The sequence below is a fragment of the Cetorhinus maximus genome, chromosome 4, assembly GCF_964194155.1.
Source record: "Cetorhinus maximus chromosome 4, sCetMax3.hap1.1, whole genome shotgun sequence".
Lineage (NCBI taxonomy): Eukaryota > Metazoa > Chordata > Chondrichthyes > Lamniformes > Cetorhinidae > Cetorhinus > Cetorhinus maximus.
The window spans coordinates 115,034,776-115,146,934 of NC_135882.1; the positions used below are offsets into that span (position 1 = coordinate 115,034,776).

At 42.5% G+C, this 112,159-nt stretch overlaps 2 protein-coding genes across 4 annotated transcripts; one reads left to right on the forward strand and one right to left on the reverse strand.

Moving 5' to 3' along the window:
* Positions 1-22,775: 22,775 nt before the first annotated feature.
* On the reverse strand, positions 22,776-41,252 carry zfand1 (zinc finger, AN1-type domain 1). 3 transcript variants are annotated; one of them, XM_078540657.1, is made up of 8 exons: positions 41,177-41,252; positions 34,445-34,487; positions 34,263-34,302; positions 30,971-31,095; positions 30,798-30,889; positions 29,532-29,650; positions 26,152-26,307; positions 22,776-23,132 (listed from the first exon to the last, which is right to left on the reverse strand). In XM_078540657.1, the coding sequence occupies exons 1-8, from the start codon at positions 41,229-41,231 to the stop codon at positions 22,962-22,964; spliced, it is 801 nt and encodes a 266-aa protein (XP_078396783.1). In that variant the 5' UTR covers positions 41,232-41,252; the 3' UTR covers positions 22,776-22,961. The 3 variants fall into 3 exon arrangements, with proteins under 3 accessions (XP_078396783.1, XP_078396781.1, XP_078396784.1); XM_078540655.1 differs by having other exon boundaries at positions 29,526-29,650; XM_078540658.1 differs by lacking the exon at positions 26,152-26,307.
* Positions 41,253-41,346: 94 nt separating this feature from the next.
* Positions 41,347-84,492, forward strand: LOC144679831 (charged multivesicular body protein 4b-like). Its single transcript, XM_078540659.1, has 5 exons — positions 41,347-41,653; positions 77,412-77,589; positions 79,714-79,828; positions 81,682-81,787; positions 83,719-84,492. Exons 1-5 carry the CDS (start codon positions 41,440-41,442, stop codon positions 83,784-83,786), a joined length of 681 nt encoding a protein of 226 aa, XP_078396785.1. The 5' UTR covers positions 41,347-41,439; the 3' UTR covers positions 83,787-84,492.
* Positions 84,493-112,159: the final 27,667 nt, after the last annotated feature.

The following is a 112,159-nucleotide window of genomic DNA, read 5'->3' on the forward strand; positions in this document are numbered from 1 at the left end:
AGATCTGGGTTCCTGTACCCCTCAGTCTCAGCTCCCCGCAGCCATTCCCCCCACTCCCCCCCTCACCCTCCATGCCACCCCATCCCATGATCTACCTGCAGTTGCTGCCTGCCACCATAGCTAGATGCCATTCCTGCTTAATGGTTCTTGTTATTTCAACATGCTTTCTATGTTATGTCAAGATCAGAGTACATAGAGGGATGTAACCATGTTTCTCTGTTTTACTATGGTTGAAACCAACAAATCACAAGTGAACAGTGTGACATTTGGAATAGGATGGTAGCTCTGAAAATGTTTAAACAAATATAAGACTAGCAGGTGAGTGCTAGGCATTCCATTTCTTTTTCAAAACACATCTTCCACTTCCACCTCACATAAACAAGTCTTCCACCTCGGTAAAATTGTTCAATCCGCTCCTGAGTGCACCACCCCAGCACCCTCCATAAACTGGAACTCATCCAAAACTCTGCTGCCCAAATCCCAACTTGTACTAAGCCTCGCTCACCCATCACCTCCATGCTCACTGACCTATATTGGCTTTCAGTCATTTAATGTCTTGATTTTAAGATTCTGATCCTTATGTTCAGAATGAACCATGGCCTCACTGCTCTGAATGTCTGTAACTTTCTCCAGCCCTACAATCCTCTGACATCTCTATAATCTTCCAATTCTAGCATCCTGCACATCAGCTGCCTAGGCTCTAAGCTTTGGAATTCCCTCCCTGAACCAGTGTGCCACTCTACTTCTCTATTCTCCTTTAAGACATTCCTTAAAACCTATCTCTCTGCGAAGTTTTTGGTCACCTGTCCCAATTTCTCTTTATGTGACTCAGTGTCAAATTTTGGTTGATAATGTTCCTGTGATGCATCTTGAAATATTTAACTGTGTTCAAGGCATAACATAAATGCAAGTTGTTGTTTTAAATGGAAGACAGGAAAGAAAGACATACTGTTACATTTTAATACTGACTGCCGATAACTTTTTAAAGATTATTCAATACTCACATAGGCACAGAGGTGGTTGAACATTGTGCTTTTGTTTATTTTATTTCAGCAACTGAAGTAACAAAACAAAATGGAACCTGTGATCCCATAATGCACTGGCTTGCAAAATAGAGCAAGCTAAACAAGGCCTACAGTACATAACAGATACATTTATATAGCACCTTTCATGACCTCAGCATGTTCCAAAGCGTTTTAAAGCCAATGAAGTACTTTTGAAGTGTAGCCAAAGTTGCAATATAGCATAGTAACAAGGTAACATTGTTACAATGTAAAAATTGCAATTCCACTGTACTGTGAAGTGACAGAGAGAACTGGTGGTGGGTTCACTGATTAGCAGAAAGGTAAAAAAAAAGGGTCATAAGGTTTGGATTAGTAATAGAAGCATAAAGGGATAAATTTGGAGATTTTTTCAGGCAAGGAGGTATTAAGGGGTTCAATTCAACTCAAAGCAGTTGAGCTTCAGCTAAATATTATTGTTTCAAAGTAAAACCAACCCTAAGGAATGCAGGATTCTATCAAGATGAACATGAAATGATTGCCTCTTTACTTTCGTATAACAAAATATGTTGTCTGTCGACTCCTAGCAAACATTAAACAATTAAGCCAATTGTTAAGTCTTATATAGTGATATGATACTAAACTTCTTCTGTCCTAATATTGTCTACAAATATGTAGTTGAATAAGTTCCCTTGAATGTCATGAGTTGATTACTTAACCTAAAAATACTTTGGGAATTTGAAACTAATAGTCTGTCATCAGTGACACTTGACTATTTGAAATTCTACCTGTAACTAACAGAACATTTGAAAGTAAAACATGTAAATGCAAGCCAAAATTTTCCACTTTGGCCACATCCAGAGATCTACACATTCAAAATTGTGCTAGTTTGAAGAAGTATTTTTTTCTTTTGCTCAAATTCATTTTCATATTGATAAATGTAAAATCTGTCATGATCAAGCATAATGGGCATTGTTTTGGAATATAATCTTAAAAGAAAAAGTGTGTACTTGGTCGTACAGAATTTGAGTATTGCTGACAAAAAGAGAAATGCTTTTGAAGCTTTTCATCTTGCACTCATCAGGACAATGCAAGAATACCAAATTTCAAAGGGAGGAACAATTTATACTGCAGGACAAAGGGGCTCTGATGGGTTTGCAAGTCAGCTCTGGTCAATGCATTACTGTGGTGAATGCAACAGGGAACTGTTGACCCCATCTCTTTTGTTTAATTTATAAAAGATGCAATGCATGGACACGTTCCTTTTGCTTGCAGAGGATAGGTCCCTGCATATATGTAGAATCTAGCAAGCATAAGTGAGCCACATTGTGAGCCCAACTGATAGTCTTAAATTGGTTGTTAGTGTAAGTCTTAACACAAGTCTTGTTTATCAAGCACTCTCCGGAAGGCAGAAGGTCTTTTTGGTTTAATGGTATATCAAAGGTATCCTGTGGGATAATGGCTACCCCGATCAGATTATTGCTTTCTGTGTATCACGGGTCCTCATGAATAGGCCTAAAGCCACTACTTTCAGACCTAAAAAGTGCCCAGCCTACCTCAAATTATCCTAGGAGGGTAAGGTATCTCAAAAATTTGAGCAACAGGTAAAGTTAGACATATCACACTGCTATTATGCAGCAGCATACAAGTGGTATTTTCCACTAACAGGATGCTGCTGTCAAGTCAAAAAGCCAAAATGTGGTATATGAATTTCAGTGTCACTGTGATGCCAGGTCTGTAGGCTGTATATTCTAACGGTGGATCGTATTAAACAGCATGTCCCTTTGGCTGTTCACAATAGGCAATGTTCTTTAAACTAGTGCTAAAGATTACAGTAACCTGATTTACACAGGATATAATTTGCACTTAAAATTCCTTGATCCTTTATGTTGGTTTGGCTGATTTTTAAAGGAATTGCACTGAAAAAAATAGCACAACCTAGTAGAAACATCTACTCAGTGTTCTATTGGTTTTGCATATTTTTCTGCAGTTGTAAAATATTAACAGCAATATCATCTCATAACCTGCACTTAGAACTACAATAAAAGGAACAGTGGGATTTAAATCAGCCTTTGGTTGAGAGAAAGAAAACCGCAACATTGCCAATACTATTAATATGTTCTTACTTGGCGTTCTATCACCACAGTCTTACAAACAAGTAAAGTTTGTATATGCTGACAGAGAAGTACCTAGTAAAGAGATCAAATTGCTGGGACTAGTGATCCAATGGGAGATGATTTTGGGTCAACACTTTGTAGGAATGTGGATCCCATTTTGAAGCCAAGATTTAAAAAAAATTATTACTATGCTAAATGACTATTATTCTTTCAAGGATTTTGACAACCTTAGAAAATTTACGTTTAAAGTATATTCCAAGTGACATAGGTACTCTAACAGAAAGGAGTGTGGATCCAATTATATAGAATGGAAGTGTGTAGGTCTCTTGGCATGCCCAAAATGGTACTGAACACTGAAAAAGATGCTGGCATCAGCAAAACTGCCAACATTGTAGATGGGAATGTCATAGTAATAACACAATGTTACGTTCCATCCAATAATAGTGCATAGAGGTAGCCACCACATCCACCAGGACAAGAGCAAGCAATGATAGAGCCTAGAGACAAAGATTCAGTCAACTGAACCTACCTTGTTAAAACAAATCCATAGAGTGGCATTAGTACAAACTGAACTACAGCACTAATAACAACAGAATGGGGCTGGTTCCAAATATTAACTAAGCTTTCCAAATAAATTTTTACACCCAGAAGTACAGTTGTTCAATAAAACCAATGGAATAAGCAAGTACATCAGAGAGGTTGCAGTGAAATATTGTACTGGTTCAGCTAAATTTCCTGTGGGTATATTCAGAATCATTTGGATTCTGATGCCAGAGTATCACTGACCTCCAGGAAATCCAAGAGCTTGATTTCCAGGCTGCTTTCTCCTACTTTTCCAGCTTTTATGTAAACCTTGTCAGCTTTTATATAAACCTTGTCTGTAGCTGAATCTGATTCACAAGTCACATTAACTGTTCTACTCTCCATACTCATACTCTCTGCTCTTCTTGCCTGACATTATCCTTCAAATAAGCAGTTGAAGCAATAAATATACCTTTTACTTTTTCTAAAAACGTAAGTCCCTTGTCAAGAATTTAAATGCTGAATTGTCACAGCAGAGTTCTATGATTGGTCGATTGTTCCTAAGAAGATCCAAACAAGATAAAGCATCTGCTCCATTCTGGTTATAATTTAACTGCAGGCTATGTTGCAATCAACTGCTTTAAAAACTTTTGTTCCTTGTTTTCCTAGGTCACAGTATGGTAGATTCCCTGAACTCTATCAGCTACTTCCATATCTTCACATTTCATCAGCTATATTTTCCTTTTCAAAAGTAATAACTTGATATTTTAAAAAATTTTTAATACTTACTGGAGTGTCTGAAAGGAGTGAAACAAACTTTGCTAGTATTCCTTATCTATTCCAGCGGTTTTAACAATAAAATGATGGATCACTGTTCCAAAATTGGTCAGTGATTGACATAAACATGAGTATTTTTCACTCAGTGCTTCCTTCTTGGCTCCAAATATTACTTTAATTTCCGAGACTAAGTTATTAGAAAGTAAAAAGAAACAGTTACATAATTATCTAAATTGTCATTTGGTAGTACAGAACATGAATATTGCTGAAAAAAGACATTTTGGCAAAGCTTTTTGTCTTGTACTCACCAGGACAATCGCAAGAATACCAATGTCAGGGGAAGTAACAACTTTATACTGTATGAGAAGAGAGCACTAAGTGGTTGGCAAGTGGACTCTGATTGGTAGAGGCATTGCCATGGAGAATGCACCAGTTAATGGTGGCTGACAGTTAACTGCCAAGCAAGGTTTGAAATTAAAACCAGGCAGCTTGACTCTGATTGGTCAAGGAATTGCCCTGAGGAATAAGCCAGCTAATGGCCATCACTTATTTTGCCTATGTAAGAACATGTACACACATTACATTTGTTTCAGCTAAACAAAATGAGTGATAGCCATTCGCTGGTGCATTCCTCAGGGCAATGCCTTGACCAATCAGACTCAAGCTACCTGGTTTAAATTTCAAACTATGCTTGGCAGTTAACTGTCAGTCACTATTAACTGGGTGCATTCTCCATGGCAATGCCTCTACCAATCAGAGTCTACTCGCCAACCAACCAGCAATTACTTCTCATATAGTATATAGTTGTTGCTTCCCCTGACATTGGTATTCTTGTGATTGTCCTGGTGAGTAAAAGACGAAAAGCTTCAACAAAGTGTCTTTTTTCAAAAATAACCAAATTGCACATTCTTCATTTGCAATGAAAATATTGACAGATTAGGTTACACTTTATTATCACCTGCCACATAATGCAGTTCAAAGCCATCTTATTGTCTAAATGGTTCAATAACCATAACTGTGATGTAAGAACTCAACTGCTTTTACAAGAATGTGATACTAAAACCGAACAGGTTATTGGTGAGTGCCACTTGATAGTACTGTCAATGGTACCTTTCATCATTTTGCTGATGGGGTGATAATTGGCTGGTGATTGGGTGATAATTGGATTAGTGATACTTTTTGTGGCCAGGGCATAGCTGGGCATTTTTGCCTATTTTGGAATCGATACTTTGTCTGGGAGATGCCAGCTTTGTAGCTGTACTGGAGCAGCTTAGCTGATGTAAGTTATAGAATCACTTGAACCTGTCTATGGCATACTGTTTCCATTATTTAGCATGCCTGTAGTCCTATGTCGTAGCTTTTCCAGTAAGCACCTCATTTTTAGATTTTTAGGTATGTCTGGTGGTCCTCTTGGCATGTTCTTCTCTACTCATGCAACCAGGGTTGGTTGCTTGGCTTGATGGTAATGGTAGATTATGCAAGACCATGAGGTTATATGTTGTGGTGGAATACAATTCTGCTGGAGCTGATGGCCCACAGTGCCTCATGAATGCCCAGTTTTGAGTTGCTAAATCTGTTCTGAATCTATCTTAGTTAGCATGGTTGTAGTTTCATAAAACATGATGGAAGATGTCCTCACTATGAAGATGGAGCTTTGCGTTCATAAAGATTGTGTGGCGGTCACTCCTACCAATAATATCATGGGCAGGCAGATTGGTGAGGACGGGATCAAGTAGGGTTCTCCCTCCTGTTGGTCCATTCTTTATCTTCTGCAAGCCAAGCCCAGCAGTATATCCTTTGGGGCTCACCTCGCTTGGTCAGTATTGGTGCTACAAAGCCATTCTTGGTAATGGACATTGAATTCCCCAACCTAGAATGAATTCTATGCCCTTATTACCCTCAGGGCTTCTTTCAAGTAGTGTTCAACATGGAGTACAGATTTTTAAGCTGAGGGAAGGCAGTAGGTGGTAATCAGCAGAAAGTTTCTTTAACCATGTTTGACCTGATGCATGAGACTTCATGAATCCAGAGTCAATGTTGAGAACTCCCAGGGCCACTCCATCCTGATTGTATACTACTATGCTGCAACCTCTGGTGCAACTGATCTGCTGGTGGGAAAAGACAAACCCACTGATAGTGATGGAGGAGTCTGGAATGTTGGTACATAGGTATGATTGAGTATGACCACATTAAATTGTTGCTTGACTACAGTAATTTGTGGAACAGTTCTCCTAAATTTAGCCTAAGCACCTAGTAAGGAGGACTGGGCTGGATGTATCTTTGTCACGTCCAAATGCCTAGGTCGATGCCAGTTGGTCCAACCGGTTTTATCTTTATTTTGCATTTTTGTAGCAGTTTGATGCAACTGATGCAAGGCCATTTTGAAGGATGGGTTATGCTGTCGGTCTGGAGTCATGTGTAGGCCAAACGTTAACTAATTGGGTTTTTACAATCATAAAGCTTCATATCACCATTACTGATACTAGCTTTTATTCCAGATTTATTTAATTAACTGAATTTCATTCATGGTGGGATTTGAAATCATGGGGAGAATTTTCTGCTTGACATGCAGGGGGTGGGCCCCGCACGTCAGCGCATAAAATGACGTGCGGTGATGTTGGGTGAGCATCCCAATGTCACTGCGCCATCGCGATATTTCGCTGGGCAGGCGCGCGATGAAGTTCAATGCGCGCCCGTTATTAATTAACAGGCTAGTTAAGGCCCTTAAATCGGCAATCGACAGCGATTTTCAGGTGCCCGTGCAATCTTCAAGTTGGCGCATGGGCGCAACTGGCAGGCAGGTAAAAGGCTTTTTAATCAAACTCATCCACAGGCAGGATAAGAGGGCTCAGTGGGGTTGTCAATCTGGTCTGTGAGTATTTATTAAACTTGCCTGTGTGATCTGTAGCAGTTCAGAACGAATTCCAGCAGCTTTCTGTGTAATTTGAACATTCAGGTCAGCACTCTGCAGTCAGTACTCTTTATTGGGCCTCCCTTTAGCCTGGGTATAGATTCTGACATATAAGCAAAATACTGCAGATGCTGGAAATCTGAAACAAAAACAAATATACCTGGAAAAATTCAGCAGGTCTAACAGCATCTGTGGATACGAATGTAGTTGACGTTTCGAGTCTGCATGGCTCTTCATCAGAACTAAGGAAATAGAGAAATGAGGTGAAATATAAGCTGGTAGAGGGGGTGGAACAGGTAGAGCTGGATAGGAGGCCAGTGATAGGTGGAGGCAAAGAAGAGATTGCCAAAGATGTCATAGACAAAAGGACAAAGGGGTGTTGATGGTGGTGATATTATCTAAGGAATGTGCTAATGGGGACATTAAGGGTAGCAAGCAGGACAAGCTGGTGGCAGATGGCCCTAGTGGGGGTGGGGTGGGGGGGAAGGGATCGACATGGGCCAAAAGGTGGAGATAAAACAATAGATTGAAATAAATTTTAAAATAGGTGGGAAAAGAAAAATATATTTTTTTAAAAATTATAAATTATTGGAAAAGGGGGGATCGGAAAGGGGTGGGGATGGAGGAGAGAGTTCATGATCTGAAATTGTTGAACTCAATATTAAGTCCGGAAGGCTGTAAAGTGCCTAGTCGGAAGATGAGGTGCTGTTCCTCCAGTTTGCGTTGAGCTTCACTGGAACATTGCAGCAGGCCAAGGACGGACATGTGGGTATGAGAGCAGGGTGGTATGTTGAAATGGCAAGCGACAGGGAGGACTGGGTCAAGCTTGTGGACAGACCGAAGGTGTTCCGCAAAGCGGTCACCCATTCTGCATTTGGTCTCTCCAATGTAGAGGAGACCGCATTGGGAGCAGTGACTGCAGTAGACTAGATTGGGGGAAGTGCAAGTGAAGTGCTGCTTCACTGGAAAGGAGTGTTTGGGCTCTTGGACAGTGAGGAGGGGGGAAGTAAAGGGGCAGGTGTTGTACCTTTTGCGGTTGCATGGGAAGGTGTCGTGGGAGGGAGTTGAGGTGTAGGGGGCTATGGAGGAGTGGACCACCCTGCGGAAAGCTGCCGGTGGTGGGGGGGGTGAAGGGAAGATGTGTTTGGTGGTGGCATCCTGCTGGAGAGTTGGCGGAAACGGCGGAGGATGATCCTTTGAACGCGGAGGCTGGTGGGGTGATAAGTGAGGACAAGGGGGACCCTATCATGGTTCTGGGAGGGAGAGAAAGGTGTGAGGGCGGATGCGCGGGAGATGGGCCGGACACGGTTGAGGGCCCTGTCAACCACCATGGGTGGAAAACTTCAGTTAAGAAAGAAGGAAGACATGTCAGAGGAACTGTTTTGGAAAGTGGCATCATCAGAACAGATGCGACGGAGGTGAAGGAACTGAATGGGATGGAGTCCTTACAGGAAGCGGGGTGTGAGGAGCTGTAGTTGAGGTAGCTGTGGGAGTCGGTAGGCTTGTAATGAATATTGGTGGACAGTCTATCACCAGAAATTGAGACAGAGAGGTCAAGGAAGGGAAGGGAAGTGTCAGTGATGGACCATGTGAAAATGATGGAGGGGTGGAAATTGGAAGCAAAATTAATAAAGCTTTCCAGATCCAGACAAGAGCATGAAGCGGCACCGAAGTAATCATCGATGTACCGGAGAAAGAGTTGTGGGAGGGGCCTGAGTAGGACTGGAACAAGGAATGTTCCACATACCCCATAAAGAGACAGGCATTACTGAGGCCCATGCAGGTACTCAAAGCCACACCTTTTATTTGGAGGAAGTGAGACGAGTTTAAGGAGAAATTGTTTAGTGAGAAAACAAGTTCAGCCAGACAGAGGAGAAGAGTGGTGGATGGGGATTGTTTGGGCCTCTGTTTGTGGAAGAAGTGAAGAGCCCTCAGACCATCCTGGTGGGGGATGGAAGTGTAGAGGGATTGGACGTCCATGGTGAAGAGGCGGCGGTTGGGGCCAGGGAACTGGAAATTGTTGATATGATGTAGGGCGTGAGAGGAATTGTGGATGTAGGTGGGAAGAGACTGGACAAGGGGAGAGAGAATGGAGTCAAGATAGCAAGAAATGAGTTCTAGAAATGAGATTCTGACATGTCCACTGGAGGCAGCTCCTCTGAGGATGGAGGGAGGGAGGGAGGGCTAGAATAAGGAGGAGGCCAGGAGTGCACAATCAGCCTGCAGGGGAGCCACCTTTGAGAGTACATGCGCATGCAGAAGGGACGCAGGGCCAAGAGGTAGTCCAAGGTGGAAGGGGCCACAGAAGACGCTACTATCCTGCTGCCAGAGTTTGCAGGCGGTGAAGCGGTTACCTCAATATGACTGAGGTGCAGTGCCGAAGGAGGCTTCGACTGTCAAGGGAGACAGTCAACTACATCTGTCAGATGATTGGCCCTGAGATCTCCCCTAACTGTGTGGGTGGACACCCTATGCCAGTGGCTCTGAAGATCACAGCTGCCCTCAACTTCTATGCCTCTCGCTCCTTCCAGGGCTCGGTGGGTGATCTTTGCGGTGTCTCCCAATCAGCTGTGCACACCTGTGTCAAGCAGGTTACAGATGCTCTGTTCAGCCGTGCATTGACTTTCATCCACGACCGCTGGGACCAGGCAAGCCAGACACAGCGAGCCAGAGGCTTCGCGGCCATTGCTGGCTTTCCCCGCATCCAGGGTGCTATAGACTGCACACATGTGGCTGTCAAGGCGCCAGCAGGTGAACCCGGTGCCTTCGTCAACAGGAAGGGCTTCCGCTCCATGTACGTGCAGATAGTGTGTGATCACAGGATGCTGATTCTACAAGTTTGTGCAAGGTACCCAGACAGCTCCCATGACGCCTACATCCTCAGACACTCCCAGGTGCCGAGGCTCTTCAGTGCTCCAGCCCGGCTGGATGGATGGCTGCTGGGTGACAAGGGCTATCCCCTCAGAAGGTGGCTCATGATGCCTCTCCGCCATCCAATATCAGAAACTGAGCAGCGGTACAATAGGAGCCACGCCTCCACAAGGGCTGCGGTGGAGAGAGCCATCGGTCTTCTCAAGATGTGCTTCCAATGCCTGGACCGCTCAGGGGGTGCACTCCAGTACCCCCCAGATCGTGTGTCAGTGATAGTGGCTGCATGCTGCGCTCTCCACAATCTTGCGCTGGAAAGGGGGGGACGATGAAGACGTTGACGCAGTGGACGCGGCTGCACACGATGAGTCCAGCACTGATTCTGAGGATGAGGAAGCACAGGGGAATGATGAGGGGCTAAACGCTGACCCAGGACTACACCAAGGAGGCAGGGACACCCGGGAGACTTTAATCCAACAAACCTTCAGCTAGCTCCACACAAATGGATCAGCAGGACCAGCCTTGCCTGGCGCTTCCATACTCATCATTTAAGTGCTAAAACTGCCAGGTCATCAGCTGCAACTAAGGGCTTTGGACATAAACTTCAATGTCCACTCAAACTGTCATGACATGTATGTAAAACATACAAATGCAGAACAAAGGAGCCACCCTCAGCCATGGTAACACGTCTGGTTTTAATTTTCACCATCAGAAGTTCATACAAATTCAAAACAAAACGTTACTCAAGCATAAACAAATAATAAGTCCCTAATCTAGGGCCAACACAAAAGCACCAGTGAGAAACCCGAGGTGTGCCTAAGGTGCCTTATGTTTATGTTTACGGGTGCTACGACTTGGTGCCGCCCCATCGCTCATAGTGGCATCTGAGACAGCCTGCTGACTCTGTTGTCCTCGATGACCTTGGCGGTCATCCTCTGGCCCGTGGAGCCTGTGCTGGCCCCGCCTGGGAGGGAGTTGCCAGGTCCACAGCTGGCATCTCCCCAGTCGTCGCAGCCTCACCAAATGAAGCGATCACTGGGAGAGGGGCGGAGAGAGCAGCTGGTGCCCTCATCCAGAGCGCCGTGAGAGGAGCTCGCAGATACGACAGGCAGCTGCTTCGCCGACGTGAGGGCGCCCCAGACCTCTCTGCTCACCGTCGATGGATGGGCAACGAGCTGGGAAGCTTGAAGCCCACACCATCTCCCACATTGGCAATGACCAGCTGTGGCCACTGGCACTGAGGGCTTGCAGGTCTGAGCATAACCCCAGGAGAAGCTGCCTGTTCTCCTGGAGGCCCCTCTCCACGAGAGTCGCCAATCTCCCCATGGAGGAAGCATGACGCTCTGCCATGAGGCTCATTGCATCACTGATGCTCTACGTGGACTCCTCCACCACGGACACCAAGTGAAGCATAGCCTCATGTAACAGTCCCAGATGCTCCCACACACCCAGCCGCATTTCCTGCAGCTGCTGCATCGCGGGTGACTCCAGACGCACATTATCACGCACCGACTGAGCATGTGCCTGGTTCCCTGCAGTCCTCCGATTGCTGGCGCCATCGGCACACTCTGTCTCTGCCAGCTCCTTCAGCGATTGTGAAATGCCCTCTCCACTGTGCCCCGGGACACTAGCTGATGTTGCAATACCCACTGATGTGCTAGTATCTGTGCTGGTGCCTGCCTCACAGAAATGGTGTGACTCAGGTGACAGTTTAGGGTCCTCAGGTGTGAGAGGGGCATCTGGAATTGTTCCTGGCGGACAGGCTCTGATGATGCTGAAATTAACAAGGACAGGGGATCAGTTAGCGTGCGCACAGTGACACACTTCATCCCTTTCCCCCTGCCTCATTATGTGCTCAACCTTCCAGAACCTATGGACACGAATATTGGTGGGGTGGCAAATAGTCAGGAGGAGACCCTAACATTACAGGCAGATACAGACGGGCTGGTCAGATGGCCTAAGGAATGCCAAATGGAATGTTATGTGGATAAGTGTGAGGTGATGCATCTGGGCAGGAGAAACAAGGTACGGGAATACACGAGGAATGGTAGGACCGTGGAAAGTAAGGACGATTAGAGGGACCTTGCTGTGCATGTCGACAGGCCCGTTAAGGTAGCAGGACAGGTACATAAGACGATTAAGAAAGTAAATGCCATACTTGCCTTTATTAGCCGAGGAATAGAATATAGGAACAGGGAGGTCATGTTGCAAATGCAGAAAACCCGGCCTAGGCCACAGCTATTGTTCTGTGTGCAGTTGTGATATGCGCTTCATGGGAGGGATGTGATTGGAGTGGAGTGTGTGCAGAGGTTGTTGACCAGGATGCTGGCTGGGCTGGAGAGTTTGACTTATGAGGAGACATAGCATAGACTGGGGTTATTTCCCCTGGAGCAGAGGAGATTGAGGGATGACATTATTGAGGTTTATAACATTATGAGGGGCATAGATAGGGTCAACAGAAAGGAACTTTTCCCCTTGGCAAAGGGATCAGTAACCTGGTGGCATTGACTTAAGGTAAGGGGCATGAGGTTGACAGGTGATGTGATGAACAACTTTTGCACACAGAGTGTGTTGGGAAAGTGGGACACACTGCCTGAAAGGGTGTGGACGCAGAAACCCTCTTAACATGTAATAAGTATTTGGATGTGCAGTTGCGATGCCATGGCATACAAGGCCATGGGAATAGTGGTAGGAAATGGGATAAGGCAACTTTGGAAGATGCTTGACACGCGCATCTTCAAAGGACCGAGGGACCTTTGTCTATGATCCACACCTCTGACTCTATCGGTCTGTGAATGAGCAATGTTGCAACGATAACAAATCAAACAATCATCAGTGCTATGGATGGTGGGAGGTTATTGCGGATGTCACTGTTGACCTCAAATACCTGGCCGTTCCACCCCAGCCTCACCAACACCAGTGGACCTGGGTGCATGGCGCCTCTCAAAATCCAGGGCCCCCAGCTCGAAACAGCTTAACATAATGAGCTGGGCCTGGCTGCCTCCAGTCCTCGGAATACTCAGATGCATTGTGAGCATTCTTCTCCTGAAAAACAGAGAAGACCATTCATTGGTGCTAATCGCACATGGACTCTGCACGCGCACGCCGCACGCTAACCACAGTGGCCCATTTTAGGCCTGCAGTGCCTCTTCTCCCCGCTACTGCTGATCAGTCACACAAAGATAGTACGTCTGCTCCCAACCTCCCCCCGACGGCCACCTTGGACACATTCTGCGTCCATCACTTTAGGAAACACACGATCTTGGCTCCCACTGCAAGGAAGCGCAACTACGCGCAATGTCGAGGGCAGCAGATGACTCTTGGCCACGAGACCTTGAGGCTCCCCTTCCACAATCTCATCACCGTTAATAGGACATGTGTTGGAATTCTGAGTATGCGCCTTGTTGCATCTATTGCAGGTTGCCCCTAGACTAGTTATGTGTGACTAAGCGCAACACATGGTGTGGGGGAGAACCTATCTCCTCATGAACCACTCAGGTTGATGTAAGCATGGGCACTATCTGCTTGCCCACCCAGTGTACGAGAAGTGCCCAACATGATTCAATGCAGTCACGACAGTAAGACTTGAGGGGGGGGGGGGGGGCACCCCTCAAAGGCTAAGGCCACCTGCTGTGCCCAATGCCAACATGGTACTCACCCTTCCAGAGCGCAACAAATCATTGAAGCACTTATGGCACTGGATCCAGGTGCATCGCACCGTGTCGCGGTAGCTCACCATCTCCGCCACCTCCTCCGGGGCACGCTTCGTCATGCCGGGGGGGCCTCCTCCTCCCATCCTGGGGGACCAACACCTCCCGCCCTGCTTCCACCTCCTCGAGGAGAGCAGCAAGGCAGTCATCAGAAAAGCAAGCGACGCATTGGCCCCCCGATGGCCTACCCTACAGCCTGCCCTGCTCCTGTGGCAGACCCTGCAGCCTGCCCTGCTCCTGTGGCAGACCCTGCAGCCTGCCCTGCTCCTGTGGCAGACCCTGCAGCCTGCCCTGCTCCTGTGGCAGACCCTGCAGCCTGCCCTGCTCCTGTGGCAGACCCTGCAGCCTGCCCTGCTCCTGTGGCAGACCCTGCAGCCTGCCCTGCTCCTGTGGCAGACCCTGCAGCCTGCCCTGCTCCTGTGGCAGACCCTGCAGCCTGCCCTGCTCCTCTGCCCTTCCCTCCAGCGTGCCATGCTCAGCAGACCCCCTGCAGGTGTGACCTGGATGTGGCCATTGTGAGCAGCCTGCAGGAGGCTGCCAGGCCTTCCTTTAAACAAACTGCCAGGTCGCCATTGGACCTGGTGGTCTGTGCACGCCCGCCGCAGCCCGCACACTCCCGCTATTCAAGGGAGTGGGAAATGTGCTGAGTGGGCCTTAATTGGCCCGCCCACGCAAAATGGTGGCGCGGCCCCGATCGGGTCCACGGTCGCTCCTGCTCCGCCTGCCCGACAGGCAGAAATTCTGCTCCATGTTTCTGGATTTTTGGTCCAGGCCTCTGTAGTCACTGTTGTTATTCCAGACAAACACACAGCTATTTTCACACAGCAACTTCCACAAACATGGCCACCTTAGGGTTTGACTCTATCCATTTTCTGATTTTGTTCCATTCTGTTCTAAAAATGTTCTGGACTGATTCTCTGGATCTCATTGTGCATGTTTAGAGATGTCGTAATATTGACATGTGACCGACTGTGACACGAGGATTGCAACCTGTTCATTTATTATGATATTGACTTGATTGGATAGAATCTAAATTAAAATCACTGCAGAAATGGCCAGATGTGTTAAGATGTTATATTTTGGTTAAAAGATCAATGTTGACCACGACTACTCCTTCTGCATTAAGAAACGTCAAAAGGATCTTTTGCATACACCGGAACGAGCATATACTCCCTCAGTTTAATATTTTAGAAATACAACATTTCTAACAATGAATTGCTCCCTCAGTACTGCACTGAAGTGTTGGCTTAGATCATATTCCCAAATCCTGGAAAGTGGTTTGAACTCACAATCTTGTCACAGAGGGAAAATTGCTACCAATGGGGCAAGTTACAAAAATATGATATAGGAGCAGAAGTAGGCCATTCGGCACCTCGAGCCTGCTCCACCATTCGATAAGCTCATGGGTGATGTTTGTGTTTTGAATTCCACATTCCCACCTACCCCCGATAACCTTTGATTGCCTTGCCTAATAAGAATCTATCTACCTCTGTCTTTAAAATATTCAATGACTTCGCCTTCGGAGCCAGAGTTACAAAGTCACACAACCCTCTGAGAGAAAATATTTCTCCTCCTCTCTGTCCTGATAAGGCAATCCCTAATTTAAAAACAGTGCCCCCTAGTTATGGACTCAGCCACAAGAGGAAACATTCTTTCCGCGTCCACCTTGTCAATACCGTTCAGGATCTTACATACTTCAGTCAAGCCACCCTTCACTCTTCTAAACTCCAGTAGAAACAAGCCCAGTCTGTCTAACATTTCCTCATAAGACAATCCGCTCATTCCAGGTATCAATCTAGTAAACCTCCTCTGAACCATCTCGAACGCATTTACATCCTTCCTTAAATAAGAAAACCAAAACTGCACCCAACATTTGAGATGTGGTCTTACCAATGCCCTGTATAACTGAAGCACAATGTCCTTACTTTTATGTTTAATTCCTCTTGTAATAAAGGATAGCATTTCCTGTTCATTTTATCTTAGTGTTAGCATTACATTTATTTGTATACTAAAAATCTCAACTCTGCTGCAGTTTGTCAAATTTTCCATTGTTGTCCACATTTATAATTAAACTGTCTGCAAGCTTGTCTTATAGTAATTACTCCACCCATAGGCCAAATGGCCTCCTTCTGTGCTGTATAATTCTATGTATGGCATGAAAATTGGGGCTAAATTAAGTCCATGCATCCTGATCCAATGAAACCCCAATGAGCTGGAGCCTGATCTTGACTTCAATAAGTAATGCCACAGAAAATTAACTGGTATTTTTAAGATTTATTGTGTATGTTAGCACTTACTGTACAACTGCCTGTTATGTTTTTGGTCAGCTTTTATGCCAAGTTACACTGAAATTGCATTATTACATTCTGGCAACCACCTATGCTCATTCCATAAACATAGCAATACCTTCAAAGTCCAAGTTGCTATAAAATAACTCTTGTCATTTAAAAATTTGAAGACTAACTCTAGTTACTCTGCTTTCAATTCAAAATTCAGAATAACATTTTCTCATGTATCGCTGAATAAAGATTTTTTGTCAAAGCTTTTTGTCTTGCACTCATCAGAACAATTCGCAAGATGAGTGCAAGACAAAAAGTTTCCACAAAAAATGTCTCTTTTTTGGCAATACTCAAATTCTCTACTACCAAGATTATTTTTCACGTATTCCAAGTAGCAGGCCCAATAATACTACAAAGTAGCATAAGAAATTAAATGTATCTCAACAAATTATTTCTATTTTGGTACTCATTCTTTGATTATTTGACAAAGACAGAACTTGCATTTGTTTCACAGTCTAATCACATTCTCAGGATGTCCAAAGCATTTTAGAATCAGTGACTTACTGTTGAAGAGCTATGCAGCTAACATGGCTGCCAATTCATGTAGCTATAGCCCACAAACAATACATCAGATAAATGGCCAGTGTCAGGCTGAGAAGGCACAAAAAAAAACTAAAAGAAATTTTTTTCTCTTCCATATTCTCTTGCTTAAATTATTTTCTTTTAAGAAGGACAAATGGCTGGATTGATAAAATGGCCACAGCTGACCACGTGATGGTAGTTCTGGAAGTATCTGAGCAGTTTAAAATGGACAAAGGTTAACTCATCAAATTTATGGAACTCCTTTCATTGTATGAACATTCTAGCCGAGCCATCCAGCTCTGGTCAAATACAAAGCTATTACCTTCATCTCCAATGTTGTGCTAATGGTTCCACAGTCACCTGCTCAAAACACAATGGCCAGAATTTTCACGACGGCGTGAGGGTGGGCCCTGCACGCTGACATGTAAAATGATGCACGGTGACATCGGGCGAGCGTACCAATGTCACCGCTCGCCATCGCAATATTTCGGTGGGCGGGCGCGCGATGTTCTCCGATGCACGCCCACCATTAATTAACTGGCCACTTAAGGCCCTTGAGCCACTAATTGACGCCAATTTTTCAGGGTTTGTGCGATTCTTCAGATTGTCGCACGGGCGCAACAGGCAGGCGGGTAGGCCACATTTTTTAAACATCATCCACGACCGGGATAAGAGGGGGGAGTGGGGTCGGGAGTGTTGTTTGTCAGACATTTAATGCTTGAAGTTACTGCTACTTGCCTGTGTGAGCAGGAATACTTTGGAACTCTTCACAGCTGTTTGGACAGGAGTAACAGGCTTCAGGTCAGGACTCTGGAGTAAACATCTTTTTGGGGCCTTGCTGGTTTCAGGAAGCCTTCCCTTAGCCTGGGAATGGGAGTTGTGTTCTCCACTGGAGGCACCTCCTCTGAGGAGGAAGGGAGGGCCAGAAGGCCAGGAGTGCACATTCAGCCTCTAGGGAAGCCACCTTTGGGAGGAGAGGTGCAGGCACAAGGGGCACAGGGCCAACAGGAAGCCCAAGGTGGAAGGGGCCGCAGGAGATGCCACTATCCTGCTGCCAGGGTATACAGGTGGCGAAGCAGCTACCTCAATATGACTGAGGTGCAGTGCTGAAGGAGGCTCCATCTCTCAAGGGAGACAGTCGCCCCCATTTGTCAGATGATAAGCCCTGAGATCTGCGCCAAGAGTGGGTGGACACCCCATGCCAGTGGCGCTGAAGGTCACGGCTGCTCTCGACTTCCATGCCTCCGGCTCTTTCCAGGGGTCAGTGGGTGATCTTTGCAGAGTCTCCCAGTCAGCTGTCCACACTTGTGTCAAGCAGGTGATGCATGCTCTGTTCAGGCGTGCATTGACTTTCATCCATTACCGCTGGGACGAGGCCAGCCAGACAGAGCGAGACAGAGACTTGGCTGGTTGCTGGCCTCCCCTGCATCCAGGGTGCAGTCGACTGCACACATGTGGCCATCAAAGCGCCAGCAGGTGAGCCCGGTGCCTTCGTCAACAGGAAGGGATTCCACTCCATGAACGTACAGATAGTGTGTGACCACAGGATGCTGATTCTACAAGTTTGTGCAAGGTACCCAGACAGCTCCCATGACGCCTACATCCTCAGACACTCCCAGGTGCCGAGGCTCTTCAGTGCTCCAGCCTGGCTGGATGGATGGCTGCTGGGTGACAAGGGCTATCCCTTCAAAAGATGGCTCATGACGCCTCTCCGCCATCCAACAGAAGCTGAGCAGCGGTACAATAGGAGCCATACCTCCACAAGGGCTGTGGTAGAGAGAAACATCGGTCTTCTCAAGATGCACTTCCAATGCCTGGTCTGTTCAGGGGGTGCACTCATATACCCCCCAGATCATGTGTCGCTGATCGTGGTTGCATGCTGCGCTCTCCACCATCTGGTGCTGGAAAGGGGAGGAAGAAGATGTAGACGCAGATGCTCCGGCTGCACACGATGAGTCCAGTAGTGAGTCCAAGGGTGAGCATGCACAGGAGAACGCTGAGGGGGTAGACGCTGACCCAGACATCCTTTAGGGAGGCAGGGGCACCCGGGAGACTTTAATCCAATGCACCTTCAGCTAGCCCACCACAGATGGACCTCCAGGACAAGCCTGGGCTGCAGGCTCCAGACTCGATACCTGAGTGCAACATCTGCCTGGTTAGGAACATTAACTATGTGCCTTGTCAATAAAGCTCAACGACAAACAAGTCACTCATACATCATGGGTTCCGTCCACCTGCAGCAGTAAGGAATCACCCTGAGCCATGCTCACATATAAATATTCAAATGAATTAACAAAATAAACCAGAAAAGAAACTGAATGTAAAGGTATTACGCATCACACTGAGTGGTCATCAACTCATAGCAGGGCAACATAAAACTGCCAGTGAGAAGCCCGTGGTGTGCCTAAGGTGCCTTAAGTTTACGTTTCTGGGTGCTATGTCCAGGTGGTCTCCCCACACTGGCACTGGCATTTGAGACAGCCTGCTCACTCTGCTGTCCTGTTGGCCTCGATGATGTTGGCGGGTGTCCTCTGGCCCATGGAGCCTGTGATGGCCCCGCCTGGGAGGGAGCGGCCAGTTCCACAGCTGGCATCTCCACAGTCGCCGCAGCCTCACTGGATCCCACGGTCACTGTCAGACTGGCAGAGGAGCTGCTGCCGTCATCCAGAGTGCCCTGAGAGGAGCCCGCAGACGACAGGCAGCTTCTGCGCCGACATGAGGTTGCTTCGGACCTCCTTGCTCACCACTGATGGATGGGCACTGAGCTGGGATACTTGGTGCCTGTTCTATCTCCCACACCGACACTGACCAGCTGAGGTCAATGCCACTGTGAGGGCTTGCAGGTCTGAGTACAACCCCAGGAGGCCTTGACTGTTCTCCTGGAGAAGCCTCTCCACGAGAGTCGCCACTCTCCATGGAGGAAGCATGGCGCTCAGCCGAGGCTTATTGCATCTGTGACGCTCCGCTTGGACTCCTCCATCACGGGGACCATGCCACGCAGAACCTCATGTATCTCTGCCAGATCCTCCCGCATACCCAGCATCTGCTGCCTCATGAACGACTCCAGAAATGCATCACCAGCCATCGACTGAGCATTTGTCTGGACACTGCAGTCCTCAGACTGGGGGCGCCACGGTCACTGTCTCCGCCTGCACCTCAAGTGAGTGTGAAGTGCCCTCACTGCTGTGCCTTGGGACACTAGCCGACGATCTAATTCCCACCAAGGTGCTAGTATCTGCGCTGGTGCCTGCCTGGCAGAGATGGTGTGACGCTGGTGATTCCATTTGTTCTGGGCCCTCCGGTGTCAGAGGTGGCCCCTCTGCCTCCACCTCCCAGCCCTGCTTCAGTGATGCTGAAAGGAAGAACAAGGACATTTGATTAGTTCAAGTGGAGACAATGTCAATGTGCATGCCTGGCCCCCGGATCAGTATGCGCTCATCCTTCCTTAATCAATGGTCAACCCATGTTGGAAGCCTCAATCATTGAACATTCAACAGTGGGATGGCTACTGGGACACACATGGCGACCTCAGTGCACAGCAATCTTACCTCCCATGGCACCCCAACCTCACCACCACCGGTCGACCTGTGCGCATGGCACATCTCCAGCTCCATCACCTCCTGCTCGTATCTGGTGATTATGGTCAACTGGGCCTGGCCTCCGCCAGTCCACATCCACTCAGATGCTTTGTGTGTGGTCTTCTCCTGAAAAGGAGAGAGGAGCATTGATTAGTCTACCCTGTACCTGGATTGCCATCGCATCCCTGCCACCCCCACCTGAGTGGGACATTGAAGGGCTCCAGTGAATTGTCACCCCGCAGCTGCTGCACACTCACACTAAGAAGCCAGGGCTGACCCCCCTTGCCCACATGCTGCCTCCATCACATTTGCTACTACATGGTTTCACCTTGCAAAGCAAGGACAAACAAGCACGTGGAACGTCAAGGGCAGCAGATGGATGGGTGCCCCGCCACCTGGAAGCTCCCCTCCCAGCATGTCAGCAGCCTGACTTTGACACGTTTCGCAGTTCCAGCACTGCGCCTAGGTGCAGATCTTTGAGGTAGCCCCCAAAACAGTACTCTGGGTGTCAGTTACCACATGCTGCAGGTGCAGAACCCATCTCAGCACTACCCTCTCAGAGTGAACTAGGCATGGGCAATATCTGTGAAGGACAAATGCTGTGAATGATAATGCTGTAACTTCACTCAGTTGTGGGGGGCTGGGTGGGGGGTGAAGCCTACCTGCTGTGTTAAGTGACCTCTGCCAACAAGGTGCTCACCCTTCCCGAGTGCAAGAGGTTGTTGAAATGCTTGCAGCACTGGACCCATGTGCGTCGCATCACATCATGCGAGCTAACTATATCTGCCACCTCCTCCCTGGCACGTTTGGTCAGGTGGACGGGCCTCCTCCTCCTGTCCCTAGGAACAAGGACCTCCTGCCGTGCTGCCACCGCCTCCAGGAGGGCAGCTAGGCACTCGTCAGAAAAACGAGGGGCACAGTGCGTCGCTGCCCTACCTCCTGCCTGGCCTGCTCACCAGCAGTGCTGTGGGGAGCTTTTCTGTTTGCCATGATGCATAGCCTTTGCAAGGCTGCCTGCGCGCTATTTGAACAGGCTGCCGGGTCGCCATTGGACCCGGCGATCATTGCACTGCAGCTGCCGTCCACCCACTCCTGCTATCCTCGGGACCCATGTTTCACGCTGGGCGGAACTTAATCGGCCCACGTAAAATGGCAGCGCGGAGCTGATCGCAGGTGGCGATCGGCTCCACGCTGGCCCAGAAAGGCCCGCCCGACGGGGAGAAAATTCTCCCCAATGGATTTTACCAAGGGGCCTCATTAGCTGAATGGCTCCACCCAAAACCACCCTGTCACATGATTGAGACTAGAGCTGTTTGAATTACTTTAATTATACAGCTTTGGTTGCTGTTTTAACCTCAGAAAACAGGACTCCAGGCTGTAGCAGCCTGCCTGTGACCTCCGTCTCTCTCAAAGCCTGGTCCTCAAAAGAATACTGCATTTTGCCTACAGAGTGAATTAATTCCCACAATACAAGAATACTTTGCTGCATCTTCACTTGTCTTAGCCTTCAACCAAGCTCCGAGGAAAGAGACCAGGGATTGAATTTTCACCTCAGCGCGCGGGCACGCTCCCGACATGCACGAACATGAAATAGCATGCGATGATGTCAGGTGGACGTCATCACGCACTCGCGCAATATTTGAGTCAGCGGGCACACATGGGAGTCGGCAGCATGCCCGCCGATAATTAAGAGGGCTGTTAAGCCCATTAATAAATTAATTAAATCGAATTTTTCACTGCCCATTCAACCTTAAGGTTGGCTGGCATGCGAATAGGCCAAGCAGCCTTTGCTTTTTTTGTGAAACCTCATCCACAGGCGGGATGAAGTTTCCAAGAGTGATAAAAAAATTAAAAACTTCAAAAACTCATTTTTAACATGTCCTTGCTCATGTGACAGAGTCACATGAGCGGGGACATGTTTTCCTTAATTTTAAATTCTTTATTTATGAAGTTAAAAACCTTCAGCTCCCTGGGGGCAGCTTTGTGCCTTCAGGGAGCTTTCGCTGAGCGCAACCACATGCATGCGCTGATTTCCGCGCTCGCCCTCCTCCCCTCCCGCCAGCCCTACCCAGGCAGCGCTGAGCATTTCAGCACATGATTCACGCTGGCTGGCTATTAATTTGCCAGCCAGCGTGAAATCGTGGTCGGGGTCCAATTGCGGGCGGTGGACCGTTGCACAGCTGCTCCCGGGCCCACTCTCTCCCAGGATTCATGAACACTGGGTTGCTAATCCAGTACCATCATTAGTTTACTGTACCCTATAGCACAGAAGGGAAACTAAAGTGGATTTAAAAAATAGATTAAACAGATGGCAAAAATGACATATAGAAGAGATCATTTTTGAAAACACATTTTCAACTCTAAATAGAGTAAACGTTCAACATCATCTAAAATCACCCATCAAATAGGTAACAATGGCACTGAACAGAATTTTAAGGTTTCCAAATTAAATTTATTAAATTTAATTATAATCAATATGGCAATATAACAAGATTGTACTATTTACACAGGGTTTTGAGAAGGTTATAAAAAATGAAATGCATCAACAGAACAAATTTTCTTCAGAGTACTTTCCTATTAAAATAAGTGATTAGGGTGTGTTCATTTTAAAAACTGTCATTCCATGTATGAGTTTGTGCTTTCTAATTTCACACAATCATTGTCTAAATATTCAAGGATAATAATTCCTCCATTGATCAGTGGGTAGTCAGTGTTTGCTATCCACAATTCCAAAGTTTGGTCCATGGGCAATGCACTTCCTGATTCACTGTGGCACAGCCTCAGTTTCTGGGGAATAAAAGAAAAAGAAAATGAAGCAAGGATGGCAAAACATTTGTCCCATTGAAGCGTGTCCCTATGCTACATTACCTGTCTCATTATGGAAGCTATAAAAAACCCTCAATATTTCTCAATTTACTGCCTTGCTTGATTATTCCAAAACATTTCCACTGAGCAGAAATGGTTTTCTTGATAGCTGTTGTAAATTTAAGCTTCACTAATTTCCATTTGTCCTCCAGTCCTACTTTCTTAGTACACTTTGAAGTACTGTTTATCATATATACATTCATATTTTATAGATTTTAATCAGTGCTCTCTCTTAATGTACATTTTGCTGAACTACAACACACTTTAGTTTCATTAATCTTTCCATTTAGCTCAACCCCTTTCCACATGGGATCAGTCTTGTTGCTCTTTTCTACATCCTTTCTACTAAAAACATTTATTTCTTGTAAAGCCATAGCATAACTTCTTTAAACTTTTATTCTACTGTTTTCTAATGCTATGTTAGGCTGACAGAACAACTATGTCAATTACAGTGTCAAGATCACTTCCGAACTCTCCTTGCGCAAATTAAATCCTAATTTTTGTTTACCCATGTCCCATCTTACATTTATCAGTTTTAAGTTTCATTTATCATTTATCTACCTAATGGTATAACCAATTTTAATCCATTTGCAAATCTTTGCAGGATCTTTTCTCTCCACAGTTCATCATATTTTTTACTTTAAAATAACAGTAATGTTACATTGCTTCATCAAAACATTTTGGTTTTTAAACATTTATTTACTTTTGTGTCACTCTCAATGAGAAAATAGGATATGCAAACGAGTTCGAGGATGTGTTTGGTGAGCGTGTGGGGGGGGGGGGAAGAGCGCAAGTGAGAGAGAGAGGGGGGGCCGAGTGCATGTGTGTGCACGAGAAAGAGAGAGAGAGAGGAGGGGGAAGCGAGCACATGTGTGAGACAGAGGGGGGGCCGAGTGCATGTGAGCGAGTGAATGAGAGAGAGGAGCGAGCGTGTGTGAGAGAGAGAGAGAGAGAGAGAGGAGCGAGCGTGTGAGAGAGAGAGGGCCGAGCGCGTGAGAGAGAGGGAGGGCCGAGTGCGTGTGAGTGAGGGGGTGGGACGACGGGGAACAAGCACATGTGAGAGAGAGAGAGAGAGGAGGGTCCGAGCGCGTGAGAGAGAGAGAAGGAGAGAGAGAGGCGAGCGTGTGTGTGAGAGAGAGAGAGAGAAGGTGGGGGGGCGCGAGCGTGTGTTTGGGGGGGGGAGGGGGGGGGAGAAGGGGGCTGCGAGCGTTGCGGTTGTGGGGGGGGAGCTTGAGCATGTGTGAAGGGGGACCGGGGGGAGGGGAGCGTGTGGAGGGCCTGAGCACATTTGAAGGGAGGCCGCGAGCACGCGTGTGTGTGTGGGGGGGGGCTGAGCGCATGTGAGAGTGAGGGGGGGGGCGAGCGCGTGTGAGAGAGGGGTGGGGGGAGCCTCAGCACGTGTGAAGGGGGACCGAGCGCGTGTGAGGGGGGAGAAGGGGGGCCCGGCACATGTGAGGAATGGGGAGGGAGGCGTGCGCCTGTGGTGGGGGGAAGAGCGTGGAGTGGGGGGAGGGGCTGAGCACGTTTGAAGGGGGGGCCGAGCGCGTGTGGGTGGGGGGGCGCGAGCGTGTGGGCCCGAGCACGTGTGAGAGAGGGTGGGGGGGCTGCCGAGCGCGTGAGAGAGTGGGGGGGGAGCCAAGTGCGTGAGAGGTGTGGGTCCGAGCGCGTGTGGGGGGGAGGGGGAGCCGAGCGCGTGAGAGAGAAGCGGGTGGGGGGGAGAGCCAAGCGCGTGAGAGAGAGAAGGGGGGGGAAGAGAGTCGAGCGCACGAGGGAGGGGCGGCCGGGGGTGGGGGGGGGGGGGGGGGGGGGGAGCGCATTCACCCTCACCTCCACACACCAACAGGCACTCTCACAGTGGTTGAGGATGAGAGGGGGTGAGCACCCTGAGGCTGGGAGTAAGCTGGACACACACACTCATCCTTTCACACACTAATAATCGTCTTTATTTATTACTCATTTTCTTAAATTATCTATTTATTGCTGTGACTTTTTTTTTGCTCAGTAAGTTGTTTCTTTTCATACAGCATTTAAAAAAAAATCCTGTTTAATGTTGTGCCAAACCTTATCTTTCCAAAGTTTGCTCATCAGCCCCACACCCCCACCCAGAGTGTGAGAAACGTTTAAATGTGGCCGCCCACGTGAAAGGGATGGACAAGCCTGATCTAGGCCACTATTTCAGTGTTTTCTTCATCAGCCTCCTAAGTTTAACCCTTAAACTTTAGTTCATCCAAAATTCTGCTGCCTGCATCCTAACTTGCACCCAAGTCTCATTCATCCATCATCCCTGAGCCCGCTGACTTACATTGGCTTCCGGTCTGACAATTTCTCAAATTTAAAATTCTCACCCTTCTGTTCAAATCTTTCCATGGCCACACCCCCCCTTATCTGTCCAGCCCTACAAGATCTCTATTTTCCTCCAATTATGGTTTTATTAGTTCCATAATTTCCGTCACCCCTTCATTAGTGTCCATGTGCCTTTAGCAATGAAGGCTCCAAGCTCTGGAATTACCTAAATCTCTCTGCTTCTCTCTCGTCCTTCAAGATGCTTACTCCTCGACCTAATCACCTGTCCTAATATCTCCTTATGAGGTTCAACGTCATACTGAAGCATTAACAGCCAAAATAAAAGGTTGCAAGGTGATTCACAATGTTAAAAGGTCTATATAAATGCAATTTGTTGCTGTTGAAATTAACACTAAGAGGGGAATGTCATTTATAGTCATCATACTGAAATATTGTACAACTGTGTTCCAGCCACTGCACCATTTTCTATTGTTAGTTTCCTATTTGAAACTGTGGATAAACCTGAATTATCAATACTAAACAGATGAATGTATCAAATGCTGGCTAAATTATGGACATAAGCCACAAGTGAAGGCAACAATGGTACATGTATGCAGAAGGTAAAGGCAAAACCATCTTGTTTTTAATCAACTATTACCTTAGAGGCCAAAATATTGTTATCATTCCTAAGGTTCAACAGTGAAGCTGCATTATCCACCATTTTTCCAATACTCCATTTGGAACAGAAGAACATCGGTCTGCTTTTCTCTTTGTTTCCTTTTGGCAAAAAAACTTGAAAAAATACTCGCTCGTTCTGCAAACAACAACTTCAGTTCAGTGATGACTTGTGGCTATTTGTACATTTGAGAAAAATAGCTTAACTTCTGTAACTTTTCATCTGTTTCTGTTGCAGATTTACAACTAGGAATACACAGGTTTGTGAATAGATTCCTTTTGTAAAGTTTACCTTATTTGCAACAGATTTAGTGGGTAAAACACCAATAAAGTTCTAGCCTGAGAATCAAAACTATCTACTATTCACTTCACTCTCAAAACGTTTAGACTTTAGGGTGATTTTATTGAAGCAATTTAAATGATGAAAGAACTAGACTTTGTCCTTGCAGTTCAGAAGGACGAGGGATGTGTAAAAATGACCCAAACACCGAAACTAGTTGTCAGAATATTTTTCTTCTCATTAATGGACATGGACCATTGCAATATGCTGATGCAGATTCACTGTGGATATTCAAAAAGGAGTTGGACCAGTTTCTGGGGGCAAGCAGATGTTGCTGCATACAAAAGGTAGATAGGATTTAGGGTGATTAACCTTGTGGTCGCATCGCCTAGAACTTGTTTCTGAGGGTTTGAGAGGAATTTCACAATTATTTTTTCTGTGAAATGCCTTATGGTTTTTAAAAATCTTTTCTTTTTTGCATTGCCAAGATTACATGGCCGCATGGGTGGAGAGCATTGATAATTGTGATGCTTAGTTGCAACATGACTTTTTTAATTCATTCGTGGGACGTGAATTCCTTGCCAGCATTTATTACCCATCCCTAATCACCCTCAAGGCGGCAGCGGTGAGCCCACTTTGTGAACCACTAGAATCTGTGGTGAAGGTACTTAAATAGTTGGTGGGTGTGGAGTTTCAGGATTTTGACCCATTAACAATATTTCCAAATTATGATGTAATACTGAATGAGACAGGCTACGTGAACCAGCTGGTCTTTTTCTATCTGCCTTTTCGTATGTTCATATCCATGATGGCTCACATGCCCCAAGGGTTCCCTGCACTATCATCCATCTATGTTTCCAACTTAAAAGATATAGATTGTGTTAGTCTGCCCTCCCATTAGCACCAAACTCTGCTGACTCACTTCACACTGAAATCACAGAAAATGAAAAATTATGTCCAACCAAAATGATTCTATCTGTGGCTGAACTCTTAGACTTCCTGCACTTGAGACTAATCTCTTGCCACTCAGTTCCAATATATACTGTCTTAATTTACACAATTGTCCAGCTGTCACAGGAAAAGCAATTAATTAGAGAACAGCTAAACACACCTCTTCTGTAACCAATTACCTGTTACCAGCTTAAATCTGTTTACTGTTAAGAGACACCAAGAAAACAAGTTTAAGCAACTTCTAGTATTAAATAGTACAATTAAGTAAATAAAATCACAGTACAGTAAAATAAATTTTAAAATCAGTACTTGTGTCCTAAGTATTTCTACCGAGTCTAAGCTCTGGGTAAACATGCCAGTATCCCCTCAGTGAAGAATTGGTGCAATCTACCATGTCCTGGACTTCGGAAAACTGTACAATTTGGGCAAGTCCATGGCCTTCTTGCTAGTTCTGGCTAACCATTAAGGAAATGATGAAATTTTATACTCTGTACACAACACACAAGTTATCTGCTTTTCCCTTGTATGAACTACAGACTGATGTTATCAGTATCCCCAGTAGCAGCTTAAAAGGAATCTTCAGTCCAAAGATTCTGGGCTGCAGTGAGCTTTACAGCAAACAGGCTGTACAGTCCCTGCAGGCAGTATGATATGTGCATCAAGGATATGAACATATGAAAACGGTAGACTGAAAAATACCCAGGGATCTTTCGATTTCTGGATCCCCAGAGATTGGGCCCCTCTGGAAATACCTTCATGTGGACTCCATGGAAATTGCCCAGGAAATTTCAACTTCTGATGGGCAATTTCACTGCTCCCGGGTCTCTCCACTAATGTCTCCAACTGTGAGCTAGAGTCAGAGACTTAGGACAGTTTTGTGGTACTTACTTGGAAATATTAGTCCAACATCTTAGGTAATTACACAACCAAAATCACTCCCCTGACCACCCCCAGACCCAACCTGACCACCCTCCCCTGCACCCGACCTGACGCAACCACCACCCTCCCCCCCCCACCCGATCTGACGCATCCCCCCCACCCTCCAACCCCAACCTTGAGTTCCTCGAATGACACTGCATTGCACATTTCTGTGGAAGTCAAACTTAGAAGGTCCCGGTACATATACATAGCAGCGTCAACTCAGGGGAATTTTTAAGCGAAGTTGCAATCCAACCATCACTGCCTCTGCTCAGAAGATCCAGTCCCAGTTCTTCCATCTAGCCTGGCCTATTCAGTTCTACATCCTGTTTGAAGGTTATACTGCCCATGCAACATAACTGTTGCTCTTTCTTTGGCAGAACACTGCTTTCACATACATCGCACCTCTGACGAGTGTCTTTGCCTGTATACTCAGTTAGGAGCACAAGGCTCTGTCTGTGCAGTGTTGCTTACAATCCTTGCATTCTTCCTTTTCCTTTAACTAGGCCAAATACTGATGAATTCCTACAAGGATACCTGTCATTCAATGGTGCAGGAATTTGGACTCTAAAGGCGTCAAGGGGTATGGGGAGAGCGCGAGATTACAGCGTTGAGATCGAGTGTCAGCCATGATCATACTGAATGGCAGAGCAGGCTCGAAGGGCCTACTCCTGCTCCTATTTTCTGTGTTTCCTTGTTTCAAAACCAGTCACCAAAATCCCACCTACAAAGTCCTTTTACTTATTACATAGGGAATGGTAACAGAAATTTTATTTCATATAATGGGCTAATAAAGTAACATGTTTAGAAAACATCTATTGCTTCTTTAAAGGCTTTGACACTCAAATGGTGTGTTTTGGATGCTGAGATGCTATGGACATGATGAGGAACAAGGGTAATAATGTTGTCGACTAAATTAAATCACAACATCTAAAATGATACACTTCACTGCTCATTTAAATGTTATGAAACTCTCACCTATTTCTGCTGTCTGCCCAACCCACACAAAAACGTGAATGCAGAATGGTTAAGAGACCCACAGGGAAAGATCTCTGGCTATCTTAACATTCTGTCTGCACCCATTTTGAAGGCACAGTAGAAATTAAAATCAGCCTCAAGATATAATTTAAAAAATAGGAAACCCATCACAACGTGCACTACCCCGGTTAAGGGAACTTCAATGAAGATTTCACATTAAGTAGACTGACATTAACCTGTGGTATGGACTTGTCTCCAACAGCATGCAGCTTCATCTTCATAAGTGCTACTTTTGCAGCCGTTGCACTGTTCCTTGCTCCTTTTCTACCTTTCTTCAGTGGGACTGCATTCTCAGCTTTTGATTTCAAAAAATAATTTAATGCAAACGAGGCAAATGCAATATTAATAATTGTCGAGCTAACCATTTTTCCTGTCCATTCAAAATCACTAAGATTATTCTTGAGCAAATGTAACTTACTGTCACCTATCCTTGCAACAGACATATCATAAAAAAGACTTGCTTTTGCATGACCGCAGGAGTACTAATACTAATGAAGTACTTCTGAAGTGTGGTCACTGTTGTAATGCAGGGAACATGACAGCCAATTTGCACATAGCGAGCTCCCACAAACAAAAATATAATTACAGACAGATTATCTATTTTTGTGATGTTGACTGAGGGATTTAGCCTGGACACAGGGAATAACTCCCCTGTTCTTCTTTAAAATAACGTGATAGGATCTTTTATGTCCCCCCAAAGGGTAAACGAGGCCTTGGTTTAATATCTCATCCAAAAGATGAGTGACAATGAGCAATGGAGACACTCACAATGTAGCATTCATTCAGTGATTTTTATGCTTAAATCCTGGAGTGAGACTTGAACCCACAACCTGGGTCAGAGGCGAGAGTGCTACCAGCTGAAGCTGTCCATACTGTATAATTTATTAATAATAATGGTAAAGAGGGGGAACAAATAAGGCTATACTGGTGTTGATGCTTTGTGCTGCTGAGTGGTACATGAAAGATTATCTTCAACTATTCAGTCAATTAAGGATCTCAGCTAGGAGAGGTAAAATGTTTCTCCAAAATGGTAAGAAAGTGTTAATCTGCATTAATATCGCAAAAGCTGATTACAGTTCCTTTAGAAAAAGGAGTGTCTGGCCCTACCCTTTGATTAGGGATCAGCACATAAGTAAAACAATATCCACAAAATTCTAATAATTTCCTGTTCTAGTACAGGGAACACACAATTTATTATTGTAATTTTAGTTTTTAAACTAAGCTAACTTATGCTTTATGTGCATTTGATTACACTCCAAATATTAATTTATTAGTAGCCAGGTCACAATCAATAGAAAGATTATGCTAAACAAAAACAGAATTACCTGGAAAAACTCAGCAGGTCTGGCAGCATCGGCGGAGAAGAAATCAGTTAACGTTTCGAGCCTTCATGGCCCTTCGGCAAAGATTATGCTGTTTATGAAAGGGAATGCAGTACTTGCCAACAGTCTCTTTAACTACTTGCCGTGGGACAACCAAGCGTGATTTTGGCACCTCTTGTTTTTCACAATTGTGGTCTGACTGGTGCCGATGCCTGGAACAGAAACATCAACATTCTAAAGTGCAAATCTCAACCAGCACCAGTATCAAGAATTCAACCTACACAAGGACTCACCCCAGACAAAAGTTTTTCTCACAATGCAAGCAAATTACTGGCAAGAGTTCTTTTGTCTTGCAGCTTTTGTATGTACATTTGTAAGAAGAGGTTCCTTCAGATTTCACTGGTTTTCTTGAACATACCTGAAATTTGAATTGCAGACTTTAAATATTGAACTCCATCATTCTTTAGCACTCCTAAATGTTATTTGCAGATCTCTCCTTCTGTTGCTCACAGTGAATAGGTGTGTTTACAACATGTAGGTAAGAGCATTATTACCACTGATTAAATTAATAATTTTAATTTCTGTTTTGCTAAATTATATGCTGGGATTTTGTCTTTGGTGCAATGGTACATTTCATGTCTGTTAGTTTGTGAAAACTAATAATATATTTTATCAATGCATTTAATTTTTATACCTTAAAACAAAAACTACATAATATACAAAAATACATCAATTAGAGCAAGATAACTGATAAATTAGCAATACTAGGCAGAGGGAATGAGTTTAGTAGCATCAGGCTTTAGGAGCACTGGAAGATAGTTCAAAGCTTTGGGAGAACTGGAAGGAGAAATGCGGAGCTTGAAGTAGACCAGCTGGGGTTTTGCAGCATGATAAGAGATCCTTTGATCTTGCATCACTGTGGGGTCAGGGAAACTGAGGTTTGGCAGAAAAGAGATGCATTGAGAGATTTGACTCACTGGTAGTGTCCTGGTGTCTATCAGCTGTGAGGTTAAGAAGTGGGTAGTCCATATCTGGTAACATTGGTTTGTGACTTACTAAAATATATAGGCAAACGCCAAATTTGGTTCTGTATGAATATGATACTCCTTTCAAGTGTATCTCTGGAGATTGTCTCTGTCTGTCTTTGTCTCTGTCGGTCTCAGTTAAATCAGTAATTAGAGTGTTCATATGTTCCTGCTTTTTCTTTCTGCGACACAAGGGATGCTGAAAGCTGCACTTATTGCCCATCCCTATCTGCCTTGAGGTGGTAATGGTTCCTTTCAAAGGTTCCTTTCAATCTTTACAGTCCTCATGTTGATGATGCTTGCACAAAATGTATTAGTATATTGACTCAGCAACAATGCAAGAATAGAAACAAAAACAGAAAATGCTGGAAAATATCAGCAGGTCTTACAGCATCTGTGGAGAGAAAGACAGAGTTAACGTTTCTAGTCCATATGACTCTTCAGAGCTAAAGAGAAGTAAAAATGTGATGAAATTTATGCTGTTTAAGGGGGGTGGAGCAGGTGAAGCTGGATAGAAAGCCAGTGATAGGTGGAGGCAAAGGAGAGATTAACAAAGATGTCATGAACAAAAGGGCAAAGGGGTGTTAATGCTAGTGGCTAAAGGAGGTGCTGATGGTGGCATTAATGTCAGAAAGCAGAATGAGGTACTTGTCCTCACTTTTCACCCCACCAGCCTCCGCATTCAAAGGATCATCCTCCGCCATTTCTGCCAACTGCAGCATGATGCCACCACCAAACACATCTTCCCTTCACCCACCCTGTTGGCATTCCGTAGGGAATGTCCCCTCTGGGACAGCCTGGTCCATTCCTCCATCACCCCCAACACCTCATCCCCCTCCCACAGCACCTTCCCATGCAATCGCAGAAGGTGCAACACCTGCCTCTTTACCTTCTCCCTCCTCACCATCCAAGGGCCTAAACGCTCCTTTCAGGTGAAGCAGTGCTTCACTTGCACCTCCTTCAATTTGGTCTACTGCATTCGCTGCTCTCAATGCGGTCTCCTCTACATTGGAGACACCAAGCGCAGACTGGGTGACCGCTTTGCGGAACACCTTCGGTCTGTTCACAAGCATGTCCCAGACCTTCCTGTCGCCAGCTATTTCAACACACCATCCTGCTCTCATGCCCACATGTCCGTCCTTGGCCTGCTGCAATGATCCAGTGAAGCCCAACGTAAACTGGAGGAACAGCATCTCATCTTTACAGCCTCCCGGACTTAACATCGAGTTCAATAACCTCAGACCATGAACTCTCTCCTCAATCCTTTTTCAATATTCATTTTAATTTTTAAATTTTTATTTATCTACTTATTTTTATTTATCTTTATTTATTTTCATTTTTATTCATTGTTTTATCCCCACCTTTTATCCTATTTTCAAACTTTTTTCCCACCACTGTCCCCTCCCCCTACCCCACCTCCACTAGGGCCATCTGTCACTTGTTCATGTTGTTCTTTCCAGAGTGCTTACCCTTGTCCTACTATCAGATTCTGCTTTCTGACCTTAATGCCACCATCAGCACCTCCTATAGCCAGTACCATTAACACCCCTTTGTCCTTCTGTTTGTGACATCTTTATCAATCTCTCCTTTGCCTCCACCTATCGCTGGTCTTCTAACCAGCTTCACCTGCTCCACCCCCCTTAAACAGTGTAAATTTTATCACATTTTTACTTCTCTTTAGCTCTGAAGAGTCATACAGACTCGAAACATTAACTCTGTCTTTCTCTCCACAGATGCTGTTAGACCTGCTGAGTTTTTCCAGCATTTTCTGTTTTTGTTACAGATTTCCAGCATCTGCAGTATTTTGCTTTTATCTTAATGCAAGAATAGAGTTACAGGTCCAAGCCAGTGTGGCTTGGAGATTATGGTGATCACATGAGATTGCCATTTTTTCCCTGGGGAGGTGGGTGTTGTCAAAGGAACATTGGTGAGTTAACTATAATACATCCTGTAGATGGTTGTTTACACATTATAAAGAGTTTTTTTTCTCTATTTCAGTTTTCCAATTCAAATTGCCATGTTTATAAGGATAACATTACTCATGTTTCCTCCACCATTAAAGTTGCTAATTTTTGTCATATAGAACACCATAGGATATATGGCACAGAAACAGGTAATATCAAGCTAGGCGACAGAAGTTTTAAAGTGGAAATCTTTTTAATGGAAAAAATGTTTCTCACATCCTGCATTATATGTCAGCAAGTTAGAGAATAGATAATAAGCTCTCGGCTTTATAACAAATATTTGATGTAGTACACATTAGGAGATGTACAAGTGAAATTTTCCTGTTAAATCACAATGGAAAATGAGAATTAGATTTCCTAATAAAAAAAGGGACAATAAAACGTTGTAACAGAGTTAAAACAATTGCGTTCAGAAGCAAGTATTGCGAAAAATAATCGCTCAATTGTCTGGAACGTTCCAAGTGAGTCCTGCAGCACAAGACAAACCATTATTTGTGATCCATTTAAACAGGGAAAATGACCCATCTAAAAGTCCATATTATTTTTTTAAAAGGCATAAAGTACTACATGCACATGTTTTATCTGCAAAAACTCACCCCAGAACAATGATGAGCATCTTTACTTCTATGTTCAAGGCTAAAGAAAAGAAAGAATATATGTGGTATACCAAATGCAATACTTAAAAAGAGTTTGCAAGGAGTAAAAGAAATTATGTTATACATATAGAGCTTGTTTTCCTAGTAAGAATTGTAGCTTATTTCGATGAATAATACTGTACCAGTAAATTCCTGAACACCCATCACAAACAAATGGCAGAAAATCTGAAAAAGGGGAGAATGCTAGTTAGTTTAACAAAACTGAGCAATTTTGATAGCATATTTGTTATTCATTCAAAATTACTTTAGTGCTTGCCAGGAATGACTATTTGACAATTATACTGATGAGAAAAATAAAGTTAGTTCTCCAAGTTCAAAATGGACCCACAAATATTACCATAAGGTTAATGATCATTTAATAACATATAATTAGTCTGATTTTGGCATCAAATTACCAGTAAACAAATTTAATAAACATACTTTATAAATTTATAGTCTTGTAGACAAATATATATTCTTGCCTGGATCGTATGTATGCACAGAAATGCAGACAAAAGTACACCACTGCATTCCTATCTGGTATTGGAGTTTCTACTAGTGTGGTGATATTTAGATGGTAATTTCCCCTCACTACCTGGGACTTGCATCATTTTTTTAAACTGCTTATTAAAATCAAATATAATCTAGCAGGAGGGATACAGGATTATTGGAGAAGCTACGAGAGGGACAGCTCATCTCGACCTGGCATTTGTAAAGAGCTCAAAGCACAAAAAAAGTAACTTGTGGCATCCCTGAGGTCATCAACCACAAAATGATTAGTTTTCACTTAATGAAAACACTATGAACTTTTCTGAATTACTTTTTCCTCCAAATAATCACAGGGAAATAATGAGCAACAACATCATCCCCAATCACAGTAAAAACGAATGAATTCAGTATAAAAGATGGAAGTTTCTAACAAGGTAAAAGGGCTTAAAAAATTATTATGGTCAGACAATTATTTATCTAAATGCTAAAGGAGACTAGGGAGGAGATTTGTGAGCCATTGACAATACGAAGGAGTCATTCAACATGAGGGAAAACAATATTCCAGTAGAAACAGACCAAAGTAGCAACCAGATTCAAAATGGCCAACAGCCTCAAGCAGCTATAGAAACACGGGAATTTATTTCAATTGTGCGTAAATTAAATTATTGCACAGATTTCATTAATTAGCAGTGATCAACATAGGTTCAGAAGGGGATTGAGGATGTAACATCCCAAAAGGATTATGGTAATCTCAACCAAAGTGCTGCATCTAGACTTCCAGAAGGAATCTGATAAAATTTTGCATGAAAAGGTATTAATTAAATTTCAAACTGTAGGGATTCTGGCTGAATCTTGGGTTATGGATTATAAAAATTAGCTGAAGGGTAGAAAATAACAGGAACTCAGGAGTTAACACTGACCAGGTGGTAAGAGTACTGAATGAGGTGTCCCAAGGATTATTGTTTAGACCACTACTATATCTAATTTACATCAATGACTTAGACTTAGAAATGCAACAAAAATTAGTCAATATAATAGAAGCAAAATACTGCCGATCTAAAATAAAAACAGAAAACTCAGCAGTTCTGGCAGCATCTGTGGAGAGAGAAACAGGGTTAACATTTCGAATTAACACACTTCCCGAGAAGAGTAAGATTGGACTTGAAACATTAACTCTGTTTCACTCTCCACAGATGCTGCCAGAACTGCTGAGTTTTTCCAGCACTTCCTGTTTTTATTATAAATTAGTCAAAATTGCAGACAATACCAAACTAGGAGGAGCAGAGGAATTAGAGGAGCCAGCATAGAAATTATAAAATAAGCTGGTTAAAAAAATTGTAAATAGTCACAATGTCAAATGAAGTTTAATAAGTGCAGATGCAGGGTACCATGCATTGAAAGTAAAACGGGCAACACAAATAATCACTAGTTTTTAGGAACAGGAGTAGGCTATTCAGCCCTTCAAGCCTGCTCCGCCATTCAATTAGATTACGGCTGATCATCCATCTGCCTTGAAATCATTAGAGTCCCAAAATCTATCAATTTCTGTCTTGAACATGCTCAATGATTGAGCTTCCACAGTCCTCTGGGGTAGAGAATTCCAAAAATTCATCGCCCTCTGAGTAAAGAAATTCCTCCTCATCTCAGTCCTGAATGGCCAGTCCTTTATTCTGAGATTATGTCCTTTGGTTCTAGACTCACCAATCAAGGTAAGCAACCTATCTACATCTACCCTATCACGTAAGAATTTTGTACGTTTCAATTAGATCACCTCTCATTCTTCAAAAACCTGGAAAATACAGGCCCAGTTTCCTAAATCTCTCCTCTTAAGAGGATCCTGCCATCCCACGGGTTAGTTTGGTGAACCTCCGTTGCACTCCCTTCATGGAACATACATCCTTCCTTAGATAAGTAGATCAAAACTGTACACAAAACTCTAGGTGCAGTCTCACCAAGGCTCTGTACAATTGCAGCAAGATATTTTTACTCCTGTACTCAAATCTCCTTGTGATGAAGACCAACTAACCATTTGCCTTCCTAATTGCTTGCTGCACCTGCATGCTAACTTTTAGTGACTCTTGAATAAGGTCCCTTTGAACATCAACACTTTCCAACCTCTCACCATTTAAGAAACATTCTACCTTTCTGTTTTTTCTACCAAAGTGGATAACTTCACACTCATTCACATCATATTCTATCTGCCATGTTCTTGCCTGTTTACTTAGCCTGTACAAGTCCCCTTGAAACCCCCTCACATCCTCCTCACAACTTACATTCCCATCTAGTTTTGTGTCACCAGCAAATTTGGAAATATTACAATTGGTCCCCACATCCAAGTCATTTATATAGATTGTGAACAGCTGTGGTCCAAGCACTGATCCTTGTGGTACCCCACCAGTAACAGCCTGCTATCCTGAGAATGACCCATTTATTCCCGCTCTGTTTTCTGTTTGTTAACCAATTCTCAAACCATAGCAGTATATTGCCCCCAATCCCATGTGCTCTAATTTTGTTTACATCCACCTGTGTGGGACCTTAAAGAAAGCCTTCTGAAAATCCAAATACACCACATCCACTGGTTCTCCTTTATCTGTGCTACAAGTAATATCCTCAAAAAAACTTCAACAGATTGTTAGACATGATTTCCCTTTCATAAATCCATGTTGACTCTGCTCAATCATATCATTATTTTCTAAGTATCTAGTTATCACATCCTTTTGTAAATAGATTCTAACAATTTCCCTACTACTGACATCAAACTAACAAGTCTGTAGTTCTCAGTTTTCTCCCTCCCTTCTTAAATAGCAGGGTTATGTTTGCTACTTTCCAGTCTGCAGGAACCTTTCCAGAATCCATAGAATTTTGAAAGATAACCACCAATGCATCTGCTATCTCTATAGCCACCTCCTTCAGGACTCCGGAATGTAGCTCATCAGGTTCAGGGGATTTATCAAACTTCAAGCCAATTAATTTTGAGTGCAACCTCTTTATTAATACTAAATTCTTTCAGTTCCTCATTTTCACAAGTCACTTGGTTTCCTAGGAGATTTTCTGTATTTTCCTTCTTGAAGACAGACAAAATAATTGTTTAGTTTCTCCACCATTTCCCTATCCTCCATTATAAATTCTCCTGTCTCCACCTTAATGGGCCCACATTTGACTTTGCTAATCTTTTCATCTTCACATACCTAAAGAAGTTTTTACACTCTGCCTTTAGGTTTCTCGCGAACTTGCATTCATATTCTCTTTTCCCTTTCTTTATCAGTTTCTTGGTTATCCTTTGCTGGATTTTAAATTGCTCCCAATCCTTCAGTTTACCATCTTTCCTGATAAACTTATAAGCCATTTCCTTTGACCTAACTTCTTTTGTTAGCCACAGTTGGTTCACCTTTCCTGTTGGGTTTTTGTGTCTTAGAGGGATGTATTTTTTATAGACCATGTAATACTTCTTCAAATACTAGCCATTTCCTGTCTACTGTGAAATTTTTAGTGCATTTTCCCAATCCACCATAGCCAACTTGCCCCTCATACCTTCACAGTTTTCCTTGTTCAGATTTTAAACCCTAGTTTCAGAATGAACTACATCACTTTCAGACTTAATGTAAAACACCATCATATTATGGTCACTATTTCCTTAAGGCTTCTTTACAGCAAGGTTATTAATTAACCCTTTCTCATTACATAACAGTAAATATAAAATAGCCCAATCCCTAGTCGGTTCTTCAACGTATTTGTCCAGAAAACCACCTCATACACACACCAGGAATTCATCATCCATAATATTAGTGCCAATTAGGTTTACCCAGTCTATATGTGAATTGAAGTCACCCATTATTACTGTATTGCCCATGTTACATGTAGCTCTTGAGAATGATTGAGAATGTGCCTAACATTACCACTACCTTTGATGGCTTATAAACAACTGCCACTAATGTTTGCTGCTCCTTGCTGTTTCTTAGCTCCTTCCAAACTGATTATACATCTTGATCCTTCGATCTAAAATCCTCTTTCACTCATGTAGTGACCTCGTCCCTTGTTAACAGCATTACCCCACCTCTTTTCCTTTTTGCCTGTCCTTCCTAAATGACGAATATCCTTGAACATTCAGTCAGCCTGTAACGGCAATTAAATCATACCCATTTATCTCTATTTGAGCCTTCAAATCAACTACCTTATGGCAAATGCTGTGTGTATTTTGATAGAATGCCCTTAACTTTGTCTTTTAACGTTATTCCACATTCTGATCCTATTTGATGCTCACCTTCGCTTCATCTGCATTCTAATTTTGCTTACTACTTTTCCACTTCCTAATACCAGTTTTGCTTCCCTCCAACCTGAATTCTCTCTCAGGTTCCCATCCTGCTGCCAATCTAGTTTAAACTCTCCCCAACAGCACTAGCAAATTTCCCTGTGAGGATGTTAGTCCCAGTCCTGTTAAGGTGCAACCTGTACTAAGTCCCACCTGCCCCAGAACCAATCCCAAATCCAAAATCTGATGCCCTCCCTCCTACACCAATTCTCCAGCCACGTGTTCAATTGCTGAATCCTCCTATTACTACGCTCACTAGCACGTGGCATTGGGAGTAATCCTGTGATTACTACTTTTGAGATCCTGCTTTTTAAATTTTTTTCATAACTCCCCAAAATTTGCTTTCAGGCCCTCATCCCTCTTCCTATCTATGTGGTTAGTACCAATGTGGACCACGACCTCTGGCTGTTCACCCTTCCCCAAAAGAATGTCCTGCAGCCACTCTGTGACATCCTCGACCCTGGCACCAGGGAGGCAACACATCACTCTGGTGTCACATCTACAGCCACAGAAACGTCTCTATGTTCCTCTAACGAATTCCCCATCACTGTTGCTCTTCCACTCTTCTTTCTCCATTCTGAGCAGCTGAGCCACCCATGGTGTCATGGACTTGGCTCATGCTCCACTCCTGAGGAGCCATTGCCCTCACCAGTATCCAAAATGGAAAACTGGTTAACGAGTCAGACTGATTCAGGGGTCGCCTGCGCTACCTGTCTGGCAATCACCCATTCACTCTCTACTTCCAAGCTCCTAACCTGCTGTGTGACCACCTCCCTAAGCATGCTATTCACGTAGTTCTCTGCCTCACAGATGCACCACAGTGACTCGAGCCACGCGTGGAGTTCCAAAACCTGGAGCCAAAGCTTCGGTATCCAGTGACTTGTCCTGCAGATGTGTTTGTCCAGGACACGTGGCGCATCCATGACTTCCCGCATGCCACAAGAGGCACATTCCACTCGGCTGAGCTGCCCTGCTGTGCTTTAACTTTACAAACTATTTATTACAGAATAAGCAGAATAACCTACCAGTTACTCACCAATCAGCTTCTTCCCTTGTAACAAAGGAAGAATCTGAAAAAGGTAGAAAAAGAAAAGGAGCATCTCCTTTGCCTAACTCTCTCACTCACCACACTCCCAACTGCTGACTCTATGAAGTTTTGAAATAGCTAAGGGTAAAGCTGAAAAACACCTAGGAGTCTTTAAAAATAAAATACTTCATCTGTTGTAGGGTATCAGTTCAGTTCAGTAGGTCTGAAGAAGTCTTCGTAGTCATGGATTAACTGTAAGACTTTATTGACTCTTAGAACTATTTACAAAAACACATAAATGGTACAAGCTAGGAGCTATCTCCATGCTCACTGGCTCTGTCCAATACTGGATTGACTGGGTGTGGATTACGTGTGGGCAGTACTGTACTCAGTCCCACATTAACCCTATATGTGCCATACCTTTATACTACATAATCAATCTGGTGTAGCAATCAACAAACCAATAAAATGTTGAAACTTCATGGGCAAAGTTGATCAGGCCATAGTTTGAGCACCAATCACTGTAGGCAGTGCAGCAAATTGGGCTTTAAGCCTAGAAGGGGCATCCAACAGCTGGTGTTATAGAAATACGCAAGATTGTAAACGAAAGGACAAAACTGGAAAACTACCTTAAATTATGAAACAAAAACAAAAATAGCTGGAAAAACTCAGCAGGTCTGACAGTATCTGCGGAGAGGAACACAGTTAACGAGTCCGCATGACTCTTCATCAGTACTTTAAATTATGACCGAGTGAACCGACTTCCAGATAAAACATTGAAGGTGAAAGCCCTGAAATAATTAAGGGCATAATACCCACATTGGAGTTCAGAGAGTGCTCATTAAACTCATTCCGGTGGATGAGATTTAATAGACTCCCTCAGCCCTAATCATCTTCACACTCCTGGCAGAACAATGAGTGATATTCATCTACTTCGAGGAGAACGGACTTCAGCTTAAGACAATTAAAGAAAATTCCCATCACAGTTTTTTAAATGACACAGTAAAACTTTGCTGGGCGTTGTTTGCAACGCCCCACCCAGGTTCCTACCTAACTGTCGACAATGTTGCACCTCACATTGTTGCCCGACCTCCAACTCCGCCATTTTACCTTCGGCCCCGCCCCCTTGGCTGAGTGACAACTGCTGGGCCGGAAGTGAGCCCCAGTTTGCCTGGACCCGGACCCGGACCCGCCCCCGCCCCCGCCCCCGCCCCCTGACTGCAGCTTTACCGGAAGTGAGCCCCAGTCCGTCTCGCGCAGTCGCACCTGCGCCCTGTGTTTCTCGGTCGGGGTCGAGGCGGCGGACCGTCGTTATGAACAAATTTTCCAACTTCTTCAAGGGTGATTCGAGCTCCAGCTCCGGCTCGTCCCGGTCCCGCTCCAGGAAACAGGGCCCTAGTCCCCAGGAGGCCCTCCACCGGCTCCGGGAGACTGAGGAGATGTTGACCAAGAAACAGGAATATCTGGAGAACAGGATCCAGAGAGAACTAGAGACCGCCCGAAGAAGCGGCACCAAGAACAAGAGAGGTAGGAGCTCAGGCAGCCGTGTGCAATACCGGGGCAGGAAGACCACTCTCCCCCTCTCCCGAGTGTGCAATACCGGGGCAGGAAGACCACTCTCCCCCTCTCCCGAGTGTGCAATACCGGGGCAGGAAGACCACTCTCCCCCTCTCCCGAGTGTGCAATACCGGGGCAGGAAGACCACTCACTCTCCCCCTCTCCCGAGTGTGCAATACCGGGGCAGGAAGACCACTCACTCTCCCCCTCTCCCGAGTGTGCAATATCGGGGCAGGAAGACAACTCTCCCCCTCTCCCGAGTGTGCAATATCGGGGCAGGAAGACAACTCTCCCCCTCTCCCGAGTGTGCAATACCGGGGCAGGAAGACCACTCTCCCCCTCTCCCGAGTGTGCAATACCGGGGCAGGAAGACCACTCTCCCCCTCTCCCGAGTGTGCAATACCGGGGCAGGAAGACAACTCTCCCCCTCCCCCGAGTGTGCAATACCGGGGCAGGAAGACGAGACTCCCCCTCTCCCGAGTGTGCAATACCGGGGTAGGAAGACCACTCACTCTCCCCCTCTCCCGAGTGTGCAATACCGGGGCAGGAAGACCACTCACTCTCCCCCTCTCCCGAGTGTGCAATACCGGGGCAGGAAGACGACTCTCCCCCTCTCCCGAGTGTGCAATACCGGGGCAGGAAGACCACTCACTCTCCCCCTCTCTCGAGTGTGCAATACCGGGGCAGGAAGACCACTCACTCTCCCCCTCTCCCGAGTGTGCAATACCGGGGCAGGAAGACGACTCTCCCCCTCTCCCGAGTGTGCAATACCGGGGCAGGAAGACCACTCACTCTCCCCCTCTCCCGAGTGTGCAATACCGGGGCAGGAAGACCACTCACTCTCCCCCTCTCCCGAGTATGCAATACCGGGGCAGAAAGACCACTCTCCCCCTTTCCCGAGTGTGCAATACCGGGGCAGGAAGACCACTCTCCCCCTCTCCCGAGTGTGCAATACCGGGGCAGGAAGACCACTCTCCCCCTCTCCCGAGTGTGCAATACCGGGGCAGGAAGACCACTCTCCCCCTCTCCCGAGTGTGCAATACCGGGGCAGGAAGACCACTCACTCTCCCCCTCTCCCGAGTGTGCAATACCGGGGCAGGAAGACCACTCACTCTCCCCCTCTCCCGAGTGTGCAATACCGGGGCAGGAAGACAACTCTCCCCCTCTCCCGAGTGTGCAATACCGGGGCAGGAAGACGAGACTCCCCCTCTCCCGAGTGTGCAATACCGGGGTAGGAAGACCACTCACTCTCCCCCTCTCCCGAGTGTGCAATACCGGGGCAGGAAGACCAATCACTCTCCCCCTCTCCCGAGTGTGCAATACCGGGGCAGGAAGACCACTCACTCTCCCCCTCTCCCGAGTGTGCAATACCGGGGCAGGAAGACGACTCTCCCCCTCTCCCGAGTGTGCAATACCGGGGCAGGAAGACCACTCACTCTCCCCCTCTCTTGAGTGTGCAATACCGGGGCAGGAAGACCACTCACTCTCCCCCTCTCCCGAGTGTGCAATACCGGGGCAGGAAGACAACTCTCCCCCTCTCCCGAGTGTGCAATACCGGGGCAGGAAGACCACTCACTCTCCCCCTCTCCCGAGTGTGCAATACTGGGGCAGGAAGGCCACTCACTCTCCCCCTCTCCCGAGTATGCAATACCGGGGCAGGAAGACCACTCACTCTCCCCCTCTCCCGAGTGTGCAATACCGGGGCAGGAAGACCACTCTCCCCCTCTCCCGAGTGTGCAATACCGGGGCAGGAAGACAACTCTCCCCCTCTCCCGAGTGTGCAATACCGGGGCAGGAAGACAACTCTCCCCCTCTCCCGAGTGTGCAATGCCGGGGCAGGAAGACCACTCTCCCCCTCTCCCGAGTGTGCAATACCGGGGCAGGAAGACCACTCACTCTCCCCCTCTCCCGAGTGTGCAATATCGGGGCAGGAAGACAACTCTCCCCCTCTCTCGAGTGTGCAATACCGGGGCAGGAAGACAACTCTCCCCCTCTCCCGAGTGTGCAATACCGGGGCAGGAAGACAACTCTCCCCCTCTCCCGAGTGTGCAATACCGGGGCAGGAAGACGAGACTCCCCCTCTCCCGAGTGTGCAATACCGGGGTAGGAAGACCACTCACTCTCCCCCTCTCCCGATTGTGCAATACCGGGGCAGGAAGACCACTCACTCTCCCCCTCTCCCGAGTGTGCAATACCGGGGCAGGAAGACCACTCACTCTCCCCCTCTCCCGAGTGTGCAATACCGGGGCAGGAAGACCACTCACTCTCCCCCTTTCCCGAGTGTGCAATACCGGGGCAGGAAGACAACTCTCCCCCTCTCCCGAGTGTGCAATACTGGGACAGGAAGACAACTCTCCCCCTCTCCCGAGTATATACAATACCACGAAAGGAAAACGAGTATACTCGGGTGAGGGGATGAGTTGTTTTTTTGCCCCGGTATTGTGCACGGCTGAAGTTAACTCACCCCCTCTCCCGAGTATACACTATACCGGGGCAGGAAAACAATTCACTCCCTCTCCCGAGTATACTCTATACCGGGGCAGGAAGACAACTGCACTTTATCCCTGATTGCACTGCAAGAAAAGTCTAACTATCCTATACCTGGGATTAAATCTTTATATGAAAGACAAGAGAGGCAGGAATCATCCTACCTCTGAATAGGAATAACAATCAGGAACAACGGATAGGAAATCACTTCAAAACTGCACAAGTATAAATGAGGTAGAAATACAGCTTCTGTAGCGACAAGAGAGATAGCATTACAACTACTTCTAGCCCCTAACAACAAAACTACTCTCTTCATGTCCTCAGCACCGAAAGTAAAAATAAGAAATTTACAACAGCCCCCAGAACAAGGTAGATAGGAACGCAGTTATCCTCTTCCCAGAAATACAGTAGAGCATGAGTGACAAATTGAACCATAGCGCTCCCCTTCCAACGAATGAGGTGTCAAGGCCAAGTGACATCGAAAATCCTGGGAAACATGTAGATAACAGACAAATGTAGCAACACAAGCACATTGCAGTGAGGTTTCATAAAGGATGAGATTGTAAGGTAGTAAACTGGAATGTACCCCAGAGGAACACAAGCTAAAGACATATTGAGGAAGGTGAATACTGATTGACTCCACCAACAGTGAAGGAGAAGGTTAGGACCTTCAACCCCAGATATATATGTACTGTTTCCTAAAGACATGATAGCAAGAATAAAGGCTGTTAACGCACACACTTTCTCCCTTGATCCTAAAACCAGCCAATCCCACACAAACATGGACCAACTGGCAAAACCAATACACCAGCAAAAAATAAGTTTAGCAGTGGACAGCTAAGCGAAAGGGATCCAAACACCAAGTTTCTATATTGAGCTAAGAGCAAGATGATTGTCTAGGAAGTCACAGCAAACAAGATAAATTGGACATATTCCCAAGATTGAATTATCCAAAACTACAGTCTAAGATTGAATTGATTTGGGCAAACTTGGGATATTTCTGGTGTACATTAAAGTCTCATTAATGAGAATAATTGCAAATACATATATATCGGAATACAAAAAAATAGCAGTAAAGAGCAGCGTTAGGAAAAAAAGATTGACAGGATAATTGAATAACTACAAAAATGAATTAGAGTAATAAAAATTGAGCCTAACCTAAAATTAAGATGGATATGTGGGATGGAGGTGAGGGGAGAGAATGCTAGACATAGGGAAGTATATAGAATGGAATAGTTGTGCAATGTGATTCTTTGGGTGAAAATTCAGTCCAAGTTATTGTAGGGTTGCTGTTTTGTGTTTCTAGTTGCAGACTTAAAAGCTGCATTGTAAAAGGCCTAGGAGTTGGTTTCCTGCTTGTCCTAGTTCCAAGTTTTGTGTGGCACATCAAGATCTGTATGGGAAGTAAAATATAAATATTTCATACACTCAAGCTACATTGTTACTCACTTTTTGTTTTGCAAGAGTGCAGACTAGAGGATGCTTTGGATTTAATAATGGCTATTATAAAAAGATTGTGGTGTGAGTTTATAAAGGGTATGTGTTTCTATGTATGGAAGATGCACCACTGAAGTATAGCACACACAATTAGCAAGCATTCTAATTGCAAGCGAGTCTGATGTAACAATGATCATGTTTTCCATTTCCTAGCCACCTTGAGTGTATTATTTCCTATCCAGTGTAAATTGAACTACACCTTCATTTAGCAGTGATGTATGAAAGTATATGGGTAAATATAGAATTCTAGCCCAAGGCAGCCAGCACCTGTTTAACTCTTAATACAGGTCCTATTTTCTGAACTCTCAAATGGCCAACATTCCAGGGAAGGGCAAAGAAAACTCTTCAAACTCCTTCTGAAGCTCTCCTTCAAGTGCAGTGGCATTGACAGTAATGGCTGGGAGGAGCTTGCTGCTATTGTTCAGAATGGTAACAACTTGTCCATCAAGCCACATCACACTTTAAGGAAAGAAAAGGAGGCAAATCTTGCATTCCGGATTCCACTACCTCTGAGACATCTTGTCCCCTGTTCCCAAAGATCTGCCTGTTGAGAATTGGCCTATTCGGTCACATGAAGACCCATGGCAGAAACTAGTGACCCTGAGTAGATGTCATCCTTAAATCAAGGGACAGACAATGACTCTCTTATATTTAGAGGTTCATGTAATAGTAGCAGAAAATCAGATCAGTAAAGAACATATATTCATTTAACGTCTTCCTGTTGTATTAACAGTTATAACCAATGAAATTATTGTCTTAAAGATATATGTCCAGTTCAATTCTGAAGATACCTAAGCTATTTACCCTTAGTCTCTCTTAGCAAGATATACCAAAAATTAGTCATGTTCTGCTTGAATCAGTTTATAGTTGATCTGCATTTGTTTTGCCTGCAAGCAGTTGAGTCGATGTTGAAGGCTCCCAGGGCAACTCCGTCTTGAACTGTATACCACTGTGCCACCACCTCTGCTGGGTCTGTCCTGCTGGTGGGACAGAGCATACCTAGGAGAGGAGATCGCATAGTGGTATTGTCCAGAGACCCAGGGTAATGCTCTGGGGACCACAGCAGATGGTGGAATTTGAATTCAATAAAAAAAACCTGGAATTAAAAGTCTAATGATGACCTTGAAACCATTGCCGGTTGTTGTAAAAACCAATCTGCTTCACTAATATCCTTACCTGGCCTGGGCTACGTGTGACTCCAGACCCACAGCAATGTGGTTGACTCTTAAGCGCCCTTTGGAATGCCACAAATCAGTTGCAACAAACCGCTACGAAGTCACAAAAAAGGAATGAAACCGGACGGACCACCCGGCATCGACCTAGGTGCCGGAAATGTCAACGGCAATCACAGCCCTGTCGACCCTGCAAAGTCCTCCTCACTAACATCTGGGGGCTAGTGCCAAAATTGGGAGAGCTGTCTCACAGACTAGTCGAGCAACAGCCTGACATAGTCATCCTCATGGAATCATACAGATAATGTCCCAGACTCCACCATCACCATCCCTGGGCATGTCCTGTCCCACTGGCAGAACAGACCCAGCAGAGGTGGCGGCACAGTGGTTTACACTTGGGAGGGAGTTGCCCTGGGAGTCCTCAACATCGACTCCAGACCCAAGAAGTCATGCCTCAAGTCAAACATAGGCAAGGAAACCTCCTGCTGATTATCACTACCGCCTCCCTCAACTGATGAACCAGTGCTCCTCCATGTTGAACATCACCTGGAGGAAGCACTGAGGGTGGCAAGGGCACAGAATGTACTCTGGATGGGGTCTTCAATGTCCATCACCAAGAGTGGCTCAGTTGCACCACAACTCACCGAGCTGGCCGAGTCCTAAATGACATAGCTGCTAGACTGGGTCTGCGGCAGGTGGTGAGGGAACCAACAAAAGGGAAAAACATACTTGACCTCATTCTCACCAACCTGCCTGCCGCAGACTCATCTGTCCGTGACAGGATTGGTAGGAGTGACTACCGCACAGTCGTTGTGCAGGCGAAGTCCTGCCTTCACATTGAGGATACCCTTTGTCATGTTGTGTGGCACTACCACCGTGCTAAATGAACAGATCTAGCAACTTGACTGGGCATCCATCAGCGAACATAATCTGTAATCTCATGGCCCAGCACGTCCCCCGCTCTACCATTACCATCATGCCTGGGGATCAATCCTGGTTCAATGAAAAGTGCAGGAGGGCATGCCAGGAGCAGCACCAGGCATACCTAAAAATGATGTGTCAATCTGGTGAAGCTATAACGCAGGACTACTTGCATACCAAACAGCATAAGCAGCAAGTGGTAGACAGAGCTAAGCAATCCCCAATGGATTAAATCTAAGCTCTGCAGTCCTGCCACTGAAGGAGGAGGCTACAAAAATATCCACATCCTCAATGATGGAGGAGCCAGCACAGCAGTGCAAAAGATAAGGCATAGACTCTTAAGTGCTCTTTGAAATGGCCTAGCAAGCCACTCAGTTGTAACAAACTGCTACAAAGTGACAAAAAAGGAATGAAACTGGACGGACTTCCCGACATCGACCTAGGCACTGGAAGCGACAACAGCAAGGATGAAGCATTCGCAACAATCTTCAGCCAGAAGTGCTAAGTGGATGACCCATCTTGGCCTCCTCTGGAGGTCCCCAGCATCACAGATGCCAGTCTTCAGCCAATTCTATTCACTCCACGTGATATCAAGAAATGGCTGAAGGCACTGGATACTGCAAAGGCTACGAGCCCTGACAATATTCCGGCAATAGTACTGAAGATTTGTGCTCCAGAACTTGCCGTGCCCCTAGCTAAGCTGTTCCAGTACAGCTACCACACTGGCATTTACCTGGCTATGTGGAAAATTGCTCAGGTGTGTCCTGTACACAAAAGGCAGGGCAAATCCAACCTGGCTAATTACTGCTCCATCAGTCTACTCTCAATCGTATGTAAGGTAATGGAAGGGGTCACTAACAGTGCTGTCAAGTGGCACCTGCTTAACAATAACCTGCTCATTGACGCCCAGTTTGGGTTTCACCAGGGCCACTCAGCTCCTGACCTCATTACAGCCTTGGTTCAAACATGGACAAATGAGTTAAACTCCCAAGATGAGGTGAGAGTGACTGCCCTTGACATCAAGGCAGCATTTGACAGTGTGGCATCAAGGAACCCTAGCAAAACTCGAGTCAATGCGAATCGGTGAAAACTCTCCACTGGTTGGAGTCATACCTAGCACAAAGGAAGATGGTTGTGGTTGTTGGAGGTCAGTCATCTCAGCTTCAGGACATCGCCGCAGGAGTTCCTCAGGCTAATGTCCTCGGCCCAGCCATCTTCAGCTGCTTCATCAGTGGCCTTCCTTCCATCATAAGTTCAGAAGTGGGGATGTTCACTGATTGCGCAATGTTCAGCACCATTCGCGACTCCTCAGATACTGAAGCAGTCCATGTCCAAATGACAATATCCAGGTTTGGGCTGACAAGTGGTAAGTCACATTCGTGCCACACAAGTGTCAGGCAATGACCATCTCTAACAAGAGAGAATCCAACCACTGTCTCTTGATGTCCAATGGCATTACCATCACTGAATCCCCCACTATCATCCTACTGGGGGTTACCATTGACCAAAAACTCAACTGGACTAGCCATATATATACTGTAGCTACAAGAATAGGTCAGAGGCTATAAATCATGTGACGAGTAACTCACCTGACTCCCCAAAGCCTGTCCACCATCTACAAGGCACAGGTCAGGAGTGTGATGGAATACTCCCCACTTGCCTAGATGAGTGCAGCTCCCCCAACACTGAAGAAGCTGGACACCGTCCAGGACAAAGCAGTCTGCTTGATTGGCACCTACATCTGTAGGGGGTGGTAGTGTATGTCAGTTTCACCTCTGACTTCTGAGCGGTTCGAATCGCTCCCACTCCCTGGGTTCTAGACCTTGGACTTATTTGGGGGTTGTGCAAAGTGCAGCAGGCAACTGGTTTTGGTGCAAGAAAAACTGAGTTTATTGAAGTCACAAATGAACTTATAACATTAGGATTACACTGAGATTATACAGACTTACAAAGTACACTTAGTTAAGAATGAGGAACACACGGCATAACGAGGGAATATCATGCTACTAATCCTCTTACCCTTGTTCCACTCCCAAAACCTAACTAAATTGAACTAGGAGAGGTCAGGGATTGTGCTCACCAACCCAGGGTTCCTTGACAGTTCGAAATCTAGCCAGGTAAGCCGGTTGCAGTTTTGGGGTACGCTTTTTGTGTCCTCTGGGGCCTGCCGTCCCCACGCGGTCCTGGTCTGTGAAATCTGCAAAGGTTCTTCAGTTGAATGGAGGACACGGTTGTGGGTGGTCGATCTTTATAGAGGGCTGCGGTTGCGGCCTTGTTGTCTTCGGTTGAGCCTGCCAACCCTTACCCCTCTCCGTGATTTTGCCTGCGGGCCTGCAAAACCTCCAGATCTTCTTGCTTAAACTCTGTTTCAACCGCTCCCAACTGCTCACTGCCCTGTGTCAACTTTCAAAACTGCAACCCTTCTGCTAGCTGGTTTCTCTCTCTCTCCTTCGTAACTGACCAGGCCAGTTATACTGAATTTCGAATTTCTTATCGGAATCCAAATCAAGGTTAGTTCTTTGTTTTACTTTGGTGGGCTTCCTTAGGTGATTGTAGTCTCGTTGTTTTTAATAGGCTCGCATGATGTTTGTCGTTGTCTTCCTGCCTAGTGACTAGTTTTGAACTGAAAGCCATTGTATGTGTGGAGTATTGATGGGTTCGCATAATTGAATTGATTGTGCCTTCCTGCCTTAGTAGTTAGTAGCGATTATTTATGCAAGATTTTGATGGGCTTCAGTTTCGTGTGAGGTGAAGTCTTTCTCTGGGTTGATTGTATTAAAGGGAAGAATGCATATTCTGTCTCCTCTCGTTGTCTGGTTTCAGGCAAAACAATCCACACTGCACTCAACACGCCCGGGCATGTGCAGCCCCAGGCCTTCATGGGCCCAGCCTCCTGTCTGCAGGGTTTTACACTTAACTCAGCAGTTTAAAAGTCCTAAAGTCATATCCTTATTGATGATATGAAAAATGTGGGAATTTTGAGAACCCTTCACATCCACAAACATTCACTCCCTCCACCACCGATGCACAGTAGCAGCAGTGTGTATCATCTACAAGGTATACTGCAGGAATTCACCAAGGCTTCTTAGACAGCGCACCTTCCAAACCCATGACCACTACCACCTAGAAGGACAAGGGCAGCAGATAGATGTGAACACCACAACCTGGAGTTACCCCTCCAAGTCACTCACCATCTTGACTTGGAAATATATCGCTGTTCCTTCACTGTCGCAGAGTCAAAATACTGGAAGTCCCTCCCTAACAGCACTGTGGGTGTATCTGCACCACATGGACTGCAGCGGTTCAAGAAGGCAGCTCACCACCACTTTCTCAAGGGCAAATAGGGATAGGCAGTAAATGCCAGCGAAGCCCACATCCCATGAATGAATAAAAACAAATTGCCCTGACTGTCGTCTAAGCTTCATGAATTTTTACAGATGGTTTGCATTTGCTGATTAATGAGGGTTTCAAAACTCAGACAAGAATCCAGGACAAAGTTAATTGGCATTTCTAGAACTATGGGCTAATAACTGGAAGGCATCATGGAGTTGTTAAAGGCGAATTGTGTTTGGCCTGCTTGATTTGGGTTCTTTAAAGTAATGGTTGAAGAGAGGTTGATGATGTCTGTGAATTTACGGAATGCAATGACAAAGAACCACATAATAGAAAACAAAAACAGAATTACCTGGAAAACCTCAGCAGGTCTGGCAGCATCGGCGGAGAAGAAAAGAGTTGACGTTTCGAGTCCTCATGACCCTTCAGCAGAAGGTTTGTTTTTACCACATAATAGGTTTGTTAGCAAAATTAAAGCCCACGGGGTTAAAGTGACGGTGGTTGAAGGTTGACCAAAAGAACCCCATCTTCTTTGAGTGTTGCCATGGGATATTTTGCAATCATCTGAGAGTGCAGATGAGACCCGTTTAAATACTCAGCTGAGCTACAGCACCTCTGAAAGTGTAACACTACTTTAGTACTGCACTGTGAGCCTTGATTATCAACTCAAAAGATCTGGAGTGAGGCTTGAACCACTGAGCCAAGGCTGACACTTTCATTAGGCACCTCAGCTACTTTTGTGTCATCCACAAATGTTGGGATGAAGCTATTATTACCTTCTTCCTGACTATTTTTTGAAAGGATCTCATTCATCATCACCTCTACCCAGAATATTTGCCATTGATACAGACCATTAATTTCCTATTTCCCAGCCATGATTTGAATCATCTCAGTGTACTGCCTCCAACGATGTTAATTTTCTCTACTATTTTATGATGAGATGCCTCTTGAACTTTTTACTAAAATCTACGTAAACTAGACTTTGCTTTTATAGAGAATTCAGAATGGTTGAGGAGAAATAACTGCTCAAAAATATACTGAAAATTGATTAGAAGATTGCGAATTAGACTGACCACCCAAATCCACTTCAAAAAAGTTATACAGTAAACAATCTTTTAACTGTTTGATTGTAGTTGCCACAAAGAGGTCATTACATTTTATTATGTATATGTGGAAGGTTTTGTGTCCTTGAGTGACAAACAGTGTAGCATCACATTTGAAATGCCACCTTAGTTGTAGTAAAAATGTGCAGGGGTGGTTCGTGAAAGCAGATCTAATTGTAGCATGCTTTAAGAAAACATCTGCAAAATTTAGATAAATAGGAATCAACCCTTGTTTGTGGGGGGGGGAATCACTTCTCTTGTCTATTTTGGTGTTGAAGAAGTGAATCCATTCCTGTGCATTCTGGTCATTGAACCAACGTGTAATAATGTGACACATTGGAAGTTAATCTCCCTTATAATAGAACAGGTGTTGGATTAAACACAAAAAACAGATTATATCTGATGTTTGTTATTCTCCCTATAATGTTAGAATGCCCTGTACTCTAGTAAGCTGTTTTAAACGCAATGCATATTATTCCACCAGGTTAATAATGCAGTTTTCTCTGAATTGTTGGTTGTCGATTGGTTTTGTACAAATCAATAGGTAGCGACATTGAGCAAATCCCAAACCTGTCAAAGCTTCTAAAAGTGCTCTCCTGAAAGAAAGTATCACAATGATGGGAAACAAACCAAAATCAATATCCTGTAATTAAAATAAGTGGTCATATTTATATGAATAATAATTAATTGCTCCCATCATGTGAGTGATGGACTTCAATGATTTTGTCACATTCCTGTGTTGAGACTGACTAGTGAAATTGGGTTGTACAATGTATTGTTATGAAATTATCCTGTTTATAAAAAAAAAAGGAAACTTGCATTTATATAGTAAATTTCACAACCTCAGGACATCCCAAAGTGCTTTACAGCTAATTAAGTATTCTAAAAGTATAGTTATTGTAATTTGGGATTGGCAACCACCAATTTTCACACAAGTCCCCACAAACAGCAATGATAAACAACTAGTGTGATTTTGGGATGTTGATTGAGGGATAAATATTGACCAGTACATCTCACCGCTCTTCTTTGAAATAGTGCCGTGGGATCTTTTAAGGCATTAAGTGCCTTCGTTTAAAGTTTCATCGAGAGGACGACACCTTCAACAGTGCAGCACTCCATCAGTACTGCACTGGAGCCTTGATTTTGTGCTGGAGTGGATTTTAAACCCACATCTTCTGACTCAGGCAAGAGTGTTAACAACTGAGCTACAGCTGACACAGTTTAAGACACTCCTTAACATCTGTTTTTTTTATGTGGCTCGGTGTAAAATTTTATTTGATAGCGCTCATGTGAAGTCTCTGGGATGTTTTATTGTGTTAAAGGCACTATATAAATACAACTTATTTCTGCAGAGTGCTGTTACATTTTTATTGTCTGCAGTTATTTTATATACCAATTAGCCATAATCCATATGAACACTATTAAAGCGCGTAGAATTTCTTTTTTGGAATTGCTCAGTTAGAATGAAGTATTTTCATTTGAAATACATAAGCCCAAGTAATTAAACTATCTTTGATCTTATGAAAAATTTCCAAATTTTATGTATTTTTAGGGGCAAATTAGGTATTTCTGTGAGCATATTTGCTCCCTAATTTAGATTAACTTGAAATTTTGTGAATGCTTATGTGATTTTTATGTTGTACCAGGGCAACTGTATTGTCAGGACCCAGAGTACACTGCAATTCTGTGGTTGTTAAAACGCTGTGGACTTCCTTTCTACCTGCAATTTTCCTTATTTACCTTTCCTAGACAGTTTTGCCCATTGTTATTGTATTAGATTCAATGTAATGGTAAGCCAATATATGGTTGTATGGATACAGTTGTTCAATATTGCAATGGTGGCATTTAATAGTAATCAGCAAACTCCCACTGATTTATAATTTATTAATTCACTTATATTTCACTCCTGGCACAATTCATCTCATTAATTTCAGTTCTTTATTCATATCAATGACTTGAATGAAGGGGCTAAATGTGTGGTTGATACATTTGTTGATGACACAAAAGTAGGAAAGTAAGTTGTGAAGAGGACATAAGGAGTCTGCAAAGGGACACAGATACGTTAAGTGAGTGGGCAAAAATTTGGCAGATGGAGTATAATCTAGGAAAATGTGAACTTGTCCACTTTGGCAGGAAGAATAGGAAAGCAGCATATTATTTGAAAGGAGAGAGATTTCAGTACTCTGAGGTGTCCTGGTCCATGAATTAGGAACAGTTAGTATGCAGGCACAGCAAGTGATCAGAAAGATAAATGGAATGTTGTCATTTATTGCAAGGGGAATGGCATATAAAAGCAGGGATGTTTTGCTACAGTTGCGCAGGGCATTGCTGAGACCACATGTAGAATACTGTGTACAATTTTGGTGGCCTTATTTAAGAAAGGATATAAATGCATTAGAAGCAGTTCAGAGAAGGTTCACTCAGCTGACACTGAGATGAGGGGTTTATCTTGCAAGGAAAAGTTGGGGCTGGGCTGGAATATGGAGTTGAGGCCATAACCCGATCAGCCATGATTTTATTGCATGGTGGGGCAGGCACAAGGGGCCAAATGACCTATTCGTCATTCTTACGTTCTTGATTCTGATGGCTTTTCAAAATCTCAACCCAGTTTAGCAGATCATGATATGAAATACAGCAAAATTAATGAACTGTAGATGAGTGTTCAGGAGATAAAATATTGGTACATCATGTGTTGATTCCTTGTCACTTAAGCACCTAACCGTTTCATCTGGCTTGGTGAAAAATCAAATGCTACAACTTGGTGTAAAATGACAGTTATCACTTTCCTTTTTGTTTTTATTTCTAAGCACATGTCTCTGTCACTGATGAGATCCTTGCTTGTCCTGATTTCTACCCTTAATTAGCACATTCCTTTAAGTAATATCACCACCTTCAACACCTCTTTGTTCTTTTGTCTGTGACATCTTTTGGTTATCTCCACCTATTACTGGCCCTCTATCCAGCTCTCTTGTCCCAAGCCCCCCCCCTTAAACAGCTTATATTTCACCCCTTTTCTATTTTTCCTTAGTTCTGTTGAAGAGTCATGCGGACTCGAAACGTTAACTGTGCTCCCTTCCACAGATGCTGCCAGACCTGCTGAGTTTTTCCAGGTATGTTTGTTTTTGTTTTGAATTATTTCCCTTATGTTTAAGCAAGATAGAAACATGTTAGTGCAGCAAGAGATTGGCAAAAGCTGGAGAGATGTCAGAATAGGGAAGCCAAAAAATTTATGAAACCTTAAATGTAAAATTCTAAATTCTCGTTGGTAGTAAATGGGTAGCTTCTAGGAGCTGTTTTTTTTTTGTTGAAAAAAATGCTTTATTCATAAAATATCTGGAAGAACATTACAAAACATTTCTAACTCGCCATCACAAAAAGTACTATCAGATTCAACTTTTACACATGGATCACGAGGTGCTTCAATACACTCAATGAATATTATGATCATTTCAATATGGTCATTACAGACAATCAGAGCATTGGTATTGGAGTTTTCAACTTACATCATGTTGCACTCTGAGGTACTTCAATACAATTATAATACAATTAGTAGCCAATACATACATTCATTGTGAGCCGTACAGCCCAAGGGGCCTGTACAATTCCCAGCCCTTTGGTGCACTGTGGCAGAAAGGTCTTAGACAGCGACCTTTCCCCATTGCGCCTTTGCAGCGGCTGCCCCAAGCTTTAGTGCATCCCTCAGCACTAGCCCTGAACCTTGGAATGTGCCAGTCTGCAACACTTGGTCGGGGAAAACTCTTTGCACTGGAAGACCAACATGTTTCGGGCAGACCAAAGAGCGTCTTTCACCGAGTTGATCCTCCAGCTGCAGTTGATGTTTGTCTCTGTGTGTGTCCCTGAGAACAGCCCATTAGAGCACAGGGCCATGTGTCACAGAACTGCTCGGGATGAACCTCAACAGAAACCGCTGCATCTCTCTCCAGACCTTCTTTGCAAAGGCACAATCCACAAGGAGGTGAACAACGGTCTCATCCCCCCCCCACAGCCACCTCGAGGGCAACGTGCAGAGGGGGTGAGACTCCTGGCGTGTTGGAAGGATCTGACGGGGAGGGCCTTTCTCACCACCAGCCAAGCCACGTCTTGGTGCTTGTTGGAAAGTTCAGGCGATGAGGCATTCTGCCAAATGACTTTGACAGTCTGCTCAGGGAACCGTCCGACAGGATCCACCACCTCCTTTTCCTGCAGGGCCTCTAAGACGTTACGTGCCGACCACTGCCTGATGGACTTGTGGTCAAAGGTGTTTCTTTGCATAAATTTTTCCACGAGGGGCAGGTGGTACGACACGGTCCAACTACTTGGAGCGTTCCGCGGCAGCGTGACCAGACCCATCCTTCGCAACACCGGGGACAGGTAGAACCTCAGCACGTAGTGACACTTGGTGTTTGCATACTACACACAGCTTGGTGCAGCCGCACACAAAAGTGGCCATCAGGATGAGGGCGATGTTGGGTACGTTTTTCCCCCCTTATCTAGAGGCTTGTACAACGTGTCCCTGCAGACACGATCCATTTTCGACCTCCAGATAAAGCAAAAGATGGCTTGGGTGATCGCCATCGCGCAGGAGTGTGGAATGGGCCAGAGCTGCGTCACATACAGCAACAGCGACCAGGTTCTTAACTGAAATGGAGAGGGAGTTTTGGTTCTGATTTGGTTGGCATCTAATAGCTGCCTCCTAGTGACTGTGATCTGGTTGGCTGCAGGTGGTGATGATTGGCTGACCACCTAGCCTAAGTGGCTTAGCTACACATTGGGTAAATTCAAAGCGCATTTGATATTTTGTGTGTATTTTACTTGTGTAGCATGTTTTCCTTCAATGAAAAATTATATATACACTATACGTATGTGTAAATATTCTATTCAAATTCTGGAAAATGCATCATGTAAAAAATTTAAATATTCCTGGTGAGATGTTAGAATGTGCCCCTTCCAAAATTTTTTTCTGCTTGGAATGTATAATATACTCCTAAGATTTCTCTATTCACTATTCAGGCAAATTCTACAGGTCCTGGTTGTTGTAACTTTATCTCATTTGAAGAGGTTCAGTTTAACTCTGTCTTATAGAACAGGGGTTTTTGTTTTTGTTTCCAAGGCCCCTCCAGCTTATAAAAATTCCACAGATCCCCTGTAACAGAACATAAGTTTTTTTTGTCTGTATAAAAATTACACTATTTATATTTTACAGCATTTTTGTTTCACTCAATATGTTGCTGTGCACATCGTAGTTATTGTTCATCCTGGCTTGGTACTTTGTTGTATTGATGTCAATGTTGAAAATTCAACCTTGCGTAAATAGATTGTACTAAATGGGACCAACACCTAGCACTGCTTCTGCAGCACTTGTATTCATTGTAGTGTTCACGCCTGGACCCTTGTTGTCTCCAATACCCCAGGACTTCACCGTCTCCAAGAATAGAACCATAGAATAGTACCACACAGAAGGCTGCCATTCGGCCCATTGAGTATGTTTTATTCATTCGTTGTTGCTGGCAAAGCCAGCATTTATTGTCCATCATTAATTGTCCTTGTGAAGCTGGGTGAGCCGCCACCTTGAACTGCTGCAGTTATGATGTAGGTACACCCACAGTGCTGTTAGGGAGGACATTCCAGGATTTTGACCTAGTGATAGTTCAAGCCAGGATGGTATTTGCTTTGGCAAGGAACTAGCAGGTGGTGGTGTTCCCATGCATTTCCTGTCCATGTTCTTTTAAGTGCTAGAGGTCACAGGTTAGGAAGATGCAATCAAAGGAGACTTAGTGAGTTGCTGTAGTGCATCTTGTAGATGGTATGCACTTGTGCCACTGTGCATTGATGGTGTGGAGAGAGTGAATGTTTATGATGGTGGATGGGGTGGTGATCAAGCAGGCTGCTTTGTCCTGGGTGGTGTCTGTTGCTGGGGCTGCATTCATCCAAGCAAGTGGAGAGTATTCCATCTTAGTCTTGACTTGTGTTTTGTAGATGGTGGACAGATTTTGGGGAGTCAAAAGGTGAGTTACTCACCATAGGTTTCCCAGCATCTGACCTCTTGTAGCCACAGTAGAATCAGTGGTAACTCCAGGATGTTGATGGGGATTTGACGATGGTAATACCATTGCATTGTCAAGTGGAGATGGTTAGATTCTCTCTTGTTGGGGATGGTCACTGCCTGGCACTTGTATGGTGTGAATATTGCTTGCCACCTTTCAGCCCAAGCCTGAATATTGTCTAGGTCTTGTTGCATTCGGTAGTGGGCTGCTTCAGTATTTGAGGGGTTGTGAATGTTAATGAACATTGTGCAGTCATCAACAGTAATTGATGAATGAGCGGAACATGATTGGGTCATAGAGCCATAGAGTTGTACAGCACAGAATGTAGGACACTAGCCTGAGGAGCTCCAACACCGTAACCGCCTTCCTTTGTGCTAGGTATGACTCCGGCAGCAGAGAGTTTTCCCCTGATTCCCATTGACTTCAATTTTAATAGGACTCCTTGATGCTGCACTTGGTCAAATGCTGCCTTGATGTTAAGGCAGTCAATTTCTCTTCACTTGAATTCAACACTTTTGTCCATATTTGGACCAAGGCTGTAATGAGCTCAGGAGCTGAGTGGTGTGGAGGAAGCCAATCTGAGCAGGTTATTGCTGAGCAAGTGCTTCTTGATAGCACTACTGACAACACCTTCCAACACTCACTAATGATCGAGAGTAGACTGATGGTTTAGTAATTGGCCAGATTGGATTTGTCCTGCTTTTAGAGGACAGGGAACATCTGGGAAATTGAACGCATTGTCAGGTAGATGCCAGTGTTGTAGCTGTAATAGAACAGCTTGGCTAGATTAGTTCTGGAGCACAAACCTTCAGTACTGCTGAACTTTAGTCCTGTCAAGGGCCCATATCTGGATCTCACATGGTGTAAATTGAATTGGCTAAAGACTGGCATCTGTGATGTTGGAGACCTCAGAAGGAGACCAAGATGGATCATCCACTTGCACTTCTGGCTGAAGATGAATGCAAATGCCTTGTCTTTTGCACTGATGCTGTGTTCTTCCATCATTGAGAATGGATATGTTTCTGATGCTACCTCCGCCGGTTAGTAGTTTATTTGGGATGGTCATGTAGTCCAAATGCCTGATACTTGCTTTTTAAAAATTCGTTCATGGGATTTGGGCATCGCTGGGTAGGCCAGCATTTATTGCCCTTGAGGTGGTGAGCAGCCTTCTTGAACCGCTGCAGTCCATGTGGTATTAGGGAGGGAGTTCCAGGATTTTGAACCAGCGACTTTGCTTACCAAAAGAGAAGAGTTTGAGTTTGGGGTGAGCTCTCATGCTGTTCAAAGGAAGCACTGCAAGGACACTCTGAAGGCTTTGCTTTGGAGTTTTGATATCGACCCTGAGTCCTGGGAGAAATTCACCTAGGATTGTTGCACCTGGTGCAAACAAACAAAAAAGGGTGTGGCTACCTTCGAAAGCAAGCACATATCAGAGACGGAAAGAAAATGCAAGGAGGGGAAATCCTAAGCCAGCAACTTATTCAAAACTCAATCGTCTGCAGCATCTTATCCTGCTCGCAACAGAACCTTTTGGGAACCGATCAGCCTTAACAGTCACTTACAAACCCACCCGAACCCTACCAAACACTCCAGATGATGAACATGATCATCTCCGCTTTGAAGGATGAACAACAGTCCACCACCATTCATGACTGGATGTAGCAAGACTGACCTATTGGTCGTGGAATTGCTTAGCTGTGTAGCATATTGCTTCTGTTGTCTAGCATGCATGTGTCCTATGTCGTAGCTTCAACAGGTTGGCATTTCACTTTAGGTATACTTGGTGTTGCTCCTTGCACTGGTCTCATGAAGAGAAATCTGCCTAGTCCCACTCTTTCCTTATATCCCTGCAAACGTTTTTCCTTCAAGTAATTATCTAGTTTCCTTTTGAACTATACTATTGAATCCATCATGTTATCAAGCATTATGAAGCTACCTGTCACCTATCACCAATTGGAATACCATAAGCTACAGATTCTTATACCTGTTGTTATGATCCCAGCTGAGATTACCCCTGGACAGGGCGGAACCAGGCTTGATAATCCTAATTTTTATTTGTTTGTTTAGATACGTGGAGAGGAGCTACTGAACAGAGTCGCTGGAGTCAGCTAATGAACTTTTAACAAAAACATAAAAATTTATTAAACAAGAAAAGGTGAACTGTATTACAATACTCCTTCATCCACAAGCATATCTTTACATATATATACAGATTTGTAAGGATAACACAAGTTACAGAGGCTACCTTATACCCTAAAGTTCACAGTAAGTACACAGTCCATGTAAATATATGGCATCCTCTGGTCAGAAGCACCGCACATTGAAACCAAGTGACAGATGCCGCCTCAACCAGATGCTATGGATCTGTTGTCAGCTTCCCCCCAGGCACTCATCACACCGTGAGCCAACTAGTCTCACTGAACTCCAATCTCTTCACTCGAAGAATTCGCTTTGGAATCTTCTCCCAAACCAACACCTTCTCACAGATGCATTCTGCAATGGTTCACCTCCAGGGTTTCGAACTCTCCTTCCGATGTTCCTATCCCCTGCATCACCACATGCATTCAAGCTGTCTTCCATGCACTCTCTCTCACCGACTCAGCTGTCAGCAGTACCACTGCTTCACATGCAAAGAGTTACAGACCTTCAATTGCCTTTTTGGACCTTCTTGCCTCTTGCAATCATTTCTCGCTTTCAATCTGCTTTCTGTAGCTTTTGTCTCTAAGTCTGAAGCTTGGAGCCTTTCTCTCTGCCCCCTTTAATAGGACCTTTTCAGGTTCCTGTCCTTCCTTTGACTAATAGGTAGAAGTAAAAAACACAAAATATGCTGTTGGGTGTGTACTATAGGCCCCCAAACAGTCAGGGAGAGATAAAAGATCAAACATGTAATCAAATTTCAGAGAAGTGTAAGAATAATAGGGCAGTAAAGGAGGGGAGTTTAACTACCCAAATATTAACTAGGATAGTTTTAGTGTGCAAAAGTAGGGAGGGAGCAAAATTCTTAAGTTGCATCCAGGAGAACTTTTTTAGCCAGTACATAACCCAACGAGGAAGGGGGCAGTTCTAGACCTAATGTTCGGAAATGAGCCTGAGCAGGTGGAAGGTGTATCATTAGGGTAGCGTTTTGGAGATAATAACCATAACTCAGTTAGATTTAGGATAGTTATGGAAAAGGATAAGGTTGGACTGAGAATAAAAGTTCTAAACTGGGGAAAAGCTAATTTTACTAAGATGAGATGCGATTTGGTCCAAGTGGACTGGGAGCAGCTACTTGCAGATAAAACTGTGTCAGAGCAGTGGCAGGCATTCAAGAAGGAAATAACGAGAGTACAGGGCAAATATGTTGCCATAAAGACAAAGGTGGGGACCAAGCCTGGAGAACCCGGGATGTCAAGGGACATAAAGGTTAGGATCAAGAGAAAAAGATCAGCTTATGGCAGATCCGAGGGCTCGATACGGCAGAATCCTTAGAGTAGTATAAAAAGTGCAGAAGGGAACTTTAAAATGGAAATTAGAAAAGCTAAGAGAGTGCATGAGAAAGCATTGGTGGGTAGAATAAAAGAAAAACCAGAGTGGTTTTTTAAAATCAATAAAGAGCAAGAGAATAACTAGAGAAAGAGTAGGGCCAATTAGGGGCCATAGAGTTATGTGTATGGGGACCCGGAAGACATGGGTACAGCCTTCAATGAATACTTTGCGTCGGTCTTCACAATGGAAAAGGACGATGCAGGTATAGACATCAGGGTGGAGGACGTGAAATATTAGAGGAAATTAACATAGAAAGAGAGGAGGTACTAGTGGGTTTAGTGGCCTTAAAAATGGATAAATCCACAGGTCTGGATGAGATATATCCCAGGCTGTTGAGGGAAGCAAGGGAAGAGATATCAGTGGCCCTGGCAGTAATTTTCAAATCCTTTCTGGCCACAGGTGCAGTGCCAGAGGACTGGAGGACTGCCAATGTCCCATTATTAAAAAAGGGAGGAAGGGATAGACCAGGAAATTACAGGCCAGTCAGCATAACCTCAGTGGTGGGGAAGTTACTAGAAAGAATTCTGAGGGAGAGAATATATCTGCACTTGGGGAGATACCGATTAATCAGGAATAGTCAGCATGGATTTGTTAAGAGGTCACGTTTGACAAATTTGATTACATTTTTTGAGGAGGTAACCAGGAGTGTTGATAAGGGCAATGCATTTTATGTGGTCTACACGGACTTTAGCAAGGCTTTTGATAAGGTCCCTCATGATAGACTGGTTAAGAAAGTAAGAGCCCATGGGATCCAAGACAAAGTGGCACGTTGGATCTAAAATTGGCTGAGAGGCAGGAAGCAGAGGGTGATGGTAGAGGGTTGTTTTTGTGACAAAGTCTGTTTCCAGTGGGTCTCCACAGGACTCAGTGCTGGGCCCTTGCTGTTTGTGGTGTACATTTGGACTTAAATGTAGGGGGTATGATTAAGAAGGTTGTGGATGACACGAAAATTGCTAGGGTGGTATTAGAAGAAGGGTGTGATTGCACTGGAGAGGGTGCAGAGGAGATTTACCAGGATGCTGCCTGGGCTAGAGCCAAGAGGAAAGATTGGATAGGCTGAGGTTGTTTTCCTTTCAGCAACGAAGGTTGAGAGGGGACCTGATAGAGGTGTATAACATTATGAGGGGCATAGATAGGGTGGATAGGAAGGCACTTTTTCCATTAGTAGAGGGGTCAATAACCAGGGGGCATAGATTTAAGGTGAGAGGTAGAAGACTAAGAGGAGAGTTCAGCAGAAATCTTTTTACCCAGACGGTGGTGGGAGTCAGGAACTCACTGTCTGAAAGGGTGGCTGAATCAGAAACTCTTGTAACATTTAAGAAGTATTTAGATATTCACTTGCATTGCCATTGACTCCAGGGCCATGGGCTAAGTGCTGGAAAATGGGATTAGTGTAGTCAGATCTTTGTTGACTGTTGCGGACACAATGGGCCGAATGGCCTCCTGTGCTGTAGATGTCTACGAGTATAAGGTCTGCTTGGGACTTTCCCCAGTTCCATTCCCCTGGATTTCGGGGTCTGCTCTTTAGCTTGGGACTGGCTATCTGTCCCCTTTGCTCCAGTCTCTCTCCCGGCAACTACTTTCAAAACCAACTGAACTCAAACAGCTTCCAAAACAAACTGCTGTTTTCCTTCTCCTGTGTGTGCCTGTGGGAGGGACCTGCCTCTCTGGACCACTGTTGCTAGGCAACAACCCAATTCTTCTACTCTTGTTTGTTTACCTCAATTGCAACAGTTGTAAAAACCTCATTAGAAGTGCAGGCACCTTTTTAAAGTGAAACTAAAACTCAGCTTGACCTCAACACAGGTACAGAAATACAAATCAAAACTTAAAGCTAAAATTCATTCCTAACACCCGCAAATACCAATATAACTTAAACTATCTGTATTTCCTAACACTGTGCTTAAGCACTATTCAAACAGTTTCACCGCTTCAGGACATCACCAACAATCTTAATCTTCATCCAGCACAATAGCAGATTTGGAAAAGCAACTCACTCTTTTTCCTCTTTTCAGTTTCCCTTGTTACTGTGATTAAGACTGTTTTTGGGTCCTGCTTTTGCCAAGTTTTTTCTTGAGAGGAATTGATTCTTTAGGCTTTTCCCATCACCTGCTGCACCCTGTCTGGGATTTTCAGCTGCCTCTTACTGGGTGCCTAAATAGTGAACGTTTCATTCAACAGCAATGTTTGGGTTTATTGCTTCAGGGTTCAATATCTGGAGATAACGCCCCCCCGCCCCCCCCCAATCATAACTTTGATCCATGTGTGTGCCCCAATAATTCAAAATGAATGGTCGGCTTACGACTTCTGTGCACATGGAAACTACAGGCCAATTAGCTTAACATTTGTCATAGGGAAGATGTTAGAAGCTATTATTAATAACGTTACAGTCGGGCATTTGGATAAATTCAATGTAATTGGGCAGAGTCAATGTGGTTTATAAGAGAGAAATCATGTTTAACCAATTTATTGGAGTTCTTTGAAGAAGTAATATACTATGGATAAAGGAACCGGTGGATATACTGTACTTAGATTTCCAGAAGGCATTTGATAAGGTGCCACATCAAAGATTATTGCGGAAAATAAAAGCTCATGGTGTAGGGGGTAACATATTGGCACGGATAGAAGATTGGCTAGCTAACAGGAAACCGAAAGTAGGCATAAGTGTGTCATTTTCTGGTTGGCAAGATGTGACGAGTGGTATGTCACAGGGATCAGTGCTGGGGTCTCAACTTTTTACAATTTATGTAAATTACTTGGATGAAGGGACCGAAGGTATGGTTGCTAAATTTGCTGATAGAAAGATAGGTAGGAAAGTACGTTGTGAAGCAGACATTAGGGGGCTATAAAGGGATATAGATAGGTTAAATGAGTGGGCAAAGATCTGGCAAATGGAATATATCATGGGAAATTGTGAAATTGCCCATTTTGGTTGGAAGAATAAAAATGAAGCATATTATCTAAATGCTGAGAGATTGCAGAGCCCTGAGATGCAGAGAGATCTGGGTGTCCCAGTGTGTGAATCAAAAAATGTTAGTATACAGGTGCAACAAATAATTAAGAAAGCTAATAGAATGTTATCATTTCATGCAAGGGGAATTGAATACAAAATTAGGGAGGTTATGCTTCAGTTATTCAGGGCATTGGAGTACTGTGTACAGAATTGTCTCCTTATCTAAGGAAAGATGTAAATGCATTGGAAGCAGATCAGAGGAGGTTTACTAAACTAATACCAGGAATGAGCAGGTTGTCTTATGAGGAAAGGTCGGACAGGTTAGGCTTGTATCCACTGGAGTTTAGAAGAGGAAGGGGTGACTTGATTGAAACATACATGATCTTGAGGGGTCTTGACAGGGTGGATGTTGAACGGGTGTTTCCTCTTGTGGGAGAATTTAAAAATGAGGGGTCATCCATTTAAGACAGATGAGAATTTTTTTCTCTTGAGGGCCGTGAGTCTTTGGAACTTTTCCTCAAAAGGTAGTAGAAGCAGAGTCTTTGACTATTTTTAAGGCAGAGGTAAATAGACTCTTGATAAAGAAGGGGGTGAAAGGTTATCGGTGATAGGCAGCAATGTGGAGTTGAAATTACTATCAGATCAGCCATGATCTTATTGAATGGCGGAGCAGACTCAAGGGGCCAAGTGGTCTACCCCTAATTTATACATTTGTACGGTCATATGGTGGTGGGTTTGTGTGGTATATGGGCAGGATGATGGAAAGAGGAGCATTGAGGCAGATTAATAAGAAAAAAAGAACAAAATCAAAGAAGAGCGATATGAAATAAACTATCAGCAGTTTAGTTTTAAGATAGAACATTGTAAATAAATGGCTGGTTTGAGATGTGGTGAGACATCAGGCAGATCTGATGAAAATAGCACTTGTATTTGAATACTGCCTTTAACATAAATCATTGCACAGCACTTCAGAGGAATGTTATAACGTAAAATTCGATACTGAGCCACATGACATGATATTAGGCAGATGACCAAAAGCTTGATCAAAGAGAGAGGTTTTATGGAGTGTCTCAACAACAATTTAAATTTATGTAGCACCTCTAGCATAATGAGCCATCCCAAGACACATCACAGGAGTATTACAAAGCAATGTATGACACTGAGCCACATGAGGAGATATTAGAGCAGATGACCAAAAGCTTGGTCAAAGAGAGAAGTATTAAGAAGCCTCTAGGAGGAGGAAAGCGAGGTAGATGTGGGGAGGGGATTCCAGGGAGGCTTTGGCAACTGAGGGCATGGCCATCAATGGTGGGACAGTTATGTTTGGGAATGCACAAGAAGCCAGATTTAAGGAGCGCAGATATGTCAGAGTTGTGGGATTGGAGGAGATTACAAAGTTAGAGAAGGGAAAGGCCTTGGAGGAATTTGAAAACAAGGATGAGAATTTTAAAATCAAGACTTTGCTTGACCAGGAGCTAATGAAGGTCATCAGGCACTGGGGGGAGGGGGGCTGCCAGGAGGGGACAGTATTTGCTCTGTATTAAGACATGGGCAGCAGAGTTTGGATGAATTCAAGATAACGGTGAATAGACTGAGAGAAACCAACCAGGAGTGCATTGAAATAGTTGAGTCTAGAGATAATGAAGGCATGAATGAGAGTTTTAGCAGCAGATGAGTGGAGATGAGGGTGAAGCCAAGCAATGTTATGGAAATGGAAAAGGCGGCTTTTGTGATGGCACACATACAAGGTTGGGAGATCATCTCAGGATCAAATGGGACACCAAGATTGTGAACAGACTGACTTAATCTCGGATTGTTGCCAGGGAGAGGATGGAGTCGCTGGTAGTAGGAATGGAATTTGGTCCGGACAGCAGAAATAATGGCTTCAGCCTTCCCAATATTTAATTGAAAGGAAATTTCTCATCTAGTGCTGGATGCCAGAGAAGTGGTCTGATAAATTAGCAATAGTGGAGCCATCGAGAAAGGTGGCAGTGAGGTAGAGTTGGGTGTTGTCAGTGTAAATGTGAAAACTAATGCCATGCTTTTGGATGATGTCGTCAAGGGGCAGCATTTAACTGAAAAATAAAGGAGGGAAGAGAGGTTGAGAAGTAGAGAAGTTCAGGGAGGGATTCCAACTGAAGCCATGGCCACCAATGGTTGAGCGATTAAAATCAGGAATATGTGAGACCGAATTTGCAGGAGTGCAGATTCTTTGGGGTTGGGAGGGTTTGTGTGGTTGGAGACTGCAGAGATAGGGAGGGGCAAGGCCGAGGAGAGATTTGAAAACAAGGGCTTAAACAAGATTTAAAATCGAGGTGCTGCATACCAGGAGGCAAGGGCGATATGTGAATGGGGCGTGGCATGAATTAGGACACAGGTAGCAGGGTTTCTCAAGTTTGAGGGTAGAATGAAAGAGGCTGGCCAGGAGTGCATTGGAATAGTCAAGTCTCGAAGTAACAAAGGCACGCTGAGGGTTCCAGCAGCAGATGAGCTGAAACGGGTGAAGTTGAGCATGGCAGTAGGTGATCTTGTGTTGGCACGAATATGTGGTCAGAAACTCATCTTGCAGACAAATATGACATGAAAGTTGCAGACAGGCTATATTAGCTGTGGACAATTGCCAGGGAGAGGATTGAGTCAGTGGCTAGGAAATGGAATTTGTAACAGTGGCTTCTCAATATGTAATAGGAGAAAATTTCTATTCATCCAATACTAGATGTCAGACAAGCGATAATGGACAGTCAAGAAAGGTGGTGCTGAGGTAAAGCTGGGCATACATCTGGAAACTAAGGTTGAGTTGTCAGATAATGTTGCCGAGCAGTATCATGTAGATAGCATAGTGAGAGAGAATGTAGTGGAGGGACTGACATCCTTGAATGTGGATAAATCACCAGGGTCAGATGGATTGTATCCCAGGCTGTTGAAGGAAGCCAAGGAGAAAATAGTGGATGCTCTGAGGATCATTTTCCAATCCTCATTAGATACAGGTGAGGTACCAGAGGATTGGAAGCCTGCGAACGTTATAACATTATTTAAAAAGGGTGCGAGGGATAGGCCAAATAATTATAGGCCAGTCAGTCTGATTTCGGTAGTGGACAAACTATTAGGATAAATTCTGAGTGACCAGGATAAACTGTCACCTAGAAAGGAATGGTTTAATCAGGGATATTCAGAATGGTTTTGTTAGGGAAGGTCAAGTCTTGAATTTTTTGAGGAAGTAATGAGGATTGATGAGGGTACTGCAGTCGATGTTGTCTCCACCAATTGTAGTAAGGCATTTGACAAGGTCCCACATGGCAGACTGGTCAGAAAAGTAAAAGTCCATGGATACAGGGGAATGTGGTGAATTGGATCCAAAATAGGCTTAGTGACAGGAAACAAAGGGTAATGGTTGAAGGATGTTTTTGTGAATGGAAAACAGTTTCCAGTGGTGTTCCTTAGGGCTCAGTGTTGGGTCCCTTGCTGTTTGTTTTATATGTTAATGATTTGGACTTAATTGTGGGAGGCATGATTGGGAAATTTGCAGATGACACAAAAATTGGCCATGTAGTTGATAGTGAAAAGGATAGCTGTTGTCTCCAGAATTATATCAATGGTTTGGTTGAATGGGTGGAAAAGTGGCATAATGAATTCAATCCAGAGAAGTGCAAGGTAATGCACTTGGGAAGAGCAAACAAAGTGGGAATACACAATAAATAGGAGGATATTGGGAGAGGTTGAGGATATGAGACACCCTGGAGTGCATGTCCACAGGTGCCTGAAGGTGGCAGGACAGGTGGATGAGATGGTAAAGAAAGCATATGGAATGCTTTCCTTTATTGAACGAGGTATGGAATGCAAAAGCAGGGATATATTGATGGAACTGTATAAAATATTGGTTAAGTCACAGCTAGAATTTTGTGTACAGTTCTGGTCTCCACATTACAGGAAGGGCATAATTGCTCTATAGAGAGTACAGAGGAGATTTACAACAAGGTTGCCAGGGCTTGAAAAATTGCACCTTTGAGGAAAGGTTGGATAGGTGGGGTGGTTTTCCTTGGAATTTAGGAGGCTGAGGGGTGACCTGATTGAGGTGTATGAGATTGAGGGGCCTAGTTATGGTAGACAGGGATGCCCTGTTTCCATTTAGCTGAGAGGTCAATTAGCTGGGGGCACAGATTTAAGGTGATTGGTTGAAGAATTAGAGGGGACATGAAGTAAAATGTCTTAACCCAGAGGATGGTGGGTGTTTAGAATTTGCTGCCTGGTTTGGTGGTGGAGGCAGAAACCCCCAACTCATATAGAAGGAATATGGATCTGCATACAAAGAGCAGTAACCTGGAAGGCTATAGACTGGGTGCTGAAAGGTGGAATTAGAATGGACAGCTGGATTTTTTTTATCTTTTGTTCACGATGGGCTGAATGGCCTCTCACTGTGCAGTAACTTTTCTATGGTTCTATAAGAAATAAGGGGCCAAGGATGGACTTGTGTGGCACTGACTCCGAAAGCTGCTTGTCAATTGGTAAGAACTGAGCCAATCAATCCAGAGGCTAAATTGATGATGTCAGTAGAACCTGCAGATGGCAACGGACCCATTGAAACTTTATTGTGGACCCTTGAATGTCACAGCCTCCAGTTAAGAACCCCTGTTGTAGAACACCTGCAGCATTTAGTATTATACAGGCAAACTGACATAATTGTACTAAGAGAATGTAACAATTGTGATAGAGCATATGCTAACTAATCTTTTTTAAAGAGATGAAAATGCTCTCTTCAGTTGTCTGATGCATATTGAAACATACGATGTTACATAGCAACATTTCAGAGTAGACCTCCGGATCAACAGCATTTGGAATTGTATTAGAGTCTTAGCACTTGTAATGATTCCTATTAAAATGAATAGTTGGTTGTTTTTTTTTAAAAAGCTACATGTTCGAGGAAACAATGCAACATTTCACTCATGAAAACAAAAATGTGAGACGAATTGTCATATTCTAAGTTTGGCTGTTGGAGTAGGAATTTGAACATTCCTAATATGTTTGAATGTGTTGTATGTTTTATTACTAGGGTATTTTAAGAGCTGTTGTACAGGCTCTTAAAGGCACTACTTGATTTCTCTGTCATTAAAAATTACAATATGTCATAGTTGTGCTTGGTCTAAAGCTAAGTAATTTTCTATCACTAAAATCCACTCAAAAACTAATAGAGATAGACTTAAATGAAATGGAACAAAATTATTAAATCAACTAAGTTGTTTAAATTGTTGTTTGAATTTTTTTTTTGTTTAGGCTTTACTTAGTTCCTTTTTTACCATACTATGCAAGATATATAGCTTGCACAAATGACATTCCGGTAAGCAAATTTGTTGTGTGATGCTGAACATTTGAAGGGAATTAACATAACGTGTTTTCAGGAATATTCTAATTTTAAACGTGTATTGAGTTGCTAGTCCAGGGTTAATAGTTATTCATTTCATAAACTTGATTTTATAAATGTATTTGTTAATTGCTAAATGTGAAAAAGGAAGGAGAGAGTGCACTTGGTAATTTTTATTTTAATGCATGGTTTCCCTCTGATTTTATTTTGCATGTTTTAATTGAGTACATGTGTTTCTCTTGACAGATCACTTCGAGTTTATTCACTTTCTTCATACTTGCAGAAGGAGCACCTCCAATTCTTTCAATCTTCTCTGGCCTGATCTGTGATAAATGCTACGTAAACCTGTAATTCTTCTTTCTGTTAGATCATCTTGGCACCTGTAAGTCTCATTTGGTGAATGGTTTAAACTCTGGGGCTGTTCTTTTCCCTTTCCCAGAACCTTCCTTTCTGTCTCTAGATATGAATGTATCATAGAGTAATAAGTCAACATTTTGCTGAGACTGAATTTAGTTCCCCAATCTTTAAGGATTTTTTGGAAATGGTGGATGACGTTTGAATATGAGATCAGATGTAAACAAAAGCTCTTGTAGTTTAATGAATTACTGTAAGGTCATTTATGATTTTGGCTGCATTTCAAAAGATTTTCTCTCCTTTCAGTCTCCCTGAATTTTGCAACAACTGTAGGCCAAATGTTTTGAGAGGCATTGTTTTCGCAGACATATATAATGTTACTGTGCAGCTGGTTTAGAACAGCATTTTTCTTGTGGGAAGACTATTTTCTGCTTAGTATCTCCACAATGGCAGAGAGACTGCTTAGGGCACATCTTAAGAGGAAATGGACTTGTAAGAGACATTATGGAGGGGAGATTTCAAGGAAAAAGAGGAAGGAAGAGAATATCAATGTTGGATGCATGAAAATTGAAGGAGGTTATTGGCAAATGAAAAGAAAAGCACCAGATAGAAAGATATGGAAAGACTACTATGAGCCAAGGAACTGCCTTCGGGCAGAACACACATGGTGATATGGCCTCCCAAAAGGTTAGGAAGTTTTGGATGTAAACTTGCAATTTACAAACTACCATCTTTCTGAATTGATGGATAATAATTCACAATGTTGCAAAGAGAAAAGGCCTTTTTTTTGGATTATCAGAATATTCAATTTTGTTTCCTAATGTTCTTCATATTGTTTTAATAAAACCACACTGTACCTAAGTTTTTGAGGTGCACACAAAACACTCAGACACCTTGCAGTTTTGCAAGCATTGTAATGTGCTACCAAGAATCTAAGCTAAATGCATCACTAGGTTGGATTTTGCTGAATTAGTATAATTTGTTGCTATTCATTCATTCCAAACATAGATTTTGGCAACATTTATCTTCCATATTTGACAATCACATTTTAGGGACAAAGCCTACATTAAAAACTGTATTGACAATTTTAGTTGCCCCGTGAAGAAATGTTTACCTTTTAAGCTGCTTTAGTGAATTTTTTAGGGTGACAGTTTTGAATCAACTTCCTTCCCCTGGGAGGAGAGCAGCGACTAATTCTGCCTCCAGATATGGCCCTAAGTGCTGTGGACCCAACTTCTATCGGATACTTTGCATCAGGAGTTGATGTTTTTTTTTCTGCGTGCTACAAGGCCAGCATTTTGTTACCCATCCCAAATTGCCCTTGAGAAGGTGGTGGCGACCTGCCTCCTTGGACCCATGCAGTCTATTTGGTGTAGGTTCACCCATAGTGCTGTTAGGGAGAGAGTTCTAGGATTATGATCCAGTGACAGTGAAGGAACGGCAATATATTTCCAAGTCAGGATGGTGAGTGGCTTGGAGGGGAACTTCCAGGTGGTGGTGTTCCCATGTGCCTGTTGCCCTTATCCTTCTAGGTGGTAGCAGTTGTGGGTTTGGAAAGTGCTGCCTAAGGAGCCTTTTTGAGTTCCTGAAATGCATTTTGTAGATGGTACTCACTGCTACCACTGTGTCAGTGGTGGAGGGAGTGAATGTTTGTGGATGGGGTGCCTATCAAGTGGACTGCTTTGTCCTGGATGGTGTCAAGCTTCTTGAGTGTTGTGGGAGCTGCAGTCATCCAAGCAAGTGGAGAGTATTCCATCACACTCCTGCCTTGTAGATGGTGGATAGGCTTTGGGGAGTCAGGAGGTGAGTTACTCATCACAGAATTCCTAGCCTCTGACCTCTTGTAGCCACAGTATGTATATGGCTAGTTCAGTTTCTGGTCAGTGGTAACCCCCAGAATGTTGATTCTGGGGGATTCAGTGATGGTAATGCCACTGAATTTCAAGGGGCACTGGTTAGATTCTCTCTTGTTGGAGATGGTCATTTTCTGGTACTTGTGTGGCACAGATGTTACTTGCCAATTGTCACCCCAAGCCTGATATTGTCAAGTTGTTGCTGCATTTGGACATGCACTGCTTCAAGGTCATGAATGGTACTGAACATTATGCAATCATCAGGAAACATCCCCACTTCTGACCTTGTGATTGAAAGAAGGTCATTGATGAAGCAGCTGAAGATGGTTGGGCCTAGGGCTCCATGCTGTGTGGCGCTAATGTTACTTGCCACTTGTCAGCCCAAACCTGGATATTGTCCAGATGGTGCCACATTTGGACATAGACTGGGGTAAGCAAAAATGTAAGGAAAGAACCAAAATCCACATCCATGTGCATAGAAGGGAGGAACACTTGAGTGGTGCAGAATGGCAAAGAAGAGTGGTCTAGAAAGTGGAGTAACTTTTTAGTATTTAGTTAGTTATGAGTACAGTGGGTGGTGGGTGATTTCACCCTTGAAAGCCCTCAAAAAGCCTGGAAAAATTCAATCACAGGAGCAACCAATGAGAGGACATTCACTGGAGCAGAGGAGGTGTCCTGACCCCTTTGCCCTGCCCATTGAGGAGCACCAAGTTCCACCTGCAGTGCAAAGTCGGGGTAAAGCACAACATCAGCATCAAAAATAAAGTCACTAAAGCCCTACTGAAACACTGGCAGTAACCGGATAGATCAAAATTATCCAATTGGGGTGGTTAGAGTTAGAGGATGTGAGTTAGGTTGCGTTTTTGTATTCTCATTAGCAGTCAGGCCACCCTTCCCGCCTGCGGATTGGTGTGGTTTGCCAAACTGTTGATCACTCTGAGGGTGAGAGCAGCTTTGTTACAGTCGCGTGCCTGATGGTGGTGCCTCCATATCTCTCCCAGGCTGCTGCCACCGCTATAATGTTTACATTTAAACATTGTCAATCCTTTTCTTGCCCTTCTCCCTGCCCACTTCCATTTTTTATACATATTTTAAAGAATATTGGCAACTTTATCTTCACCTCAGCTTAAAGTTCATCTTATTTTTTTCCCCCTTGAGTTTCCAGAACATGAAGTTATTTTTTTGTGCAAAAAATTAATGAATATCCATAATCAACTGGAGAATTTATCTGTGAGAGTGACGTCACGTTAAGTTGAGCTTCTTTTGATTTTGCTCCCCACTTCCACCCGTTGATTGACTGAAACTTGCTTAGTATTTCTTCACTGAGAACCATAGAAAAGTTACAGCACAGAAGGAGACCATTCGGCCCATCTTGTCCATGCCAGCCCGAGGACACCCAGGTGCCCTTTCTAATCCCACCTTCCTGCACCCGGCCCATAGCCCTGCAGCTTACAGCACTTAAGGTGCAGATCCAGGTACTTTTTTAAAAGAGTAGAGTTTCTGCCTCTACCACCAACTTGGGCAGTTAATTCCAGAAACCCACTACCCTCTACGTAAAAAAGTTCTTCCTCATGTCCCCCCTACACCTTCTGCCACTTAGCTTGAATCTATGTCCCCTGGTTCTAGAACTCTCCACCAAGGGAAACAATTTTATCCTGTCCACTCTATCTATTCCCCTCATAATTTTGTACACCTCAATCAAGTCACCTCTCAGCCTTCTTTGTTCTAAGGAAAATAACCCCAACCTATCCAATCTCTCCTCGTAGCTACACTTTTCTAACGCTGGCAACATTCTTGTAAATCTCCTCTGCACTCTCTCCAGAGCTATTACGTCCTTCCTGTAACGTGGTGACCAGAACTGCACACAATACTCCAGTTGTGGCCTCACCAGTGTTTTATACAATTCCAACATTATATCCTTACTTTTATATTCTATACCTCTGCCAATGAAGGAAAACATTCCATATGCCTTCTTTACAACCTTGTCTACTTGAACTGCTGCCTTCAGGGACCTGTGTACTTGTACGCCAAGATCTCTCACTTCATCTACCCCTCTTAGTATATTCCCATTTATTGTGTAATCCCTGTAACTGTTTGACCTCTCTAAGTGTATGACCTCACATTTCTTTATGTTAAAATCCACCTGCCACTTTACAATCATGCCCCCCATGTTCATGTCCAAATCGTTAATATATAAAACACACAGCAAGGGTCCCGACAGCGAGCCCTGTGGAACACCACTTGAGACAACTTTCCATTCGCAAGGGCATCCATCGACCATTACCCTTTGTTTCCTGTTACAAAGCCAACCTTTTATCCAGTTTGCCACATTACTCTGAATCCCATGGGCTTTTACTTTCCTGACCAATCTGCCGTGTGGGACCTTGTCAAATTGCTTACTAAAATCCATGTACACAACATCCGCTGCACCACCTTCATCAACCCTTTTTGACACTTCCTCAAAGAATTCAATCAAATTTGTGAGGCAAGACCTTCCTTTAACAAATCTATGGTGACCATCCCTGACTAGTTCATGCTTTTCCACATGACAGTTAATCCTATCTCTCAGGATTGATTCTACTAATTTGCTCACCACTGATGTAAGACTAACTGACCTATAATTGTTTGGCATTTCCTTTGATCACTTTTTAAACAGTGGAACTACGTTTGCATTTCTCCAGTCCTCTGGTACCTCCCCTGTATCTAGTGAAGATTGGAAAATCATCCTCAGAGCATCTGTATCTCCTCCCTGACTTCCTTCAGCAGCCTCAGAAACAATCCATCTGGCCCTGGTGACTTATCAACTTTCAAGGATTTCAACCCTTCGAGTACTTCCTCTCTCTATGACTATCCCGTCCAATATCTATGTTCCTCCTGGACTACTATATCTACATCCTCCCTTTCCTTTGTAAACACGGGGACAAAATATTCATTCAAAACCCTTCCCACAACCTCTGCATCTACACACAAGTTTCCATCTTCATCTCTGATAGGTCCCACTTTTTCCTTAATTAACCTTTTAGCATTAATGTATTGGTAAAACATATTTGGGTTATCTTTAACTTTACTTGCTAATCTTTTTTCATGCCCTCTCTTTGATTTCGTTATTCCCTTTTTTACTTCGTCCCTGTACTCCCTATATTCGTCTAGGCTATCTGCAGTGCTTAGTTCTTTGTGCCTATCGTATGCTTTCTTTTTCTGTTTGATCTTCCCCTGTATTACTCTAGACAACCAGGGGGGTCTAGATTTGGCAGTACCACTCTTATTTTTGTAGGGGACATGTCTACTTTGTACAATTAGGATCTTGCAACCTTCTCCCAACCTAATTTAAGGCTCACATTTTATAAACAAAAATTTATATTATAAGGTCTCATTTATCGCTTCTTGGTTTTCTTATAACAATTGTGGGTTGACTCCCTTCAGGTCAATGCCAAAACAGAGCAAAGACAAAACTGGACTCTGTCCTAGTTTTTTTAGGCATTGACAAGTTCGTGCAATTGCAAATGGGTAAAAATTTTCGTTTTGGAAATGGTAAACGGTAGATTTATTTGTAATAAATTAACAAAAACATCTTAATTATAGAATCCAAGTTAAAAGATTTAATATAATATCGTTTTTGGTATTTATCTTTATACCTAAAGATACCTTGATGTATTTGTGTTAATTTTTTTAAAGTTACTAGGTGACTAGATCACCTAATATAGGAGTTAGTGAGAATGTTAAAGGAAACTAAAAAGTTGCTCCTGAAAATCAAAAAGTTGCCCTCGATAAAACCTCAAGAAGATCCTTCAAAAAAATATTTTGACCCCTGCATGGATAAATTATGATCACAGGAAAAGAAAGGAATTGTAAAAATTTCAGATTTTTACAATGGGCTTCTGAAATTTAAAAAAATGATTGAGAACTGTTGCTCTGATTTTTTTTTTTTTCAACTGATAATTGAAATGTTTTATCCAGACCAGAAAAGTTTAACAATATGTTTGAATTTTTAAAAAAGTTTTTTTCCATCTAAATTTACTGGTTTATGAACTTGGGTTTTAAAGTTATTATAAGCATGTATGTATTCCTGTATACAATATACCCTCTTATAAAGACATAATAAAACAATGCTATAGAGGTTTCTTTAAAAAAAAATGATTGTGACATTGCCCATGTTTGGGGTGGGTACGAATCTCTTATCCCTGTCTTCTCTCCCTCCCTCCCTATAACTGTGTCACTGCTTGTGTCTCACACTCATTCTTTTTGACTACTTTGTTTATGCTGCATGATTGTGAAGTGGAAAACTTAATTCAAAAAGCATTCTATTGTTATTCTTAATGATATGGCTCTTTGAGACCTACTGTGCAATGCAGAACTTGCCAGTAAGCACTCAAGTCATGTAAACCACAATCTTTAACTGTAAATCAGGTTTATTAATTGCTTCTAATAGAATTGACAGCTATTTTATATTTGGATTGCCGGATCAGGGTGCAAATGCTTCTATAAATTGTGACACCCAACATTTATGTGCCACTTGCAAAAGGATGGATACGGATGAAGATTGATGTGCTAACAATTCATCCTCATCTTCAGCTTACCCTTTGTTGAATGGCTTAGCAAGGACTCTGACCTCAGGCTTCTCTGTTTTGCACTGCCAGTGTAGTGTTCCAATGGCGAGTTCCCCACCAAGTGCTAACCTGTGTCCCTTCCTCGTAAAATGCCGAGACACTTGTCCCTCATTGCTGGTATCTCCTATTATAGAGAAAGTGGGAGCTAAAGTTAAGGTTGGAGTTATTAAAATTAACATTAAAGCCAGTGGTTGCAGACTGCCAAATAAAAAGATAAAGAGCTATTCCTCAATCTTGTTTCAGATTTCTAGTATTTGCAGCTGTTTACCATCTAAGTAGACATGGCTCAATGGGCATATACCTCATCCATCTGAGACAATGCTTCCTACTCGTAAATATTGTCCTTAATCCGCAGTTGTGCCTTGTTCTGTACTTGTATATTACATTGGGTATTCTTATTTTGGTAGATTTCCCTTGATCATTATGTGATAGATATTATGAAAATCCTTTCTGAAAGTTCTATAAAAGTTATACCCAGTTGAATTGACTGTATTCATAGTTACGTGCTTTCTATTCCCAGTTGCCCTTCAAGCACTCAAACGAAAGAAGAGACTTGAAAAGCAGTTAGCACAGATTGATGGTACACTCTCTACAATTGAATTCCAGCGTGAAGCATTAGAAAATGCAAACACAAATACGGAAGTGTTGAAATCCATGGGCTATGCTGCAAAGGCTATAAAAGCTGTTCATGAGCACATGTAAGTGATTCATTTTTACCAAGCACTAGTTTGGTTATTTCCAAATCAGTGATCATTGATTTTTCTGAAACACGCAAGTGTCTGCAGGACGCATACCATTTTTAATGTGCAAATAGACTTGCAGCAAGGAAGAAATAACCCATGAATTGCGATTTGTTACAAGTTGCTGGCCGATTTGCAGATTAATTTCTGTCTTAGTTTTAATTTTTTCTTTTTCATTTTTGTCTCTTCTGCTCTGCCTCTTAATCCAGTTTTTCTGGCTTTTATTTCACTCTATGTAACTGATTTGACATTGAATGCGCTCACTCTAATTTACCCTCCTCAGTCCTTTCTCTGTTTATTTCTCCATTCTTTAATCTTATTAAGGAGATAAATTGTTTATCCCATATTCCCCAAGATTCCAGGTTCTTTATTTCCTTTGCTATGGTGTTATCAGCTTGCAGATCCGGCAGCCACGTGGCCAAAAGATTTTAAGACCTAAAAATGCCAAGTCTCACTTACAGGGTACACTGCGAGATGCACCGTCCCAGCAAAGCCTGGCCCATTTTTTTGATGTTACTTTGGATCCATATTGTGTTCAACTTATTATTATGCCAGTTGTGAATTGGTTTTGTGGATGTATCTGAATCCTGAAATTATAATATAGTTATGTAACACATGTAGAAGACAGATGTTACTGTAGCCACCTTGAAGATGACAACCCTGAAACATAATCCTGTTGTAACACCTCAGTGATAACATAGCATCCACAGTACTTGGGATAATGTAATTGATGAGAGTGCCATGGTGCAGAAGTTCATTGCCACCAGTCTGTAAGCCTGAATGTTGAAGGCCTAAGATGTACCCAAATTGGAGATTAGGCCTCATTTAAATAAGACTGGCGAGATTGCCAGGAGTGTGAATGAACTGAGGCTGGGTTGGCAGTCAGGAGTTTGTGCGAGTGATGGCTAGGGATGGTCCACAGTTTTAATGTAGGGTGTGTTTCTCGCTGCTCTGCATTCAGGGTATTTATTACAAACAGATTTTAGAAGCTAACCTTATTTTAAGGGCCACCTGTTTGGTTGCATGTAGACTTGGTTTTTCTGGTGCTGAATATGTTCAAGGCAACCAGTTTTGCACAGGGGTCTTTATTTGCATATGCAAAGGACCTAAAACCTTTTAGACATGGGGCCTGGACACCTTTTCTTTTGCTTATACCAATTTGGTGAGGGGTCCTTTTCCAGCATGTAATGAGTGAGTGCTTCTTGCCCAATATGTTGTAGCCTTAGGCACCCTTTAGTGCCTGGAAAATGGGTGTAGTGCATGGCTTTTGTATGAGTTTGTATAATGCTTCTTGGTGAGCTATTCAACCTGGGGGGGCCTAATTAACTAAATTAGATTCCATCCTCACTCAAGTATTATACATGCACTTCTTTAACACATCACTAGTTATTGACTAGGAGCAATGACCCCTCTAAGCTGCGTGACTGTGCAGCAACTGAGGAATCCCGCACAAGCCAAGCAGAAGACGGCTCCTTTAATTTTTCACCCCTGTGCAGATGTAAAAAAAAACATTTAAAGGGTCTGTGCACTTGGATGAATAGGAAGTGCATAACAAAAAAGAAAATAGAGGGAACGTTAGTTAAGCGTAAATATCTGGCTTCTTTTCTCTTATCCTTCCCCCAAACCATAAGGGTACAATCAATTTTACCTTGATTGTCACACCAGCCAATATTGGTTTAATCGGTACAAAATAGGCTTGAAACTTGGAGCATTTTTGTATTCCAGGCAATTGGGCTATTTCCGTCTTTGATCTGTTTGGTTTATATTTATTTATTATACACAAAACTTTAATATAATTACGATTCATTATAGTCAACCTTGAAATGTTTAAAATGGGCAGAGCCTGAAATTAAGTCAGAATGATCCTGATTTTTCTCGACTTCAAAACAGCCATGTATTAGGTTAGTTTATTAAAGATCAAAATTACATTACAAAATTACAGTTTCTTTATTAAATCCTTGTGAATAAAATGAAACCCCACAAAAGCCTGTTATTGTGGCAGTCAGTGTCTGAAATGGTTTGAAAGAAGCTGAGTTGGTAAAACTAAATTGAAAGTTTGGAGGTATTATGTTTTCTTTTCAGAGATTTGGATAAAATTGATGAGATGATGCAAGATATCAAAGAACAGCAGGAAATAGCACAAGAAATCTCTGATGCAATTTCCCATCCAGCCGCATTTGGATCAGAATTTGATGAGGTACATAAAATATTTAATCAAATATAGATGACAAACCTGGAGTTGATTTGCAAAAGGGAGGAAATGTATGAAGTTATTAGTCTGTGCATTTTGTTATTAAGCATTTAATCAGAAGCAGTAAAGATAAAATTGTCTTAAGCCTTTTGACTCCTGCACCAGAAGTTTTGTTGATTTGTTGGATGAGGTGGGCTGTAATAAACAAATTTGAGCTCTTCCTGTTTGCTGCTATTTATTTCTAGACATCAGCTATTTATCCCACTGATGAAATTCAAACTTTTTCTATTCTTAAGCTACGCAGTTGTTCAATATTCAACCTGTGGACTGCATGTCAAAAGCTATGTACTGCTACTAACAAAGGACCTACTTAGCCCAGGATTCATTTCCCATTTTTCATCCTTTTGGTACTTTGGATCTTGTTTCTTTTCCCCTCAGGCAAAAGCTATAGATTTGCTACGTATAAGCTCATTTTGGACTTATGTTTCTGCCTCGCTGCCCATGACATTTTAATGGACTAAATTTTTGAATTTGGGGATTAAAAAATATACTTCCAGCAGAATCTTTCCACTGTCCTTTTCTCACCATTCAGAAAATGTCATTTTTCAATCCACCAGTCCTTTGCTGGTCACACCGGGAATTTGCCGAGGATGACCCAGGTGATATTTTCACATTTTTAATGTTGAGCATTCTGAAATTTACAAGTCAGTTCTCTACTATAGAGAACTCTTTAGTCGCTAAGTATGTTCAAGACTTGAGATTGATAAGTAAAGTTGAGGTAGAAGATCAGCCGTGATCTTATTATTGAATGGCGGGGCAGGCTCAAGTGACTGTATGGCCTACTTTCATTCCTATTTCTTCTGTGGATTTCAGTGAAACTTAATTGACTCCTGCACCAAAAGTTTTGTTGTGATTGAATGTTGCTGAAGCATGAATGCTGTTAAGGCCTGCCACCGCCTGGGGTGGACTCTGTCCTTTCCCTATCTCAGCAGCAACAGTGATAGGTTAATTCTTGTAAAGATACGTCTGCTATATGTCAAAACCCTTTCTTCCATTGTTTGGAGCCCACGGTGCTGAACAAATAGAGAAGCTTTAATTTTTCACCTTAAGGATGCCTCGAAGTGCTTTACAGCCAATTAAGTACTTTTGAAGTTTAGTCGCTGTTTTAATTAATAATGGTGAACATATCAAACACAGGTAATATTATGCCACCTTCATTTCTCAGTTCTGGATTGCTTTTAGACCCTTAACCTACCCTTTTCCCTATACCCCTAAAACTGATTATTACAAACATACTGACAGACAGTAAATTGGCTTTGAAGCATGACTGGAACTCTGCTACCTTGCTATAGAGGCATAGAGAGCAAACAATCAGTTAAAAAAATTGGGTATAGTTCAGCAGGGCACAGAGATTGAAGATCCAAATCAGGAATTCGGACAAGAGAAAAAAGACAAAGTAGTTAAAGCACCAACTAAAATATACAATTGCTGGAGTATTCTGAGAAAGCTATGACCAAATCAATGCCGATGATGATCGACCTGAAATATTAGTTCTGTTTTTCTCCACAGATGCTGCCTGATCTGCTGAGTTTTTCCAGCATTTTCTGTTTTTGTTTTAGTTAGAACAACTAATCTTTATTTTCATTCTATATGAATGTCATTCTATATGATCAGAGGGAAAGTTCTTTTACATATAACTGATAGTGATGTTACAAATTATTTCATTTATTTTTTGAGATTCTTTCTGTTATGAGTGTGTTGCTTTTCTATCTTCTATCAAATAATATTGTTTAACTCCTATGTGTAAATCTCAAAATTCTTGCACACTGGTATAAATTAATTGATGCACTTGATTCCAGGATGAATTGCTGGCAGAATTGGAGGAGCTGGAACAAGAAGAATTAAGTAAGAAAATGACTAAAGTACTGCCAAAAGTTCCAGCCACCTCCTTCCCATCCAGAGAAGGTGAGCTGAAAGGAGTTTGCTGTTAGAATTAAAGTATACAGGATATTTTTAGACAGTGTACCACAGGATTAGTGAAAATGCATTTGGAAAATATTAAGAGTAAATTATACAAGTTTTTCCACACTTAATTTTTTTAAATCACTAAAACCAGTGTTTGCCTGTTCTACTGAAGGTGGACAGAGGTAATGTTTTTGCCTCCTGTTAGCCTTGTTTGTTTTTCTAATTGTAAACAATATCTCAAAAACTAGTGGACAGATTTCAACAAAATTTGGCATGCAGATTTGGATCTGGGTCCTGGAATTTTTTAAAGGACCTGTTAACATCAGGAAATGGGTGAATTTTATTTTTTTTAGAATGTTGATTGTTTTAGGATGTTATGGATTGCCTCAACTGCCCTGGTGCCATTTGTTACAGCTGTCAAAATGTGAGCAAAGTTTACAGAGCAGGCTATTAGATGTGGATTAGCCTGAAGTTGTCTGTGATGCGGAAGTTCTTAAAAATATATTTTTTTCAGCTTTGTAGTTACAGGGCATCAACAAGGCCTGGAAAAGCCTCCAGGAAGAGCTACATAATTGTAATAATGTTGAGTTAGCACTGCACTGTGGCAGAGATATATGCTCCACCTAGTGCCTTCTTCACTTGTTCGTGTTATGTGTTTAACAAAGTTCAGGAAGTAACTTCATGAATTAAATTATTTCCATTTGCTTATCCATGTCATATAACAATGAGATATTGTTGTACACTTATGGACAGTTTAACTTCGTCTTTGAGGAGAGTCTCTAGAACAGGGGAGAAATTAAAATTACAAAAGCTGTTTGATAATTTTGCTTTGATAATTGATAATTAAAGAAGCATGTGAGCTGGATGCCAATCCCCATCCTCTTGGATAGAGAATTGCGTAGGTTGGGAAAGGTATGAGGAAAGGATGAAAGTAAATTAAATATCTTAGTGTTCTTTGTAGGCCTGTAATATATGGAGAATTAATACTCCTATCAAATATAATGGAGTGCTAGTTAAAATTGCAGGGGCAGTCTGAGGTAGTCATTCACAAAAGTTCTCTGGTAAATCACTAAGGTATGTTTCCAGTGCGACTAATTGGTCTTGACTGGTACTATTCCGTATGATATTTTGAAATTCTATGGATAATTGCTCACAATCAAGTTTATCCTCTTAAATATTGGATGTAGTTTTGTCTTCCCACTAGTCATCCTGGTTCTTCTAAAGAATGTTGCCAATTTAATGTCATTTTTATATTGATTTTCCATTAGTTTTGCATTTATGAACTCACCCCCTGGGCTCTGGATTGTGACTATTTAAACTCATTTCATGTAGACCTTTGCTGATAGTGGAGTGCAAGGATGTTCGCACCCTGTAGTTGGTTAAGTTTGAGCTTGTTGATAGTAAAGTGTTCAAATATCCTGTGCCAACCTTTTCCCAAGGGTATTGGCTTCAAGAAATATTTGAGTACAAATAAATGTGCTTTAATATTAGATGTTTTATTCTGCCAATCATGTTTGGCCAGGGAGGAATCTAGTACAGATCTCTTGTCTCAATGGTCATATGATTACAACCAATTTTTAAATATTTATAAAACTTGTTACACCGTGTAGCTAACTGAGTATTGGTTGATCATCATCATGTTTTTTTTTTTGCTTCGATGACTATAATAGAAATAGCCACCTGGTGCCAAATCTCTAAGATTCTGCTTCCAGATTACCATTGTTGACCCTCCTGTCTTTGACTTGTTTTAGTGAGAAGTATGGAGTTATCTATAATGTGACACACTCATTCAGTTAAAATCTATCGTTCATTTAGGCAATACATATAACAGCCTTTGTTTTCCTTTATTAAGGATTTGCACTTTTTCTCTGTGAAGCAAACAGTCAGTTTATCAAACATGCTAAAATATTGTATAACTTCCTCCTTTCTAGTCAAAACCAAGAAGAAAACAAAGGAAGATGATGCAAGTTTGAAGCATTTAAAAGCCTGGGCATCATAGAATCGCCCTCAAGAACAAAGGATGATAATACCAAGGAACATGAAGATGACTTTGTATTCATATGTTTGGTAAATAGTCCTACAAAATATTGATATACTGTGGTTCTCGGGTATCTGAGGTTCAATTCTGCATTTGTGGTAAACTCTGATATTCAGTTGGAATGCTTTTTTTAATCAGTGTTGGCAAATCATCCACTCTTCATGTATTAGCGCACAGTAAATCTCTATGCAGTTCGAATCAGACGAAGTTTGGAAAATATCAATTCAAATACCATTAACGGATGCATGTCAAAAAGTGAAATGATTCTGGGGCTAAAATATCCTCTCCGGTAGAAGTTATATAGAACACTGAGCAAAGAGCTGATGAAAGCCTGCTATTTTCAAGACACCAATCACAATGCATAAACATATCTTTTCAAAAAACACAACTGAGATTTGATGGTTAATTTGAGGTGAATACTTCTTACATTCCTTGGCATCTGTTCTGTTTTAAATCCACAGGTGCACACATCAGTTGAATCTGATTCATTCCTAAAGTTATATTTGTAGCTAAGCAGCTGCTATATAATTAGAAACCCACATGCCCTACACACACTCGCTCTCAGCTCTTAAAGCACTAAATTTAAAATTTCAGTTACTGCTGCAGCTTGCAGAGCAGGAACATTAGCCACAATAAGCTACAGAAATGGAATCAAACACTCTTGTTCAGAGGAAGGAAGAAAATTGAAGGAGAAAAGTGAAATAGAACACGCTGGCAGCAAACTGCGATGCACAAAATATAGCATCGTTCAGGACCAAAGACTCTAGCTAATTTCACCTTAGATATTGATTTTTGACTGGATTTTACTCTGCACAAAGACAAGCTGTTTCAAACAAACCGACAGATTGACCACACAACTTGCCACAGCGCAAAAGCTAGTAAAACATATTCAATAAGAAATATAACATGCAGGTAACAAATAATTAAACCCAACTAAGTGAATATGACAGCACCTTTTCCGTCTCCAGAAACTGTTTTTGAACCTGTCCACTTCAGTGGCATTCCCTGGAAATGTATTCAACAAGTCCTTTTTTTTCTGCTTCTGACTTCCCCTCTTATTCCTCTCTCCCTAATCTTTAATTGGGGAACTAGACACACACAAAAGGTTAAAATGCAAATTAGGGCTCATGGAGTTGGGGATAATATATTAGCATAGATAGAGGATTGGTTAAAGGACAGAAAACAAGAATAGGAAATAAACAGGCCATTTTTGGGTTGGCAGGCTGTTACTAGTGGGATGCCATAAGGATCAGTACTGGGGCCTCAACTATTTACAATCTATATTAATGACTTGGATGATTGTAATGTATCCAAGTTTACAAAGCCAGGTGCGAGATTAAGCTGTGAAGAGGACACAAGGAGTCTGCAAAGGGTTACAGATAGATAACCACTTCAATGCTTCAACCACTCCCTGTGTAGCGATGATTCTATTGAATGGCAGCGCAGGCTTGAGAGACCATAAGCTCTGCTACTGCTCATATTTCTTATATCCTTCTATTCATTTTGAACCCTTTGCAATAATGAACAACTTGGTCGAATCTCCTGCCATTTCCTGTTATAAATTTAAGTTATGTTGAAGGAATTAGCTCAATGTTCATCACTCCAAGTTCCTTAATTAATTTGAAAACTTATCTAATTGACTGCACCAGATATGAGAGGACTCATTTAAAACAATTTTTAGCAAACCCACGTTTCAAATAATCGCAACCCAAGGTTTGAAACTTTCTGTTGCCAGCACATACAGTAGACCCCATATAAGCCATGCTTGCTTTATATTATAAGGCTGAGAAGAGATTTGATAGAGGTGTTCAAAATCGTGAGGGACCTAGATGGAGTAGATAGAGAGTAATTTCCCACTAGTGGTGGGAACCAGCATAGACAGATTTAAGATGATTGGCAAAAAGAAGTGACATGAGAGCATTTTTTTTAATGCAGTGGGTGGTTAGGATCTCAAATGTACTGCCTCTAAGAGAGTGGTGGTCATATAGTCAATTGTGGCTTCCAAGAGGGAATTGGCTAAGTAGAAGTACATGAAGATTAAAAATAAATTGCAGGATTATGGGGAAAGTGTGGGGAAGTGGGACTAGCTGAATTGCTCCTGCAGAGAGCCTGCATGAACTCAATGGGTCAAATGGCAATTGAACCTTCTACACAAGTCCAGTAGAAAAGGGAGAACTATTAGTGAATGTACTGGGGGAGTACATTGAAAATGTTCATCTTAAGTTTCTGTATAAGAGTCAGAATGGGATAGCTGCCCAAAGCTGCTGTTATACAACTCATTGGGCACATGTTTGCTTGTTATGCCACCTGAGGAATGGAGTGTCAGCAAAGAGATACCTTTTATATTTGGAAAAGAGGGGAAATGGAAAGTAAGCATGCCTTGTAAAATGAAGTGGAATAAGGCACATTACAAGCTGCTTATGAATATGCAAATAAATATTTAAAACAAATGACTATCCATCTGCAGTAGTAACAGATATACAATTTGTAGATAACTTTTAAATAAAAAAAACAATGAAAGTAGCAAAGCAATCTCATGCACACCATTAAAAATTAGTGTTTCCTGTTACATCCCTAATGTTCCAGCTGTACTTTTGCACCCTCCTCCCATGAACTTGGTTTCTCCGACTTTGGCCTATTGTGTGTTCACCCTACCACTGACAGCTATGCTATCAACTGTTGAGGCCCAATGCTCTGGAATTCCATCCCTTAAACCCCCATGTCTCTCTAAATTCCTTTCCATCTCTTTGACCAAGCTTTTGGTCACCCTTCCTGATATATATTTCTTTTCTCGGTATCCATTTTTGCCTGATTACATGTGGATTGAGATGTGTTTTCTATGTTAAAGTTGTTTTACAAATGCAAGATAATGTTGATTTGAGCATATAGTAGCACGATGCATGATTGAGTTTCATTCAACTAAACTGTAACACAGACATGGTCAGAACATTACAAAAGTATAAAACAAGGAATCTTGTCAAAAATAAATGCATGTCTCAAAAAAACCATAACCATATCCATATAATGCAATAAAAATCTTGTCTGTACCCATTTCCTGCCAACCTTTTCCATTTCAAATTCATAAGCCCATATTTATAATATAAACTTCCTCCATTATAATAGAAAAAATTGGTTGAATTTCTACAGAAGATATCTGCTCATCCACTGTAACTTCAGGAAAGAGCCACAGAAATCCTGGACATTTTCTGATGTTTCTGCAGACGAGTAGGAGAACCCATGCGGAACTTTATATTACCCAGTAAATTATACACAAAATGCAAGAGTAACTTGCAGGAGAAACCAAACATTCCCACAGTACAAGCAATGCAACTTCCTAAGTTAATTCAATATGTTTTGTGGAGGTATAATGTGCGAACTGTCTCTCTTAATGTCCCAAGACAAAATGGCCAAGATCAGCAACTTGCTATGTGAAGATTAGATGAAAACCTAGGCTAGTACGCTACAGAAATTGTATTTTTTTAATTGAAACAATTTTTTTTAAAGCACAAATACCTGTGACACTAGCTTGATAGCTTACCAAGAAAAATTAAATAAAACCTTTCCTTGCACTTTTTTTCTCTTGCACTGCAATGTTTTGGATGACTATATTTTGTTTGAGAAGATAAAATAGTTGACTAATTCCTTCATTTACTGTAAATAGTTTTTTTAAGAACTACTTGATTCTGTTTTTGGTCTAATTAAGGTGTAATTTAAAACGGCAGACAAAATCAATTCCACATAGACCTAAAATAATTTTGCTTTCATTGGAAAATCTGCTTAAGTATGTCATTTTATGTTACGGTTAAGATGTATACAAACAATTAAAGCTTTTCATTAGAAAATCCAATTTTACCTGATAACATATATCTCTGTAACATTATTAGTACAGTTGACACTAACCAGAAAGATAGTTTTTAAATAAAACCTGTATCCGTATTACATAATATACATTGATTTGCTTGTATAGCTGTTCATTGAAGATAAATGCAACCATTCAAGAAATCAACCAGTAAGATGATACACAAGTACATTTTGTAAATAAAAGTACTTGATTTCCATGTAATCTAATGCCTTGGAGTTGAGTGTTACTTTGTTTAGCATAAGCAAAACCTAAAAATGAAATGAATTTTGCTGAGTGACGCCTGGGTTTTTGTTGGTAAGTTCCTGGAAGATGAGCAGTTTTGCTGTTTACCACAGTGATGGCAGAGTACTCAATCCAGTGGTATCACAGCAGAGACTGATCATGTCTTTGTGCACATGTGCACTTTTCAGCAGAGCTGACAGCTAGCAATTAAGAAACAGAATCCAGGCTAATTTTCCATTTCCTAAACCAGGGCATTCATGGCAGCCACCAGACTAAGATCAGTTAATTTAGTACAGAGCTGGAACAAAATCTGGGATTTTTGGAGCTTAGGTACTCCATTGTACACCACCTGTGACCTCAGATCTTTGTTATTAATGTACCCTTTTCTGCTGTATTATTGGAGTGGGGTACTTGTATAGAAATACTGCATGGACCAAAGTGGATTATTTTGCATAAACCGCATGCTTTTGATGTGTATTTTCTGTGTAATGCAATTAATATGGTTCTGATCATTTACTATATCCTCCCTCCCACCCTCAAAACACGCATTAATATTTAGTTTGAAAATAATAAGCTTTTTTCACACATCGGTAGTTTTATTTTTTTTCTCTGGTAAAATGTTTTGAATTTTTCTGCTATCATTTCTACATTGTTATCACTTTCAATTTACAACTGTCTTCAAGATTTGCTATGCATTTTAAAATTCTGTGCCAAATTTTAGAATACCTGTTTTATCATTATAAAACGCTTACAATATTATAGCACTTAGAATGCTAGCATTAAGTAGTTTTAGACACTTGGTGTTTTCCCACCTGAGTAAGAGGAGCCCTTCCTTTGGTTTGTTTTCTGCTCCAATGTAATTGCTATCATTGCCAGTTTGGTACTTTGCAACTTGACACACATGTTTTGACATATTGCTCACAATGTAATTTTAATATGAGGAGAGTAAATGTGTTCACATGTATGTCAGTTTACCTCAGTGGTATCATTTTTATTTCTGAGCCAACATAATCTAGGATGGAACTCTGCGATCCTCAGGAGGTACTATGTCATTGAAGGTTCTGCCTTTCGAATAAGGTGTCAACTTATAACAACTTGCATTTATGTGGCACCCTCAAAGCAATGTCCTTATGTACTTCACAGGAATATAATTTAAAATTGACAGAGTCAAGGAAGATGACATTAGTAGAGGTGATTAAAAACATTTGGTTTTAAGGAGTGTCTTGAAGGTGGAGATGGTGCGGAGGAAATTCCAGAGCTTGGGGTCCAGCCAGCTAAAGGCACAGCCGTCAATGGTGGGACGAAAGCAGTGGGGAAGCACAAGAGGTCAGAGTTGGAGGAATGCAGAGATCTGAGAGTTGTAGGACAAGAGAAGGTTACTGAGACAGAGAGTGATAAGGCCGTGGGGGACTTTGAACTGATGTATATGTGTTTTAAAATTGTGATGGTGGACCAGGAGTCAATGTAGATCCAAGCACAAGGGTTTAAGTGAATGGGAATTGTTGCAAACTAAAATACATCAGATTTCTTGATAAGCTAAAATCTATGGAAGATGGGAGATGGTGGTGCAGTGATAATGTCACTGGACTAGTAACCCAGAGGCTCTGGCTAATGCTCTGGGGGCATGGGTTCAAGTCCCACCATGCCAGATGGTGGAATTTAAATTCAATTAATAAAATTTGGAATTGAAAACTAGTCTCAAAAACCATCATTGATTGTCATAGAAACACATCTGGTTCACCAATGCCCTTTAGGGAAGGAAATCTATCATCTGTATCCAGTCTGGCCGACATGTGACTCCAGACCCACAGCAATGTGATTGACTTGTAACTACCCTCTGAAATGGCCTACCAAGCCACTCGGGCCAAGGGCAATTAGGGATAGGTAACAAATGTTGGCACTGACAGTAACACCCACATCCCAGAATTTTTTTTAATGGTTTTCATTCTGAAAGCAGAGTAGTTTCAATCACACATATAAAAACAAAACTCTGCAATGCTGGAAATTTGAAATAAAAACAAAGTGCTAGAAAGACTCAGCAGGCCTGGCAGCATCTGTGGAAAGAGAAACAGTTACCACTGAGTCCAATATGACTCTTCGATTCCAAAGGAGAGTCTTATTGGAGTAAAAACATTCTCTGTCCACAGATGCTTCCATATCTGCTGAGTTTTTCTAGCACTTTTCTGTTATTATTTTCAATCACTGCACATTTTGTTCCAGTTAGTAGTTACCAATAAGGCAAAAAGAAATGTTTCCAATTCAAATCATGCTACTTATTGGTCTAATATTATCTTATTCCTCCTATTTCTTTTCGCTGGGGACAGGAGAAAAACGTTCCCCTGCTCAGTCTTCCAGGAGAGGGTGGTTCATAAGAAAATGTTCTCATTTTGAGTTGTTCCCATTTTTTCATAGACAAATAAATGTAGCTCTTAAACATTATAGATGCATTGTATACAATTTTGCAGGTTGAGGCAAAGTAAGCTGATATTGTTGATTTCCCATTGCTAATTACCTTTAGATCTGTGACTTGGACAAATGGCCCTTCATTCTCAGTAGTGAATACAATTGAGAAGGGAATAAGTCCCTTTGAATTTACTGCTTGTATCCCTCCATTTAATGTTCCATGTTAACTGCTTATAATGTTGCATGACCATTCAACAGGACTGCTTGCTGGAGCCAATTCCAAGTGATTTTAACTTGTTACTGAGGTCATGGATCTTCATTCTCCTGGAAGAGTTTATTTTGATCAGTTCTTAATTTTGAAACCCTGTGGTGGGAAGTACAGGACGTATAATGTATTCCTCAACTCTGGTTCCAACACATGCTGCAGAACCAGTGGTTTTAGTAGCTGCTGAGCTGGATCACAACATTCAACAGACCACAATTAATATATTTAATTGGCGTTGTAGTCAGGAAACAAAGCAGACAGTATTTCAAGTTCCCTAGGATGCATGTTGGGGAGAGGGCAATAATATATTAACTAGAAAATGGCTGTACTTGCTACATAAGTCAGTTTTGGTAAAACTCTTAATTGCTCTCATCCTCCATGAACTGACAGTATTGACTGTCTTGGTTAAAAATGTGTTTATAATTACGTTAATTACTGCTTTCAATTCCCAATTTTTAAAATCCTTTCATGTACTTAGTTCCCAATGACTTTGATTCACCTTTCTCTAGTTTTGCCTACTGTTTTACTACCAATTTTAGTTTATGATCTTTAATTGCTTTATTTTTGATGTTTCTCTCCTATTCATTTTACTATGTTGAACAGAAACAAAATTACAAAGGATTAATGTGCCTTCTGATACTAGTCCAAGGAATGCTGTTCCATTTGTTTATTCATTCATGGGATGTGGGAATCACTGGCAAGGCAAGCATTTGTCTATCCCTAATTGCCCTTGACTGTGGTGATGAGCCAGATGCAGACCCTGTGCAGCTTTTTGTAGCAGCTTGATACAACAGAGTGACTTACTAGGCCATTTCAGAGAGCAGTTAAGAGTCAACCACATTGTAAGGACAGCAGGCTTCCTTCTCTAGAAGAAATTGGTGAACTGTTTGGGTTATTATAACAATCCAGGACTCTAGTTTTTCATTAGATTTATATAGTTAACTGAATTTAAATTCATCAACTGTCAGTTGGGATTTGAACTCTTCCAGATTTAGTAGAAACCTCTGGATTGCTATTATATTATTGCTTATTTTGTTCAAACATGCAAAGGTTCTATACTTGGTAGAGACAATTAATCTCTCTATTAATTCCAGTCTCGTCTCCTCGTTCTATACTTTTTGAAGCTACAAGTATGACTACCTGCCAATCACTTCAAATGTACGCAACCATCCAATGCTACAGGAAAAAGTCCAGGTTGCCTGTAGGAAGTAGTCAATGTTCTTGTCTTATTTGATACTTAAGAGTCAGTTCTTATTTTCTCAAGCCTTCAAACGTGCAGAACATTAGATTATTACATGCTTCATTCTTAATGATTCTAATTTACTGCCACACACTCCCTTACTAAGGATTAGCATTTTAAATCTAATCAAGTTAAACCTTCTCCCATTGATCATCTTGTCACACTGTTCCACTTTTGCCACTGAAACTGCTGCTGCACAACTTGCCTCCAAATGGTCTCACTGGCCTGGTTGTATTTGTCACCTGTTTGGTCATAAGGTCAAGAGAGTGGCTCTTCAGTGATCTTGACAGTGTTAAGTTCTACTTGCAAGTTCCCATTTAATGGAATAGCTCAAGTCAGCCCACAGCAGATTGAGGAGGCAAGTAACAACTGTGCCAGATAAAGACCAACGACAACAAGAGAAAGCCAACCTCCTCCGGACTTTCCAATGCCACCATTATCTTCGAGGGCAGAATTTTTAGCTCGACATGTGGGCACATGTCTGACCCAGATGGACGCAAAATGACGTCAGGCGAGGGTCCTGACATCCTGCGCTCGCGCAATATTTCGGTCAGCGGGCACGCGCGCAAGTCGGAAGCGCACCTGCCGACAATAAAGAGGCCAGTTAAGGTAATTAAAGGTGCAATTCTTGTGGTCCATCCAACCTTACGGCTGGCGGATGGGTGAATTGGCCAAGCGGACTTTGCATTTTTCATGAAATCTCATCCAGGGGTGGGATGAGGCTTCTATTATTAAATGAAAGAAAAGTAAAAATCTATCTACAGCATTTTTAGCATGTAAATGTTCAGGTGACTGATTGTGATGTTTGCACATTTTTTCCTGATTTTAAAAAAACTTTATTTAATGCTTTTCAGGCCTTCAACTCACTGAGGCAGCTCTCTGCCTTCAGGGAGATTTCTATCAGCGCTCACCTGTGCCTGCGCTGACATCAGCGCCCGACCTCTTCCCGCCCCACCCTGGCAGTGCTGAGCTTCTCAGCACGTGCTTCACACTGACTCGCCATTAATTGGCCAGTCAGTGTGAAATTGCGGTCAGTGGTCCGTTGCCCAGCCAATCCCAGGCCCACCTGCTGACCTAAAAATTCTGCCCCAAGTTACCACCAGCCATAGGAGTTGGGAAAAGTAGGCCGTTCAGCCCTTTGAGCTTGGTCCACTATTCAATAAGGTCATGGCTGATCTATTTGTGGTCACAATTCCAGTTTATTGTCTGCACCACCTCCCCTATAACCCTTATCACAGGCTATAAATGCAGATCTCTCAGGGCCTTGTCACAAAGCAGTGTGCTTGATTTCTGCCTATGCCACTGAGGTACCTTCTGCATAAATGTTCTCTCCGATATACTCATTTAAATGTTGACATTTACTGAAGTTCCCCATCTGCCTCTAATCTTGAAGTTTGCATGAAAGATATACTATCCTAAAGACAATATTGATACCTTTCTACTGGCAATTTAAACTTTTCCCTGCAGCTTTGGGTGATTGCATGCATTTGAATAATGTAGTGATTATACCTTCAGCTAATAGCATAGACTGAGGAAATAGGGTTTAATAGTAGTGGAGGTGGGGGGGAGGGTTAACAGTTTATGAAAAGAACCAGGAACATTTTGCATGTTAAGTAAATGAAATAATCACAACAGCACAGCAACGGTGTTATGATACAACAGTTGGTAACGGCTTAGTTATTTAAAATTCCAGAGGGAAACTTCAAACAACTGTCATAAACTATATTTTCAATTGGTCTGTTTGAGACACAGTTCTGAATTCAGAAATGAAACATAGAAACTAGGAGCAGGAGAAGGCCATTCGGCCCTTCGAGCCTGCTCTGCCATTCATTATCATCATGGCTGATCATCCAACTCAATTGCCTGCTCCTGCTTTCTCCCCATACCCTTTGATCCCTTTCGCCCCAAGAGCTATATCTAACTCCTTCTTGAAAGCATACAATGTTTTGGTCTCAACTACTTTCTGTGGTAACGAATTCCACAGGCTCCCCCACCATCGGGAACATCCTTCCTGCATCTACCCTGTCTAGTCCTGTTAGAATTTTATAGGTTTCTATGAGATCCCCCCTCATTCTTCTGAACTCCAGTGAATATAATCCTAACCGACTCAATCTCTCCTCATATGTCAGTCTCGCCATCCCTGGAATCAGTCTGGTAAACCTTCGCTGTACTCCCTCTATAGCAAGAACATCCTTCCTCAGATAAGGAGACCAAAACTGCACACAATATTCCAAGTGTGGTCTCACCAAGGCCCTGTATAATTACAGCAAGACGTCCCTGCTCCTGTACTCGAATCATCTGGCTATGAAGGCCAACATACCATTTGCCTTCTTTACTGCCTGCTGCACCTGCATGCTTACCGTCAGCGACTGATGTACAAGGATACTCAGATCTCATTGCACATTCCCCTCTCTCAATTTATAGCCAATCAGATAATGATCTGCCTTCCTGTTTTTGCTACCAAAATGGATAACCTCACATTTATCCACATTATACTGCATCTGCCATGCATTTGCCCACTCACTCAGCTTGTCTGAATCACACTGAAGCATCTCTGCATCCTCCTCACAGCTCACCCTCCCACCCGGCTTTGTGTCATCTGCAAATTTGGAGATATTACATTTAATTCCCTCATCTAAATCATTAATATATATTATGAATAACTGGGGTCCCAGTACCGATCCCTGCGGTACCCCACTAGTCACTGCCTGCCATTCAGAAAAAGACCTGTTTATTCCTACTCTTTGTTTCCTGTTTGCCAACCAGTTTTCTCTCCATCTCAATATTCTACCCCCAATCCCATGCACTTTAATTTTACACGCCAATCTCTTATGTGAGACTTTGTCAAAAGCCATCTTAAAGTCCAAATAAATCTCACACACTGGCTCCCCCTCATCAACTCTACTAGTTACATCCTCTCAAAATTCCAGTAGATTTGTCAAGCATGATTTCCCTTTCATAAACCCATGCTGACTCTGTCCGATACTTCTACTGTTTTCCAAGTGCTCAGCTATTAAATCTCTTATAATGAACTCTAGAATTTTCCCCACTACTGACGTCAGGCTGACCTATAATTCACTGTTTTCTCTCTGCCTCCCTTTTTAAATAGTGAGGTTACAGTAACTACCCTCCAATCTGTAGGAACTGTTCCAGAGTCTATAGAATCTCAGAAGATGACCACCAATGCATCCACTATTTTCAGGGCTACTTCCTTAAGTACTCTGGAATGGAGATTATCAGGCCCTGGGGATTTATCGGCCTTCAATCCCATCAATTTCCCCAACACCCAATATTGAATTCAACAACTTTAGATCTTAAACTCCCCCTCCCCCCATCCCCACCCCGTTTCTCCCCACCCCCCTTTTTTTTTCAATAATTTATATAGATTCTTCTTTCCCCACCTATTTCCATTATTTTTAAATCTAAAACTAAAACCTTGTTAGTCTGTCCACCCCACCCCCACTAGAGCTGTACTTTGAGTATCCTGTCTTCCATTCTTAATTAGCACTTTTCTTAGACAAATATCACCACCTTCAACACCTCTTTGATCCTTTTGTCCGTGACATCTTTTGATTATCTGCTCCTATCACTACTTATCTCCACAATCACCACACCCTCAACTTCTCTCTTCCCCCCCCCCCCCAACCTTAAACCAGTTTATATTTCTCCCTTCTCCTAACTATGCTTCAGTTCTGCCGAAGGGCCATGAAGGCTCGAAACGTTAACTGATTTCTTCTCCGCCGATGCTGCCAGACCTGCTGAGTTTTTCCAGGTAATTCTGTTTTTGTTTTTATTTTCTGTATATACCTAGCCTTCCCTTTGAATGTAAATTCTCATTGTATCACCAGACCCTTTGAACTCCACCTCTTCTAACAATAAAACCTCTCTCAGTACCAATTTTATTAGTAATATAAACATATTGTTTGGTGTCTCCTAGCTCAGTGCAAAATTTCACCCCTAGTCTTTAAATGGTTAATTCAACAAAATGCAAATGTATCCTCTACTTTACTGTTTAACATCTCAAAACTACTATACATCAAAGCACCCATGCTAGCTGGCTTTAATCCAATTAAGACACACACAACCCACACCCAGAGACACAGACCCTACTGCAAGTCCAATTTAAAATAATTACCAATAATATTATATACATTAATATCTTCATGACAAAGGACAGCAATAATTGGGAAGTGGGATTTTAAATTACAGTTACTTGTAATTCTGAAGAAAATACTTGGAAGCAGCAATAAATGCTTTGAGAAGGTAGTGGGAATTGTAGACATTAATTCTCTTTTTCCAATTTATGCAGCTGAACTCATTGATCTTTTAAAAACCAAAAATGACTTCTTTGGATTTAGAACTGCAGGTTAAAATAATAAGTATTAATTACCTCCCTTCCTTCACAGCTGTCAACTATTTCTTTACAATCTCAAAGCCCTGGTTTTTGGAGTATGTACTAGGCTGTTCTTAAACTCCGAGAGTAGATTATTATTTCTCTTTTTTTTTTGTCCCTTATGCTGTTTCTTTATTTCTGGAGTTTTAAACTTGGGGACAAACAGCAAATGTACTATGAGAAAACAGATTCTTTAATGTTCCCTTGTCATGAAACTAACATTTTTTCATATTTTTCTGGTTTATTGCGAAGTAGGCTTATGGGGTAAGTATAGTTGGATCTGTGTGTGATTTAATTATATTTTGTAGTCAAGCATACAGCAAGTTTTAGATCATCAATAGAAGCTAAATGTTTGACATGCTAACGAGTAAACATAGACGCTGACTTAGCATGTAATGTGTGAAGGGAATTTGCATTTTTAGATAAATGAAGGGATCTTGGTCTGTTTGCAACCAGCCAGATAAGCAAGGCTAAGGAATGTGTTTATTTTTCCCAAAGGTTACTGACAACCTGAAAGTTTTTGAGGACGATACAGTTTCAAAGACATATGGAACAATAGAATTTACACATTAAAAAGAGAGAAACATATATAAAGGAGAATGAAAGGCTATGTGTGAGAAGGCCATGGAGGATCTAACAGGAGTATGTGAAATAGCCTTAATGAAGCCTTCAGCATTTGTGCATAAGCCTGCTGGCTTACGAAGCTGAAGCTGGAGAAAAGCCATTTGGAATTCCACTGTCCCGGGTATTGTGTTAACTTGTTGAGTTTGTTTGTTTTAAATCTGAAATCTATTTTTGGACCATTGCTTTAAAGGGAGTGTAACTGAGATACAGGTTAATTCAGACTTTCATCAGTTACTGTAGTAGTAAGTAATTTGTAGTCTTATGTATGTGCTTCAAATCTTTTATTTTGTTAATACTTTAATTTTTAAAATCTCTAAAGGTCTTGGTGGACTTATTACTTCTGAATTCAGTGAACACATCTGGTAATAAATAAAAAATGTAATAGTGTGACCAAGTTTCCCTTGTGGATTTGGTCCACTTGGCACACGGATCATCTGCCATGTCATAATAAATTGGGGGCTCTTTGCAGTATATTTGAACTTCCTTGATTGGTTTGGAGTTGGTGAATCTTAAGGCTATGAGTACAAGAAGCACTTTTGAATTCAGGAGTTGGTGCGAGGGATTTTAAAGCGGTGAGACTGCAAAAATGGCTGTATCCAATGCCATAACTTTTTTGGAATTAGAAGACATAACTGTGGGATACAAAAAGTATCTAAGGGTAAGTTAACAGAGTGGATAAGTTGCAGTTGAGGTTGCCTGTAGGGGCAGAGAGCAGACATAATTGAAGTGATCGTACAGCATTTGAAATTGGGAGTGATACCTTATACTAGTAAGTCACAGCTGAAGAAACTTGAATTTGAACAAGCAATAGAAATGAAAAAACTTGAACTTGAGGCAAAAGGAAAAGAAAGGTCAGAGAAAGAAAGAGAGAAAGAGTATTTCAAAGAGAAATGGAAATGCGAAAATTCAACCTCCAGAGGGAAAAGTTAGCAATGGAGGAGAGGGAGAGTGGAAGAGAAAGACAATACCAGCTTAAAAAGCTAGACTTTGAAAAAGAGACCTCAGATGCTGAGGAACCCACTTGAGGTTAAATTTGTACAAGGTCTTCCAAAGTTTGAAAAAAAAGGTGTAAAGGCGTTCTTTATTTCATTTGAGAAGATAGCTAAACAGATGAAATGGCCACAAGAAAATTGGACATAGCTTTTACAGTCCAGGTTAGTGGGTAGATCTCATGAGGCTTACGCTTTACTGTCAGAAGTACTGTCAGTGGATTATGATGTGGCAAAAAAAGGCCATTTTGGGTGCATATGAGTTGGTTTCTGAGGCATACAGACAGAAATTTAGGAATATAAGAAAGCAGCCTGGTCAAACTTATATTCAGTTTGAGAGAGTAAATTAAAGTAATTTTGACCAGTGGAAACAGGCATTAAAGGTAGAGACAACATATGCAGCTGTTAGAGAAGTAATTCTTTTGGAAGAATTTAAAGATTCAATTCCTGCGGTAATGAGAATGCATGTGGAGGAACAGAGGGTTAAAGTGGTAAGACAAGTAGCAGAGATAGCTAATGATTATGTTAGTTCATAGATCTAAACCTTTTTAGTGTCACCTTTTAGTTCAGAGAAGGATAGAAGGTGGGAAGGTGAAAGGAAGGTAGGTAGTCAGGGAAGAGAAGGAGTAGGTGGAAATCCCCAGGAAGTTTTTTCTCAGACTAAAAAGGAAGGTGCTGAGGGTAGAAGTGACACACAAAAATTTAGGTGTTTTCATTGTAATAAGATTGGGTACACAATATCAATGTGTTGGAAGTTTCAAGGAGAATCTGTTGCTATAGTTGGAATGCAGAAAAGTTCTGGAAGTAAGAGTACTTGGAATTCTGAGGCCCAGGCACAGGAAAAAATGATAGTTTGTGTACAGGTAAAGCAGGAAGAATCAGTGATAGGTAAAGAAGTGGGAATGTGTTCACAATTTACCCAAGGGAGTTCTGAAGGGCAGGTTGCAGAAATGTTTAAAGATTTTATGTGTGTGAAGGGGAAGTCATTCCTTGTGTACAGGGTGAAGCAGGTAAAGATATTAAAATTTTAAGAGACACAGCAGCAAGTCAATCCTTAATGTTAGGGGATAGTGATATTTGTTGTTCAGAGGGAGTATTGCAGGAACTGGTGATAATAAATGGGGTTCATGGAGATGCTAAACCTATTCCATTGCGGAAGGTAAATTGAAAGAGTAAGTGGAAAACAGGTGAGGTGATTGTTGGAATAGTAGAACAATTGCCCATTGCAGGAATTCAATTTCTCTTAGGTAATGATTTAGCTGGGTCACAGATGTGGGTGATACCTACGGTAGTTGAGCAGCCTGTAGAGGTGTATTCAACAGAAATGTTGCAGAAAGAGCATCCTGGATTGTTTCCAGATTGTGCAGTAATGAGATCAAAAGCGCTCAGGTTGAAACAGGAAGAGGAGGAAGTTAAAAGGTAGGAAAAAGGTGTTGAGGTTCAATTAGCTGATACTATCTTTGACAAGATTGTTCAAGAAGAGAGAATGGAAGAGAATGCAGCTGAAGTGTTTAGCTCAAGGCAGTTGGTAGAGCTACAACAAAAGGATCCATGAATAAAGGAATTATATCAGACAGCTTACTCAGAAACAGAGGCAGAATGTATTCAAGAATGTTATTACCTTAAGGGTAATGTGTTAATGAGGAAGTGGCGACCGTTTCAAGTTTCGACAGATGAAAAATGGTTGGAAGTGCATCAGGTTGTTATACCAAGATAAAAGCAAAAAATTGCGGTTGCTGCAAATCCAAAACAAAAATAAAAATACCTTGAAAAACTCAGCAGGTCTGGCAGCATCTGCGGAGAGGAACACAGTTAACGTTTCAAGTCCGTATGACTCTTCACTTCACTATGACTGTTCCTCTCTGCAGATGCTGCCAGACCTGCTGAGTTTTTCCAAGTAGTTTTATTTTTGTTTTAGGTTGTTATACCTTCTGGATATAGAAATGAGACACTTAGAGTACAAAGAACAAAGAAAAGTACAGCACAGGAACAGGCCCTTCAGCCCTCCAAGCCTGCGCCGATCATATTGCCCATTAACTAAAACATTTTGTACTTCCGGTGTCCGTATCCCTCTATTCCCATCCTATTCATGTATTTGTCAAGCTGACTCTTAAACATTACTATCGTACCTGCTTCCACCACCTCCTCTGGCAGCAAATTCCAGACACTCTCTGCCCTCTGCGTAAAAAACTTGTCCCGCACATCTCCTCTATAGTTTTCTCCTCCATCCTTAAATCTATGTCCCCTAGTAATTGACTCTTCCACCATGGGAAAAAGCTTCTGACTATCTACTCTGTCCATGCCACTCATAATTTTGTAAACCTCTATCAAGTCGCCCCTCAATCTCCGTCGCTCTAGTGAGAACAATCCGAGTTTCTCCAACCTCTCCTCATAACTAATAACTTCCAGACCAGGCAACATCGTGGTAAACCTCCTCTGCACCCTCTCCAATGCCTCCATATCCTTCTGGTAATGTGGCGACCAGAATTGCACGCAATATTCCAAGTGTGGCCTAACCAAGGTTCTATACAGCTGCAGCATGACTTCCCAGCTTTTATACTCAATACCCCTGCCAATGAAGGCAAGCATGCCATATGCCTTCCTGACTACCTTATCCACCTGTGTTGCCACTTTCAGTGACCTGTGGACCTGTACACCCAGATCCCTCTGCCTGTCAATGCACTTAAGGGTTCTGCCATTTACTGTATAATTCCTGCCTGTATTAGACCTTCCAAAATGCATTACCTCGCATTTGTCTGGATTAAACTCCATCTGCCATTTCTCCGCCCAAGTCTCCAACTGATCTATATCCCATTGTATCCTTTGACAATCCTCTTCACTATCTGCAACTCCTCCAACCTTAGTGTCATCTGCAATCTTACTAATTAGCCCAGTTACATTTTCTTCCAAATCATTTATGTATACTACAAACAGCAAAGGTCCCAGCACTGATCCCTGCGGAACTCCACTAGTCACGGCTCTCCATTCAGAAAAGCACCCTTCCACTGCTACCCTCTGTCTTCTATGACCAAGCCAATTCTGTATCCATCTTGCCAGCTCAACTCTGATCCCATGTGACTTTACCTTCTGTACCAGTCTGCCATGAGGGACCTTGACAAAAGCCTGACTGAAATCCATGTAGATAACATCCAGTAGCTCCTGAAATTCCAATAGGGGAACATTTAGGAATTAGAAAGACACAGGCAAAAATACAAAAACATTTTTATTGGCCTGGATTGCATAGCGAAGTAGTCAAATTCTGTAGAACATGTCACACATGTCAGGTGATAGGGAAATCACAAGAGGTGATTAATCTGGCACCTTTAATTCCAATTCAAGTATTTGAGGAACCTTTTATTAGGGTCATAGTTAATTGTGTAGGGCCCTTCCCTGAGACAAAAAGTGGAAATCAGTACTTGCTGAAAATAATGGATTTGTCTACAAGGTTTCCTGAAGTGATACCTTTGAGAAATGTTACAACAAAGAAAATTGTGGAAGAGTCGACTAAATATTTTTTACAAGATATGGTTTACCAAAAGAAATACAATTAGATCAGGGTTAAAATTTCATGTCATAGCTGTTTAAGGAAGTAATGAACAGTTTGGGGATAAAACCATCTAAGTCAACAGTTTACCATTCTGAATCACAAGGGGCTCTGGAAAGATGGCACCAAACTTTAAAAATCATGATGAGGGCTTATAGTCAAGACTTTCCACAGGATTGGAATGGGGGAATTCCATTCTTGTTATTTGCTATTAGGGATGCTCCTAATACATTGACTGGGTTTAGTCCTTTTGAATTAGTCTATGGTCATGAGATAAGGGGACCACTACTCTTCTAGGTTATGTATCAAACTTCAGAGAAAGATTGAACAGAGCATGTGAGTTAGCTAGGGAAAATTTAAAGATATCACAGCAAGTGATGAAAGTGAAGGCAGCTAGGAGAGCCACAGCTTGTAGTGTTGTTGCTGGGGAAAAGTGTTAGTGTTATTACCAGTACTGGGTGAATCATTAAAGGCAAAGTTTAGTGGGCCTTATAGGATTGAAAAGAAACTGAAGTAAATTATTTAATAAATACGCCAGATAGAAGAAAGAAGCAGAGGGTGTGCAATGTAAATTTGTTTAAAAAGTACTTTGACAGGGAAGAGGACTAAAAGGAATGGTGGTAGATAAGGAAAAAGAGGTAGAAATGAAGGATTCTGAAATTGATTTTCCCCCAATCAAATTGGACAATGAGGGGGTACTTAAAATTTAAATGCAATATTGAGTTACGTTCCATACAAGTGTCAAAGTGATTTGGTGAAACCATTGTAGTCACAGAAAGCTATTTGTAGGAATAACCTGGGGGCGGGGGGGACAATTTTAGCTACACATGATGTGAGTGTAGGGGATTCATTTTCAATAAGGCAACATCCTTGTAGATTAAGTCCAGCAAAGTTGTCACAAGTACAGAACAAAATTGAAATCATGCTTCGAAATGACGACATTGTTACTCATTGCAGTAACTGGAGTTCGCCTATTGTGATGGTACTGAAACCAGATGGAACACAAAGACTATGTGTGGACTATCAAAAGGTGAATACAGTGACAAAAGCAGATTCATATCCTATGCCATGGTTGGAAGATTGCATTGATAGAGTGGGACAATCAAAGTATATCACAAAGATTGACTTGCTGAGAGGATATTGGCAAGTACTGTTATTGGAGAGATCAAAGTAGATATCAGCTTTTGTGATGCCAAATGGACGATATCAGTTTAAAGTCATGCCATTTGGTATGCAAAATGCACCAACAACATTTGCAGGACTGAGCAATTGTGCTGTCTATATTGATGACTTGATAGTTTTTCAGCTAAATGTGGGTGGAGCATTTACAACAGCTGGAATCGACTACAAGAAGCTAATTTGGTGATGAACTTAGCTAAAAGTGAATTTTCAAAAGCGCAAGTTACATTTCTAGGACATACCATTGGACATGGTAAGGTGGCTCCGAGAGGTTTGAAAGTCAAAGCCATTACGGATTTCCTCGTGCCTACAACAAAACAAGTAGTTTTGAGATTTCAGGGCATGAGTGGGTTTAACCGGAAATCTGTACCAAATTTTAACAGTGTGGTTGCTCCATTGACTGAACTATTAAAAGAGAATAAGTAGTTTCACTGGACACAGGAGTGTCAGAAGGCATGTGACAGTTTAAAAACTATTGACTACGACACCAGTTTTGGCAGTACCTAATTATGCCAAGCAATTTAAGTTGGCAAGTGACTTAGGCATTGGGGCTGTACTGTTGCAAGAAAATGAAATTGGAATTGAGAAACCGATAGGGTATTTTTCATGAAAGTTGAATGTACAACAGAAAAATATTCAACGATTGAAAAGGAGACTCTGGGTCTGGTGCTAGCATTGCAGCATTTCCAAGTTTATGTTGCAAATAATTTGTCAGAAACAATTGTTTATACAGACCACAATCCTTTAAAATTTCTGGACAGATTATGAGCCCGAAGTGCAGGGCTGTTCAGATGGAATTTATTACTGCAACCATTTAATTTACAGATTATACAAGTGGCTGGACAAGAAAATCTAATTGCAGATGCATTGTAGAGAGTTTAAAGCTCAAAGGGAAATTGGACATTTAAAACCTGGACACTGGAGTGAAATGACTTCTGTTGCTACCAAGGATTTTTATATATATTGTTATGTTAATACATGCATCTGCTAATGTAATAGTTTGGGTATATAGATAGGTATAGCAGGCAGTGTAAGATGGGTTAAGAAAATGAAGCCATCTTTTTAAATTATGACGATTCATTTTAACCATGAGTTTGAAGGTGTCAAGAAACCAATGTATTTTCATAATATTTTTCTGATTTATTGTGAAGTAGGTTTATGGGGGTAAGTAAAGTTGAGTGTGTGTGTGATTTAATCACATTTTGTAGTCAAGCAGAGTGCAAGCTTTAAATCACTCGAGTAAACATGGATGCTGGCTTAGCATATAAGGTGTGAAGGGAATTTGCATTTTTAAGACCATAAAACGTAGGAGCAGAAGCAGGACATTTGGCCCATCGAGTCTGCTCTGCCCTTCAATGAGATCATGGCTGATCTGATAATCCTCAACTACACTTTCCTGCCTTTTCCCCACAGCCTTTGACTCCCTCACTTATTAAAAATCTGTCTATCTCAATCTTGAATATATACTTAACGACCCAGTCTGTACAGCCCTCTGCCTTGCCTGTTACCTGCTGAACTTGTATGCTAGTTTTTTGTAATTCGTGCATGAGGACCCCCAAATCCCTCTGTGCTGCAGCTTTCTGCAATCTTTCTCCATAATATTCAGGTCCTTTATTTTTCCTGCCAAAGTGCATAACCTCACATTTTCCCACATTATATTCCATTTGCCAAGTTTTTGCCCATTCACTTAACCTGTCTATATCCCTCTGTAGACTCTTTGTGTCATCCTCACCACTTACCTTCCCATCTATTTTTGTGTCATCTGCAAACTTGGTGAGAGTATATTCACTTCCCTCATACAAGTCATTAATATATGTTGTAAATAATTGTGGCCCCCAGTACTGATCCCTGTGACACTCCACTTGTTGCAGGTTGCCATCCTGAAAATGCCCCCCTTATCCCAACACTCTGTCTTCTATTAGTTAGCGAATCCTCTAGCTATGCTAATATACTACTCCCAACTCCCAGGGTTCTTATCTTTTTAAGTAGCCTTCTGTGCGGTACCTTATCAAACGCCCTTTGGAAATCCAAATAGATTACATCCACTGGTTCCCCTTTATCTATCCTGCTTGTTACCTCCTCAAATATTTCTAAGACATTTGTCAGGCATGATTTCCCCTTCATGAAGCCATGCTGACTCTGCTTGATTATATTAAGCATTTCTAATTGCTCTACTTTATCATAGACTTCAACATTTTCCCAATGATGGATGTTAAGCTAACTGGCCTATAGTTAACTGTTTTTTGTCTCCCTCCTTTTTTGAAAAAGGGTGTTACATTGGTGTTTTTCAATCCTCTGGGACTTTTCCAGCTTTTTGGAAGATTACTCCAGTGCATCCATTATCTCTGTAGCTACTTCCTTTAAGATCCTAGGATGCAACCCATCAGGTTCAGGGGACTGATCGGCCTTTAGCCCGATCATTTTCCCTAATAACTTTGCTCTAGTAATAGTTATTGTATTTCTCTCCTCCTTGCCTTTTGCCCATTGATTATTTAGTATTTTTGGAGTGCTAATAGTGTCTTCTACCGTGATGCAAAGTATTTATTCAACTCCTCTGCCATTTTCTGGTTCCCCATTATTATTTCCCCAGCCTCATTCTCTAAGGGGCCTATGTTCACTTTGGCCTCTCCCTTTTTATTTACTGTCCATTTTTATATTACTTACTAGTTTACCCTCAAAGTTTGTTTTCACCCACTTTATTGTTTTTTTGGTCATCTTTTGTTGGTTTTTAAAACTTTCCCAATCCTCTGGCTTACCATTAATCTTTGCTACATTGTATGTTTTTTCTTTCAATTTTATACTACCCTGAACTTCCTTGGTTGGTTTACCCCCTTCCTATAATCCTTCTTCCTCACTGGGATACATCTTTGTTGTGAGTCATGAACTATTTTCTTAAACATCTGCCATTGTTCAACAACCATCTTTTCTGCTAAACTCCTTTCCCAGTCCACTCCAGCCAACTCTGCTCTCATTTCTTTGTAATTACCCTTATTTAAGTTTAGCACAGTTGTTTCTGACCCAAGTTTCTCACTCTCAAACTGAATGCTAAATTCTACCATGTCATGGTCGCTGTTTCCTAGGGGATCTTAAACTCCGAGATCATTTATTAAACCTGCCTCATTACACATTACCAGATCCAAATAGTCTGATCCCTGGTTGGATCCACAACATATTGTTCTAGGAAACTGTCTCAAATACACTCTATGGATTTGTTAAGAGAAGGTTTTGACAAATTTGATTAAATTTTTTGAGGAGGTAACCAGGAGTGTTGATAAGGATAATGCATTTGATGTGGTCTACATGGACTTTAACAAGGCTTTTGATAAGGTCCCTCATGGCAGACTGGTCAAGAAAGTAAGAACCTATGGGATCCAAGGCAAAGTGGCTCGTTGGATCCAAAATTAGCTGAGGCAAGAAGCAGAAGGTGATGGTAGAGGGATGTTTTTGTGACTGAAAGTCTGTTTCCAGTGGGGCTCAGTGCTGGGCCCTTGCTGTTTGTGTGTACATTTGGACTTAAATGTCGGGGGTATGATTAAGAAGTTTGTGGATGACACGAAAATTGGTAGGGTGGTAAACAGTGAGGAGGATAGCCGTAAACTGCAGGATGATATCAATGGACTGGTCAGGTGGGCAGAGCAGTGGCAAATGGAATTCAACCCAGTAAAGTGTGAGATAATGCACTTGGGAAGGGCTAACAAGGCCAGGGATTACACTATGAATGGTCAGACCCTGGAAAGTACTGAAGATCAGAGGGACCTTGGTGTGCATATCCATAGATTCCTGAAGGTAGCAGGGCAGGTAGACAAGGTGGTTAAGAAGGCATGTGGGATACTTGCCTTTATTAGCCGAGGCATAGAATACAAGAGCAGGGACGTTATGCTGGAACTGTTTAAAACACTGGTTAGGCCACAACTGGAGTACTGTGTGCAATTCTGGTCACCACATTAGAAGAAGGATGTGATTGCACCGGAGAGGGTGCAGTGATTTACCAGGATGCTGCCTGGGCTAGAGCCAAGAGAAAAGATTGGATAGGCTGGGGTTGTTTTCCTTTGAGCAACGAAGGTTGAGAGGGGACCTGATAGAGGTGTATAAGATTATGAGGGGCAAAGATAGGTTGGATAGGAAGGCACTTTTTCCATTAGTAGAGGGGTCAATAACCAGGGGGCATAGATTTAAGGTGAGAGGTAGAAGACTAAGAGGAGAGTTCAACAGGAATCTTTTCACCCAGACGGTAGTGGGAGTCAGGAACTCACTGTCTGAAAGGGTGGCTGAGTCAGAAACTCTTGTAACATTTAAGTATTTAGATATTCACTTGCATTGCCATAGACTCCAGGGCTATGGGCTAAACGCTGGAAAATGGGATTAGTGTAGTCAGATCTTTGTTGACTGTTGCGGACACAACGGGCCAAATGGCTTCCTGTGCTGTAGATGTCTATGAGTATAAGGTCTGCTTGGGACTTTTCCCTGTTCCGCTCCTCTGGATTTTGGGGTCTTCTCTTTAGCGTGAAACTGGCTATCTGTTCCTTTTGCTCCAATCTCTTTCCTGGCAGATACTTTCAAAGCCAACTGAACTCAAACAGCTTCCAAAACGGCCTGCTGTTTCCTCCTCCTGTGAGTCCGCATGACTTATCTTCAGAGCTCTGAAGAGTTATACGGACTCGAAATGTTAACTGTCTTTTTCTCCACAGATGCTGTTAGACCTGCTGAGTTTTGCCAGTATTTTGTTTTTGTTTCAGGTTTGCAGCATCCGCAGTATTTCGCTTTTACACCCTATGAATTCTTGCTTGTGGCTTCCTCTGCCAATTTGATTTTCTCAATCTATATGAAGATTAAAGTCACCCATGATTAACGTACTACCTTTTTTACATGCCCCCATTATCTCCTGATTTATTCTCTGTCCTACAGTATAGCCACTGTTAGGGAGCCTATAGACTACTCCCACCAGTGTTGTCTTCCCCATGTTATTCTTACCTCCACTCATATGGATTCTACATCTTCTGATCCAAGACCATTTCTTGCTATTGTACTTATTCCATCCCGTACCAACAAAGCTACCCCACCACCCTTTCCTTCCTGCCTGTTCCTGCTGAATATTTAATTCCCAGCTTTGATTTCCTCGTAACCACATCTCCATAATGGCTAAGATCATACCCATTAGCCTCTTTTTGTGCAGTTAATTCATTTACTTTGTTCTTAACACTGCATGCATTTAAGAGCCATTAATTTTTCCTTTTTACTATTTTTTCCCCCTTTAACCCTATTTGCTGCTGCTTTTTTATGTTTGTACACTGTCTCTTCCTGTCACATTCTGAGTATCAATACCTAAATAGCTGGCCTGCAATGCTGCCATATCCTTTTGTTTTGTTAGCCTATGTATCCCCTCTCCAGAACCCTCCTCCCCACCTCTATTTAGTTTAAAGCCCTCCCTACAGCTCTAGTTATTTAATTCGCCAGGACACTGGTCCCAGCACGGTTCAAGTGAAGCCCATCCCACCGGAACAGCTCCCTTCTACCCCAGTACTGGTGCCAGTGCCCACGAACTGAAACCCAATCCTTCCACACCAATCTTTTGTGCCATGCAGTTAACCCCTTGACTTTATTTACCCTATGCCAGTTTGCCTGTGGCTCAGGTGGTAATTCCGAGATGATTACCTTGGAGGTTCTGCTTTTTAATTTAGCTCTAAATTGTTCAAATTTTTTCAGCAGAACCTCCTTTCTAGTCCTATCAATGTTGTTGGTACCAACTGGATGAACTCCCCTCACACTTTGCGCTCTTTTTAAAATGAACTCTCCTTGCTCTCCGCACAATTTATAAAATGAACTCCCCTCACTCTCGGTGCTCTTTTTAAAATGAACTCTCCTTGCTCTCCGCACGATTTATAAAATGAACTCCCCTCACTCTCAGCGCTCCTTTTAAAATGAACTCTCCTTGCTCTCCGCGTGCTTTTTAAAATGAACTCCCCTCACTCTCAGCGCTCTTTTTAAAATGAACTCTCCTTGCTCTCCGCACGATTTATAAAATGAACTCCCCTCACTCTCGGCGCTCTTTTTAAAATGAACTCTCCTTGCTCTCCGCGTGCTTTTTAAAATGAACTCCCCTCACTCTCCAAGTTCCTCTCCAGCCCTGAGGAGATGTCCTTAACCCTGGCACCGGGCAGGCAACACAGCCTTCGGGACTCATGCTCATGGCTGCAGAGAACAGTAACTATCCCCCTAATTATACTGTTCCCTACCACTACTACATTCCTATTTCCTCCCCCCACTTGAATGGCTCCCTATACCACGGTGCTGTGGTAAGTTCGCTCATCCTCCCTGCAGTCCCCGCAACTCGAACAGTACTCGTGGGTCCCCATACCTGCCTCACCTGCAGTCAGACCCTCCTGTCCCTGATCACAGCCGAAGTTTGAATTACCTAATCTGAAGGGTGTGACTGCCTCCTGGAGCAAAGTGTCTACGTAATGTTCTCCCTCCCTGACTTGGTGCAACGTCTACAGCTTGGACTACAGCTCCACAACTCTGATCCGAAGTTCCTCAAGCTGCAAACACTTACTACAGATGTGTTCGCCCTGGATCACCTTGGTGTCCAGCAGCTCCCATACACTGCAGTAGCAACACATCACCCAACCGTACTGCCATCACTATTGTATTTTATTTAATTAATTAATTACTCCAGTACCCCTGCTCTTTACAATTTATTGTGATTAATTTTTATATCAGTACCAATCTTATACTTAATCTATTTTTAGGAAATAAATAATAAAGACTAGAGACCTAAGCACAAAACTAAACACCTTAATTTTACTTTATAGACTAGAAATACTCACCATACAGCTGCTCTCTGCGTGCTTTATAAAATGACTTTTTAAATGAATTCCCCTCGCTCTCCACACGCTTTTAAAAATGAACTCCCCACGCTCTCCGCACACTTTTTAAAATGAACTTCTCTTGCTCTCCACGCTTTTAAAAATGAACTCCCCTCGGTCTCCACACACTTTTTAAAATGAACTCCCCTTGCTCTCCACACACTTTTTAAAATGAACTCCCCTCGCTCTCCACACACTTTTTAAAATGAACTCCCTCGCTCTCCGCACGCTTTTAAAAATGAACTCCGCTTGCTCTCCACACGCTTTTTAAAATGAACTCCTCTCACTCTCCGCAAGCTAATGAACTCCTCCTACTTTTTAAAATGAACTCTCCTCGCTCTCCACGAGCTTTTTAATGAATTCCTCTCGCTCTCCGCGCTCTTTTTAAAATGAACTCCCCTCGCTTTTTAAAATAGACTTCCCTCGCTCTCTGCATGCTTTTTAAAATGACCTCCCCTCGCTTTTTAAAAAATGAACTCCCATCGCTCTCTGCGCTCTTTTTAAAATGAACTCCCCACCCTCTCCTCACGCTTTTAAAAATGAACTCCCCTCACTCTCCGTACTCTTTTTAAAATGACCTCCCCTCGCTCTCCGCATGCTTTTTAAAATGAACTCCCCTCACTCAGTGCGCTTTGTAAAATAAACTCCCTTCGCTCTCCGCACGCTTTTTAAAATGAATTCTCCTTGCTCTCTGCACGTTTAGAACAAAAATTTGATATATGAAGGGAGATTTGGATCTCAAAGGAATCTTCTGTCTGTGTACAACTAAACAGCTAAGCAAGGCTAAGGAATGTGTTTATTTTCCCCAAAGGCTACTGACAATATATATAGGCAACATGAATGTTTTTATATTGAGGAAGATACAGTTTGAAAGACATATGGAACAACAGAATTTACATATTAAAAAGAGAGAAACATATATAGAGAATGAAAGGCTGTGTCTGAGAAGGCCATGTAAGATTTAAGAGGAGTGCGTGAAATAGCCTTGATGAAGCCTTCAGCGCTCGTGCATAAATCTGCTATCTAACGAAACTGAAGCTGGAGAAAAGCCAATTGGAATTCCACTGTCTAGGGTATTGTGTTGACTTGGTGGTTCTGTTTTAAATCTAAAATCTACTGTGGACCATTGCCTTAAAGGAAGTGTAACAGGGGTCAGGTTAATTAGGAGTTATTATAGTAGTAATTGTAGTCTAATGTATGTGCATGGCATCTTTTATTTTGTTAATAAATATTTTAATTTATGAATTCAGTGCACATATCTCATGATAAATACAAATTGCAAAACCGTTATGACAGCGTGACCAAATTTCCCTTGTGGATTTGGTTCGCCCGGCATACATCATCTGCCACGTCATAATACCCTGAAAATGAGCTGCGTATTTTCTTGGAGAATCTGTGGGAACATTTTAGTTTTAGATGGTTACTTTAAAAAAAAATGGTTTCAATGGATCCAACAGGGCATGCCATGATGCAAGCCTGCAGGTCAACACAAATTTTCACTTTTTAGAAAAAAAGAATTGACCTCATTGCAGTTACTTTGGTCTTTCCCAGTTTCACAACACAGAAATATATCCTTCAAGTCAAAATAAAAAGTCACTTTAGTATCAATTCTAAATCATTCAGAAGTAGGGGGGTCTTCAAAAAAATATTACTTTGGGATATATTAGTGAATAAAGAGGTAGTTGAGATACCAATGGGCTAAAAATGATAAAGAGATATTAGAAAGGCTAGCTGTACTTAAAATTGGCAAGTCACCTGGATCGGATGAGATGTATCCAAGAATACGGACAGAAGGGTAGAAATTGTGGAGGTACTGACCCTAATCTTCTAATGCTTCTTGGATACAGGCCATGATGCCAGAAGACGGGAGAATCACACCCTTGAAAAGATAACTACAGGACAGTCAGTTTAACCTCGGTTGGAGAGCTTTTAGAAACAATAATCTGGGGCAAAATTAATAGTCAATTAATCCACATTTGGCCAAGTAAGAAAAGTTAGCACAAAACTAAGGGCAAATAACTTGATTAAGTTTGAGGTAACAGAGTTGATGAGGGGTGCATAGGTTTCGAAAAGGCAGTTGATAAAGTGCCACATAACAGGCTTGTTAACAAAGTTAAAGTCTAAGAGGAATAAAAGAGAACAGCAGCAGCATGGATACAAAGTTGCCTGAGTCACAGGAAACAGTAGTGGTGAATGGATTGTTTTTCAGGCTGGAAGAAGGTATATGGTGGGGTTCCTCATGGCGTTATTAGAACAACTGCTTTTCTTGATCTATATTAATGACCTAGACTTGGATGTGCCCTTTGCAGATGACACAAAACTTGTGAATTGTGAGGGTAGTGATAAGACTTGGGGAGGCAATGGTGTAGTGCTATTGTCACTGGACTAGTAATCCAGAGACCTAGGGTAATGTTCTGGGGACCTGAGTTCGAGTGTCACCAGATGGTGGAATTTGAATTTAATTAAAAGAATCTGGAATTAAAAGTCTAATGATGATCATGAAACCATTGTCGATTGTTGTAAAAAAACCTATCCGGTTCACTGATGTCCTTTAGGGAAGGAAATCTGCTGTCTTTACCTGGTTTAGCCTACATGCGACTCCAGACCCACTGCCATGACTCTTAAATGTCCTCTGAACAATGACAATTAGGGAGAGGCAATAAATGCTGGCCTAGCCAGCGATGCCCACATCCCATGAATGAATTTAAAAAATCTTTAAGAGGACACAGGCTGGTGGAACAGGGAGATGT

Coding starts and splice junctions, on each gene's coding strand:
- zfand1 (XM_078540655.1), bottom strand. CDS start 41,231: ATGGCGGAGTTGGAGGTCGGGCAACAATGTGAGGTGCAACATTGTCGA. Junction 34,488..41,176: donor GCAACATTGTCGACAGTTAG/GTAGGAACCTGG, acceptor CCCCTTTTTCAG/ATTTTCTGCCATTTGTTTGT. Junction 31,096..34,262: donor ATGCTCATCATTGTTCTGGG/GTGAGTTTTTGC, acceptor TTCAAATTTCAG/GTATGTTCAAGAAAACCAGT.
- LOC144679831 (XM_078540659.1), top strand. CDS start 41,440: ATGAACAAATTTTCCAACTTCTTCAAGGGTGATTCGAGCTCCAGCTCC. Junction 77,590..79,713: donor AAAGCTGTTCATGAGCACAT/GTAAGTGATTCA, acceptor TTTTCTTTTCAG/AGATTTGGATAAAATTGATG. Junction 79,829..81,681: donor TTGGATCAGAATTTGATGAG/GTACATAAAATA, acceptor ACTTGATTCCAG/GATGAATTGCTGGCAGAATT.